This window comes from Patella vulgata, chromosome 2 (assembly GCF_932274485.2).
Source record: "Patella vulgata chromosome 2, xgPatVulg1.2, whole genome shotgun sequence".
Lineage (NCBI taxonomy): Eukaryota > Metazoa > Mollusca > Gastropoda > Patellidae > Patella > Patella vulgata.
This window is the reverse complement of record NC_065880.2, coordinates 36,138,867-36,255,908: the sequence shown is the minus strand read 5'-3', so window position 1 is coordinate 36,255,908 and position 117,042 is coordinate 36,138,867. Positions and strand designations below refer to the sequence as shown.

Genomic DNA, 117,042 nt, shown 5'->3' with positions numbered 1-117,042 from the left:
AATGGTATTGAAACTACACTACAGAATGTGACGCCACCTTCTGATGCATCAACTCCCATTAACTGTTCTCTTCAAAGATATGATGCTGTGTCTGCTGAAAACATTCGCAAGATCATCTTGGACAGCAAATCTGCTACTTATGATCTTGATCCACTGCCAACATGGTTTCTCTAGAAAGATTCAATTCTGGATACCATTTCTCCACTGATCACTCATATTATTAACTCTTCGATTAGTTCATCTTGTCTACCAGAATCTTGTAACACCTATATTAAAGAAATCGTCACTTAGTCAACAAATATTTAAAAATTACCACCCACATCTCGAATTTGCCTTTTCTTGAAAAGATCTTGGAAAAAGTTATTTCATGTCAGATTAGGGATTATCTTGCGAAAATCAATATTCATGACCCGTTGCAGTCAGCTTACAAACTTGGACATAGCACTGAGACCGCCCGTCTAAAGATAAAAACAGACATTGATTTAGCCCTTGATGAAAATCATGGAATCAGTCTGGTAGGACTATTATTAGACTTGAGTGCCGCTTTTGATACCGTCAGTCATGACATCCTCTTTAAACGCCTGGGAAATATTGGAATAAAAGGATCAGCCTTGGACTAGATCAAATCATATTTATCAAACAGAGGACAACGAGTCCAGATAAATGGTATCTTGTCACAGCCTAAACCCTCGTTTCGTCTTATATGGCCGAGTTACGTAAATTTGTGCGTTACCCTATATTTAGATTTCAATGGCGTCTGCGACTGCCAAGCCGTTTAGCAGACGGTGACGTATTTTTAACATTATATTGTGTTGCACATACTGACGCTGGCGAGTTAAGCAAGGTCTTATTTTCCCACGTAAATGTTCCTTTACACTGTTCAGGCGTTCACAGAGACTGACACATGACCGTTTAGCAGTAAAAAGTTGTCCAGTAAAAGTTGTAAAACTAATTCGGAGAGATTTTGATTTAACAGTTTTTACGTATTTTTGAAACAGGCTCCGAAGTGTTTTGGTTCTGTTATGCAAGATCATTTTCGACGTTCCAAAGTAAAAGTTTGGTGCTAAGACCACCTAAAGATACATTTTAAATGTTCCTTATTATTAATTAGAACAGGTTTCGCTTTAGTTTTTATATTTTACGCCGACATTTATTACTTTAAATTTTCCTAGTGCTAAAACGGAAAATGTGACCTTTTGACCTCTGGGGTCACAAACAACAAAGGTGAATTTAGCAAGTTTACATTTTTATTGAAAGTGTGATTACTTTCGATCAATTTCAGCTTATTTTCATGATACAAGAATGACCGCGCATTCGCTTTCAGTGCAAATGAACCCATTTGACCTTTGACCCCGAATATCTCGAAAATGCCCCAACGGCGGATTGATTACCACTCGGCATCGTATTCTACGCAAAATTTTACTCTAGAAAAGTTGTGCCTGGTTTTGTGCCCATTTGATGGACCCCTCCCCCCCCCCCCCGCTCTGAGCCTCCAGACTATCCGGTTTACTCGCGACCTCTGGACGCCATTATAAAATTTTGCCACTTCACTGATAGTGCCTTTATCATTCGAATAAAGTAGCCTTATCATTCGAGTAAAGTTAACGAGACAGTTAACAGCATGTGCATGTCTATTCAACAGACTTGGCGTAGAGGTAGGCATGTTTTGGCATACTTTTGCTTTTAGAAAGGAACCAGCGTGGCTCAGTGCTTGGCGCTGACTAACTAACCAGGAGGTCTGGGGTTCGATCCAGGGCGTTGGCCGAGAAATTTCCTCGGGATTGTGGTGCAGAAAGGAGGACTAGGCAGGGACACAGTCTATTCGTTCGGATGGGACTTAAAACCGGGACCCTTTTACACCACGTCAATGCCCACGAATGCTGGAATTAGTAGAATTTTTAATTTTGTTTTCGTTTTCCATTCATTTTTATTTAAAGTTTAAAAAATATTGAAAGACATTTAGCTTTTTTATTTTTCAAAATATTTATTTGTAACTTCCACAACCATGAATTATTAATATGTACGAACGAAATAAAATAAAAAAATTGGGTTCCAATTTCAACCTTTTAGAGATTCAACTTTCACAATATTGTAGTGTTTAAAGGGCCAATCTCGATTATATTTTGGAGAATAAAACTGCTTAATTTTGTGTTAAAGGAGCTAAATCGCTAACATTTGGGACCTAGAAATTCACGAAAGTGGGTCGCAACGGTAATATGAATGTATATAAACTGATTTACATTTAATGGTTTCCGTTTTTACTCCAATTTCAAATCAGTTATGTTCGGCGAAATAAGTCAGCAATCTCAATCGAGTGCAAATTTCTAGCGTCTAGTTATTCTAGTCTACATAACTCCATTTGATTTGGTGCAATGTGTCTAGCCTCGTCCCTCGAGTCTCTCAATACAACTGGGGCTGAAGCGCATTATGGTACACGATTCGTGTACCAATGTTAAAAAAATTATTTTATCTCAAATATCGGATATCAGAAGCTCATCTTTTCCCGGTAAGTTTACATCATCAATGTTGATTTAAATTGACCAATAATTCGTGTTTTCGATGTCGAAGATTTTGGAGGATTTTGAGTTACGGACTTAGGTCCTTTAAAAGCCCTTAAAATCTTTTATTTTAGTGTCGAGCAACTAACTCAATATAACATGACACAATTATATGGAATACAAGTTACTTTAAGAGTTTATTTCAGCGACAATATGTATATCTATTTTTTAAAAACCTTTTATTTAACTTTTTAAACGCCTCATTGATTTAATACCGGATAATCTTATGTTATTTCACAATATGGCTTTTCTACATGGTCTATTAATGGGTTCGTTTTGTGCAAGCATAGCCACCGCCCTATCTAGCTGTCTGTTTTATCATGTTTTCTTTGTACATATAGTTCACTATACCCAACAACTTCCGAGGCGAAACTCTAAATGTGGACAGGAAGACAGCAAGCCAAAATTATAGGTCGCAAATAGCGCGGTGTGTTAATTTCCTAATTTCTACTTTTCGAGTTGCATTTTGGCTTGGTATTGGCGCCTTCTTACGGCCATCAATAAATACAAAAATGTGACTAAGTCGACAAGACGGTATACAAGCCAAAATGCAAGTCGAAAATTAGGGGGAAAAAACGAGGGGTGCTATTATCACTGTGTATTATTTCGTAATTTCCTATTTTCGAGTCGATTTTGGCTTGTATAGCGTGCTGTCGCCTCTCATTTGGTCGTAACTTCTTCTTTTCGATTTTCGCATTCTGAAGGGGCGAAAAGTTGAAATTATGAATGGTAGTTATAGGCTTCTATAATAAAATAGCGAGCCAACGTCTTATTATACTCACCGAGCCACCGTGGCTCCAAATCCAATTACTAAACGTCTTGAAGAATAGAAGAAAAATTCAATGAAGTTTAATCTAATCTATGCTCTTCGGACAACCAGAAACCATAGAATATTTCTATGCAGAAACTAAGAATGTTTTATCGGTTTGAAAACAATATTAACGCGCCGGTAACATACTTGCAAGTTTTCAAAAATCAAACGAGCCCGCCATGTCCCGCCTAAAGGCTAGGCACGCTTTCACTTGAAAGAGAGGAGGTGGTACAAGAATCTACCTGCACATCTGCCGTTTTGCTCCAACTGCCCTCAACAGCAAGTTGAAAAGTCCATAGAAAATGAGTAGGCTACCATTTTCTCTTTTAGTGCAAACACTATGAGAAATATAGTGCAAACACTATGAGAAACTCCGCAAGACACTTGTTTATGGAACATTTGAGGACCTAAACTCCATTTTGTTACGAAAATAATATGTTTAACCCCCCCATTGATCTGGCAAACAAACAGTGCAGCTTTGGGCCACCTGCTTTTAAGAAAAGGGATGTGGTACCCACTTTATATACATAAACCAAAAAGATTCATTTTATAAAAGATCTGTTTTTTCACGTATTGTCCAAGCGACTATCATGTACATGTATTCATTTATATTTTGATTTATATTTTGTAGATACTTTCTTAAAGTAGCCAAGTCCCTAACTCAATATCATCAAAAATCTTCGACATTGAAAACACGAATTATTTGTCAGTTCATACCAACATTGGTCTTGTGATCTTACAGGGAAAAGATGGGCTTCTGATATCCAATATTCATGACAAAATATACATTTTACCATTGGTACACGAATCGTGTACCATAATGCGTTTCAGCGCCATTTGGAACAAGGGACTTAAAGAACGCGGCTAGACATATTCCACAAGTCATGTCAAATGGTGACGCTATATTCTTATCTGGAGAGCTTGCACAATAAATATCATCGGTGTAGACTGGAATAACCAGACGCTAAGTATTGCTATTACATGTATATTGAGACTTCTGGCGTATTTCGCCGAACATAAATGATTAGAAATTAAAGTAAAAATAGAAACGGTTGAATGTAAATCCGTTTATATAGATTCGCATTACATTATTATATGCGTTGCGACCCATTTGTGTCAATTTCTAGGTCCCAAATATTAGCGATTTAGCTCCTTTAATGTATATAGGCCTAGCCTATCATCCACTTTTTATGTATTTTTTATCCCAAATATAATGTCATAATGTATAATTTACATGCTTTCCGAAAAGAGTATTTCATATAATAATCCATTTATCTACTGGTATGCGCATCTGAAACAGCCGTGCGGAACAAGGCGAATACAATATTACGCCCCTATACTCGGTAAACCTCAGCAAATTCAAGTACCAACATCTAGATGTAGAGTAACGGTATCTGCCGAGGTGTGCCGAGTGCGTCACTGTCTGGTTTTCTGTGGGCAGAACGAAGCCAGGTGACTGGGTGCATACTTTAAAGTTTAAAAAATAGAAATGGCCCAGCTGAGTTGTTTTGTTGGCGAGCAGCTGCAAGGGCGAATCCATGAATTTTTGCAGGAGGGGGTTTGCCAGGTTCCTGTTAAGCAAATTCGACAGTTGACAATGCATGATACCATCATCGTCTCCAAATTAGGTAGGCCTAGGCATACAATAGGAGACCGGGGCACATTGAACCAGTTTTTTCACATACATGGTTGTCCTCCTGCCATATCAAATGTTTTTATTAGAAGATCTCTTTACTTTATTGTATTGTTTGAAGACATCGTTGTTATTGTGTATCAGATTCAATTCAATTAATCTTTAACTTTTTTAAAAAAAAACACATTTTAATCCACTTGACCGTAATTGTTCAATGTACACCGCTGTACCAAATAGTCGGGGCAGGTTTAACCACATAACAATTGGGCACTCAATGTTTAGTTAAGAACAAATATCTACAGATTTGAAATCAGTGCAACGATCGAAACAAGCAGGGGTCCGGATTCCCTAGGCTCCTACAAATCGCTGTAAATTGCACTTAAGTTGGCAGTTTGATGGGATAGTGGGATCCCAGTCAACTTTTGCAGTGAATCAAACCAAAGTTTGTCCAATATTCTGTCTAAATTTGGACAGCCTGATTTGCTGACAAGCGACTCTAGTCAGGGAGACCCATGGCCATTGCGCCCCTGTATGTCACAGCCAAGTTTGATGATAAAGGATAAAGCACACGACCGTGACACTTTTCTCATAAAAAGTGTTGTTTTTTTATTTTCCCCCGCCCCCACTCCCCTCTTTATCTCTAGATCTGCTCCTTAGTGGCTTCAGTCTTGGGCAGTTCAACTAGGCAAATAGGTAGCCAAATTGTGTTCGTTTCAGATAGTTCTTTCGGACTTGAAATTATTATCTGTTGTTGACAATTTATTTGCCGATGGTGGTTTGGAAAAAACGTAAGTGTGGGCAAATTTTTTTAACATTAACAAGCCATATAAATAAACCAACATTGTAAAAAGATTTAGCTATAATGTATGTTTAATAGAAGCTAGGTAATATGAGATCATATAGGCGTACGATCCAGGGGGGGCCAATGGGCAGCTGCCTCCCTAACTTTCGGGCCATCTGACTTTTCAAGCAGACGGGTAAAGTGAAAACAAAAAATTATTATTTCAACCAGTTGGCAAAATAAAGTGCCTGTCTTTTAATTGAACACCACGAATTTGTACTGAATTGACTATGGATTAAAACATTTTTCTGGAGTCACTCTACTTTGTGCGACATTTTCGGGCATCGATTATTATTTGTGAATGCAGCTGCAACAGCAATCTTATTGAATGGTTGGAATTCGGCTTGGCAATGAGTGGGATTTCGGTTACAAAACCTTTGGACAACTTTGGAGTTGCTTAACTCATAGGCTAGAATAGTCGAAAAACGCATTTGCGAGAGTTAGACATGTTTTTTGTTTCAAAATATTCTCCAGGAGGGCTGGACCCCCATAGCCTACCCCGTGACGATTGGTTGTTTGTTTGTAATTCGGGTTAGCCACCTAAGGTAGGCTCTAATTGGACCACATTGAAGTTGCTGTATTCAAGGGTAGGGTGCCCGGCCATAAATAAATATCTCCAAATATCTGGACAATTACACCACAATATTTATATATATATACCACGCCTTAATTGTCACTAAATAATCGGTCATGTTGTACTTAATAAGCTATGATCATTTAACCATCCATAAATAACAGACTGAAAAGTGGTTACGAGTGTCGGCCATAACATCCGGGCACTTTTAAGTAAAAAATAGGTTACGTGCCTTTATTTAGAATTAGTCTTGCTTAACCAGACTGGGATAATAAAGACTACCTTTTTACGAAACGTAACAGAAATCTGGAACAAGGAATTGAATTTAGAAACACGCAACTCAACAATTGTTTTAAGAACCTTGTAAAAGTAAAATGAAACTACTGCTAGTATCATGTTCTTGCCTAACCCAAGTGTTTCAGAGATATTATTTGTACTAAAACAACGGTACAGTTAATGATAAAGCAATTTAAAAAATAAAACGAATGTAATTAATTTTAATGCTGCTAATAACCAAAAGGCTAAATATTACTGCTATTCAGAATCATCAACATTAGTTTTTTTACGGCTGTATAGTTGATAGATGTCTACAGAATTGCACATGCGATGGCTATTTATAGACTCAGACTCTAGCTCTGAGTACCATTTTCACTGCGTGATTAGCCAGAAATCACTTTGAGAAAAGCCACTAAAGCGTGCACATTCGGTGTTTCGAGTTCAACTTTCTGTAGCGAAAATTTTCGCTGCACAGGGCACCCTATTGAGATGAAGGGCTGAAATAGCAGGAAAACGAGTTTGCGGCAGTTAAATTTTCTGATTAAGTAGGCGGGTAGTTGTTGGTCTTTTTGCCTAGTAACAGCAACAGTTACATATATAATTATATAAACAACTACAGATAAAAAATGATAACAGTTGGGACCAGGACAGCAGCTCATTTTACTCTGAATTATGTTGTGGGCCGTGGTGGCTCAGTGATTACGTTGCTGACTCACTAACTAGGAGGTTCGGGGCATTTTGAAGCATGGATTTCCCTTGTCGGTATTGCAGAATGGCTGGGCCATGCAAAGCACAGCGTCTAGTAGTTTGAATGGGGCAAAAACCGAAGCCCTGTATACACATTGGCATGCATGTAAAAGATCCCTTGATAGTAAGAATTCAAAACAAGATTCGAGTAAGCAGTAGCGCTTGTGGCCAGGCAAAATGTCTAAATGTGCCAAAAATCGGCCCCGAATGGAACCCTGGACAGTTGAAATCTGATATCTGATGCCTGTCTTCATTAGCTCTATTGGTACAGAAAAATAGGATCTAAACCCCATTTCATTGTTTTATCAACCTTGACCTAATTGTGTTATAATATATTTACCTAAAATTAATTTCAGCTTCCTATTAGTATCAGTAGGGATATAAAAAAACAACTAACGATGTTGAGCCAAAGAATTATCTGTGTCAGGTCAAGAGATCTTAGATCTCCGTTTCTGTCACTGGCAAGAAAAAGAACAACTGCTACTGCTGCTTCTAAGGAAATAGACACAAATGAAAACATTAATGTTTCTGGGAAACCATTTGAAGACGTTCCTGGTCCAAAAGGCATTCAGTCATGGAGTAAAATTGGAAGTCGTTTTATGTTTTATCCTTTTAGTAAGTAGTACAGTTATACAGCTAGCCAAGATTTCTATAGCTTTTGCAACAGATTTGTAGTTGATATATATATTGTACTCACAGTTGATCCAATTTTAAAGTCCCAATAATCCCTTAAATATACTTCTGTTTAACACTCATTGATCTTTTTAAAATATCTTAACAATACTGATTTATTCCCTTGATCTTTATACAGTCACATTGATATGAAAACAGTATAGACTATCTATCTGCAGATCATATTATAGAGTTTAAATGAGTGAGATGAAGAGAAACCTATCAAATATTTACAATTTGTGGTAAATTCGAAGAGTCATTGCCCTTATTGTTCAATCTGCTTGAAATTTATGTACATTGTTCAGATTAAACATATTTTATGCAAGATCTAAATCTGCCTAGTGCAGGTCTTTCTTTAGGCCTGAAATGTTAGCTAAATTGTTACTTAGACATTAATTAACTTACCCAGATCATAATCAACTCTCAATGCTATCGCAAGCCTGTGATATCTAGCAGATTGGAATACTTTTTATTAAAAATAATTAAAACGTAAAAATGGATAATCGAGACTTTGATTTTTTATCGTACCGACTTTAGTAATGATGATCCAGGCTAGCCTAAAATTCAAAAGCTAATATCTCGGTTCAGAGTGGAGCAATTTGACTGAAATTTTCAGCATATTCAATTTACGTTATTTATATTTTAATTATTATAGCGAGAACTGTCAACTCTTTATCTAATCTCCCATAATGCCCCTTTAAGTGATATATTAAATATCAACAATCTCAAGTTAATTATATCAAAGTAAATGCCCTTGCTCAAAACTATGTACACGTTCTAGCAACCATAGTTATCAGTTCAAAATAGTGAAATAGTGAAGTCCATGAAATTTCACATTGTTTTTGTTCACTGTGTATAGAATCTTATGCATGCAGTAATGAAAACAGGTTATCTGCTTATATATTCAGATTAGTGAAAGTTATTGGATTTTGCAACAAATAAAGCCTGTCGAAAGAAAAGAATTTCCAATAATTAATTCTAGAATTATTGCCCAATTTATTTTAGATTCCTGTGAGCACTCAAGTTCAATGAAAAGATTTTTCTTCTTATATACCTAAATCACAATACCTCTCAGGGTGTTTGTTTCATTGCCTAAGAGGCGTCCTATCTTCTACATAGGTTGTATTAATGTTCTTGTATATACCTCAAATAGCATCAATTGAAACACTTCCATCTACTTTCTTGAATTATATCATTAGTGAAAAACAATTTATTATTGTTTAAATTTTACAATACCTGTTAATTTATTTCAGCCAAGTATAGAATTGAAACTTTACACAAGCTATTTGACTCGTTTCATGACAAATATGGAAAGATTGTCAGGCTTCAGCTTGGGTCCTGGGCAGTGTTGGTGTCAGATGTTGACGATATGACAACTGTTTTTAAGAATGATTCCAAATATCCAGTAAGGCGAACATTTCCACTGTTAGCTAAGTACTTTGAGAGGAATCAATCAAAAGTGTCACCAACATTGGCTATTTTGTAAGTAGGTCTTCTTAATTAAATTATTCAAAATATTAAATAATGTGAAATACATTATGGAATAATTATTTTTATGTAAACCGCTAACCCAAGGAAAAATGAGCATTCTTAAACAAAGTTTGGTATTGAATGTATGTGATAATTTTTTTAATGAATCTGTTTGTATAATTGTCTTATACTTTTTATAAAGTGATCATAAAGTACCGTAGCTAAAAGCTTGTGAACGTGATAGAGGCCACATAATATTTTCAAATTTGGTGTGAGGACAAAAACAATCAAATTTCAGCGCTCTGCAACCTTTCTTTCTGGAGATACTTGCCTTTTCCATAAACCATCTGAACATGATAGAGGCTACAGTGAGGATATGGACCCTATCGATATTCAGCATGAGTTATGCAAACATTGTGAATGTGATAGAGACTACTGCAGTTTTAATGGATTTTTTTCAAGTTTTGGTGTGAAGCATTACTATTAGGACTGTGAACCATGTTGATTTCAAATTAGGTGTGAAGAATTGCGGGTTGGAGAGGGTGAACCCTGTTGATATTACATGTCCAAAAAGATTGTGAACATGATAGAGGTCAGTTTTGCAATATCCACTTTGCACAATATGTTTGTTGAGACAGAGAGAGAGAGAGAGAGAAATGGGGTTTAACGTTCACTCGACACAAACTAGGTCATTTCGGGACTAACATATGGTTTTAATTTTATTTACATAATTTGCCTGCGCGTAGGGGTCTTTAGCAGTGGGAAGAAACCGGAGGCCCCGGAGAAAACCCACGAGGTTGGACAGGCGACCCTACTCCTTGCCACGTACAACCAGGGATTCGAAACCACGCCAGTCGACTCAATGACAGAATTTATGATACAGCGCGCGCACGCTAACCATTCAGCCATCAACCCACCCCCCCCCATTGACACGGAAAGAAAGCAAATTTAAAATAGCTTCATAATAACCAGGGTTTAATGCTGCAGTATTTAATGATGACATTGACAATTCACGATTATGGCATTATTATGGATCTTATGAAAATGGAGATAAACCTTTGCAACGCAGGCAGGTAAAAAAGCTATATGTAATTAAAAATAATATATTACCTGGACTATTTTATTTATTTTTTGATATATAGAAATGGACAAGAATGGTTTAAGGTACGAAGTGCTATCCAGACCAAAATGTCTAAGCCCACTTCTGCTACATATTATCTACCTGTTCAAAATACTGTGGCAGATCAATTTGTACAGATTTTAAGAAGTAATGATTTTTCAGCTTTGGAATTAAGGACACATTTTTTTAAATATGCATGTGAATGTAAGTACCAATAAGAACTAATAGTTGTGTATTGTTATATTAGATCTGTCGTTTGCTAATTATAAGTTTATCAGATTTAATCATTTCTGTGTTTCCATGGAAACAAATTTGACTTAGTTTTTGGTATGCAAGGATGCAGGATGTTTAAATCTGTGAAAATAGCACACAGTTTGTTTCTAAGTTGATTGTATTAGGCGTTTGTTTCAGATATCGATTTACAAAATGACTAGGAGTTTATTAATAATAAAAAGAAATCTTACTTCCATTTCTATAGAATTTATAAATTCATTTTACAACAGCTATTGGTGTTGTGTGTTTTAATAACAGACTGGGATGTTTTGAAGATCCATCAACAGAAAGAGGAGCAGCTACAGCCAAAATTATCCAAAATGTCATTGATGTTTTCTATCTTACTCATAGATCGACAGGAAAATTACCTCTTTATAACTTCTATCCTACAAAAATGTATCGGATGTACGAGGCTGCAATTAATGGAATGTATCAGTAAGTTAACAATAATTGTAATGTTTATGCAATTTTTATTTTATGCCCACATTTTCATGTGGACATATAGTTGTCGTCGCCCCTGTCCCTCTGGACGTCCGTATGTCTGGACGTCCGTCCGTCCACAATTGTTTGTGGACTCTCTACAGGTCACAATTCTTATCCGATTTTGATGAAACTTGAAATATAGGTTTATCCTCAAAACATCTCGGTTCCTTTCGATATTCGCACATATCGGATCGTAACTTCCTGAATTATGGCCCCTGATTGTACGAAAAATCACGTTTTTAGCTTGTGGACTCTATAGAGGTCATAGTTTTTATCCAATTTTAAAAAACGTTTGAATATATCACTGTTACACCCTAAGGATGGTTGAGTTCGAATTTCGTAAAAATTGGACCAAAATTGACAAACAAAATGGATGCCCCTCGTACTCAAATGGCGTAAAAAATAAGGTATATGGATGTTGTGGACCCTCTAGAGGTCACAATTTTCTTCTGATTTTGATGAAACTTGAAATTTAAGTTTATAACACAAAGAATATCGGATTGTAACTTCCTGAATTATGGCCCCTGATTGTACGAAAAATCACATTTTTAGCTTGAGGTCCCTCTAGAGGTCACAATTATTATCCGATTTAAAAAAAAACCCATTTGAATATATCACTTTTACACCCTAACAACGATGGTTGGGTTCGAATTTCGTGAAAATCTGACCAAAACTGACAGACAAAATGGCCGCCCCTCGTACTCAAATAGCGTAAAAATATGGTATATCAAGGTTGTGGACCCTATAGAGGTGACAATTTTCTTTTGATTTTGATGAAACTCGAAATGTAAGTTTATAACCCAAAGATCTTGGTTCCTTTCGATATTGGCGCATATCGGATCGTAACTTCTTGAATTATGGCCCCTGATTGTACCAAAAATCGCTTTTTATACGCCCACATTGAAATGTGGTCGTATATTGTTGTCACCCCCGACCGTCCGTAGTCCACAATTGCTTGTGGTCGCTCTAGAGGCTAAAGTTAATATCCGATTAACTTTAAATTTATACACAGTGTTTAAGGTCATGAGATGAAGAGGCCTATTGATTTTCAGCGATTTCCAATAATTACTGCCAGAGTTATGGCCCTTGATCACTTCAAAACATCTTGTGGACGCCCTAGAGGTCAAAGTTAATATCCAATTGACTTTAAATTTATACGCAGTGTTTAAGGTCATAAGACGAAGAATCCTATTGATTTTCAGCAATATCCGATAAATACTGCCAGAGTTATGGCCCTTGATCACTTCAAAATATCTTGTTGACGCTCTAGAGGCCAAAGTTAATATTCGATTGACTTTAAATTTATACACAGTGTTTAAGGTCATGAGCCAAAGAAGCCTATTGATTTTCTGCGATATCAGATAATTACTGCCAAAGTTATGGCCCTTGATCTCTTTGAAAAATCTTGTGACACTCTTAAGGCTAAAATTATCATCCGATTGACTTCAGATTGATACACAGAGTTTAAGGTCATGAGATGAAAAGGTATATTGATTTTCAATGAATTTTTATGACTTGAACAGCTAAATCCATGATGTTAAAAGTTTTGTATACTAAACGTTAGCATGGGGCAGAACTTTATAAAAACCAAACAAATTCTAATGGTTTTCTGATAATTACTTAATGAGTTGTTACTCTTAATCAGATTTTAATGTATTATAAATGGTTCATTACCGAAAAAAGTAAAAATATGCGACAACTCTTGTTGACTGCCCGAACGATTTAGCTGCTGTGGGCGTATGTTTCGTTGCCTGGCAACCTATCTTTGTTTAGCTTGTACTCTATCCATTTCTTGCAAAATGTGGGTGTATCCTGCCTGGCAGCCGCTGGTTATTTCGTCTAAATTCAATGTGAATGTATATTGTCGTCACCTGCACACTAAAGATCCTGTCAAATTGTTTTTGAATTCACAGAGATTGTTTATATGGTAGTAATTCTAAATTTTTCACTTGAGTGATCTCTCTAATTATTATTTTAAAACTTATTTTCAGTGAAGGATTGATTTATGTTAAAAATGCTTTAGCTGAACTTGAAAAAAAGAAAAAAGACGGAACATTAGATCCAAATGAACCAAATTTCTTGCTATCGTTGATAAAAGAAAAGCGACTAACTATACCACAGATAGTCGCAATAACGTTAGATCTATTCAATGGAGGAACAGACTCGGTAGGTTTATTTGGTATATTAAATATATCACATCCACTTGTAGTATATTTCTACATTTTTATACACCCACATTTAAATGTGGACATATATTGTCGTCGCCTGTATGTGTACGTGTGGACACTCTACAGGTCGCAATTTTTATCCGATTTCGATGAAACTTGAAATATAGGTTTATATCGCAAAGATCTTGGGTCCTTTTGATCGGACAGTAACTTCATGGATTATAGCCCCTCATTGTTCGAAAAATCATGTTTTTAGCTTGTAGATACTCAGAGGTTACAATATTGTTATCCGATTTTGAATGTATGTTTATAACCCAAAGATGTCTAGAGGTTACAATTTTTAACCGATTTTGACAAAACTTAAAATGTATTTTTATATCCCATCATACAGCGGTTTATCTGCACATGGACTTCATCAAAGTCCAACTGCCAGGGATTCTTTACATGCACAGCAAACCAGTACAGAGGAACCACAATGTTTTCCCCAATCCAAATGACTAGACACTGTTTCTTGCCAAGGGGAAATCAGTCCGGAAAATCATGAGGAACTTTCTCAACCACAATATTAAGCCAGCACCTTGCTCACTGAGATACCATGGCTCCCACTAACATAAATATATGCTATCTTTTCAATAATAGATCTCTTTAACTGTATGCAGATCATGTTAATACTAAATTGTTCATATTGCAGACAGCTAAAAATCTGGGATGGAATTTGTATCATTTAGCTAATAATAAAGATAAACAGGATAGATTATATGAAGAAATTAAAAATATTCTGGGTACAGAGAGAGAAATTAAAGCTGAACACATTAATAAGATGTCTTATTTACAATCTTGCCTTAAGGAAACATTCAGGTAATTATTCTATATACATATATATCTCTGAAAATATTAGCACAACAGCTGCCCTCCTTTGTTCACGGTAAAAGATTAAAGGTATCCTAACACAAGCTGATTTCAACACTGGTTTAATAACTTTTTCGCCCATCTAGGAAGCTCATCAGATAACATACTGGTATAGCAGTGTTTTATTTGATAAATCTGACTTGTTTCCAAAAAAGTAGGGGATATTCAGAAACAATACAAACTGGAGAAATGCACTGCTGTTTTTATTAGAGGTAACCAGTGTATGTTAAAAACAGGCCAATTGCCTACATATGAACATAACCAGTTCATATGGGCGACTTATCTGACGGCCCCATTTCACTCTCAAAGAGATACACTGTCAAAAGTGAAAATGGACGTTTTTGTTTTTTTGCCTTAATAATGAGTAATTGCTCCACCAATCCTCAGACAGTTCGTCGTGGCATGCTCCTAATCAACCGTCCATTCACGATTTGGGGCAATCTGACCCAATCCTCTTGCAGTGCCACGGCAAATTCTGGCAGTGTTGTCAGTTGACATTGACCTTGATGAACAGGTCTTCCGATCAAATTAAACGTAACACACTAAAGCAAACATACGCTAAACAGTAAATCTTATGCAAGAACCGATAGGAAAGCAAACATGGATAGGATAAACCAGCAAGCGGCAATTTTTATGAACCCTTCCTTGAAGTGTCAAATTTGACTGGCCCCCCTCCCCCCCCCCCCACGTGTATTGTGCTATTGCGTGTCGCATGTGCAGCTCAGTGGTTCTGTTTGGGCGTTAAGTTCTTCATCTGTGAACATACTCTCAAAGCATGTCAAGTGTCCATGACTATTTATCATATCACAACCTGCATAGGTATTTGCCTCTCAATATCCCCTACTTTTTTGAAGAGTATAATATGTAATGTTTTGCCCAAGACCATTAAACAATTTAAAATAAAGACACTATCTTGCAACATGCATTTCACTGAAATCATCTAGTATAAATAATGTACGATTGGCACGTTGCTAGTACATTATTTGAAATAAAGGTACGCCAGTGTAAAAAGATGAGGTCACGTCTGTATTTTAAGTAATGTAAAACACTATTATGGCATGCCATTGTATAAACTTTAGAAACACTCGATCAAGAGACAAGGATTACTTTCTGCAGATAGATTTATGCTTTCAAATTTATTTTTAATAGGTTAACTTTTCCAACAGTCTGTGGCACATCAAGGGTTTTAGACCATGACATCATTCTCAGTGGTTACAATATTCCAAAAGGGGTAGGTTATACAAACTAATACTGCCAATTTCTTTAACAACATCCAAATAGGACTTCATATCCAAATCAGAGAATACCTTAAAGGGGGGGAGTAAACATTGCACACAGACACACAAAAAAACAACATATTTTAATCTCAAACTGACCAAATTATTGTGCTGACTAAAATCACAAACCAAACAACCTGTATTTATAAAACTTTGTATTTTACATTTACTTCCCATCCAACATACTAAGATATATAGGAGTTACACTGTTACAGTGACTCAGTGAGTATGACACTGGCTCGCTAATCAGGATGTCCCTGGCCCTGAGTTCACAAAACAGTAATTTACTCAAAATTCTTCACCTTATTTTAACTAAAATATAGCGCTTTATAAACCCTTTGATTAATAAAGATATATTTTAAGTTACATTAAAATCGAATAAAAAATGTGACCTCTAGAGGGTCAACAATCCTTGTATTACATATTTTTACACAATTTGCGTACAGGGTCAGAGCGGCCATTTAGTCAGGCAGTTTATTTTTTGGTTTACCTGAAATTCGAATTCAACCTTCATTATGGTGGCATGGTGATATATTTAAACAGATTTTAAATCGGATAATAATTGTGACCTCTAGAGAATCCATAAGCTAAACAACACGATTAAAGTCTGATATGCATGAATATCGACAGGAATCAAGATGTTTGGGTTATAAACATACATTTCAAGTTTCATCAAAATCGCATCAAAATTGTGGCCTCTTGAGGATCCACAACTTTGATACACCATATTTTTATACGTCCACATGAAAATGTTCCTGTCGATATTCACACATATTGGATCGTAACTTCCTGAATTATGGCCCTTGATTGTTCGAAAAATCGCCTTTTGTTTACCTTGTTCTCTATCCATCTCTTGCAAAATGTGGACGTATCCTGTCTGGCAGCCGCTGGTTACACTATTTACGTACGATGGGCGGCCATTTTGTCCAGCAGTTTTGTTCCGATTTTCCCGAAATTCGAACTCAGCCATCAATGGCTGTAATGGTGATATATTTAAACGTGTTTTTAAATCGGATAAAAATTGTGACCTCTAGAGGGACCACAACATTGATATACCATATTTTTACGAAATTCGAACTCAACCAACATTACAGTGTAGCGTTGATATATTCAATTTATTTTTTAAATCAGATAATAATTGTGACCTAGGAGGACCACAAGCTAAAAACGCGATGTTCAATACAATCGGGCTATAATTCAGGAAGTGACAATCCGATATGCGCGAATATTCAAAGGAACCAAGATCGTTGGGTTATAAACATGCATATCAAGTTTCATCCAAATCAGATGAAAATTGTGACCTCTAGCTAGTTATGGTCCGATTTTGTCAAAATCGGATAAGAATTGTTACCTGTAGAGTGTGCACAAACAAATTGTGGCCGGACGTCCGGACAGACAAACACATGTGGGTGTGTAAAAACAGCGATTGAAAGTTGAGTAAATTCTTAACCTAAGTCTGAGAATGCTTTATTTAATCCCGGATTTGGCCAAGAAAGTTCCTATTGATTTTTTTGTCTGGTTTCCTTGCCCTTGTCAATGATGCAGGAAACAAGTGTCTAGTCATTCAGATGTAATGTCATGCATGTAAAAGAAGCCTTAATAGTTGGAATTCGATGGAAGATAGGCGTAAACATCTCTTTCCCAGGAATATAACAATAGCACAATGCATGGCAAATGCCCGTTTTCATTAGTCTGGTTGGTGCAAAGAAGTAAGATGTTAAATCCCATTTCATTTGATTTCTAAATCTAAAGATGACCTCTTGTGTATTGGTGTCGAATGTTTGCTCATTTTTATACGCCCACATTAAAATGTGCTTGTATATTGTTGTCTCTCCTCCGTCCGTTAGGCCAGTTAATATCCGATTGACAATAAATTTATACATAGCGTTAAGGTCATGAGACGAAGAAGCCTATTGATTTTCACCAATTTCTGATAATTACTGCCAGAGTTATGGCCCTTGATCACTTTGAAAAATCTTGTGGACGCTCTAGAGGCTAAAATTAATTTCCGATTGACTTTAAATTTACACACCCTGTTTACGCCTATATATAATCGTTTCGATTGACTTTAGATTGATACCCAGAGTTTAAGATCTTGAGACGAACAAGTACATGTATATTGATTTTCAATGATTTTTGATAACTTGAACAGCTAAATCCATGATATTAAATTGTTGTATACTAAACGTTAGCATGGGCCAAACAAATTCTAATGATTTTCTGATAATTACTTAATGATATGTTACTCTTAATCAGATTTTAGTGTATTATAAATGTTTCATTACTGACAAAAGTAAAAATATTCAACAACTCTGATGTGGGCATTTGTTTCGTTGCCTGGCAACCCTATCTTTTTTTTAAGAAGTAACCTTTTCTGCGAGTTAAGTATTTGAAAGAAATTTTATTAATTTTTTTTTAATTTAATAGACTGTTATCTTAACCAATAACCGACGTGCCGTGTTAGATGAAGATGTTATTAACCAGCCTTTTAAATACATGCCAGAAAGATGGCTGAGAGATAAATCAGGAAAACGTGTGAATGACATACCAACAATGGCTATGCTACCGTTTGGTTTTGGTGTGAGAAATTGTCCAGGTAGGAGATTTGCAGAGATGGAGATTTACTTAGCTGTTACTAAGGTTAGTGAAAGAACAGTTCTAGTTGTTTGAAGTAGCTGAATAGAGACTCTTCCTAAATTGTGTGTATGTCCAAATACAATATGAAACATTGATTGTTGAAAACGAAAATCTGAAAAAATTCAGAATGTTTTGATTGCTAATTGCAGGGGTTCCTTCTTAATTGAATTTGGACATTCAAAAAGTTTTATTTAAACATGATGAAAATTTTTGATGATTAGGCCTATATATTATTATGAAATTCATCATATTTCAGTTCATAGTTAATATCCAATTTACATTTAACCCCAAGGAATGACATAACACCCAAGTTCTTGCGGAAAATGATAGTTACCTCGATTAACTAGACCAGTGGATCTGACATCTACAAATTGCTCTTGTAACATGTATTTTGATTGGAATACAATGAAAACCTACAATTGCCACATGCTTGAGGGACCTTGAGAGCTAACATCAGCTTCTGTCTCCATGGTAAATTGCATTGCTGAATGCAGCCATAATATCTGGCAATGTCCAGTTTTAAACCAGGTTTATGGTTGAAGTTGACACTCATGACAGTGACAATGTTGCAGCTGATGGACTTACAATCAAATTATTGATACCTGATTTTCAAATCTAATGAATTTTTTAATTTATTTTTATATAGATTGTTCAGAATCTTGAAGTGACCTTAGCACCAGGAATTAAACATCCGGATGTAGAATATCATACCTTCGCTACACCATCACATCCTATAGACTTAAAGTTCAAACCTAGACACTAACATCTTTTGTATGAATTTATATCTTAGAGAAGATTGTTGAGTGTGAAAATGATAGACAGTTGTGTCAGTTACTGTTATTGACTGTGGATTCAATATTCTTGCAAAGTGCCATATTCCTGAAGTGTTCTTTTTTTCTTCAGAAACAAACTCTCTATAGACCTCAGTAAAATTCAGCAATGTGGGGAGATGGTAATTTTACTGTACAGCAGTATGTTTGATGAAATATAGGTTGCAGGTCAACCCATAAAAGTAGTTTCTATTTCCCAGCAATACTATAAAATCTTTCTATGTGGAAACGAATTGTGGCACTTCGCAGGTGCATTTTTTTAGCTATTAACTTTTTGGCAAAGAAAAAAAAATTATTTACACTGGTTACCTGTTAAATATCGAATTGATTTTAAGATTTTATTACTTACTTTTAAATGTTTAAATAATTTAGCTCCTGTTTACCTCTCAGATCTTTTAGAACTTTATACACCTGGCCGAACATTACGTACATCAGATAAACTACTTTTAAAGCCCAAAACTGTTCAACTAGTCTCTTATGGTCAGCGCTCTTTTAGTTATCAAGCACCTGTTTTATGGAATAATCTACCATTTAGTTTAAGATGTTGTACATCTCTATATTCTTTTAAAAAACAACTTAAAACACATTTATTTAATCAGGCTTTTAACTGACTCTGTATACAATCGTTAACATGCCCATAATCTTGTTGTTTATGTGTGATTTACATTGTCACTTTGTAAAGTGCCCCTGAACATGTTATATGAAAGGGTGCACTATAAATATGCTGTAATAATAATAATAATAATCTGGCCATCAGAATGGGACGAAAACCAAAGTGCTGTGTACAGATCGGCGTGTACATAAAATGAACAGTTGGAATGCATTGAAGGGTAGACCACAACGCCACTTTCTAGGCCAAATTTCCCTTTTAGCACTCTAAATAATGTGGGTAAGTCTTCTAGAAAAGAAAGACTTTAAAACTAATTTCATTTCTTTAGTAATTAACCTTAATCCCTAAATTTTTGATTTGATCATCAATGGACCAATAAATACATGATTTCCATTATACAATTGATTGATTTGCAAAGATTTTGGATATATATATATATATATATTTTTTAATTGATATACTTTTGTTTGTATTATCTTAAAACTCTATAATGTAGTGTGAACCGAGAATTTAGGGATTGAATTTGAGGCCTAGCCTCGATCATCATTACTTAAGTCGGTACGATAAAAAAACATAGTCTCGATTATCATTTTTTGATTTAATCATCAATGAGCGTTGAGCAGCAGATCTGATTCAAATCCAGTAAATATTGCAGGCTACCAATGACATCGAGAGTTGATTATGGTCTAGATAAGTTAATTAATGTCTAATTGTATGTTTAACCTTTATTTGGGCTTGTACATGTACTTATTACATAACAATATTTTATCTAATTAAAGTTCCTAATTATATAAATGATTTATTTCAAAAACTTTCAATATTAAATATCATTTGTCAATCAACAGGTTTTTTTTATACCACATCAATTAACTACACATTAAAGAGACATTAGAAGTTTTGAGATCTGAATATCTAGTTATGTCTGGTGTGCTCAAAATAGTCTATATCCCTAAGATATAACCGTTTCAAGATGTACAAATCATACTCATTACCGCCTTGAATTTCAGTAATTAGATGAGTATAGGGTTATTTTTAATATGTGAAATTAATGACATTTATTTTCTTGTTGAAATTTCAAATGTCTCTTTAAAGTTTGTGTAACACTAGGGAAGCAATCAATATATATGTGTAATCATTTTATTTTTAGTGTTGTCCTTTAACTTGAAAGATTTGTATATACTAACCCTCATAAAATATCATATATATTTGAGTATCATTATTGATAAAAAGCACAATTTAAACATTGTCCTAGGCTACATATACAGAGGGGGGTTGGATGGCCGAATGGTTAGCACGTACATGCTGTATCATAAAGCCTGTCATTGAGTCAACTGGTGGCGTGGTTTCGAATCCTGGGTTGTACGTGACAAGGAGTAGGGTTGCCTGTCCAACCTCATGGGTTTTCTCCGGGTCCTCTGGTTTCCTCCCACTGCTAAAGACCCCTACGCGCAAGCGAATTATTGAAATAAAATTAAAAAACAATATGTTAGTCCCGAAATGACCTAGTTTGTGTCGAGTGGACATTAAACACCATTTCTCTCTCTCTCACATATACAGTATATCAAAATGATTGTGAACTATATAATTTGTGTCATTAAGAACCATGGAAATATATAATTATGTGTATTGTGTTTCAAGTAAAATAAAATATGTATCAAATAAAACTTGTGAAAATTCTTTAGTATCCCTTTGTCAGTCCTCATAAAGCATTTATTTTAAGTTTATAGATTTTAAAAAAAGTTTTGGAGTTAAGTGTAATTTGGACTGTTATCTGCTTATTCTGACTTTCACAGCTAGAGAACATGATACAGGATGGAATTTTATATCCATGATAGCCTCAATCTCATGTTTTCACATCTACCTATTATCAAAACAGTGTATGGAGTCAACAAACACCGTGTATACTTAATGATTCTTTATAAACATCCTTTGTTTAAGTGAGTTGGGTGGCCAAATGGTTAACATGTGCATGTTGGATCATAAGGTCATTGAGTCATGTTCTTGGTTTCGATTCCCCGCTTGTAAGTGACAAGGAATAGCATTGTCTGGCCAACCTCATGGGTTTTTCCTGAGTCCTCCGGTTTTCTCCCACTGCTAAAAGATCCCTACGCATGCAAGCGAATTATTGAAATAAAATTGAACCATGTTGCTCCTAAAATTATCTACGGTAGTTTGTGTCAAGAGGATGTTAAACCCCATTTCTCTCTTTTTAGTAGTTTAGTGGAAAGGAATGGAGTATTAACATCTAGAGCGTTCATCCTACCCTTAATCAAATTTATTACATGCAAGGTAACATGTACACAGATGGACCCCAGTCTTCCATCACATCCATATGACTAGAGAATACTGTATTTACAGCCGGTCTACACTGGGATATACTAACCAAGAGTCCACAAAATGATCACATTTATTTATACAGTTAACTTCGCATAAGTCGGATCTAAATGGACTGACCAATTTTATCCAAGTTACGCGAAGATCCGAGTTAGCCGAAGACCTAGTTCGAAAAAAAATCGGGTATCCCAGTCAATTTTAATGGGCAACTTTTTACTGCTTAACGGTCATGTGTCACCTGAACAATGTAAAGTAACATTTTAGTGAGAAAATAAGACCTTGCTTACATGCTGTTAAAAATGCTTCCCCTTCTGCTAAACGGCGTACGGATTTACGTGGTCGGCCATATACAACAAAACAAAATTTAGGTAAGCTGGGGTGGGGAAAAATTAGAATCGTTAAAAAGCTGAGAAACTTGAGTCATTTATTGCTTTGCCCAACCCAATTACAATCAAATTTTTTCAAAAATTCCAATTTCGTTTCGTCTTAATAATGGCCGAGTTGCGCAAATTTGTGTGCTGCCCTGTATTTGGATTTCTTTCAACGGCGTCAGCCAGGCCGTTTGGCGGAGGGGGACGTATTTTTAACAACATGTTTTGAACATACTGCCGATCTGACTTAGGCAAAGGAAAAAAGCCGGAATTAGATCAAATGGACTGAACATTTTGATCTGAGTTGAGCAAAGATCCGACTTAGGAAATCCGACTTACGATTAGAAATTTAATAAGAAAATCGTGCAGGATCAAAGGGTCCAAACGATTTTATCCGAGCTGAGCGAAATCCGACTTATGCAAGGTTTACTGTAAATAATAAAATCAACAGAAATTTGAATGCTTTTTATAATAGCACTTTTAATATAACCTTACACATGATTAACAATATCACATATTAAGTGATAAGTGGGAAAATGAATTAATTTGGAAAGACATTAATAATGTATACTAATGTCCAAAAGAAAGTATACACTGTGCATTTTGTGCTGCATGAACCAAAGTCGTTTTTCCATGGTATACGGTATTTGGGTAGAATGTCAATTTGTTTCACATTTTTATTTTGCTAAGAAATGTTGAGTTTGGACGCAAGAAACAAACTCAGTAATGCGTTATCAAATGTTTTTAATCTAAACAAAACTTAGTCATACTTTTAGTGTGTATACTTTCTTTTGGGCATCAGTACATTTCCTCGATAATTGACTAATAGACTGCTTCACACGAATAGACGACTGCCAAACTTGTGGCTGACATTTAAGGAATTCTTATTTTATCTATTGCAGCTTACTAATCCCATTCAGACTATCATTCTATTTTTCCTAGTCCACAAGTTTCAGTTAAGAATTAGTTTTAAGGCTGTATAAGATGACCTAATTAAGATCGAGGGAGTATATCTTAAAAGCATATAATAACAATATGTAAAAGCACAGCATCCTTCAATTTGGAATCTTTATGAATAAAGTTACTGGATTACTAATTAGATGAGTTATCCAGACATTATTAAAGATATATAATTACAACAATTCCATCACATTATGCAATGTCTCACGGTTTTCACACCAAATATATTCATTACATTCAGTTTTTATATCCGACTAGATTTTTTCACACAATTTGATATCTATAAAATTCTCATTATTTTGGTACAGCCCTTCTATTTATAACAAATAATCGAGTTTTTATTTCACAGATGAGGTTGCCAACCAGGAAATAAACGACAGAGTTTTTTAGGGTCCCGTGCTTCTTCAATAAGTAAATTAACCTGTCCGAGAACACTTAGTTGAACACTATCTTCTATACCTTGTAATTTCTGTTGTAATCTTAATAAGACTCGTTCCGCTAATTTATTTACTTGTTCTTGACTTGCATCTAAAACACACATAAATACAAATATAACTTCAAAATACGAACTAATTTTTACATCTAGGTTGGAAGATTTACATACGAATAGTGACTGGATTGGACTAAGATCATATTATCATCGAGCTAAAGACTGGATGGGACTTGATCGAGCTAATGACAGGATGGGGTTCATATCACAGTAACATTGAGCTAACGACTGAATGAGGCTCATATCACATCATCTTGGAGCTAATGACTGCCTTGGATGGGGCTCATATCACACTATTGTCAGACTAATGACTGGACTCTCTAGCCTTCAAAAACAATACAAATAATAATTCTTCTAGCCTTCAAAAACAATACAAAAAATAATTCTATCTGTTATTAGTCTACAATTTAAATAATGAATACTATATTTTGGACTTTGAAATACCAGTAGAAATTATATACCTGATCTATCATCACTATTACTTGTTATATCTCCTATATTATTGGCTGTAACATTCAGATCTTCTGCATCTTGATTTTGCCGAAGTTGTAAAGCATGAGCTTTCTGTGGTGACAATGTCCAGGCATATAACGGATCATACAGCAGTACTTGTACTATTGTCATCAATGATTCCTGATTATCATGCATAACTTCCATTGTCTTCTCACAACATCTAAATTAAACAATAATAAATATCATCAATTGATATCAATATTTTAAGTACCATACGTCTATCCTTAGAATATATATGTAATCAGGAATGAAACACACACACACCAACAGCTAAGTTGTCCATACAGTTGTCTCAATAACTGACTTTTTAGTAAGGTTTTGTTTTATCAACCAATCACAGAAATTCTGAAAAAAATCTAAAACACTGATTTGTTCAGTGTTTTTAATGGGCAATAATTTTGTGAATAATTGATATCACTCTGAGTTTTGATAGGGTTTATGTTAATAATTAGTTGTACCTCAGTGATTAGTTTAAGGATTCCAGTACCAAAATGTTTGACATGATCAGTGGACACAAGAAGTTGGTGGTATAAAAATCTAAAATTTTCACTTATTGGTAATAATAATCAAATCTTTACTTTTAAAATGAAAATATCATATCCATAAATTATCAAAGATCATTTGACTCTTTACCATTTCTTCCTCATTTACATATATATACTTGTGTTGTTTTAAATACTTGTGTTGATGAAGGAATCAATGTGGCTTTCCGATTAGCCCTTTAGCACTTGGTACATGTACAAGTACTAAAGGGCTAAATATATAGATAAAAAAAAACTTCATAAAAATCTGCTGAAGCTACAAGTACAATAGGCAATGTTATTCAGCCCAGTTTTCATCAATTCAAGCTAAAATATCAACATATTGAAAACCAATTTAATAAAATTACCGTCTAAATACACCCTCTACACCAGTTGGTCCCATACCATCTACTATATCTCTAGTTAAACGAAATGATACTGTCTCTGGTGTTGGTAAAATCTTTCCTTGTTCAAACGCAATACCTGTTAAAAAAGTGTTTTAGATTTAAAAATAACTATTATAAACAAGTTTGACCAAAAGCACAAAAATAATTTTAGCTATGTAAAACTAAGGAGTCGTGGTGGCTCAGAGAGTAAGATGCTGGCTTGCTAACCAGGAGGTCTTGGGTACACTCCCAGTGTGTTTCCTCTTGCCAGTGGTGCAGGACTGAGGGCCTGTCAAGGAACACTGTCTAGTCATTTGATTGGGAGAGAGAGAGAGAGAAATGGGGTTTAACGTCCACTCGACACAAACTAGGTCATTTTGGGACTAACATATGGTTTAATTTTAATTCAATAATTCGCTTGCGCGTAGGGGTCTTTAGCAGTGGGAGGAAACCAGAGGACCCGGAGAAAACCCATGAGGTTGGACAGGCGACCCTACTCCTTGTCATGTACAACCCAGGATTCGAAACCACGCCACCAGTTGACTCAATGACAGGCTTTATGATACAGCATGTACGTGCTAACCATTCGGCCATCCAACCCCCCCCCCCCCCCCATTTGATTGGGACAAAAAACCCTTGACAGTTGGAATTCTAAACAAGCCAACAGTGAGGCTGATGTCCCCCGCCGAAAAACATTTTAACTCAATTCGAAGGAGTGTGACGGACAGACAGACAAACAGACGACGGACGAACCCATTTTAATAGTCCCCTGCTTTCTTCGAAAGGCGGGGGACAATAAGCATACACACCAATTTTGAACATTTTAACTCAATTCGAAGGAGAGTTATTGTGTTCCAAAGTCTCAGCAAATCAAATTGCTTATCGCTCTGCTTAATCTGAGCAGAAAATGCTCATTATCGATCTTAGTCAAGGTATTACTGTAATGAAACTATACACCAAGTTTCATCACTCTCACTTAATTAGAACTAAAGTTATAGTGTCCCAAACCATCAACCAATCAAATTGTTTATCTACTTAATTAGAACTAAAGTTATAGTGTCCCAAAGCATCAACCAATCAAATTGTTTATCTCTGCTTACCCTAAGCGGAACGGACAGACAAACAGACAGACGGACGAACCCATTTTAATAGTTCCCTGCTTTCTTCGAAAGGCGGGGGACAATAAGCATGAACATTTACTCAATTCGAAGATCAACCAATCAAATTGTTTATCTCTGCTTACCATAAGCGGAACGGACAGACAGACAAACAGACAGACGGACGAACCCATTTTAATAGTTCCCTGCTTTCTTCGAAAGGCGGGGGACAATCAAAGTAGGAGAGTTATTGTTTTCCAAAGTCTCGACCAATCAAATTGCGTATCGCCCTGCTTACCCTGAGCAGAAAATGCTCATTATCAAACTTAGTCAAGGTATTACTGTAATGAAACTATACACCAAGTTTCATCAATCTCACTTAATTAGAACTAAAGTTATCGTGTCCCAAAGCATCAACCAATCAAATTGCTTATCTCTGCTTACCCTAAGCGGAAAATGCTCATCTTCGAACTCCATCAAGGCATTGACCTAATCAACACATACACCAAGTTTGAACATTCTAGCTCAATTAGGAAGAGAGTTATCGTGCCCCAAAGTATCAACCAATCAAATTGCTTATCTCTGCTTACCCTAAGCGGAAAATGCTCATCTTCGAACTCCATCAAGGCATTGACCTAATAAACACATACACCAAGTTTGAACATTCTAGCTCAATTAAAAGTTATCGTGTCCCAAAGCATCAACCAATCAAATTGCTTATCTCTGCTTACCCTAAGCGGAAAATGCTCATCTTCGAACTCCATCAAGGCATTGACCTAATCAACACATACACCAAGTTTGAACATTCTAGCCCAATTAGGAAGAGAGTTATCGTGTCCCAAAGCATCAACCAATCAAATTGCTTATCTCTGCTTACCATAAGCGGAAAATGCTCATCTTCGAACTCCATCAAGGCATTGACCTAATAAACACATACACCAAGTTTGAACATTCTAGCTCAATTAGGAAGAGAGTTATTGTGTCCCAAAAAGTGTGACGGACAGACAGACGGACAGACAGACAGACAGACAGACAGACAGACGGACAGACAGACGGACAGACAGACGGACGAACCCATTTTAATAGTCCCCTGCTTTCTTCGAAAGGCGGGGGACAATAAGAGTAGGCCCTAGTGCCACTGTCTGGGCAAAATTTCACCCATAGCACACTGTATGGCATATGTCCATCTTCATTAGCCCCGTCGATGCTATTTAAAGCTTATGAAGTGATAATAAACCTACCTAGATCAATATGAACTAATTCAGCTGTATTACAATCCACTAGTATATTCTGTACATGACGATCACCTAATCCTAATATATAACCAACTGAAATAAATAAATAAGTTATAAAATTACTTAGTCATTTCAGTGATTTTAAATTTTTGGCAAATTCGAATATTGTTAAGGCTGAATCTCTAAAAAGAATAGGAGTTCCAAAATGGTTCATTTCCCTGTAGAGCTGAGTGATATTTCGGTTTTTTGATATAAAACCATCCCAGAAATAAAAACTGTCAAAAATACTGTCTTCAGAAAAATATCGAAAAACTGAACATACTGCGATATATCGCAGTTTTGATTTTTCTGGATGATATTTAACATAAATATTGAAAAAATGTCTTCCTTTTTATCTTATTAACGATATTTTATTGTTTAATGATAAATAAATAGCAATAAATACTGTTATAAACTCTGGAGTGTTCATTCCACAAAGTTACCAAATGCAAGAGCTTTGTTTACATCACGTGACTTCTCGCTCTCTTTTCCACCCGACCAATACCGTTATAATTATCCCTGCTTCTATTCAATTTCTTGATGAATTGTTTATACAGATGCTTTGATCTTCCAAAAGAATCATTGATTTTAAGATTGAAATAAATTTTAATAAAGCAGAAATATAAATAATACTAACTAATGTTCATTCAGGGTTGACATGTCATGGCGGTGGGTGATCCGGAAAAAATATTTGACTAAATCAATGGACCTCTTTTGATTTAATACTTATGTTTTATAGTATAATTTAGTATTTTTGCATTGCATAATGTATTTTCAAGAAGGTATGGCTTGAATGAATGAATGAAAAAAAAAACCCAAAACGAGTTTGCTATGGTAAATCAATAGCATTCAATCGTACCTGCAGTTATAAAAATCATGCACTGCCGAAAGAACAAACTTTTTAAAAATGTTTTTTGTGCTTCCTTTATGTAAATATTCTTAATTTAAATAAAATAACATAATTAATAAACCAGAAATTAATAGACCAATATTTTTTCGCAAGTATTCATGGCTATTAGACCATGGACCTTATAAATATCACGATATCTGTTTACAAGGATATCGCCCAGCTCTATTTCCCTGCAGAATTTACATAAAGATATGTTGAACTGAAAATAATTGGCATCCTCTATAGAAGAGATAAACAAGTCAGATACATCATAAATATAACTAAAATTTTTGATGAGTCTCTTTTTGATTAGACTGAATCCAAACAGAGGAATTATCTATCATTGATATTTCAATTTTGTTTTCAGAAAGGGGCATTATGTAAGATTTAGATAAAGTTACTGGCCTTTCTCGCTATAATATTTCAAAAATAGATAATGCAAAATGAATATATTGAAAATTTCAATGAAATTACTTTATTTTGAGTTAAGTTAATATGGTTGTTGTTTTGACAAGATGTCTGCACTGATCATAACCACCGTACTGGTCATTTGAGTCTTAGCCTCGCTTCTCCATTTCTAAACTGAATCAATCTAATTAAAATCAGAGCCATCCGATGGCATTGAGAGTTGATTATGGTCTTGTCATGTTAATAAATGTCTAATTAATAATTTAGAAAACATTTCAGGCCTAAAGAAAGACCTGAAATAGACAGATTTAGCTCTTACATAATGTATGTTTAAACATGCATTATGCAAGAGCAAAATCTGCTTATTACAAGTCTTTCTTTAGGCCTGAAATGTTATCTAAATTATCAATTAGACATTAATTAACTTATCCAGACCATAATAAACTCTCGATGTCAAGGCTAGCCTTCGATGTTGGCTGGATTAGATTCCTATATGCCGCTTAACGGCCATTGATAATTAAACCAAAACAGTGGATAATCGAGACTATGCTGTTTATATTAATGATTTTAGTAATGATGACCGAGACTATGCGAAAATTCCACCCGCTTCGTTCTCGGCTCATAGTGGATCAATTTGACTGAAATTTTCAGCAAATTCCCGTTACACTATCTAGTTTTTAACTATTATAGCGAGAACTGCCATCTCTTTATCTTATCTCCCATAATGTATGTTTAATTAAATGTAAATAATCAATCTGAGTACATTTTAACATGGATTAAGCTATTAAAAATTAGATATTGTCTAATACATGTACGGTCAAGATCAACAATATTAGTAATTAATTTAATTTAATCAAGTATAGTATTATTTAGTTAGCTCAATATGGTCATTCTCAAGAACACATCAACTCTAAGTATATATGACAGAAAAATGTTCATTAGTTGCCGACTTTTTAGTTAACAGAATACTCTTAACCACACAACTACCATAAAAACTTTAGTTACATGTATTTAAGGTTTCAGATAACAGTTTCAAAGCTAGTAAGCCTTACCAATAGAATTTGTAGCAACACTTCTAGTGTAGGCTAGTCGTCTTTCAAACCATACAGAAGGTTGTGGGAATTTCTCCATGAAGAAATGACGAAATACTGGTTTAAACTTCTGACAAACTTGTTTAAAAACTTGATACTTCTTACGCACATCTGAACTATTGTGAACATTCTGCACAAAAAACAGAAGAGTGAGAAATCTCGTTATAAAAATAAAAACAATGTCATATATCAAATCATTACCTTAAAAAGGCCTATAACATTAGAGATATGTAAAATAACAGAGTGGCCAACTCAAAATATGTTAAAAGTGATATGTACCCTACCATGGATATCACTTAATACCAAATAATTGATATCCAATGTTAAAAGTAGGGTGACCCACCGTAAATAAATATCTCCAAATATCTCGACAATTACACCACAATATCTATATATACACCAAGCCTTAAAACATTTTCAAACATTTATAGTCACTAAAAAACGGTCATGCTGTACTTAATAAGCTATGACCATTTAATCATCCAGAAATAATACACTGAAAGATGGTTCCGAGTGTCGCCCATAACATCCGAGCACATGTGAGTAAAAAATAGTTTACGTGCCCTTGTTTTGAAAGTATTCTCGCTTAACCTGTCTACCGATCATTCTACGTTTGATTAATAGGCCGGGATAATTAAGACTACTTTTTTACGAAACATGACAGAAAGCTGGAACAATAAATTGAATTTAGAAACACGCACGTTAGGCAACTCAACAATTGTTTTAAGAACCTTGTAAAAGTAAAATGAAAATACTGCTAGTATCATATTCTGGGCTAACCCGAGTATTTCAGAGATATTACTTGTACTTAAACAAAAGATGCAGCTCCTAATGGTACAGTTAATGATAAACCAATTTAAAAAATAAACGAACGTAATTTCTAAAGCTGCTGTAATAACCAATAAGCTAAATATTACTGCTGTTCAGAATCATCAACAATAGATTTTTTACGGCTGTAATAGTTGATAGAAGTGTAGTGAATTGCACGTGCGATGGCTATTTATAGTATCATAGACTCTAACACTTCAAGATAAGACACAGAAGCATGTACATTCGCTGTGCCGAGACCAACTTTCCGTAAAGTGTATGGGTCACCCTATTAAAAGTATGAATTGTTGATAAATTAGCTACACATCAAGAATAGATTTTAAGCTATTGTGCCTGGCATTTAAGTATTTAAGAGGTAAAGGGCAAATCTCTTATCATATTCTCCTGGACATGTTCACAACAAGAACACCTTCTTCTAGTTCCAAAATATAAACCCAAATCATTAGGATACATATTGTTTGCTCACACAGTGCCTGTTCTGTGGAATGCATTACCCCTGAACATTACACCAGCATCCAATCTAGAAACTTTCAATACTAAATTAATAACTCATCTATTTTCAACCTATTATTGGCACCTAGACTTTGTAGCGATTTGAGCATTCACACTAGCATGGAATTGTACATGGTATAAATGTACACATCATATATTATAAATTTGCTTATTTAGATCATATTATGTATAACATTTGTCTGAAATGTGACCAGCAATCCATAGATTAAATATATATTACTAACCTGTAAAGCCCTTCTAGCATCAAGGGGTGCCAAATCTTGTGGTCTATATTTAGAATGAGCACCATTAACAGACGAATTACCGACTAAATAATCACCTAGAGGTTGAGTACCTTCACACCATTCTAATATCCCACTACGTTGTGATAATGGTATAACCTAAAATAATAATATATACACAACATTTCTTACATTCTAATATACCACTTCATTGTGATAATAATAATATACACAACACTTCTTATATTCTAATATACCACTTCATTGTGATAATAATATACACAACACTTCTTATATTTTAATATATCACTTCATTGTGATAATAATAATAATATACTTTCTAATAGACCACTACGTTGTGATAACGGTATAAACTAAAATAATAATATACATTCTTATATCCTATAACCTAACATAACATTTTCCACATTTGAACTTTGCACAATAGATACCTACATAGAATATAATTCATCAATGTAAGCTAGAAAATATCTTGTCAAGTCTGTGAGAAAAGGGAAGTTTCTTGAAGTATTGATAGAATAATGACCAATTTCTTAAGTAATGACATTCAAGTGAAAAAGATTTCAGGACTCAATAAAGCATGCACGGACATTACAAGAAAATATCTTAACCAACTGCAGATGAAACATTATTACTGGTTTTGATTCTACTTGAACCGTTTCTTATCAGGAAAGATAGAATGTGACATGACTAAATTCTGAACATTCAAAACTAAAGATGGTTATCACGCAGATGAAATATGTGACAAATTGTAAGATGTCAAAAAATGGCGATCACAGAAGGCAGATACGTATCTATAAATTAATCTTACCTTGTACTGTCTTATATGAAGTTTTCTTTTCCTAGTTTCAGTGTTTTTACGTAACAGATTATTGACCATACCAAACACCTGTTGCATCACAGCATCTTGTCGCAGATCATCACGTCCCTAAAAACATATTATTGTAATTTATTCGTGTGTCTTTTAAACCGTTGCAAACTATACTATCACGAAAGTTGAATCTCTAAATGGAATATCAGCCCAAAAATGGTTCATTCAATTCAGATATGAAATTAAAATTTTGTAACATTCTTCTTTCTCTAAAGGCGATTTAAACAACATTAAAGATACATTATGGGAGATTCGATAACGAGTTGGCAGTTCTCACTATAATAGTTAAAAACTAGAAAATGTAAAGGCAATTTGCGGAAAATTTCATTCAAATTGATCCACTATGAACCGAGAACTAAGCAGTTGAAATTTCCGGCTAGCCTTGATCATCATTACTAAAGTCAGTACGACAAACAGCATAGTCTCGTTTATCCATTTAATCGTTAAATCAGGAAGGAAAGTTATGCAGTAAATCGGCTCATAATCCACTAAGATCGCAGGCTAGCGATGCCATCTAGAGTTGATTATGGTCTGGATAGGTTAATTAATGTCTAATTAATAATTTAGATAAAATTTCAGGCCTAAAAAAAGACCTGCAATAGACAGATTTAGCTCTTGCATAATGTATGTTTAATGAAGATATATATAGTGCAATGAACTATACTAAAAGGAAGCTTTATCTTTAACCAACAAAAGTGAAAAGTTACCTTGACGAGTTGTCTACGTGCTATACCATCTGATCCTTTACATGTTATTATCTTAGGTAGATTAATACCACCAGCTAATTTAAAACTTTTCTCAAATCCTTTAATATATACTATATTATCATAATTACAACTTGGTTCAATCTGTAAATATATACAAATATATAAATACCAAATATACATTACTCTAACTTATAAAAAGAGGGAGAGAAATGTGATCTAAAGACCACTCGACACAAACTAGGTCATTTTGGGATGAACATATGGTACAAATTTATTTCAATAATTCGTTCCTGCATAGAGGTCTTTAACAGTGGAAGGAAACCAGAGGACCATAAGGTTGGGCAGGCAATCCTACCCTTGTCACATACAATCTTGGGATCGAAACCGTTCCAATGATAGGCTTTATGATCTAATGTGCACCATTCGACCACCCAACCCCTGCAAATTAAAGTGTTCTTATCAAATGTAGATGACCATTTGTAAAATGCTGTGTAATAAAATTGAATATTGTGATGCAAATTAGATAATCAATCTTAGGTTTTGTGAGCCACAAAACTAAATTTTGCATAAATTTCATTGTGTTTGGTTATAATAATAAAAGGCCAATGTTACTAAATCTAAACATGAAAGAAATAATCTATAAACTTAATATAGGTGATAATATAAATCTATTATATACCCTTGTTTCAACTGTTGGAAAGGCTACATTAGTTAAATCTTTCATATGAGTAATAGATAGACCACTTGCTAAATTTATAGCTCCTGGAAAATAAATGAGAAAGAATATGGCCTTATTATTCAAAATCTCTATGGATACAGAAACAAGATGAAGGACAATTTGTAGTGACTTACAATGGCACCATATCCTCTTTGTGAATATTGCTACTTTCGGAGGTTTACAAATAATAATTTTATTAGAACTAATATGTTTATTGTCCCCACCTTCAACATTTTGATTTCTTTTAAGATTAATAAGATATATAAAATAATTAATTTTCTACATACTTGATTCTTTTCTATGTTGTTCAGCTGAAGTATTAGCTAGCTGTATATAAGCTTCAAATAGTTTCTCCATATCACCTAATATATTACATATTTTATCATCGTGTTTTAATCTACTAATCATATTCTTGGCTGATTCAACTCTATCCTGGAATATACATCAATATAAATAGCTGATTCAACCCTATCCTGTAATACAATACAAACTATACTTTCGTAGCTGAATAACAATAATAGGTACTTCTGAAGTAAGGAGAGATAAAGAAATGGGATTTAACGTCCACTCATTACAAACTAGGTCATTTCTGGACTAACACACGGTTCAATTTATTTTAATTATTCACTTGCGCGCGGAGGGGTCTTTAGTTGTTGGCAGAAACTGGAGGACCCTAAGAAATCCCACAATGTTGGACATGCAAGCCTACTCTTTGTAAACGTTCAAGCGGGGAATCGAAACCATGCCACTTGTCTCAATGACAGACCTCATGATTTAATGTGCATGTGTTAAAGATGCATTATGCAAGGATTAGATAAAGAGCTGACAGTTATCACTATAATAGTTAAATGAAAAGGGAATATGATGAAAATTTCAGTCAAATTACTTCATTGAGAGCAATATTTGGGCTGTTGGAGAATGGCAGAGTCCCGATTGTCATTGCTACGATACTAAACAAAGTTTTGATTGTCAATTTTTTAATTAAATCCTTAACCATCAATCGTGTTTAAATCGGTTTAAAATCTAGAGCATCAAATGGCATCGTGAGTTAATTATGGTCTTGGTAAGTTAATAAATGTCTAATCAATAATTTATATAACACTTAAGGCCAAAAGAAAGACTTGTAATAGGCTGATTTAGCTCTTGAAGAATGCATATTTAAAGACATAAAATGAAATGAAATGTGGATTAATGTCCTACTGTTCTGTTCCGACCTGGTCTAATGAAGACGAGCATATGCCATACAGTGTGCTGAGGGAAATTTTGCCCGGATAGCGGCACTACAACCTACTCTTATATCAAATTCCAACTGTCTAGGGACCTTTTACGTGCACACCAATGTGTACACGGGACCTCGGTTTTCTGTCTCATCCGAACGACTAGGCAGCTGTCCTTATCAGGCCCTCCGTCCTGCATCAGAGAGCCAGTGTCTTACCCACTTAGCCACTGTGACCCCCTAAAGACATAAACGTAGTGCTTTAAAGTTGACGTTATAGAATACCTCTTCTTTAGTAGCTGATTTTCCACCTTTACTTGTTCTTTTATTACTTCTACCTTGTTGTAATATTTCTGTATCTTTATTAGCGAAAGCTAGAGCTAGTATTATTGACAATGCATGATGAGGATGATCTATAGCTGTTCTTTCTAATATCTACAAAATATAAAGTTCATAAATAAATATCTTTCTATAAAATACAAAGTTCATAGATCAATATCTACAAAATCTGTTTAAAACACTAAATTTACCCTGCTATCATGATCCAAAGAACTACCAACATCATTTCACATAATTGTTATACATGTTTTATGGCCAGTTATCAAAATATTAAATCAGACATGATTATTTAAAACAGTAGTTTACTGACCTTATTTAAAACTTGTTGAAATGTGGATAGTCCTTTATTTGATGAACCCATTCTAGCTGCTAACTGATACATCAATGGTAAAAACTTGTATGACTTGATACTTTCAATATTATTCTATAAATGTATACAATTAGTAAGTTTTAATAAAACAAGCCAACAGTGAGGCTGATGTCCCCCGTCAAAATCAAGAAATAAATAGATGAAACATATGAATTAATTGCACATTGATCTGTTTCAAAAGTATCATGCAATCAAATTGATTATCAACTATACACTAGGTTTCATCACTCTCTGTCAGATAGCATCAAGCATCAATGATCATATGATAAACGGATAGAATGAGCAAGAAATCATAGATTCTTCACATCTTCCTTAGCAGTATGGAGATAATCATTAGTTTCTGATAAAGGACTTATGACAAATATTCGTGTATCTTCTGTTTGTAAAGACACATGAATTGCAATATAAACATTCAAATTAAGGGCATATTGATAGATTGATGTCTGAGAAATCCAAGATGCTTTTAATTATACATTATATTAATATGATGCAGAAAAAAAAGATCTAGACAATTTTCTTTCATATACAGTTAAACAAATCAAATTTTTAGTAAATGTGCTTAAAATTCATAACAAAAGCCATTCATTAGGCTTCTCTATCATTTAATAAGTTTAATAAATTCGATGTTTTTCTATAATGGTGATCACGATTCAAATATACATATTTTCTATCAGTAGAACTGCAGATAAAACAAACAAAAGGAGGGCTATACTCATACTTTCACTAGAAATGTCTGTGTAACAAATCACTAATCCTTACCATTAACAAATCATTGACTTCTGCTGAGTTACAATCATCAAACCACAAGGCTATTAATCTAAATATACGTAGATCATATTTATCACCACATCGTAAACATCGTAGATAAAATTCTAGAGCTTTTAGTAAGAATTTACTTCGATCTTCTTTCATTGTTGATAATTCTCTTTCATCCATTTCGGATTGTTTCTCTAAAATCCGCAAATATCGACTGAAAAATGAGAAAGAAAAGGTTTTATTTGTTACTCTTTTCACATACTCCTCAAAGTGTTTCCTTTGATTAGACCTAATCCCACTCAAACACTGCCATACTCAGCACAAATGTCTGTCCCATATTATGACTGGTTAACAACCAGTACATTACTACGTAACAAAATCAATCAGGATTAACCAGAGCTTTAAATACGTTACCGTAAAGTGTCTGGTGATAACCGCAGCTACATTACATCATAACACGCGAAATGTATTATACTCAATTAACTATAGTGCAGGGAAACTAATTGGGTGATAAACGACGGTATCCAAAATAGTTACAATGTAAACAAACATTGGGTAATCATCTCTTGGACTATACAGATCAAAGAGAAGGACTGTCGTGTTACGTATTGTGTTTCAACAAACTGGATAGGAATACCACATTGATTTTCTTTACAAAAATGAATAAATATTTTAGAATACTTAAAGTTAGGCAGTTATAATTGGTACAAATAGAAACATTTATCGAATTTATATCGGAGATTTGAGCCAAAGAACCTTCTTTCTAATAGCAAGTTTCAGCGACGGTAAAATTTACCACTGCGAGTATCTATGTTTGCTCCCGATGCACCCAAGGGTAGAAATTTTCTTGCATTCAGCACTAACAACTACAGGTTTTTTTTTTTAAAGAGGTCACCCTTGTTAAGTCATGAAAATTCCTTTTATTTTTCTGTAATCGGGTGAGATTTGATTGAACAATGAGAATGGACACACTCCGTCAAAGACTCAAGTTTTCAGTCTCAATACAGCAATGTCTAGAGAGGGATTTCTTAAGCCAATGTTTCAGGAATATGCTCTTTTCATTGCATTTTAGGTTACAAAAAAATAAACACAATTGCCCTAAAAAGGTTAATGCCCCTTGGATGGAATTTTGCAGATATAAATTTATATATTTTCTAAAAATGAAATGGGGGTTAACAGCCTACTTTTCTGCTTCAACCAGGCTAATAAAGACAAGCATATGCCATACTGTACATTACGGGTGGGGATTTTACATGTACGCCAAAGTGTACATAGGACCTTGGTTTTTCGTCCCATTCAAATGACTAGGCACAGTTTGAGCAGTGACCCTGTACGAGTAAAATAAGTATAATCTTTATTATTTTTACTTGAAATACATACTCTTTATCTGTAGCAACTGTTTTATACTGTTCCGCATCTTCTTTAGCTTTTTTTAATAAAGCTTGTTTAGCTTCATATGTAGATGATTTCATATAATTAACTATATTCTGATACTGATTATCAGCAAATCTAGCTAATGATAAAAATGCCTCTAAACAGGTTGATTCATCATCTGTTGTTTCACTTAATAATTCTACGGTCTGAAAAAGATAATTTTATTTCTCATTTCAAATTTAATGCCTAACCTACCATTCAGGTGTTATTTACATGCCCTTATGCACTGAATATTAATGAAATCTGAAATAATTTCAGATATATTCAAAATATAAAGCCAAAATACCAATATTTTTTAGAACACCTTATGCCACTTGTCACATTTTAAGCCCAAAACAAAACTAATATAAGTAAACAAACGGACTTCCACTTAATTTTTCGAAACAAAAATATAACCCTGTAGAGTTTGTTGTATCATTAATCAAATTAACACATGTGACAGACACAATTAATCAAAGAGGTTTAAATGCTTTAAAACCATGAACAAGGCTGCAAAATTCAACTGTTTACTTCCAGTCTACAACAACTCTTAATACGACTGGCACCACAAGGTGGAATATTGGAGAGAACCAAGAAAGCAATATTGTAGTACGGTTTGTTCTCAGGCTACAGAAATGTTCGCTGGATCAGTTCACTTCTGGCAAACATATATTATGATAGAAGGGAATTGTATATATTTTACCCTTTCAAGAAAATTTTCCATAATGACTGTAGGATTCTCCGATCTAGTCTCTGACAACCAGTTACCATAAGTACCTAGTGCCATAGGTAATAATTTTACAGCTGTATTATTTTCATTCTGAAGCTTTGAAAAATATATAAGTTTAACATCTGATTTCATTTTCTACCTTACCATGTTGTGGTTTTTTTTTAGAAGGGAGCCATAGTAGCTCAGTCAGTGTGATGCTGGATCACTAACGAGGAGATCCCAGGTTCAATCTTGGTGTTGGTCGAGAATGTTCTAGATTTTCTCCTGTTCGGTGTTGCCGAAAGGAAGGTATGGGACAGAAAACAAAGTTCATCAGGTGTTCTTGGTGTGTACACTATCCTGGAAATAAGGTACCTGTCACAGACAATGTCAGGCACTGATTCAGACTTTGTCAGGCACAAAACCTCTGGTGTCTGTCATTTTGTCTAGCACTGATTAGTCTCTTTTTTATTGATATTATTAATACTTGAAAATGTCAGGTACTATTTCATTAGTGTCTAAAACCGTTATTTCTAGGCCTGTCTGTATATAATAAAAACATTGACTGATGAAATTTGATGAAGAGTAGGTAGAAACAATGTCTGGGAAATATTTGCCTCATAGCACACTGCATGGCATTTTCTGTCTTTATTACCTTGGTGGTACAGAAAAGTAGGAAGTTACTGCATTTCACATTCCATCTCCAAATCTAATCATTTAGGCTTTTTTTCATTCATGCTTTTACAAATAATTCTAATCTAATGAAATACAAACCCTTTCAGCATTAGAGATGAGTTTTTTTATAAGATTTTTCCCAATATCATTTTCTGATCTTGCCCAATAAAGCTTAGCCTCTTCCATGTCTGTGAGTAGTTGACTACCAATATCATCATGTTGTATATGTCGTAGATCATATATAGCTTGTTCAGACACCTACAGTGAAAGAATTGTACATTTATATTAGGCTTTATAAAAACATCATCAACAATTGATCTGTCACGGCTAGGCAATGTCTAAGTTACATTCTTCTTTTAGCACCCGATTCATATAAATATTAACTATCACAGTTCCCTGAAAAAACTGTTTGGGAGCTCATTTTCAAAAACTGCCCAAAACTACTGCTTGGTCAAGCTTTTGATGTAATGAAACTATACCCCAAGTTTTACCATTGTCAATCAATTAGAATCCATGTTATCAAGCTCCAAAGTCCAGACCAATCAAATCTCTTATTACTCTGCTTCATCTGGGCAAAATATGCTAATTATCAAACTTGAAGGTATTGATGTAATGAAATTCTACACCAGATTTCATTACTCCAGTTTAATTGGATTCAAAGTTATCGGTAAGTGACATTTACTAATTTAAAAAACATTAAGCAGTGATTGTTTCCCATAAAATTGTGTTCTGTTAATGTTGAATATGGGTGAACTGTGGTGACTAATTAATATACTGTACCTGAAATTTACCAGCTACTCTAGCTTGTTTAGACAGGTGTAATAAAGTTTGTATTAACCCATTTTGTAATACTGGATTATTGTCATCCTTATTGTAGAGAACTTTTAGTGATGAGGAACGTAATATAAGTGCTGGTTCTATACTAGAGAAATCATTAACTGGTATATCACTATTATTCCAACTATCTATTAACTGTTTATAGTCTGTTGTATCACTGAAATTACAATTATATATAACTAAGGTCTGACTAAAATTAAAACTATATAAAACTATAGTCTCTTGTATCACTGTACCATTTTTTTATTAAGTACAGAATGCCTAGCCATTCACATGGGGTGAAAAACCACACATGTTGGCATGCATATAAAAGAACCTCCCTAGCAAAGCAATACAGAAAAAATAACAGTAGTGTCAAAATAACCAAAGGTTTTTGTTGATGAGACACTCCTTTCCTTTCCTTTTGGTTGTGATTGACCGATGATGAACCCCTCATGATTATATCGGTAAACTTCATGTAACTATACAGGCAAAACTGATCGAAACTTTTTTCAAAGTTTTGTTCTTTTTTATCCTGTATATTTTTAATGCAAAAAAAAGGACATCGATCCACCGATCATGCAAAGAACAGGGACATGTAGCTAGATTGTGTGCTTAGTGTAATACATACCTTATAAGTATAGTATAAAGTTGATCTAGTTGTTGTAAACAATGTAGTTTCGATAATAGAGGATATATACTATTACAACATTCACCATATAATTTTACTGTATTTACAATCTCACATCTAGAAAAAATAAAAGCATACTTTATTTACATATCTAATTTCAAAATAAGTAGTTACATCTCATTGACATAAAGTTATTACCATGTCAACAGATCTTGGGTAATCATCCTCGTATTCCAGATTACGATTACTACTTTCCTACTCTATGATTTGTAATACAAACCTGTTAAAATACCTTCACGCGTACAAATTTGGATTAAAAACATCTTCAAACAAATTAATCTATCAAAGATTTGCTTCAAATTCCTCCCAAAACTCCAACCTCGTGGGTTTTCTCTGGGTCCTCCAGTTTCCTCCCACTGCTAAAGGCCCCTACGCGCAAGCGAATTATTGAAATAAATTGAACCATATGTTAGTCCCGAAATGACCTGGTCTGTGTCGCGTGGACATTAAACCCCATTTCTCTCCCCTCCCAAAACATTGTAATTGCCAGGAAATATCCCAAGCTACAAAAAATCTATTAAAAGAAGTCATGTTTGTGTCACGTGACTTAGCTGTCGCAGTACCTAGCAATAGGTGCGAAGCTGGAGGAGAATTCATTGCATATAAAAGACAATGTTGTCTTTAATCGCTGTTTCCTATCTATTGTCTTCTGTACATATATATAAAAACCTAACTATCCTTTAATTTTTTCCACTAATCACATTGTAAATATTTTCACTATGTATATATAACATGTAATTGTCTGCGATATCACTTCGGTGGAAGCGGACGTTAAATAAAGCTATTACACACACATTAATCGCTGTCCATTTATCATAAATATCGAAGCTTAAGTAAATTATCAGATTATCCCCTGCCCATGTCTTTTTCTGTGGTTTTTATCTCCGAAACTGTTATACATTCTTTGAATGGCATTTAGTAATTGGAACATAATCAAAAACACACTTTTATGGATATCAATTACTATGGTTTATTTCACAGCAACGTTTCAACAAGATTTTTACAAGTCGTACATTTAAGTCTCTCACTTTTCCATGTCCACTCACCATCAAGTTTATCTACATATACATCAAGCGCTCCCTAATGCCAAAAGCTCAGAAATCTACGTGTGTAACCCTTAATCGTTTTTCAAGGAATCTAGTATTTTTCTAGTAAGATTGGGTGTCTCTACCTTCCATATATATATATATACCAAAATTACCATACTTTCATTGGATATAACCACCCGTTATCAATTTGTGGACAAACTGTCTGTTTGTCTTATTGGAGACAATACAATATTTTAGGTCACAGCCTAGTTTTCATTAATGGTTTAATATAATTCAGCGGTTTCCAATGGAAATTTATGTTTAAAATTTGAAACCTTGATAGAGAGTGACACATAGACGACCTCAAGAGGGCTGTGTCCTAACTAAAGTTGTCAGCTACTGACACTAACATTTGTCAATGTAATACATATTTGACTCCAGAAAGAAGATCTTTAAGTTCTATTAAAGGGGCATTAGGTAAGATTAGATAAAGAGCTGACAGTTCTCACAATAATAGTTACAAAAATAGATACTGAAACCAGAATATGCTGAAAATTCGAGTCAAATTGCTTCACTGTGCCGTGAGTCACGTACGCCAAACGCTGCAGGAAGTTACGTCTTTTTACAAGTAGGTACGGATCGGCAAGTTTTCATTCTATCATATTATGAAAACACGTAATTTTATAGAAATATCACTGACATAAATTTGAATACCACAATTAAATATGAAAAATAGCAAGGTGTTCCCATTTTTATTACGCACAGATTTGAGTATTTTTGTGACATTTTATTAAGAAGAAAACGATTCTTATTCCGAAAGTTCTACATTCATTTGCTGCCGTATAAACGAAGACACGTAATTTTACCGGAATATTAGGCTTCCTGTTGTGAATTTGATGCTGAAGCAGTGGACAGTCATTTTATTTGCCATATCTTTTATGTCTTTTAAGACTCCATATAGAAATTTTCATCCACAGTGGAACTTTGCCGCGATCTCGAGTGCCGCGTGAAAATCGCTTACAAGGCAGTGCTTACGATAAAGCTATGTGCTATGAGTCACATACGCCATACGGTGCAGGAAGCTATGTCTTTTTACAAGTAGTTACGGATCGGCAAGCTTTCATTCTATCATATTACGAAAACACGTAATTTTATAGGAATATCACTGACATAAATTTGAATACCGTACGGGAATTAAATATGAAAAATAACGAGGTTTACCTATTTTTATTACTACAGGAGTTGAATATTTTGTTGACACATGATTTCTAATTGTGGTATGAATACGTCAGCTTAAATAACGATAAGAGTTATGCCGCTTTATTTTCGGTAAAATGTCCGACAGGAAAAATTTTGAAATCCCATCTCTGAACCAAGATATTAGTGATTCAATTTTAGTTTTAGGCTAGCCTCGATCATCATTACTAACATTGGTACGATAATAAACAAAGTCTCAATTATCCTTTATTACGTTAAATTATCCATCGCAAAAAGTATTCAAATTGACTAAATATCGCAGGCTAACGATGGCATCGAGAGTTGATTATGATCTGGATAAGTTTATGAATGTCTAATTAATAATTTAGATAACATTTCAGGCCTAAAGAAAGACCTGCAATAAGCAGATTTAGCTCTTTCACAATTCATGTTTAAGTAATATTAACATATCAAAGACAGTATATAATAGAAATATAATTTTACTTTATGTAATACATATTTGACTCTGGGAAGAAGATCTGTAAATTTTTATTAAGTGACACCAACATATCAATAGTATTATAACATTACCTTGCAGATGTGATGGCTTTTTCCATCAATAATAGTTGATCGTGTTTTAAAGCCTCCACACCACAATACAACCCTTGATGAAAACCTATACCATTCTCTAATCTACATAAATACAAAATAATATTTTACACTTATCTCTCTTTTTTTTTTGAGGAGATTCACTGTTTGGTGTACTTGATTGCTGCCTTACCATGAGGGTACTAATTACAAGTATACACATAGATCAGACATTTTACTATAATACAACCCTTATGTACATATTTAAATACCAACATGCCTCTTGCAACAGTGTTCTAAGTTCTATCCATAAGATTTGCCATCTTGTCAATGAAATGCTGCAGTAGTAAGAGCAGCAATAATTAATACAACAATAAAATCTATTGAATTATGCCTTCTCAAAGCAATATATATATGAGTCCTTCCAAAATTTTAACACAGAAAATTTAAATGTTAGTTCGTACTGTTAACTGATTGCATAGGTTAGCTGCAATGATGCAAAATCTTCTATCACCGAATTTGTTTTAGGAATGGGATCATAACGGTGCATCTGGGTTTACAGTTGGTCAAAAGTTCTAACACATATCATGAAGGCATTTTGACCTTGATGATACAATTTTGTGGTTCTTGTGCAGTGATGTTCTGGATTATTTGTAATCTACCTTTAAGTTTGTGGGTAAATCGAAAGCTTATCTTCCCCACCCACAAGTGAAAAGTACTACAATGTTATCAAAGCAGCATTCATATATAATTATCTATATTTACCGGACTGGGGCGTGAAGATTCCACTGTCCTGTTTTCCATGCTGCTTCAAATTGTAACTCTTCAATGTCATATGGTACATTAAGTCCTTTTGCTACCATGCCTTGAAGACAAGTATTTAATAGAGAGCTGGCACCAAATTCTTTCACAGACTAAAATAAAAAGATTCATCATTAAAAACAGGAAGAAATATTTGCCTTCAAAGTAATTATATTTTTGTCTACTCAACCTGTCAGACACACGAAATGAAATGGAGTTTAACATCTTACTTTTTTGCACCAACTAGGCTAATGAAGAAGGGCATACATCACGCAGTGCGCTTGGACAGGGGCATTTCTGTCAACTCTTCACTGAATCCTAATAGTCAAGGGTTTTTTCACATACTTGCAACAATGACATGGGCAAACTTTCTCGGATAGTACCAGGATCAAACCTGGAACCTCCTTCAGACACAAAAACAAACACTCAGGTATCTAATTATTATTTGTAAATATTCCCAATATCAGACATAATAGTATTAATACGCAGGTATTCTATAAATACATGATTACATTACTCAACATTATATCTAGAATACCTAATGCGTAATGCAATATTGAAATCATTAAGCGTTCTATAAATACAAGATTACATTACTCAACATTATATCTAGAATATCCAATAAGAGGAGAGATTTGATACCTGATAGAAGCCATATTGTGTTGTATTATTAGGTAGAGCCATATCTATATTATATGTAACAACAGCTTTATCCCAACGATTTTCATGTATATATGTCTTTATCCTGGAAAATATGAGGAGTCCAATATTAATCTATATATGTCACTGAAATAAATGTACATAAAAGTGATTATGCATGAACTTAAGATGGGTTGCCAGGCAATAAAAAAATATATGCTTAGAGCAGCAAAGTCGCCCCGGAGTCAACCATAAAATATGTCACAGTCTGATTCTTTCTTTCACTAATCTGAACAAGGTACATAAAATTCATGCAGGTCAGCTGATAACTTCTGTTACCAGATAATTCACACGATACTAACAAGTGTACCAAGGCCAATAATTTTAGCAGCAGTCAACCGAAATTGATAGGCCTCTTTGTACATATATTTCAAGCAGATTAGATGATAACTTTTATTGTTAGAGTCTTCGCAAAGACAGCAAGAAACGCTAGAAGTAATTAACAGAAATTATTGAAATTTCAAGCCTTTTTTCTATCATATATCCAAACATTGCATATAAATTCCAAACCGATTGTGAACACGGGTTTTAACATGGGCAATGTGTGAACGATCTAATCAATCAGAAATGCAAGAACAGTAATCATATACAATTAAAAAAAAGTAGGGGATATTTGATTTTTAAGTGTTATTAAAGTCACCTAATGAAACTGACGAAGAAACAAATGACAAAATGAAATGAAGTTCACATTCATCGATTTATTCCAAATGATCGTTAGACTAAGTAAGGCACAGACTGACCATTATAAGGGTAAAATGATACCCGGGGTCAAACAGCAAAGTTACCACAGCATCACAACCAAGTCAGTAACGGGTAAATCCTCCTCTGTTTGCCAAACAAGCATTGATCCGACGTGGCATACTCCTAATGAGACGTCTAAGGTCATTTTGGTCCAGATTGTCCCATTCCTGTTGCAACGCAGCAGCAAGTTCTTGGACATTGGCAGGACGTTGTTGACGTTGACGTAACCTCTGTCCAAGCATGTCCCAGACATGCTCGATGGGGGAGAGGTCGGGACTCAGTGCTGGCCAAGGTAATGTGGTGATGTTCTGTTGTTGGAGGTAACCTGTAACGATCCTGGCCCTGTGACATCTTGCATTGTCATCCTGGAAGATGAAACGGCGGCCATGACGTCGTGCGAACGGCACAACATGGACTGCCAAGATGTTGTCCCGGTAGTACTGGCCTGTAACACGCCCTGCAACAACATGTAAAGCCGTTCTTCCAGCAACAGTGATGCCTCCCCACACCATAACAGAACCACCCCCAAATCGATCATGTCTGATGACGTTAACGTCTTGGAAGTGCTCGTTTCGACGACGCCACACCCTCCTACGTCTGTCCAAAAAATCAACAGTGAACCTTGACTCATCTGAAAACATCACATTGCTCCAGCGTCGATTATCCCAGTGTTGACGATCCCTACACCAACGACGTCTTGCCTGAATGTGATGATCTCTCAAACAAGGGATCACGCAAGGACGTCGGGCGCAAAGGTGACCCCTATGCAGTCGATTCCGAATCGTCTGGCCACTCACTCTCACACCAGTGTCTGTTTGAAGACGAGCGCTGATCTGATTTGCTGTGATGACACGATTTCTCAAGGCCAAGGTACGGATAAATCGATCCTGGGCTTGAGTTGTCGCCCTTGGTCGACCTGAGCGTGGTCTGTCCTGTACAGATTGTGTATCACGGTATCTGGACCATAGCCTGCTTATGACAGACTGAGAAACATTCATCGTCCGCGCCACAACCGCCTGTGTTGTGCCGATCTGTAGCATGCCAAGGGCACGTAACCTTTCATTTTGGGTAAGCCGACGCATATCAAAATTTGTTTTCTGGTCACTAAAACAATTAAACTGATGTTTCCACCCTGGAATTCAATGCCACAATGACTGTAACATTCAAAGTCAGAGTCGTGCAAATCTTGGGTTGGACCCCCATGATGATCCCAAGCATCACCTGCATTCCATGCGGTAGCTATTGGTGCGTTTGGGCGTCACATGTAACTGGAAATGTTTCTTCTGTTAGGTTCTATAGTGACTTTTTTCGTAGTCATTTGCATATTTTAGTATTATGCCCCCAAAATCAAATATCCCCTACTTTTTTTGAATAGTATATATTCAAATTCTTCTGCTCTATAATGTCTACACCATTTGGGTAGTTGAAAATTAAATTCAAATCTATTTGAAAATTGTTGACAAAATCATGATATATCTGAAATCTGCAGCAATTAATATCTTTCTGTTTTGTATATCTACTTGCAATTGTAAGTTACCTAGATGTAGAGTCAGCTAAACTGCCTGCACCACAACCATATATACCATCAGGATCACCAATAGATCTATATGTCTCTAACATTAAATCTTGTAAATCTACATCTTCATTCACCTTTGAACTTGTTACCATACTAAAGTTTATCTCTTGACTATTAATTTCTCCCTGAGACTGTGATCCATTAGTTGAGTGGCCTCCATTTGATTCTTCTCTAATACAATAACAAATACATGATACATATAAACATTTACCAGTAATATTATATTTTACAATCATTCTACAATTCATTCTATTCATAAAATTACATGCCATATTCAAATTCATATTTTTTAAATAACTTTCATGCCATATTCAAATTCATATTTTTAAATAACTTTCATTACTGTTGTGAAAATATTTTATTGAAAACTGGATTAAGTAATAGAGTACAAAAGAATTGGTGAGACAACAAAGTTAAATTACAGGTATGCTTAATCCTTTGAAGCATTGGTTTTTAATTCAAAAATCCAAAGGAATCATTCTTCCAAGGGTGATTTTTTGTTGACTAAGCTAGCAAAGCAATGACAAATTACTCAAATTAATCCCCATATATAGTATGGTAGACATTGTACCATTGTTTTACTAACTCTATTTATCTATCTATAAATAAGCAGTCACAAACTTACTTGCAGATGTCAAACCATATTTCAGCATACAATAAAGATGTAAAATGTGCCGAACAGAAATGAGCAGATTTAGCAATATACAAATAGTTCACATCTAACCAGAAATTATTGTCCCATGGTGTTTTAACTGCATGACTGTAAGACAGATTGATATATAAAATTTATTCATCACTCCTCACATACTATATATGTCCAAAAGAAAGTATACACTGTGCATTTTGTGCTGCATCAACCAAAGTCGTTTTTCCATGGTATACGGTATTTGGGTAGAATGTCAATTTGTTTCACATTTTTATTTTGCTTAGAAATGTTGAGTTTGGGCGCAAGAGACAAACTCAGTAATGCTTTATCAAATGTTTTCAATCTAAACAAAACTTAGTCATACTTTTAGTGTGTATACATTCTTTTGGACATCAGTATATATGGCATCAACAATGATTTCCTTTTCTTTCAAACTTGTTAAAAGAGTTCAGCAACTGGAACCCAATACAGGCCAGAGATAATATCATTATAAACATTAAATAACAATAATAGACAGTGTCTACTCAAACAGATACTTAGGACGGATTTGTTTTTTAATATCACGACACAGAAATTGGAACTTTCAATAAGGTGTATATCCTCTGAAATCAGGTAGTGCAAAATCAGATTTAACTGGTTGCAGCATGTCTGGTAAACCTACAATCTCACTCATATGTTAGTAGTATGTTTTCTTATTCTGAGAAGTTCCACAAGTAAATGCAGTCATATAAAAATACTATGCAAGCTTATTTTTCAAAATTCCTGAAATATATTCGAAAAGATAAATCCTTTGGAAAAAGACAAACACATGAAGGATTCAAAATGGATATTTTGCTTACCCTTGTTTGGGTCGTTCTTGTTGTCTAAGATACTGTATAACATCTAACATGGTTTGAACAGACTTCATATCTTTACTGATGCACGGCAATTTACCTTTAAAAACACATTAAAACAACTGAAAATATTACCTTTTTCTTATTAGTCTTTCAATATTCTTTATTATTTATGACAAGCACATTAAATAATCAATCTATATCACAGATATATAAGATTTATTTTTAACAATAATTCGACAAGTATCTTTAAGATATGTATTGACAATATTACAATAATAATGTATTTTTACCTTGATGTTTACAGTGAGCTTTAAAGAATGAATTAATTCTACGAGAGAGAACATCTCTGTGGTTGGTACTACCATTTAATAATATATCATATATAATATATGGTAACACTAAATCACACAAGTCCGGCTGAAATACACATTAATAATGTGGCTGGTTAAGTGTGACAATAAGATGAGGACACATGTACATAAATACATTGAATAGCTGAATCCCAGATAGCAACCTGATGTGAATTTAACGTTACTTTTAAGAAATTTTGGTTGGATTTAGGCATGGACCTTATAATACATGGACTGGCAACAGCTTCATAACCTAACCAGAGATGGGTGCCGCGCTGTAATTTGAGACACATCACGGTAATTTGAGAAGTGTCAATCACAACCAAACGAAAGTTGTTAACGAGTTATGTCCCTTTGCGGCGTCTGTAGTTACCTGGCATGCGTACTGCTCCATTATGAGTGTCATGGCTTACAACACCTATAAAATAAATCTGCGAACCGTCGGATGTTTATATTTTATTGAATAATATGCCAATAAAATTAAACTTATTTTAAGAGAGAGAGAATTGGGGTTTATCGTCCACTCGACACAAACTAGGTCATTTCGGGACTAACATATGGTTTAATTTTATTTCAATAATTCGCTTGTGCGTAGGGGTCTTTAGCAGTGGGAGGAAACCAGAGGACCCGGGGAAAACCCACGAGGTTGGACAGGCGACCCTACTCCTTGTCACGTACAGCCGGGGATTCGAAACCACGCCAGTTGACTCAATGACAAAACTTATTTTAAACAAAATTTCTCACTTTTACTATCTAAAGAAACTGGGCAAAATTGTGGGGTAATTTGGTTCAAATCAAATACAAGTTTATTCATGATTGTTGTACAGTACATGCATTGGTACTTGAAAATATCACAAAACAAAATAATTTTTTAAAAATGTTAATATTTGTTTTAAAAATAAGAATTTTGCTCAGTACAGTAAGTAAGATATCAAAGTTCATGGAGAAAGGGATCATTAATTCCAAAAATAAATGTTTCACTGATTGAAAGCAATAATGTAGAAAACACATGTAGAATATATACCTACTTTTAATGAACAGAGAGGATGCAGTAAATATAGAAGGTCATCATGAATTGATTCAGATTTTAAAAGATTACAAGTTAAATTGGTAATCCAAATGTCATGATCTGTTGAAGCTGGAATCCACAGATCCTCTTTATCAATAACAGCAACAAACTGATCCACTGATATTGGGGGAGACACAGTTATCATAGACTGAAAATGTACAAATTTATTATACATGTACTAGTTATAAAAAAAAGTAGGACTTAAAATTTATTTTCAAACAATAATAAAACCCCAATCTTTATATTGATATTGATGAATGACTAGTGTATTAAAAGTTATATTTACTAACATATAGCTATATAGTATACCTTTTTCTTGGTTCTAAATGGTTGAAGATAATGAAATAGGTAATCTTTCTCAGACATTCTATCTTTATATTCTGTGGAGAAATTTATTCCTGTTCTAGTAGCCAACATATTCTTGAGAACTTCACCAGCACATTTAACAATGTCTATGCTGAAGTATAAATATAAGTTGTTTTTTATCATTATACTCCTTTGTCAAATAATTGAATCACAATCTCCAGATATTCAGATGTTTAATTAGGGATCTCAAGATCTCAATAGTTTTATTCAGATCTTAGGAGCAAGAGATGTTAAAAATCAGGACCTAGGGATGTGTGGATAATGGTATTGGTCTAAAGAATTACTTTAAAAACTTCAGAACTATACCACGTACCTGGGATCACAAAGATATTGGTCAAGTTGGTGAAAAATGCGACAATATTTCTCACAATCTGGATCAAAGTCATAAACGCCTAAAGCTTCACGAAGACCTCGTCTAGCAAGTTGTTGTGAGAGAGCTAGTACAGATAGATCAACAGGTCCAATAACACCTAGACATTTAGCTGCTTCCATTTTCTCTTCTACATTACCTGACTGTAACAACACCAACAACCTTCTTACTAAACTATGTAATATGGACACGTCACCGTCTAAAATATAAATAACTGTATTATTTAAACATGTAAAATAGAAATATCTATTCAAGGTATATTTAACAACCCAACTGTAATACTGACATCCCTCCACCCCAATACCAAATCAAATAGCTGACAATCATTAATTAATTGCTCATTTATTTTTTATCGATTGTTTTCTAGCTTTCCATGGGTAGCGGCCTATGATACTTTCTTGTAAGAGTTTCGTGAAACTTTGAGTAATAGAAGTCCAAAACCGGATATGGTAGTGAAACACCACCAGGTCTAAGTTAATCCTGCCTCAGGCTGCCCTTATCCCCCAAATACCATAGTGAAGCTGCCGAATCCAAAAACAAGTCTATATATATATAGACAAGGCACAGGGTTATCAATTTGCTTGATGCTCACTATCAAACTTGAAACGAAATGAAATGGGGTTTAACATCTTACTGTTCTGCTCCGAACTGGGGGAAATTTTGCCCGGACAGCGGCACTACCTTCCAACTGTCAAGGGATCTTTTACATGCATGCCAATGTGTACACAGGGCCTCAGTTTTTCGTCCCATACAAGTGACTAGACAGCTGTCCTTGTCAGGCCCTCCGTCTGCATCACTGACAAGGGGGAACCATGCTGGAAAATCTGGATGAACTTTCTCGGCCGATGCAGCATTTGAACACCCGACCTCCGGGCTAGCGAGTCAGCGTCTTACCTACTTAGCCACCGTGACTCCCCCACTATCATACTTAGTCAAGGTATTAATGTAATGAAACTATTCACCCAACTTTCATCACTATCATAAAATAAGATTCGTGTTCCAGAGCATCAACAAATTAAATTGCTTATCTATGGTTGACACAAGCGGAAAATGTGCATCATCGGATAATAACATTTGAATGTATTTGTTTATTGATACAAATATTTTACCTGTTATATTATTTTTTAACTGTAGAATAAGATATGAAGCATCAGTAGATGTAAGTTGTTTATATAAATGCAGTAATAACTGTTTATAACTACATGGTCCATTACTATCTTCTTCACATACTTCCAGAAAAAACTCTAACTCCTTCAAAATAATAATGACAAATTAATCGAACTACCCAGTATATAATAATATTCATGTTAAAAATTCAGAATGAAATAGAAGTTCTAAAATATATATTAGTATAACAGAAATATTCCAGATTAAATGATTTAAACAGTTTTTCATTCTTTCATAAGGTAAATCCCCATACGATCACTCATTTATGAACAGAAAATGAAACCTGTACTCCTGAAGAATGTGGTCATTAATACTATGTGGTCAAATACAAAATTACTACATAAACTGTTAGCTTTATCTCTGATCTATATCACCCACAATGACAAGTTGTATGTTCTAGATGACAAGAACCCCAACTGTGCTTAATCGCCCATCTGTGGATTGGATTAGGCTATCGATATATTAATAATTTCTCCGTCTACGAGAAAATGTCTACATTTGCAAGTTCTGGAGGTCAGGTTACTTTTTATATTCATCTGTTGCTAACTGCTAAGGTACTCAAGAGTCGACATTTCTACAAATTGTTGTTTAAATGGAAAAAAGAAAATGTTGATGAACAAGGGTATAACATATGCCTGATGGTTTACCTTCTGTAAAGTAACAGTTTCTTCTCTAACATTCTTTAGTTGATTCCGTTTCTTTTCAAATGGTTTAAAATAATCAGCAGTTGAAAAAGAATCAAGTCTTAATATTCCAGGCTTCATAACATTAGTGTTGTCTAGAATAATCAGTTGCAAAATAGACTTAGCTATATCACAGATAGTACCTCCATATTTGACACAAGCAATCACATGACTTGTTATTAGACGTAAATATTTACATAATTCCTGCAAACAATAAAACAATTATTAATATACTGCATATATGATAATAAAAGCTGAAGAAGCCAAACACATAAAAAGAAACATTTACAGTGTGATATAAAGCAATTTACAAATTAGACAATGTCGATGTCTCATACATAGGGCCCAGGCTATACAGAACAGTTGACATTTATGGCGAGATTAATTCCCTTGATTTCATATGTCTCATACAAATTACCATGTCTGTGTTTTATTGTATTGGCAAAGGTGTTTTGTCTTATGGTTTTCTAGTTTAATTATTAATTTATTCTTGTGTATCATACAAGTCCTCCTGTATTAACAATTAGAGATATAGGTGGTATTAAAATCTAACAGAAAGTCAGTCTAGTTATAAGTATATATATATTTACCTGAGGACAGTGTTCAACAGCTACTTGACATACATCATATAAGAGATTTAAACACATCTCTAATATAACATCCACTTCATGTACTCTTTTTATATTTCTGCCAAATTAACAACAATATCTAATGAAATTACAATTTGTATACTCATATTCTATGTGTCATCAAAGACAATTCTACTTCAGTTACATTTGACTTTAATAATATATACTAAATATATTTAAGTAAAATTTCATATCCATTATAATAAATATTATTACAACTGTAAATTACTTTTTTTATTATTCAATAAAAATTACATTTTTAGCTTAATCTGAAGTCAGTACGAATTAAGTTAAAATTTATATTAATAACATCTTATTTCATTTTCATATCAATTACATTTTATTCTATTTTCACATCAAATAATTATATCTATTACATTTTAGTACACTTGCTATAATATTCGAACGGAAGGTATATAAGGGTACTGACCTGTTATTTTGTATATCTATGAGAGTATACACCAGTCTAAATAAAACATCTCGTAAAACATAGACCCAACTACCACCTAATTGTTCATGAAAGACTTGTAATAATAATTTTATAAATAGTTGATACATCTCTAATATTCGCTGTTTCTCATGTAATCTGTGTTCATGTGATAAAGCTAGTGATAACTCTAACAATATCCTCTGTATGGCATCCTGTATGTAAGAACATCAAGTCCAACATCAATAATAGCAAAAAGAGTAGGTTTTGTGTAAGGCAGGTTTGTTATATTAATTAATGATATGAGTAAAATAAAAGTTATTAGCTACATAATTTTGTCAACTGCTGTGTGTTATTAAAAAAAGAATCAGTGAACCCTGCCTTGTGTCAGACACCAGTAAGTCATTAAATTTAATCTTTTGGATTTTGATTTCACCACCTTGATGTGGAGAATGCTACTTGTTTTTATCAAACCCAAGACCAATAAATCCCAATGACTGAAAGCTACTTAAACTCTGTAAACTACACCACAGAAGATTTTATATTCAACTAAAAATAAGAATGAGATGGCAGAATATGAACCTAGTATACTTACTTGTGTTTTAATAAGAACAGTTACTAAAGATGGACTACCAGAAAAACTGGTAGTAAGATAATCCAAAGTTGATAATATAATATAACGATTATAACAAGGTGGATTTGGCTCAGGTCTGAAAGCATAAAACATAACAATTTTAAAGTAAAATGGAAAATAAAAATTTCTTTTCAAAAGATTTAGGAATTTCCAGAGATAGATAAAGGTGATGATATACATAGAGGAACAGAGTTAAACCCTTGATTAGAGAAAAAATGTTTTTTTTATCAAAATGAGGATCGTTAAATTATTACCTAATATTTCCTGGTTCGTCATCATGAAGACACATCAATATATTTACAACAATAGAATGTAAATGGTCAACAATTGCTTTATTAAATTCCTAGAAAAATATAAACATGAGCAGAGTTTTTAAAAACCTAAGACACAAAAGACAAATTCATTATATACCTTTATGCATACATTTTCTTGTTAACTGGTATGTTTGATGTGGCCCTCATGCAATTTAATCACTAGCTTAGGTCTGTGTGTGGGGAGGGGGGGTGAAGGGGGGGGGGGGGGTCGAATCGAATGTCAATACAGAACTTTGCTAATTGACGGAATTGCAATTTAGTTTCATGGAACAGGCCATGTGAATGTGAGTAGAATAGTGATGTAATAAATTTGTAAATTCAGTTAAGGTAAAATTTACTTGTGACAGGACCTCGGTTTATCATCCCACCCGAATGACTATACACTACACCTTGCCAGACCTTCCATCCTCACCACTGACAAGGGGGAACAAAGCCAGAAGATTCCAATAAACAATCTATAAAGGTATACCTCTTTGGTTATAATTTGACATAATGTATTATACGATGTAGTAGCCATAGCCAGACGTCTTCTAACATGGGTGTCAGACTGTAGTTCCTTATTACTAGAGACAGCAAATAATGGTAATATATGAACAACTATACGTGGAACACAGTCTAATATCACAGCTTTCATATCTTCTTCTATATCACTACATATTGTCTTTATACTTTCTATGTCTTTTTTCATAAACAGTTCTGGTATTATTATATGCTTGTATGTCCTGATAAAATAACATAGTTATATAAAGTTAATTATATAAAACCCTTCATAAGCAGGATAAATACATCAATAAATAGACATACACATACAGTTGTGATACAATAATTATATCATAATGAAAATTGGTTTACAATCTATATATTACATATATATTTGTGACTGTTGTTTGTCTGCTTGCATTGCTTGCTTGTTCGGAGTTAGCAGCTACACAAGGGGCTGGAATTAGGGGGATAAGGGCAGCTTGAGTGGGGACGGACGTTGACCTGGTGGCACAACACTACCAGTTCTGAGAAGAATCACAGGGCTCTAACCGTGTAATGCCAGGTAAACAGTTATGTCTTGGATTACCCATCACGCACAGAACATTGGGCATGTAACATGTGGTTCTGTCAAAGAATATTTGTTATTTAATGTGTAAATTTAATGTGGAAAATAAATATAAAATATAATTAATTCACCTATAGAAGTCTTTTATGTCAGTTATTCCTAGTAGTTGATATGGAAACTCTGCTATGGGATATAACAATGTCAGCCATTGGTTGATAATAAATGGAAGATGGCTGGTCAGAAAGCATGTTACATTCTTGTATCCAAGTTTAATTGCAATTTTACACAAAATCTGAAAATAAGAATAATATAATTATTGATGAATGGTTTCCTATTAAAAAATACCCCCAAATTTATCTATTTGTTACTGTGCATGCGTCAGAGATTTAGACAGGTTTATCCAGACAACTTAAATTCTAATAGAAGCTTGTCGCCAATTCCACCAGGCTATCATTGTACTTCAGAGTTTAGCAGATTTATTTACTGTAATATTTCTGGTTTTTTCCTTTAATTTTCAGAAAATTATTAATGAATGTCAAAAGAGAACATATTACCTTGTGGACTAACTTTTTGTCTAGATTTTTTTCTCTTATCATCTGACAGAAAGCAAAAACAGCTTTCTTCTCACACAGTTGACTAGATACAGCTATTGTAGCTAGTGTTAATAATAAACTACATGTTCTATTTAATATCTCATCATGTTTACGATCTGTTGATACTTTATCCTGTAACATAATAAAGCCTTTTTAACATATATAACTACAATATGAAGGGGATACTTTATTCCGTAACATAATAAAGCCTTTTCAATATTGAATATGAAGGGCTTACCACCTTTTTTTTCTCCACCTATCGGTCTAATTAGGGAAAGTTTGTCTGCTCAGCAGTGTTTACGGCTACAACTAACAAGCGGTCTTTTACATGCACGTCAATGTGTACACAAGAGGGGTGTGCCTCAATAGACTGTTTCTTAGAGACATTTAATTGTGAAAGCAGACATTAAAGACAATTCACCATATGAAACTGTCTTATCAAATCTAGCCTAAGACAACATCTGTTAAACTATAGATATTAGAGGAAAAAGGTGAAAGAGAATGATTGGAATTAATAAAGAGATATTTAGATTAGTAAAATCTACTTACAGGTATATCTAATAAATCATGACATATCTGATAAATAGTAACAAATATTTTATCATCTTCAGGTTCTTTCACACCTGTCACATCACACCAGAATAATCTATTTAATATTAAAAGTAAAATTATAAATTAGAGTATTCAAACCTGTTACTGACAATTAATTTTAATACTGAAGAAAAAATGATGGAATTGAAGAAGTGGTCTTAGAACTGTCAACAGTTTTACTAATTGCATAACTATATTAACCCCCATTTAAATTCTGTTTATACTGCACAAGTAAAAACAGGTAGTCAGAAATGATACTCATGGCGAAGGATTGTTCACAAAAATTAATGTAGTACCTTTGTGATCTTTTAACCTACAACCCTAATCGATATTCAGCATGATCATCGACCGCCCAGAATTTGCTAGTTCCAAAAACAAAAAATAAAACATTTGCTGACAGATCTTTCAATGTTGCGGGACCAAAACTCTGGAATAAACTACTACGAAATCAGAAAGAGTGTCCTTTGGAAAGTTTTAAGAAAACTATGAAAACTTATCTATTTCAAAGAACATTCTGCAAATAACTATTTGTATTATGCACTCATTTAATTTACTTCAGGTATATATATGTGTGGGTGTGTGTGTGTATATATATATTTTGTATGTATATATATTGTTCATGTAAAGCTCCATTGAATACATCAGCGATGTAATAATGAGCGCTATATCAAATTCAATAAGCACAAACATGCTAGGTTAGTCTTTTACGATGAAACCAGCAAAATATGTTAACTGCATCACTTTCATCTTCAATATAACTTAGTAACATTATAAAAGGCATTCTTTAGGTATATGACAAAAGAATTTTTATGGAATGTGAGATTTGTATAGAATGAACATAGACATCTTTTTACCTCTGAATAGCACTAGAAACAAAGAGTCGAACTTCATGGCTATAATCTTTTAGACATTTGATTAACTCTCCTGATACCAAGATGTCTTCCGTTTCGTCATTATTCCCTTTTGATTTCATCATACTCCATTCACCTTTCGAATCATACTACAAAAATATAAAAATATCATTTACGGGTATTCAATAATTACATGATAAGTTCAGAATTTGACTAGGATCCATAGAAGCCATGTTTGCAAAAGTACTTTTGAGTAGTAAACTTATATCGTTAATATTACATTATCATCATGCACCATTGACTGCTGTCATGGAAGAGTCCCCTCCTCTTATTATGTACTCAATTGAACGTTCCAGAATTCTCTCACAATCACCAGTATAGTGATAATCAATTGAAAAGGGGGATTTCAAGCTACAACGCATCCATGGACTGCATAAGAAAGATATCTCAACCAACAATGACAACTGAAACATATTAGTTGTGTTTAGTTGCATCACAATTCTCCTCACACACCCTCAGTTGTCGGGACTGATAGAATTGTGACAGGACTGAAAATCAAGCATCCCCCTAAAAACCATCTAGTGGATCAATATGACTGATTTATATTACGTGGAATTTTAATCCATGTCATCAATGGCCCGTCTTCATTAGCCCACTTTAGGAGCAGAACAGTAGGACGTTAAACCCCATCTCATTTCATTTCATTTTTGGATAACTGGATTGATTACCCCACACATAGCACTAAGGAATTTAAAATCATTGACAGATGTATATAACACTGTCTTATGTTCTAGAAGTGAAATCATTACATTTTAAACAAAGTTCAAAACAATAATTCTATTTACCTTAACACAAGTCTCCATACAACAAACCAATTTTAACCTTACAGCTGATGTGTACTGACTTTCATTAGACATTTTCCTGCAATAAATCAGCTTCAATATAATACATTAAATAAATACCATGGTATTAACAAACAGCATGAGTTACTGTCAATCGATGGAGAGGTTTACACTATTATTAATAGTATTAATAATAGTCACAGAGGAAGACTGTCATTAAAAATCTTCAGACTTGAATATCGACTATCAACTTTCCTATATCTAACAACTTCATTAAAATACCATTTACATAAGACACATGGGCAGAATTTACATATTAAGAATTATACCAGCGGCTGCCAGGCAGAATACGCCCACATTTTCGAGAGATGGATAGAGAACAAGCTAAAAAGAAAGTGATTTTTCCTACAATCAAGGGCCATAATTCAGGAAATTACAATTCGATATGCGCAATTAATATCGAAAGGAACCAAAATCTTGGGTTATAAACTTACATTTCAAGTTTCAACAAAATCGAACAAAAATTGTGACCTCTGTAGGGTCCACAACCTTGATATACCATATTTTTAAGCTATTTGAGAACGAGGGGCGGCCATTTCGTCTGTCAGTTTTGGGCCGATTTTCAAGAAATTCGAACTCAGCCGTTCTTAGGGTTTACCGGTGATATAATAATACGTTTTTTTATATCAGATAAAAATTATGACCTCTATAGGGTCCACAAGCTAAAAACGCGAATTTTCGTACAATCAGGGGCCATAATTCAGGAAGTTACAGTCCAATATGCGCGAATATCGAAAGGAACCGAGATCTTTGGGTTATAAACTTACATTTCAAGTTCCATCAAAATCGGTTCAAAATTGTGACCTCTATAGGGTCCACAAGCTAAAAATGCGATTTTTCGTACAATCAGGGGCCATAATTCAGGAAGTTACAGTCCAATATGCGCGAATATCGAAAGGAACCGAGATCTTTTGGGGATAAACCTATATTTCAAGTTTCGTCAAAATCGGATAAGAATTTTGACTTGTAGAGAGTCCACAAACAATTGTGGATGGACGGACGTCCAGACATACGGACGGACAGGGGCGACGACAATATACGTCCACATGAAAATGTGGGCGTATAAAAATGGTCAGATTGTAAAAGAAAGTTGAAACTTACCAGAAAGCTGTAAGTAGACATAATAATACATTTCTGGAATCTAGTTTAATTTTACTAGCCATACAATTACTATCAATACAATAAGGTATTAATATATTAATCATATTTAAACAAAGCTGACAAAGCTCTTGATCTCTTCTCTGGTTCTTAGCCACTTCTCTGTATAAAAAAAATATTCAAATGGTGAAATTTATGTTAAACATTCATTCAAACAATCTAGGCTATCATTAGATATTCTGGCCTACAAATTGATAGTCAAGAAGATTTCTCAAACATTGACTTGTTACAGTGGGCCATATAATAAGACCCTGAGAGACTTTGATAATTAAACAAGAAGTATTTTACCTAACACCATCAGCAAGATTTTCTAGATCTCCGTCTGTAACTTTATGTGTTTGTGTAGTTAGACCATATATTAAACATCTCAACTGAAAAATTCATTTCAATTAAATATCAAACATCATTGTACATCTCATACTAATATCTTTCATTATATCTTTTTGCCATGTCTATGCACAAATTCGTTATATTTTATTGAAAAATGCACATGGTGTATGAGTTTCGGTGAGTTAATAGTTGTATCTGAAATAAATTCGGAAGAAATTAATTTTCAAGTTTAATTGTATATTTTGCTTTTTGGGACTTTAAAAAACTGTTGCTAACCTGTGTGTACGGTACTCAAAAAGGAATCTAATCACAACGCAAAGTGAATGAAAACAACATACATATTCAACTTTACTTACTATTTGTAAATCAATAGCTCTATGTGAATCAAAGATGTCTTCATCCAAAAGTTTGAATAATTTATCTTTAATAATGTTTATTGTGACATCAGATTTTAATAATATGGTTGATGGTGCCATACTTGTATCATGGCCGCACCATAAACATAACAGCCGGACAACTTCTAGTCTCAAAGATTGAGATTCCGTTAAACTATCAGCAGCCAACAGACTCAAGCAAACTGAAATCATATAAAAATTGCTTTACAAAATAAATATAAACAGGTGGGTTAGGGCTAGTCCACTTATATTTATGTGTTAACCTCTCAATCAGTAGATTTTTATTTCTTTAAAATATTGCTGGCAAAATGTGCTAAGCATTCAAGAGTCCATCTTCCAATTAAGTCCAATTTTTGCACACCACTCCACTACAAGATAATATAAATAAGTGATGTTCCAACCCACCTAAGTAATTTAAATGGAATATCACTCTGCAAATGTTTACTGATCAATGTTATGGATTCAAAAAAGCATTTGGTTCCTGCTCTTAAATTATAAATCAGATGACCTTCACATATCAAACTTGTATTTACATTTTTAATATCCAATATTCACAGATAGAGCTATCCAAATTATTTATGTACCAAATTAAGTTATCATTTTTAATAATAGGATGTTTTTAATGACCACACATTGTCACCAACATTGTGTCAATAACTATCGACTAATACAAACCTTCTGATTGTTCTTTAATATCGTCAGAATCTTGACTATCTGGTATTTCTGTATCCATATCAATATCCATCATCATATCTTCATTATTATCATTAGTTTTATTAGATAAGCTTACAGATGGAAAATCATCAAAACCAAGATCTTCAAAATCATCAATTGGCCGTATTTTACTAGTCGATTGTCGATTGTGTCGAATTTCTGGTAATTTATTGGTGCTATTTGTACGTGGCAACTACAAAAACACACAATCAGTGTTAAACATGTACCAGTGGATTTCAACAAAACAAAGAGCTTGAAAACTATTTTTCTATTTTTAAAGAAAATCTAAAGAAAGATACATGTACTCTAGACATGGTATTCAATTTCAGTTAACTGAAAGGTACAATCCTACACATTTCAACACTGAACATTAGAACATAAAACCCCGAAATAAAAATTCAAAGATCAGTGCTCTACTCATTTGACACACACAAGGTTGCACCTTATATATCATAAAATATTAAACTGTATTTAATGTTTAGTTTTAAACCATTGTTGGCAAATTGTTAAAATTAATCTGTTAATTACTCAGTACACTCGGGAAAGTAAACATTTGTAAATCTACACATTTTAAACTACACAAGAGTAGGAACCCAATAATTTTCAATGATTCGTAACAAATTTTAACAATCTGCCAATAAAGGTTTGAAACTAAACATTACATACAAAAACTCTTGCTAAGACAGCACAACTACACTCCCAGTTGTAGTGTTATATAAATTGAAATAAATGTAGAAACAAACCCTATCTAAAGTTATTTCCACCAGTTGATCTATAAGTCGTGACGGTGTTAATGCTCGGTTTATCTCCATTATAACAAATGCTTGTTGATCTTTATGTAGAATAAAAAACATTTCTTGTAGATTCTTCACTACACCCATCAATTTATTTATTCCTTCTTTAGAAACAAATTCACAGAACCATGTTGACAGTTTCTTCATTAATTTATGTAGACTAGTATATATACTTGATGTATGACATGAGTCACTAGATAAAATATCTAATGTCAATAGATGATATAGACATTTTGATAAAACCGAACACAGTATGCTTAAACTTTCCAAATCAATCAGCTGAAATGAAAAAGATACACAAGTTTTTTCTATCAAAATGCTTTTAATGTCAAATTTGAGTCAATTCAGTTCACATACACACACATATCCCAGCCATTGCCAGGACACATTGATTAAAATGCGGACGCAATTAATTAAATTACGTGAACAATCAGTGTATGAGAATCCATTCATGTAATTATAGTTTTCTGTAATTTGTTTCAAATACCCAAATTTTATAAGATTTGTCCAACTTTTAGCAGACAAATTGAAAATTACATTTGTCATAGCTGTTCCTCACCGTCAATATAATATAGAAGTTAGAGCAAAAAAATGAAGCATTCAAGTTCAGAATATTAAATTTATGCTATATTTTCTCACCTGAAATTCTGTAACATCATTATAATATACAACTTCTTGTTCAAACGTCTCGGATAAAATAACCAACAAGTCAGACATATGACATGTTTTATTTATACTTGTCTCACAATTATCACATGTTAAAGACTTTTCAAATTCTAGTTCACAATCTAAACTACTTTGCAAATATATCTTTTCTAAATTAATCAGATGACTGTCTCTAGATCTTTGATTTTTGACTTCATTTATTATTTCTGGGTTCCGTAAAATCAGTCCAATCAAAACACAGCTTAGATTGTTGGAATCAAAAACATATCGTTTTTTATCACATATTTCACTGGTTTCTCGTTTTGGTAGCAGCCAATCCAGTAGATGTAAACGTAATGGATGACCCATAGTATTATTCAGTTCTCCAGAACCTAGAATACTTGGTTTATAGTTTTCAGGGAGATCAAATGAACTTAAATACACAGACAGGAAATTAACTGAGGCTGCTGTAGGTGAAGAAATCGAGGGAAGAAATAAATTCCAGACATATTTTTCAGGAGTGGCTAATTTCTGTTGAATTAATGCCGTCAATAGTTGAAATCCTGGGGTATGTAAACCTTCTAGCTCGGCACGGTGAGAACTCACATTTCTGAAATATAATATAAACTGATCTGAAATATAATATACACTGACCTGAATTATATTATCTCAACAATAGGGGCGGTGGAGAAAGAACTGGGGTTTAGTGTCCACTCAATACAATTTAGAACATTTTGGGACTAACATTAGTTTAATTCTATTTCAATAACTCGTTTGCACATTGGGGTCTTTAGTAGTGGGGGAGTGAATTGAAACTACACCACTTGACTCAATGACACAGCTTGACTCAATGACATGTATGTGTTGAGTGACAGTGGAGGGACAGATCTTGCTTTACATCAATACCTGTAGGGTTTGATTCCCAACCTGGGTCAAGAAAAGCCATCAGGATTTTCCATGTCTGGCCTTCGGCGACATGGAAAGTGTACCTAGGTGCTCGACTGGGATAAAAAAAACTGGTCCAACTATGTACCCATTTGCATGTATGTAGAAGACCACTTGACAGATGGAAATCAACAAAGTCTACGGTAGGTGGACACAGTGCCGCCCAGGCAAATTTCTCCCGCATCTCAATATGACAGAAATATTTGGTTAAAGAGACATCAAACCCCACTCGTTTAACTTCTATAAATCGTTGTAATGAGTGAGGGAGTTACAAAATAAAAATTACCTTAACGTAGAAGCCCAAATTTTCTGCCAGTATTTTCTACATTCATTTAGTATACTAGTATGTATATAACCCAACAGTGGATAGCCATCAACAAACTTCTTTACACAAATTATCAGATGTTTTAATATTTCATTTCTAAAATATATCAAAGTCAAGAATATTTATCATAATATATCATGACATATTGTGTATCTCCACTCCTGTCTGTTACATTTCCAAGTCATACCCCAATTAGATACAACAGGTGAAAAAGTAGCATTTACATCGACAGTAAGTCTGAGTCCCAGGCGCTGATGATGACTATACAACTATTTCTATTGGTCACAGCCAATGCTTGTCACCAATTAATTATTATTGATGAGTTTTACCAGAGAATTGTTTCTGAATTGTACACCTAATAATATCTATGTATTAAATAAACTATTAATAATTACCAAGAATTTACTCACTTTTTGCCATCTTCCATGATTTGTGTAAGACAGGATAAAAGTGGTAGTAATTCGTCTTCAGGTATACAGCCAGGATATTTCTCTACTAGACGACTTAATAACTGTAACCTATATAAATATACAAAGAAAATTTAATTAATTTCCTACATTTTTTGCAAACGTCCGGCTAATGAAGACAGGCATACCCCTTACAGTGTACTATGAGGGCAATTTTGCCTACTCATCGTCAAATTCCATTTGCCATTGCCAAGGGTTCTTTTACATAAACACCAATGTTTATACAGGACTTACTAAGACACTGTAATCTACAAGGCTGTTCTTTGTCAGGCCCTACGTCCTGCACCACTGACAAAGGGAAACCATGTTGAAAAATCCAGAGAAATAGAAACCTGGCACCTCCTAGTTAGTGAGCATTACTCACTGAGCAACTGTGACTCCAGTATAAATCTATACATGTAGACAGACGTGCAGATTCATGATAATATCATTAAATTGCATATGTATAAAGAGAAAAGTGTGTAAAAATAATAACCAACCATGGTATAATCTGCATCGTATTGCTGAGTTTATAGATGATATCACGTAATGCTGACCAACCAGATTCAAGTCTGCGTTTTTTAGCAGGTAATCCTGATTCATCATGAGTAGAAGGTAACTGTGTTACATCTATATTGTGTGTAGTTTGATCAAATAACTATAATAAACAATAAATACAATAATGTAATACATACTGTTATAATTTGAAGTTTCAAACAGAAAATCTTCCTGGGATAAGTTAGCTTTCTTTCTTAATAAACTAAAGGAGTTACAAATTTATAACTTTGCTTTGGACTAGGATGATTATTATTCAAAGGAATATATCGAACTTCATAGCATCAGGAAATAATTAGGAAATACTAAAAGTTGAGAATGCTTTTATTATTTGAAATTAGACCTGGGTGCAGAATTAGAAATAATCTTGAATTAGTAATTAAGAGTTTATATACCTGGTGACAAACATTAGCTGCTAAATCTGCATATTCGGGTTTTAATGCAGCTTCTTTACTGTAATATAACAATACAATCAAATCAACAGTTTCTACTCCTAAACCAAGAAAATCTGACATAAAATATGATACATGTACATAAAGATGTCAAAAAATTGAACATTAAAAATCAAGATACCTTGAAGAGAATCTATGACGTCCTCCCATTTCCTTCAAATCATTATACAAAACTTCATAAAGCTTTCTCAAATGGCTCTGAAATACATTTGTTTATATACAATAATCTGCATGTCATTGTAATCTCTTTACACTATTACAGCCAATCTGTTTAGTTTTATTGTATAATTAATTAAGCCATTACTGGCCACTGGGGGTTGGGTGGCCGAAGAGTCTAAGGTGTATGCTTTAGATCATAAAATCTGTCAAGTCAAATACTAAGACCCCTAAGCGCAAGTGCGAGTGAAAGGTCTCTCTCTCTCCCCCTCTCTCTCTCTCTCCCCCTCTCTCTCTAAGCCATTACTACATGTCGATTCGACTATTGCATCAACTATTCATGTAGCCAACTCATTTTATTTTCTATACATCTTCCACAATTCCACATTATATTCAAACATAAGATCATAATAAAATTTAAATTTACCATCCATTGATCCCAGTCTAAAGCGAAGGCACCATTATGAACTGTTTTGGCACCACCTGGATGATGTATTTGTAATTGTAATCTCAGAAAAGCTACAATCTCGTCCTATAAAATAAAGATTTACACATCAAACTATTCAAATGAATTTTCTGAAATATTTAAAAACTCACAGTTAATAATAAATATCTGTATTTGACACCAGCTTTCTTGAATATTCACATCTGATATCCATAATCCATATGTAACAACCCACAAACAACAAACTTGACAAGACTTTATATATGTGTAATCCAGGATTTTGGAGGAATACTTCCTTTTATCCCAAATTCTATTAATTAGATCCATTCTTGCATACACTGTACAAGTGAATCTTTCATCCATTTACTGAACTTTCAGTAAGGAATTCATTTTTGGCTTTATGACATCTATAATTTTAATATATCTGCAGGGCTAAACAGTACACATGTAATTTCTTCTATACTACAAATAAAATCCTAAGTATTACATGTTCTACTGATCATATCTTTGTTTGTCTCCCAAACTGATGTCAAGAATCCTAATCCAAATTTACTGAAAGTAAATGTACAGTTTAACCAATTGTCTGTTAAAGAGATTTGATTCTTGCATGTGTGCAGATAGATTCTTCTGGATTTGATTATCTGCTAACAACAAGCACAGGTGATTGGCCAATTAAACGTACATGTAGACGAAAGAGGCATATCCTACCTTCATTTTAGATGAAGGTCTGTTATTCCACAAATACAGTATATTTATAAATATATTCTCTCCTAGTTTACAGACTTGTAGTCGTGAATAAGGTGCTATAGTTGTTATAAATACATTTAAAGATGATAATATATATTCCAATACACGGCTTGCCTTTTCTTTTCTGTTAAAATAAATCATATATTAATTCACAAATATTGACAACACCCGTCTTCATTACTCAGAGAAGTAGGATGTTAAACCCTATTTCATTCATTCAATTAGACAAAAAGACTGATAAATCTCACTTTGATGGGGACATAATTTAGCCAATGTGGTCTCAGGATACTAACAGGTTGAATGCAATTTCTCTATAAAGTCAGACATCCTTATATTTGAGAATTGCAACTTCAATATCAACATTTAAAAATGCAGAAAATATGATTACTTGAAAAACAACACATACCTGACATTTCTAAAAACCTCAGTAAAAAATCTGATAATTTTTTGTGGATGAAGATCACATTGCTTTGATGCTCCAGATAATAAAAGAAATATCAAACGGGACTGGACAACTCTGTCAAGCGTACATTCTTCATCAACAAATAGCTTACAATACTGAATTAGCAATTCTGTAAACAAACATGCCTAAAATGTATTGTATTTCTGGTAATTAGGGGATCATTTTTTTTTACTCCCATTATTATCTCCCCTAGTCCCCTTAATAAAACAATAATTTAAAACAATAATTATTATATCGCTAGTAGTAATTTTGTTTTATACTGATATATATATATAACACTGGTTTTAAAAACAAAAATGATCATACCTTCAGTAATCATTTTGTTTTATACTCATATATAACACTGGTTTTAGAACAAAAATTATCATACATTTAGTAGTCATTTTGTTTTATAATAATAATACTGGTTTTAAAACAATAATTATCAAATCGTTTGTAGTCATTTCGTTTTATACTCATATAAATCACTGGTTTTAAAACAATAATCAATGTTGGTATTTAGTAGCCATTTTGTTTTACACTCATAATTTTAAATCATCTCTCAATAATAAAACATGTTAAAGTTTATCACACTGGTTTTAAAACAATAATCATACAGCTCATAGCCATTTTCATTCAAAATTATCAGAAGAAACAGTTTCCCCATACACTTTGTTACATCTTCTGAAGTACAAGACACATTTATCCAGACTAAATTAAATCGTTGTGTTAAATATTATTAAACTATCATGTGGTGTTGTATAATAAATTTAGAAGTTATGAATGATCAATGATATAAAGTGCAACCTACCATGCCAGTTATCTGATTTAAGCTCGGTCCAGTATTTTCTAACAGGTAGAATATTCTTTAATAAAATATTACTAAAATCTAATCCATATGCTGAACACATGAAGTCATCTCTTAATACTTCTAAAATAGTTGATAACAGACTAGATGAACGAAGCCTTGGGCCACCTAAAATTGAAAATCAATGTTCTATAAAGTTTTCCTATCTTGATGTCTAAGTTTTAAAAATAAGAACAGTAGCTTTATATGCAAGTCAAAATATTTTAAGAATATACCAACATTTCTGGAGCCGAAGTTCTATAAGGCTTTCAAATTTTAAATAGAAATTTCTATTTGGTTTGAGAGAAATGTGATTTAAACCATCAAAAAATACCCAGCTGTGATTGGTCGGTAACATCACACTGCCTCCAAACAGAGAACTCTATAATTTGTCTTCAAATTGATAATGTTAATTTGACAGGGTAGTATTAGATAATGTTGAATATACTATTCAGAGATAATACATGCCTGAGAGAGATAATTATCCACATTTTATATACAATAAACCTCAACTTAAAACATCAAATAGGTCATGGACAAATGCCATCAACAAAAAGAGAAAAACAATCTCATCGCATTTTCATTTCATTTATTGGCATACATGTTGCGCTATTTAGCCTTGGAGAAAACCCACAAGGTTAGACAACCAACATTCCTTTTCAAATATTATCTTGGGATCGAACTCAAAGCTTATGTAGATAATACAAGCCTGTGATTTGAGACCCAAGAGTCTTAAATCATTTGGCAACCCTACCCATCAGTTACCTGTCACCAAAATAGAAAAAATCAAAGAAACATCTATTATTTTTCATAGACATTCAAATGTACATACGCTTATCAGCTAGTCTCACAACAAATTTTACCAGTCCACCAATCTCCTGTTTTTTCTTCTCTCTATTTTGTTGGGATATGGCAGAAATTTTCTCTTTTGCTTTCTGTAAATTACTTGTTTCTATTCGCACATACAAAATCACAGCCTAAAGTAATTGTAAGAAATCATGATATTAGGGCAATCCAGAGGTAGTAAATTAAAACTTTGGAATGAGCTTGAGACAAAGTTTTTTTCACCTTCAACAAGGATATGTTCAAACTGGGTCTTATTAATGAAAACTAAAGACATAAAGAGGCATTTGAGCTTTGGAGATCTTAATATTTTTCAATTAGATACGATTTAAGTATGTATGGAGAATGTTCAGAGTATGTTGTATGCAAAATCTAAGACATGTTTAACCATCCAATTTACAAGTGATACATATCTTTTGGCTATTCAAGGTTATTTTGAATGTTTATTACTGGTACATATTCATTTTCGTCCTTTAAATTGACACTTCATTAAAAAAAAAAAAAATAAATAAAAGATCTAAATCTTATTTGGATTTTAGTGTTTGTATATAAAATCCTTGCAATTTTGGATCTGACTGTGTTTTAAAGAACAGTTTCATGCATTGTCTAAAAGTATGGACATGCATTGTCTAACAGCATGGAAAAATTGTTTGCTAACCTTGAATATACAATCCCAGGTAAGCAGACGTCCAGATGATTTGCTGTGTCTATCATCAGAGTTTTTATCTAATGTTTGGATCACTGAAGATTTATTAAGTAAATTTTGTAACTTTTCTGCATTTTTCTGAAAATATAAAACATAAAAACACTCTGCCAAATTAATTTATTCCAAGACTTAATGATTCCTCTACATTCTGATTGTAGATACTGTACTTATCGACTGTAGGAATGTAGATACTGTATTTATCGACTGTAGGAATGATAACATATGCCGAAGTCACTCAGAATGTACATGAGATTACTATTATATGTATATCAGTCTTTAATTAATGCAACATTATCATGTATATGTCAATAGAGAACTGGAAATAAGCATTGCCTCAATTCTAAATTCGTCCTCATTCAATTCAAATAGAATCCTATACTATGTGTCAGCAAAATCATGCACAAGCAGTAACAGCACACAATACATAAAATACTAGTAAGTAATGCTCTAATGAGATCATGAATGATGTAACTTCCAATTCTTTATTAAAAGCATATTGATGAACAAACAATACTATAGCATATGTTGTCAAAATCACCTTTCTTTCTGTAACTTTATCGGAATCTAAGGCACGACAACAACTATGTATATCTGATAAATAATCCATAATCTTTTTTAAACAGGATACCTGTATTTCATATATTTACTACTGTTCATTTAACACGTATGACTGAAGTTTAAGCTCACTCTGATTCTGAAAATAGAAATAATATTAACTATAAATAGGCTACTTAAAGGCCGTGCCGGAAAAGGTTCATAAATTTTTTAAATAATGCAAGTAATTATGTCAACATATCCTTTCCATAAGTATAACACGAATCCGAATGTCAATTTTACAGGTAAATTTGAACATTAGTAATTTCTGCCATTCTCTGTGGGTAGTCGTAACTTTCCGTAAATAAACAATCTGTGACGTCATTTTAGTCCTTCTGCTCATATTCTAGTCTATATTTCTATGTGCAGAAGGACTAAATATGATGTCACGGATTGCTTATTGATGGAAAGTTCTGACTACCCATGGAGAACGGCGGAAATTACTAATGTTGAAATTTACCTGTTGCAGCCACTTGCAGGTAATATTGACATTCAGGTTTGGGGTATACTTCTGGAAAGGATATGTTGACATAATTACTTGCATTATTTAAAAAAAAATTGATGCTTTTCCAGTGATCTTTAATACACGACAAAGCTCCCTCCCCCCCCCCACCAATTACTCTTTGGGTGAAAATATCTAGACTCACAACATTATCTCTGGCCTGGATCTATCGTCAAGGTATTGGTTTATCTACTACATAAGCAGATCTTAGAAGCGCATTGATCAACTGAATGGTATTTGATTAGTCTAATCTAAATCAAATTTTGTGCCAAGTTTGAAGTTCATTTGCAGACTTTTTGTCAAATGTTGGTTAGAATTGGCTGTGTATTTTGGGTGCTTTTTTGGTCAAATTAATTATTTTGTACGGATCCTTGACCATCTGAAAAAATGTCAAATAAAGCACTCAGACACCTGGCTAAAGCTTAATTTTTTTTAGTCTGTATCTGTATTTGGCATAAGTCAATTAAGTGTATGTATCTACACCCTGGAAGTGGAGTTGCACTTATTGGCGTTTTTGAAGAGATTCTTAATCATGGATTTGAATATGATATCCAATATGAGATAATATATCAAAGACATTTATTTGGATAGTGACTATATCAATCAGTGATACTGCTCAACAAAATGGGAGAGAGAGAGAGAGAGAGAAGAGAGAGAGAGAGAGAGTACCGGTATCCGGGTATACAATTTACATACCAACGTAAGTGAGAATGGCGCTATATATTGTCATTGACATGCATACTTCGTCCACGAAAACAAAACAATATAGCTCTATTCATGGTGAAGTAACTAGGTGAAACAAACTGATTCACAAAATGCATTGCTAGTAATTCCATAATTCAAGGTTGGAACTGTCATTCACATTTTGGCGCTTTTGATGAAAATTTACCAAGCCATTCCAAGATTATCTGAGTTATCTTCCTTGACGCATCTCCATTAACCAGTCCTTACAAAAACTTTAGGTTAATTAAAGTTATCCAGACGCTCGCAGTAAATAAAATCTTGTAAAAGGTATTACTCGCAGTGACTTTAAAGGGACAATAACACTCTTGCTGGCTTGACAGCTCCAAAAAATAAAAAAATAGCCTTATTCTAAGTACTAGCTGTGTTAGTGTCCTACCTGTTGTGTAAATTATCCATTAAATCCTATTTTACTTGTCCAGAGGGTTCAAGAATATTTTAAAATCCATTTTTTAAGTCACATTTGAAAAGCTTTACGTCAGCCTTTTCAAATCATTTTTCCAATTTTTTAAATTAGGTGTGTTAAGATGAAATTTGTATCATCAATTAATTGGAATATTGTAAAATAGTACAATTTGTTGACCAGAATAAAGATTGTGACATATTCAGTTACAACAAGAGTGGTATTGAGCCTTTAAAAGGGTTCCAAGTGAACGCCTGGGGGAAAAAACACCTTATTTGGCGCCCCAACAAGTAGAATCATATTTTTTTTACCACTAAATTCTGTTAAATGCATAGGAAAACAGAAGAAAAAAACAATTATTTGAATTATATATTATGTTTAATAACAATACGGACATTTTTAACAGGCAAAACTTTATTGTTGAGCAGGTGAGAGGAAAATTTGCGCGCGAGGGCGTCTCGCGCCACCACATCCTGTCAGTGCCGGGCTGTTCTTCCGAAGACCCACCTGTCAGGTCATTGCACCAAGGCCCACACAAGTACGTAATCCTGGGGGGCTCGAGTATGTATGTAACTATGATCCTTAAGGGCTAAAACTATTTGTTAAGGCCAGTTCAATTTTTGGTCAAGGTTGCTGAGATGTAATAAGGTTAGCACGTGATTGTTGGCGAGATTGTAGGATGGGGTTAGGGTAAGCATTGGGGCTAGGCTCAGCGGGTTAGGGTTAGTATTTGGGATTAGCGCTAGCCCTGTTTACATGTACATCTCGTGACCTAGAGATGACGAAAAATTGAGTTGGCTTTATCATTAGCACTGATCAGTAACATTATTGGCATCTAAACGAGTCTCAAATATGATTTCTGAAATTCGCAATTGAAGCACCGGTAATTATCACTGTGCATCGCACGTACACGTGCCCCTCGATATGCCATCCCCTTTTTTTAGTTTTAAATTTAAAAAAATAATAATAATATAGACAAACCCGCCGCTCGCGAATTGTTTATAAATATACACGTTGTTGTGTATAACAATAGCTGAATTTTAAAACTGCTAAAAATACAACTCTCATTATATTTACAAGTTTTCACGTGCAACTTGCAGTATTTAATCTGCTCTGTTGCTAGAGAGATCTTCGCGTTGCCAAGGTTTCTTTTGAGATAAATACGGCTAACTGTACCTGGTTAATGCAGACTACCTAAACTTTGCATAATAACGCATGCGCAGATAACTGTAGCAACCTGTTAGCGTTTATTAGGAAGGTAGAAGTTGTGAAGGAAAGACGAAGAGGAAACATAAAAATAGCAAAATGACAGCATACAGGGTGAGAAAAAAAAGCAACATATTATTTAAAATGTTTGACTCATTATAGACTATTTAGTATCAGTTGTTCGGACGTTAACATTGAGTTATCATTGTGCTGTGTTGACATTTATTGAAATATAATTTATTTTAATTTTGCCTGGTTGTGATTTAGGTGACTCACTGACAGGACACGTTCGTTCACTACAAAAATACCATTAACGAAGACTGAACTTAAATAAGTACCTCACATTAGCATTGACCGAGTAAGGAGGTTATCGTCCGCCTCTACCTGGCGGATATCGAAAATAGTGATGGATGTAGCATGTAGGCCCCCCACCCCCCTCCTAAAATATCTGTAGGAGTGTAGGCCCTATATGAAGTGTATTATGAGAATGTAAATATTTCACTTATCAATTTGGTTTCTATGTAAAGTTGTAAAGTGAATATTTATTTGAGCTTTTTGTTGGTTGGAGAAATGGGGAAATGTTATGTTCGGGTCCAGATATACGCTACATCACTGACGCCCTGAAATTTCTAAATTTTCAGCGGTCCTCATGCTCCCCACCCCAATTCTCTATGTCTAACTAAATACCACTGATCGCAAACTGTTGCACAGCAGATTGATGAAAACCCTACCGGTAAATATCCAGCCGTTCGATGCAGAGTCAGTCCACTGCCAATGTGTTAATGATTACATGCATTTCCCAGTTAAGTGGTTAGGACTTGATTTTTATGCTGCCAGAAAATCTTTTGTCCAGATTCTGAAATTACCTTTCTATTATAGGTAATAAGATTGAAATATTAAGCCAGATGTTAGATATATCCTCCTAGAACAATGCAAATTTTTATTTGCCACCTGGTTAAAATCAAAATAATCCAATTGTTCTATTGCAAAAAAAACTATGCATGTCAGTTTCTCAGCAAAGAGATAGAAACCGCTTATTTTTTTGACATAACACCTGTTGGCTACTGCATCATGGTCCGAAAGGTCTGACTCTTTCCGTGACCTCTTTTATTGTTATTTTGAGGGCTGGTCACCAGGGAATACTTGGATGGTTAAGGCCACTTTTTCAGTTAATTTTACTAACCTGAGTTTTTGAGAATATTCAAAGATTCTTAACCGAAAAACACCTTATATTATAAATAAGGTTAAAAACTTTGATCAAAAGATAAATTAATTACTTTTCTAACATAAGCTTGTCCCAGATTTTTCTACATATGTTGGAATTTGTGTCAAAGACTCCCAGATTGTCAATACATAGTAGATATATTCTTTTGGGTACATCTTTGTCTTTGAATAGATGAATCATAGTTCTCAGGGATATACTCTTCAAAAAAAAGGAGTGGATATTGAAATGCAAATACCTATGCAGGTTGTGATATGATAAAGAGGCATGGACACTTGACATGCTTTGAGAGTAGCCTATGTTCACAGATGAAGAACTTGTCGCCTCAACCGAACCACTGAGCTGCACATGCGACACGCATTAGCGCCATACATATGGGAGGGGTTCATTGTCAAATTTGACACTTCAAGGAAGGGTTGATGAAAACTGCCACGTGCTGGTTTATCCTATCCATGTTTGCTTTCCTATCGGTTCTTGGATAAGATTTACTGTTTAGCGTAACTTTGTTTTAGTGTGTTACGTTTAATTTGATTGGGAGACGTGTTCGTCAACGTCAACCGACAATACTGCAAGAATTGTCTGTGATTGCACTGCAAGAGGAGTGGGTCAGATTGCCCCAAATCCTGATTGGACGGTTGATTAGGAGCATGCCACAACTGATTGCTGAATGTCTGAGAATTGGTCGAGCAATTACTCATTATTAAGACAAAAATCAAAAACGTCCATTTTCACTTTTGACAGTGTATCTCTTTGTGAATAAAATGGGGCCATCAGATAAACCACCCTTATGAACTGTTTATGTCATGTGTAGGCAAGTGGCCTGTTATTAACATACACTAGTTACCTCAAATAAAAACATCAGTGCATTTCCCGCAGTTTTGTATTGTTTCTGAATATCCCCTACTTTTTTGGAAGAGTACAGTTTGTTGAAAAGGCAAACTAACCAGCTTTCGAACAGCGTTCATTTATTATGATGTATTAGTGGTTAAAATAAAGGACAAAATACAGACTTGATATTTCTGAATCTGCTATAGCCATTATACTGTGAAAATTGAATCCCCTTTCAGGCAGCTGATTCTAAACGAGAAGAATATAGAAAATATTTAGAAAAGGCTGGAGTTTTGGATGTTTTAACCAAAGGTAATTGTATTAGTTAATTGGGGACTATTAGAACACAACAACTCTTCTAATTTGGGATGTAAATTGAAATTCAGATGTTCACTAAGTGAATGACTTGACTTGCTTCAATGATGATCCTTTTCTGCTTTGGCTATGCAGAGATAAGCACCTTGATTTTTTGAGGCTTTGGAAAATGATACCTTTGGATTCTAATTGATGCAAAATGTCCAAACTTGACTGAGTTTTATAATGAATATGTCCTGCTGTGTGATACTGAGATTAGTTGAGACAGGAACACAATAGCTTTGATTCCAGTTGTTTGAGAGTGATAAAACTTGGTTTAGTTTCATTACATCAAAGGAAGGAGCCATGTTGGCTCAGTGAGTAAGGTGCTGGCTCACTAAACAGGAGGTCCGGGTTTGATCCTGTTGTTAGTATGAAGTCCTTTGGATGTACATAAAAGAACCATTTGCAGTGTTTTTTATCTTGTTTCAGTTTTAGTGGGACTATATGAAGAACCAGAAAAACCAAACAATGCTCTAGAGTATCCTTTTGTCAAATTAAACTCAACAATATGTGACGTATCTTTATTTGAGTAATATTAGTAACATGTAATAATCTCTATATGGTCATCAATGTAGCGGTAGTCTGAATACATTACCCATCCTCCCCTCACTGCTCCACAACCATCTCACACAACTGCTCCATTACACCCCTTAGATGATTGAAATGACAATGTTACATAATCTGAGATACATGTACATGTAACTTGTATAGTTTTATTTGTAACATTTCTTTCAAAGCAAAATGTATTATTTTTGCAAATCCTTTCTCGGTGACTATCACACATTTTATCATAGGTATACTTAGTTCCTCTAATATAGGCCTACACCCTCTTTAGATGTTTGAGGGGGGTTGGATGGCTGAATGGTTAGCGTGCGCGCGCTGTATCATAAAGTCTGTCATTGAGTCGACTGGCGTGGTTTCGAATCCCCGGTTGTACGTGGCAAGAAGTAGGGTCGCCTGTCCAACCTCGTGGGTTTTCTCCAGGTCCTCCGGTTTCCTACCACTGCTAAAGACCCCTACGCGCAAGCGAATTATATAAATAAAATTAAACCATATGTTAGTCCCGAAATGACCTAGTTTGTGTCGAGTGGACGTTAAACCCCATTTCTCTCCCTCTCTCTTTAGATGTTTGAAGTTTTATGCTAATATGTTACCGAATTCAGTCTAAGGCACACATAGTTTATAGTTTATTTTTTATTTCATTCTTTAAAAGTTTATTTGCATACACCAAACTTTTCCTTAACTAGAAAAGTTTTCTGCGCCAACATTTAGGAGCCACAAGTCCAGAAACGGCAGATGTTGAAGCACTGAAACTAGAAGTTACAGAATTACGACAAAAAAATGAACAGTTACAAGAAGAAGTAAATGATTTAAAAGCCAAAGTAAGTTAAAGTTACTGATATTTTTTTTTTAAACTCCTTGAAATAATATTGTTTAGAAGAAAAAGATATAATTGTCCCAATAATTCCATACTGAAAAATAATAATTATCATTATATACACATAAGGAAATAAGGAATGAATTTTGCCACAAATGCTGTATTTATATCTCTTATTATATCTTTTCATTTTAGGTACAGCAGTATGAACCAGATCAGGAGACCCCTGAGTGATACAACACTCATTGTCATAATATTTCATAATATGTACATTCATATACATACTTAAAAAACTAATTTATATGTTATTGTGTAAAGTAAAATTTATGTCATAAAACTAGGATCTCAGTTGTTTTTATATGCCAACATTTTCATGTGGACATATTATACCTGCACCCTTGTCCGTCCGTCTACAATTTGTTTGTGGACACTGCAGGTCACAATTTTTATCCGATTTTGACGAAACTTGAAATATAGGTCTATCTCCCAAAGATATCGGTTCCTTTCGATATTGGCACGTATCGGACCATAACTTCATGGATTATGCCCCAGATTGTACGAAAAATCATGTTTTTAGCTTGTGGACACTCTAAGAGGTCACAATTTTCATCTCCCAAAGGTCTTGGTTCCTTTCAAAATTCGCGCATGTCGGACCGTAGAGGGTAGCTTGTAACCCCTATAGAGGTCACAATTATTATCTGATTTAAAAATAACGTTCGAATATATCACCGTTAAACCATAATATCGGTTGAGTTCGAATTTCGTGAAAATCGAACCAAAACTGCCGGACGAAATGGCCGTCCCTCGTACGGAAATAGTGTTAAAAAAATATGGTATATCAGTGTTGTGGACCCTCTAAACGGCACGATTTTGATCCGATTTTGATGAAACTAACATAGATGTTTATAACCCAAAGATCTTGGTTTCTTTCGATATTCGCGCATTTCGGGTCGTAACTTCCTGAATTATGGCCCTTGATTGTACGAAAAATCGCGTTTTTAGCTTGTTGCTCCTCTAGGTAATAATTTTTATCCGATTTTAAAAACCGTTTAAATATATCACCAGTTACACCAGAATGTAGGTTGAATTCAAATTTCGTGATATTGAACCAAAAATGGCCGCCCCTCGTACGGAAATTACGGTAAAAAATGTAGTACAACAAGGTTGTGGACCCTACAAAGATCACAATTTTCATCCGATTTTGATAAAACTTGAAATGCATGTTTATAACCCAAAGACCTTGGTTCCTGTCGATATTCGCACATATCTGAACGTAACTTCCTGAATTATGGCCCCTGATTGTACGAAAAATCGTGTTTTTAGCTTGTGGTTCCACTGCGGTCACAATTTTTATCCGATTTAAAAAAAAAACGCTCGAATGTATCACCGTTACACCATAATGTCAGTACAGTTCAAATTTCTTGAAAATGCCGGACAAAATTAAAGCACCTTGTAAACAAATAGTGTAAAAGTATGTAATACTAAGATTGTGGACCCTCTAGAAGTCACAATTTTGACTTGATTTTATGAAACTTGAAATCTATGATTATAACCCAAAAATCTTGGTTCCTTTCGATATTTGCGCACATCAGACCATAACTTCCTGGATTATGCCCCCGGATTGTTCTAAAAATCCATCGTGTTTTTTTAGCTTGTGGATTCTCTGGAGGTCACAATTTTTATTCGTTTTTAAAAACCGTTTAAATATATCACCATTCCACTTTTTGTACGCAAATTGTGTAAAAATATGTAGCCTAATATGCGAAGGTTGTGCACTCTCTAGAGATCACAATTTTTATCCGATTTTGATTAAACTTAAAATATATATCTTTATATCCCAAAGATCCCAGTCTCTTTCGACATTTGCGCATTTCAGACCATAACTTTCTGGATATGGCTCCCGATTGTACGAAAAGTCTCCTTTGTTTTTAGCGTTCTCTACCCATCTCTTGCAAAATGTGGGCGTATCTTGCCTGGCAACCGCTGGTTTGTACAAATGTTTATTTTGATGAAATGATAAACTGGCCTACCCAACCAAATAAAATATACCGAGTTGGGTAATTGTGGATTTAGGAGAGGGCTGTAGTGGATAAACCTAGTGGGGGAAATTAGAGACATAAAAAAACACATAAACTGTTTTCATATCTGTGAATCGAACCAAGTTCAAGCTTGCTTATCATTTCCCAGCTGTTCTTTTTACTATCTGTTACTGCACAATTTATGTTGTCGGAACAAATAACATAGAGGAAATACCAAGAAGGAAATTAATAACTTTAAGATAGTAAATAGACCAGATTCAATATCAGTTGACCCCAACCCTTTATACAGGGAAGTAAAGTTTTTGACATTTTTGTTGATATTCAAAAATCTGCAAAACAATTGATTAAAGGTGTTGTCAAGCTCCTTTGATTAAATTAAATTGAAAGGATGCATTCTCCACCTTTATAACTTGTATTGTTATAAAAAGAAAAAAACAATTTAGGTCCATATTTTATTCAAAATATATGTATTTTGGGAACGGGCAGAGTCTATGTAAAACCTTGCTCAATAATTATCAATGTGTAGTTTCTCCCCATCCAACCTATTAAAATGTCTTTACAATTCAGTTTTTATAAAAACAACTGTGTGATTTTTTTTTCTTTTTTGGTTTTGCCAGATTTTATGTTGGGTATTGATTCAAGGAAATTTTATGTGAAGTAAATATACTATTCAAAAAAAGTAGGGGATATTTGATTTTGGGGGCATAATACTAAAATATGCAAATGACTACGAAAAAAGTCACTATAGAACCTAACAGAAGACACATTTCCAGTTACATGTGACGCCCAAACGCACCAATAGCTACCGCATGGAATGCAGGTGATGCTTGGGATCATCATGGGGGTCCAACCCAAGATTTGCACGACTCTGACTTTGAATGTTACAGTCATTGTGGCATTGAATTCCAGGGTGGAAACATCAGTTTAATTGTTTTAGTGACCAGAAAACATATTTTGATATGCGTCGGCTTACCCAAAATGAAAGGTTACGTGCCCTTGGCATGCTACAGATCGGCACAACACAGGCGGTTGTGGCGCGGACGATGAATGTTTCTCAGTCTGTCATAAGCAGGCTATGGTCCAGATACCGTGATACACAATCTGTACAGGACAGACCACGCTCAGGTCGACCAAGGGCGACAACTCAAGCCCAGGATCGATTTATCCGTACCTTGGCCTTGAGAAATCGTGTCATCACAGCAAATCAGATCAGCGCTCGTGTTCAAACAGACACTGGTGTGAGAGTGAGTGGCCAGACGATTCGGAATCGACTGCATAGGGGTCACATTCGCGCCCGACGTCCTCGCGTGATCCCTTGTTCGAGAGATCATCACATTCAGGCAAGACGTCGTTGGTGTAGGGATCGTCAACACTGGGATAATCGACGCTGGAGCAATGTGATGTTTTCAGATGAGTCAAGGTTCACTGTTGATTTTTTGGACAGACGTAGGAGGGTGTGGCGTCGTCGAAACGAGCGCTTCCAAGACGTTAACGTCATCAGACATGATCGATTTGGGGGTGGTTCTGTTATGGTGTGGGGAGGCATCACTGTTGCTGGAAGTACGGCTTTACATGTTGTTGCAGGGCGTGCTACAGGCCAGTACTACCGGGACAACATCTTTGCAGTCCATGTTGTGCCGTTCGCACGACGTCATGGCCGCCGTTTCATCTTCCAGGATGACAACGCAAGATGTCACAGAGCCAGGATCGTTACAGGTTACCTCCAACAACAGAACATCACCACATTACCTTGGCCAGCACTGAGTCCCGACCTCTCCCCCATCGAGCATGTCTGGGACATGCTTGGACAGAGGTTACGTCAACGTCAACAACGTCCTGCCAATGTCCAAGAACTTGCTGCTGCGTTGCAACAGGAATGGGACAATCTGGACCAAAATGACCTTAGACGTCTCATTAGGAGTATGCCACGTCGGATCAATGCTTGTTTGGCAAACAGAGGAGGATTTACCCGTTACTGACTTGGTTGTGATGCTGTGGTAACTTTGCTGTTTGACCCCGGGTATCATTTTACCCTTATAATGGTCAGTCTGTGCCTTACTTAGTCTAACGATCATTTGGAATAAATCGATGAATGTGAACTTCATTTCATTTTGTCATTTGTTTCTTCGTCAGTTTCATTAGGTGACTTTAATAACACTTAAAAACCAAATATCCCCTACTTTTTTTGAATAGTATATAAAAGTAAATGAATGCTGGTTTGCGATTTGTAATCTATGTGCAGAATCAGTAGTTGTAACAAAAAATGGTGATGTATTCCAGTGGCATATGCAGCGTTTAGGGAGAATGAGTCAAACAGTTTTTATAATTCATATTAATGGCAAGGGAGATATTTAACAGAACCCTACTACAAAAAGTAGGCAGACGACCATTAATTTCCCCATTGTCATTGACTTCAATGTTAATTCTGGTCTCTTGGCCCGGCTCCAGCTTTTCCCCAGATTTTTGTTGGACTGAAAGCTTTTCACTACAGGCACCAAAAAATGACCATGGCATTGCTCTAAATCTGTGTCCAAATTTGTCAGAATCAAAAATAGCCGCCAATTTTTACCGAAGCATCATAATAATATTATGACTGAGTTTATTATCAAAATATGCGTCTTCATGGTTGCTGAATCCGTTTCCATACAAATTTTGGTGATTGGTCATAACTGGATAATAATTCAAGATGGCGTGAAAATTCGAATTTTACAAAATGATCATATTTGGTGTCAAAATATACGTTTTTGATGTGGCTGATTCTAGTTTCTCATCTCGGTGATTGGTCGAACACGGAAACTACAGGCAAGCGAGCCAACGTCTTTCTCACTGAGTCGCCGTGGATCCCAAAAGGGAGAGAGAATTGCTGTATAAGCCTGCCTCCTATATACAGGTGTAGTAAAATCGGGAACCGAGCAGCTCGCCAAGTTGAATTGCTGGCGCGATATAAATCAATTATTATTATTATTATTTGCTGGAACTCCGTCCATAACAAGCTGACATAAATACCGGGGTCCGTGTAAGCCCTGATTATATTGGAGAGTCTACTACTCCGACGAGTGAGAGAGAATACAACCAAGCTCTCACCACTTCCAAAGTTGTTCTTTCCCCTCGACCTAGCAGCATGTAACCGTGTCATATCCAGTAAGAGTATTGGCTAGCGGGGTTTCAATCATAATTGTCATGTGTTTCTCCGTAGTTTGACCAATGTCATCGGTTGTTCTTTCTTTGATTGGCGATTCCATTGTAACGCGATTCTTGTCACCTTGTTATGGACAGAGCTCGTCAAATCGATGCCTGAAACACGCTGGAGGGTATAGGCATTCAAAACTGGAAATATATCATCACCATCCCCACCTAAACCAATTAGTCTTGCTCCAACCAATGATGCATTTGCAGGGAACGTAAAAAGATGTCATCACCATGCTATTGTGCGGCGTTCACTGGAAGATCGTAATCCGCCGAAACTGTATTGCTCGGTTAAGGACACTAAATTGAGAACATTACAACTGGTGTATCATGTGGCTCATCAGATGTGGATGCAAGAGTGACATGAAATGAAATGAAATGAAATGAAATGAAGTTTAACGTCCTACTGTTCTGCTCCTAAACTGGGCTAATGATGGAAATTTTGCCCGGGTAGCGGCGCTACGGCCTACTCTTATATCGAATTCCAACTGCCAAGTGATCTTTTACGCCAATGTGTACACAGGACCTCGGTTTTTCGTCCCATCCGAACGACTAGACAGCTGTCCTTGTCAGGCCCTCCATCCTGCATCACTGACAAGGGGAGAAACCACGTCGGAAAATCTGGATGAACTTTTTCGGCCAATGCAGGGATCAAACACCCGACCTCCAGGCTAGCGAGCCATCGTCTTACCCACTTAGCCATGTGATTCCCCTGTCTCTTATATAGTTTGGTTTGGTGAAATAATCGCCCCAAACGCCTCTATCAAGACATTTGGATTTTACTATCATCCAATCTCCCCACAACATAATAAATGATTCCAGTGTATTCCAGAAAAGGATGGGCTTTTGATATCCAATATTTAAGACAAAATAAACATTTTACCATTGGTACACGAATCGTGTACCATGATGCGCTTCAGTCCCAGTTGTATCAAGAGACTCGAGGGACGAGGCCAGACACATTGCACCGAATCAAACGGCGTATGTAGACTGGAATAACTGATTTGAAATTGGAGTAAAAACGGAAACCATTGAATGTAAATCAGTTTATATACATTCATATTACAGTATTATATGCGTTGCGACCCACTTTTGTCAATTTCTAGGTCCCAAATGTTAGCGATTTAGCTCCTTTATGTTAGACATCACAATTATCATCCTAGACTAAATACTTTGGGAGTTATAGGGGATTATTTGAAACGGCGACCGTCTTGGACGCCATCTTGAATTCCTCGAAACGCACAAGGGTGACCCAGGTTCACCCGACAGATTCTGAACGAGGACACCCTAGACTACTAAAATCAATCGTAAAAAAACTTTGTATACAATTTCCAGGTTCAGCCATAGTTCTGCCGGACTACCAATGAATGTTTTTGATCTGGCAAATACGAACTTCCTTCCGCCACCCCTTTAAAGAAATTTAGGATAACGTCTGCCGGCTCATACGGTATTTCCTTTCCTTTCATCCGTGTGACAGACATCAATTTCCCATTTCACAATTCCTTGAATTAATATAAGCAATTTTTATTACAATTCTAACTTCGCCCCGAGAGACTTGACTTTAGTCACATCTCATCTACAACCAAGGCGTGCATAATGTAGTTCCTGTTTACGGAACCAATTTTATGTCAACAACTGACCTAAATGAGAAACATCGTGTAAATAGACAAATAAAGAATAGTTTCTATATAATATAAAGCTAGAATACATGTGGTAAATATAAGAATCTCTTAGTTTATGAGACTAGATAACATCATGTTCTTACAGAAGAAGCAACTTTGTTTAGCAATAAGGTAAGACCAAATTTCACAGCGTTTGCCATTTAAACAGAGTATTGTGTAGAGCTATTCTTGACAAATTTATCCTGATTGGGCGTAATATAAGTTGGGGATTATTTTCTGTGTGGCGGGGGGGGGGGGGGCGAATTTAGTGCTGTCCAAATGAACCGAAGATAAATCATTTAATACCATGTACAAATAAGTTAAAGGACAATGTCGGTGTGATAGCTGGTACAACACATTCCAAATATAATTTTAACACAGAGATCTTTACTACAGTTGGAGAATTGGGTGTAGTGACACAAAAAGGTGACAGCAGTATTCTCGAATTTGATCTCGTGACAGTATTTTTTTTATGAATAGTTCTTTTCTCATATAGCAACTCTTTGTCTTCAAAGGAATTATAAGTGAGCTAAAGTCGTCTGTGTACTTTTTTTTGCGTCATTTTCCGAATTCTAAAATTCGGGCCTATTTTAATTCAAGAGCTTAACTTTTTATGCGGTGAGTGTGAACATATGTTGTTCCATAAGGTTAATGGTGCAATTTTGTACGACAACACGTAGTATGGGCGAATATAGTTGTTGCCTCTGTCCGTCCGTCAACAATTTAATAGCGCGATAGAGAATACAGTTTTCAAATTTAGTGAAAAGCATTGGGATCATAAGAGGATGCGTGACGTTGTGCGGGATCAAACGTTACTTTTCATACGGAGTCCATGTTCATATTTTGATGCTAAAATTGTGCGTTTGAAGCTATATGTTTACTTGCGCAAAGCCTCGAAGAATGTACCAATTGTAGAGGATGACTAGACATAGCTGCTGTGGGGGCGTATTCCACGCTTTGTGCGACTATCTTACATTTTATTATATAGCCTACTAGGAGATTTGGAAATGAAATAGGGTTTAACATCCACTTCAGCACCATTCCAGCTAATGGAAACGGGCATATCCGATTCAGTGTGATGTGAAGCGTGCTCTTTTTTCGAATTCTAACGTGCACACCAACGTGTATATACACAGGACCTCAGGTTTTGGGGTCGTCTTCCCACCGAACGGCTAGACACTGCTGCTTGCCAGGTGCTCCGCCCTGCACCACTGACAAGAGGGGGACAAACACCGGGATCGAACCATCCTGCACACAGAGAACTATCAACCACTCTGAGAATAGAATCAGACGGCGTAACTTTCGTATCTCCTGGTTAGTGAGCCAACGCTTTACTCACCGAGCTACCGTGACTTCCTGTTCTTTAAATTATTATTATTATTATTATTGTTCGATTTATATAGCGCTTCATTACACATATATCACAAACATATACATAAAATGAAGCTCTTAAAATTTAAAATGATAGGCCTATAAACATGATATACCCGATACCATACTTCCTTGTGTAGCCATCCACATGTTTGTACATGTAATATTGTTTGTTTGTAATAAGTGCAAGCGCAGAATTAAACCAATTCATTCAAACTAGTAGACATCTATGGTGGACCATGGTCGCAATAGCGTTTTTTTGGTTATTTTTTTGTATTTCATTTAAAATAATAAAAATATTAGTAAAAAAAAAAAGAAACATTTTTTTTGTTTTGTTTTAGAAAATAAAAAAAAAATAATCTTTTAAAATTTAAAAAAAAAAAAAAATCTTTTTAAAATTTAAAAAAAAAAAAAATCTTTTTAAAATTTAAAAAAAAAAAATCTTTTTAAATGAAAAAAAAAATCTATATATATATTAAAAAAAATAATAAAATATATTTTAAAAAAATAAAAAAGAAATAATATTAAAAAAAAATTAAATGAAAAAAAAAAAAAATTGAAAAAGAAAAGATAAAAAATAATTCCCGACGTGGCCCATCGTCGCAATAGTGTCTTGTGTATCCAGACCCAGTATACAGCTATCATTAGACTAGAGCGACCAGAAACATTTTGTGGCCCATTGTTGCAGTAGTATCTCGATTATTATGTGTGGGATCTATGAAGAACGTATAAACTCGAACGACAAGAAACGAGTCTGTAGTTATCTCACGTCAACATAATTGTAGATACTTCAATTTTGATTAGCTAAGCACTAAAATAAATCTAATATTATCTATTATCCAATCAAATACTAAAATTTGAATTTTATCTTAGTAAAACAGGCCCCAGACGAAGTCCACGTAGGCTATCATGCTCTATTTAAATTTTGTCTTTGAAATTGATGTTGTCCGCCCTCGCACTTTCGCACCTCTTACCCGTCCCTGTGGTCGTAGCGGGGGACTAGCGATGACCTCAGGGAGAGCAGGGGTTTCACAAAAACTGAAGCTAAAATCACTAACATAGATTTTAAAATCAAAGTGAAATTTTAAATTTATGCGTTTCACGAAGATCGATTGTAACTTAAAATTTAATTTTAGTAGATTTTAGTTAAAATTACTTGTGGCTTGATGTGAGGTAACTATAGACTGGTTTCTTGTCGCTCGAGTCTATACCATACGTTCTTCATAGATCCCCCGTACAGGATAATCTGAACGACAGACCCACGATGTTTGACAGGTCACCCTACTCCTTGTCACGTACAACCGGGGATTCGAAATCACGCCAGTTGACTCAATGACGGGCTTTATGATATGACAGGCTTTATGATACAGCGCGCACGTGCTAACCATTCGCCCCCCCCCCCCCGGCTACTTAGTAGTAGTAGGCCTATACTTCGAGGATTAGTTTCAAAGTTGTTAACTACTTTTGAAATTCGACCTCAGGGAGACCAAGTGTTTTAAAAACATTACATAAGCCTTGCGCACTAGTACTAGTAGGCCGAATGGTGTCATTAAAGTCAATGACTTCAAACGTCATTATGTATGTAGGCCTAGTTCTAGTTAGACTGGATAAACTAGTCTAAATGACGCTAGGCTTCTTTCGTCTATTAATTATACATTTCTATTGACTTGCATATGTATAAATACATATATATCCAAGTCCATAGACGTCATGGGTGGAAAAATTGTGTTTCACGTGTTGATGTCTGTTTACCTTTTTCCTTTCGGAAGGGGAGATAACTACAAACTCGTTTCTTGTCGCTCGAGTTATGCCACATAGGATAATCGAGACACTATAGCAACAATGGACCACGAGGTATTTCTGGTCACTCGAGTCGAATGATAGCTGTCGTAGGCTGATTTTATACTGAGTCTGGATAATCAAGACACTATTACGACGATGGGCCACGTGCAGAATTCTTTTTTTGATTTTTTCTATTTCACTTATTTATTTTTTTTTAATTAAAATGTTATTTTTTTTATAGATTTTTTTAATCTTAAATATTTTATTAATTTTTTTTACATAGATTTTTTATTTTAAAAAATTTTTTTTTTTTCTTAAATTTTAAAAAGATTTTTTTTTTCTTTTTAATTTAAAAAGATTTTTTTTTCTTTTTAATTTAAAAAGATTTTTTTTCCTTTTTAATTTAAAAAGATTTTTTTTTTCTTTTGTTTGACAAAATAAAAAAAAAATGTTTCTTTTTTTTTACTTTTATTTTTTATGATTTTAAATGAAATACAAAAAATAACCCCAAAAACGCTATTGCGACCATGGGCCACCATAGACATCTGAATTTGTGTATTATATAGCAGCAATATTACCATAATATTACAAATAAATATGAATATTACCATATTATTGCAAATAAATATAGCAGGAATATTACCATAATACAAATAAACCATATTACATGTACAAACATGAGGATGCCTACACACATCCCTCCTAGGAGAAAAAGATTTTAACACAAGCGTCTGATTTTGGGCTGTCCAGGATTATTCCAATACAGAATTCTAGTGGGAATATTGTAGGGAACAAACAGGATATTCTTTATTAGTACATTTATCTACATTGTAGATCTCCAGGACTGTTCCAATAATACAGAATTCTAGTGGAAATATTGTAGGGAACATACTGGATATTCTTTATAAGCACATTTAACTAGACGTAATATATTTTTCTTATTGCACATAATGATATAAAGATACACATTTCTAAACCATAACTATATTTACTTCACTTTTACGTTGAGAATTACCACTTATAAATAAATACTGACGACACCCACGTAAATATATTTGACACAGTACTGGATGTTGTAGTTGGCACATCATTCACTGTACGATGATTCATTACTTGATACGGAGCTACCGGGTACGTGAGGATTTCCTACGTGCAAGATTTAAATCCATATCATCCGTTGACTCCGTATTATTGGTGTCTGAAGAATTTGAAGTTACTTCCTGAATGGAATCGTCCACCACTCTACCATCAACCGAAATTTCGAAATCTAAAACAATACTAGATTCATTTATATTATTAATATCGATACCATTACCCAATTCATCATTATCTGTACTGTTTATTTCATCATTTTGGGGAACATTGTCATGTTGATAACTAAAAGATAAATTTGGATGTGATTTTGGTACGAATTCGGGAGCCTCTGCTGAGAGGTTATAATCAATTGGCTCGGATTTATCGGGTAAATTTATCACAATATTTGGTGTTTTAACAAAGTCTATGTCTAGACCCTGGCAATCAGGCTCCAATTCTTTGTTTTTCTCACAAGATTTGAGAGTATGGTTTAGGGCAGTCTCAAAATCGGATTTTAATCTGTCCGTTAAATCTGATATTTACTCATGACATAGATTTACTTGATTGACACATTCCAGGGTCGGTGTCAATGCGTAGTCTACCGTGACGACCGAACATGAGATAATACGGACTGCATCCTGTGGATTCATTGACTGTGCAATTGTAGGCATGAGTAAGCGGTTTAACATTATTTCCTCCACTCAAGTTTTTGGCTATGATGAAGGGTGTCTAACATGGATAAAGAAGTTCTGTTATCACGTTCTACATTTCAAATTTTGCACAGTTCCGACATAACTTTAGATCAATCATCATTGGACTGTATATAGGGAAGACTCTGAGGACTAACTTGCAATATACAACTGGCGGTAGTTTCTTTTCTTTGATGTGCATAGCAGTTAAATCATAGGTTAATTCAATGGCTGTATTCAATATTTGCTTGTATTTGCATGTAGTTATAGAATAATACAAAGAACACAGAAATAAATTTTTATTCTTTTGACAATTACAAAATTTTATGGTACAGTTTGTAGCATTCTGCACCGAAATAGATGGCGTACTTATCGGCATACTTAGATCGGTTATCCATGTCTAAGATAATTTCGATTATTTCTCCACACACCCCAAGACTTGAAAGTACATGTATTTACAGCCCAACAGTTCCTTTGTAAAGTATTTTGGGTAGTCAGTCCACTTCACAGTCCGTCAAATCCTTCTCTGAACATACCGAAAACCTCCAAGGTTCACTGTCAGAATTATCGGAAAAGATTGATTTTGATCCAAATTTTCTTCAGCCTTTGACTCGCAACTAAGAGATCCTCGTCGGAATTTGCATTCACATCTATTCCACCGTCAATCTGTTGGCTAAAAAGAATTGATTATTCGTCTCATAACGTATTACTATCTATTTTGTTTTTGCTTTCAATTCAATTGAACCTAAATTTACTCCAAAATAGCGACAGTATAAACAGTGCATTCATGTGATTAGAGATACATTATGGGAGATTAGTTAAAGAGCTGGCAGTTCTCGCTATAATAGTTAAAAACTAGATAATGTGAAGGGAATTTGCTGAAAATTTTACTCAAATTGATCCACTCTGAATCAAGATTTTAGCGATTGAATTTTCGGCCTAGCCTCGATCATCATTACTAAAGTCGATACGATAAAAACACAGTCTCGATTATCCATTTCATGTTTACATCAAGAATGAAAGTGGAGCAGCAAATGGGACCCTAATCCAGTAAACATCGCAGGCTAGCCTTGACATTGAGACTCAGAGAGTTGATTATGGTCTGGATAAGTTAATTAATGTCTAATTAATAATTTAGATAACATTTCAGGCCTAAAGAAAGACCTGTAATAGGCATATTTAGCTCTTGCATAATGTATGTTTAATTCGGTAATTTTTGTTATTTGACGGAAACTATCGAGCAATTTTCCAATCATTGTTGACTTTTAATGGAAGAGTCCATTTAATTTAAGGGTGATTAAAACTATGACGTTGTATATGCCGGATATAAACCTTCTCTCCCTCGGATTGATATCATATCAACCTCGGGTAGGTTAATATCCTATACCTACGGCATAGTCATTGAAAACAACTTGCCATCATCATCGTCGTCATAGTTAATATCTTCCGTCTGCGCCTGTGCCCCCACCATCATCAGGATTGTGAATTGGCCTAGCTGGTACCTAATTTGTTCAGGTTTTTTGGGGTTTTTTTTTTTCTTTTTTTGGCCCAATCCTGCTTAAGATTCTTAAGCTTATTCCGACACTGGTCGTCCGTCCTTTCATATCCCTGGGCTGCCAGCCTTCTGTAAATTGACTGGTTGTGGTGCGTGCCCTGCAGCTGCACCTCTACGTCTCCTCATATTTGGAGAAGGAGAAGCCTCTCCGCCTTACTCCAAACCGTACATCGGTTGTTTGCCATATTAACATCAACAGTTCCATACACACGTTTCCCTCCATGCGATAAAACTGAAAGTTATTCGGTTCCAGTAAATATGTTGATTGAATCAAGTTCCCCACACTCAAATCTTGACAGTGAATAACCCGATTGGGAATAGTTGTTCCAGATTGAATTCGGAAAAGTAATCGGACTCGTTATTTCAGACTCAGTTCGGTCTTTAGTGAATTGAGTGTGACGCCTAAATCCGGAATAAAATTTCATTCTGAATTCCATTCAGATTAAACCGCAATTATCGCAACCTCAATCAAAAGGTGCGTTTACACTGTATGCGCATTCCGGGGGTCAGTCGCCGGTCGCCGGAATTAGCATTGGTTTGTCTGGGATTAAAAGCGGTGCGTCACATCACACGGGAACTCTGTTTTTCGTCCCATCCGCAAGACTAGGCAGCCCTCTGTCCTGCATCACTGGTATGGGGAAATCACGCCAGTCTTACTCACTGAGCCATCGTGGCTCCCATTTTATAACTAAAATTATTTCAGCATCAAACATACATAATGCAAAGAAATAAATTTTGTTGTCATGTTCATTCAGCTATTATACAATACATACTAGAAACTAGAATCTACCTGACTCAAGGCGTCTGGAACTAGCCTGCCCTGCCCCATGTTCCTGAAGCAACGACTGCGAGTTTTACAACATCTGGCCGTTGCAAGATTACTTCACAATTCCCGAACTTATAGCTACATTATCTACAGACACGTGAACAGTAGCGTCCAATCGAAGGTTATGACATAGCGACCTCCACGACAACCATGACATTAAACGAACCTTGAACTTTACAACTCGATTATCACATGTAGACATTTTAGCTTAAAAGCGCGAGACTTGGTATTCGCGACGACCGAGGACTTTGATAGGCTCACAAGCTGGGCTTGTACCCAATCCAAATTAGTGCCGAAATATGCAGGGTATTACATAAAGGCCTTGATAAGATGTACGTAGTTAAAGCGAGATCAAGCCTTCTATTGAAGATGGTCCTGCCCCTAAGGTCTAGCTAGACCGTAAATGATCGGCCGTGATCTGAACACGCCATATCTTTGGATTTGTATACGCCCACATTGAAATGTAGTTGTATATTGTCGTCGCCCCCGCCCGTCCGTCCGTTGGTCCGGCGCCCACAATTGTTGTGGAAGCTCTTCTAGATGCTAATGTTAATACCCGATTGTTTAAGGTCGTGTGACAAGGGAGGTCACAATTTATATCCGATTTTGATGAAACTTAAAATATTTGTTTATATCCCAAAGATCTCGGTTCCTTTTTATATTCACGCAATCGGACCAAAGCTGTCCAACAAAATGGCCACTCGGTTCCTTTCGATATTCTCGCATAAAGGACTTTAACTTCCTGGATTATGGCCCCTGATTGTACGAAAAATTGCATTTTGCTGTTGGTGAGCAATAAGGGGGGCTGACAAGCCCGTGTCTGTGGTGTATGCCGTGGTGGAAGTTCTGTTATAACTTTAAGATGCTCCAGGAGAATGCGTTATATATGTAAATAGGTTGAATTATGTTATTGCCAATAATTTTAACAACTGTAATGTTTTGATGGAAGCACGGAGATTTTTCTGTAACTTAGAGAAAGCCTAATATAGGTTCCCTGAGGTTTCCTGGCAAACTCCCATTTGGGCCTGTTAAGATGATACGGAAAAAGTAATTTAAACTAGGTTGACTTATTGTGTATTTCTTTTTTAACAAATGTTTTTATAGTTTGTTAGTAACATGGACGGAGACGACCATACGGTTGGTGGGAGTATAATATCGGGTTGCCTGGGATACTTTTATCTGCGTTTATATGGCCTATTGACCTGCTATTGTCAGTCCATCAGATCATAAATCTACAAAATTTATTTTCAACCGTCCATAAACAACCTACCAATAATTTATTGTTTTTATATAAAGTGGCTATAAACAGAATACTATATATCTACGTTTAACGCATTTAAATATTTTAAAGAGAGTGTTTAACAGTGTATCAATAACACCACAAACAATATACATGATAGGTATGCCTGTGAATGGCAGTAGTTAAATACTGAGCACGCCTTGCCTATAACGCTAGTCTATCAGTGTGTTACCTCAGGGAAAATGGCTTAATGTCATTCAACATTAGTTAGTTTTATCGCCATTAGGAAAAGTTTAATCGTGTCGTGTTCTGCAGTCGAGTAATATTAAAGAACAGAAGTTACTTTAGCTATCTGTTGCCTGGGGTGACATTCATTCATTTTGACCCATTGGAGTCGACGTTTGTATGCTGCTCAGAGCAGTGTATCTATAATAGGATAGGTTGAGAATCTATAACACATGAGAGTAATTTACAACCGGAGTAATAACAATAATAGCATCATTTGTTGTAAACATTATTGGAAACGTTTCTCTTATCAGTTTGATAATATAACATCTGGACTATTTAAACATGTCGTTCCTCTCCCCTGGACCACGAGTTTCACAATTTAAACGGTAAGTATAATCTTTAATATGTTCATATATGTGACCAAATTATATTCAATAGTTAATTTCCCCTTTAGTTTAAATATTTTCATTATTATGTGTAAAACATATCAAATATATAGAACATATGGCTTCATACAATAAAAACTTCTCAACCAACCAATGCACATTGACTGCTAAATATAAGTATTGTACCAGGGTATTTCTGCAAATTTGACACCATGACATACACGATGACGCTTTTTTGATTTATGACAGGGAACTGAATTATTTATGTTTATATTTTGATATTTTTTAAAACAGCTTAGCTAATAAATTATTTTTGACATGTCAAAATATTAATATTTTGTTAGACCGCAAAATGAAATAGGATCGTGTTCAGTGACGAGATGACCTACTATATCCACTGTGGCCCCTCTTATCTTTGATTAACAAAACTCCGTGTTAATATAAAAAGGGATGCTAAAAAAAACTATCCATTTCATTTATCTTCATTTTATGTTTTTACACCACATTTAACGATATCTACCATAAAGCGAATATTTTATTCGAACACCTAATGCATCCCGTCACGAACATAAAAGACCAAAATAAAATAAATATTTATGAGGAAACCCGGATTTTGTATAACTCGTTTTATGATACACTTTGTAAACGTGATAAATACGGTAAATGTAAAAGTGTTTTATCAACAGAAATCTTACATTGTTTTAAAATACCTGATGACGTGATGAATCTGTACAAAAAAAATTATATAGTTGATATTATGTTTACTTACTGTACGGGAAATAAAATTGATTTTATATCTTTTTAACCTGATTTTTTTAATAGAAAGAAACGCAATGCTGTGTATATTTCTATGTATATAAGTATAAACGTGTTCGAATATCATTTTAAAAAAAAAAACAAAAAAACAAACAAAAACAATAGTAAGACTAACTTTGAGTCTTGCTAATGAAAGATAAGAGTTGAGGGCCCCAGCGGTTATAGGTCGCTTCGCCATTGAACAAGGCCACATTTTATTTCACGACCATATAATTTATAACCCATAATATAAGCTATTTAAAATTGTATATAAGTAAAATATTAAATTAAACACTCCCCGTATATTATTTTACAATGACTGGCTACGTGAGCGTCAGGACCGGATGAAAGAGGACGGGGGCGGGGAGGGGGGCTGATTGGGCTGCAGTCAAAGGTCCCAATATAAAAGGGGTCTCCAAGTAGGTCCTAAACAAATTTGAAATTTGTTTACCGTATGTTGTAAATTGTGCCAAATAAATATATATCTATATATCTACCATATATACAGACATACACAATTAATGCTGATGCAAGGGCCCCAGCCAGTGACATTTTCAGCCAGGGGCCCCATGCAAGCTTAATTCGACTTTGTGAGAATTGGAATCCCGGAAACGTAACCTCGGAAAACAAATTGAATGCGGGTTGCAAAGAAGACACCTATGACATCTAAAAAACATAAAAAGATTGTATGTAGGTGAATGTATATTATGTTCTTTTTTATGGCTATTTATGGATTAAATAACATGTCTAAAATCGACCCTGTATATAATGTTCTTTTTTACGGCTATTAATGGATTTATGGATCAAATAACATGTCTAAAATATAGTGATAAAATACACCAACATTTTTTTTTTATCTAACACCCGGAATACGTATTTCTCAGCAAATCCATGTAAGTAGGTAGACCTCTGAACATTCAACAATGAAAACAATAGGACCTTCAGCATTAGTATATCAAGCGTATAATAGAAACTCATAAAATTTTGACATGCATATATCATATTTTAATAGCATTGTATTTACTGTAATTGCTATGAAAACCCGTTTATTGTTCACCTATATTCACAGTTTATAAATAAATAAATAAATTATGTAAACAATAAAATACAAACCCTGATAACTGCACTAACTTATGGGGTTTTTCTTTGTATGTGGTGTGGTTCTTATACACTTACTACCAGAAGAGAATTGGGTGATAATTATATATTGAGAATATGTAAAATATAATCCATGTCAACAAATATAATCCGATAATCCCACTTCTCAGACATCGATTCGTGTGTTTCGTAGAGAAAACTTGCGGGAATGATAGATGTCCTGAACATAATATAATATCAGTGACATTTTCAACAAACATTTGCAACATTCTCGATATGTTAGTGTCGATCAATCACAAATCTTCGACCTGATAATGTTCTATTACGTAAGCATTCCGCATATAAAATATACATTTCACAAATTATTATCTTGTCCAATATTACACAGGGTAATATGCTCACACTTTCTAGAACGCCTGGTACCACTTTTCATTTATAAACTATGACACAATATCTTCAGAAATAATAGCATTCCGGGGTAAAATATAATGTTTTAAGAGTATAATGGTACTATATACCTTATCAGAGACATGTTCAGCGAGTATGGTATCCTATATCAGAGACACGTTCAGAGATTATGGTATTCTTTACCTTATCAGAGACATGTTAGAGATTATGGTATCCTATACCTTCTCAGAGACACATTCAGAGAGTATGGTATCCTATACCTTATCAGAGACATGTTCAGCGTGTATAGTATCTTATATCAGAGACACGTTCAGAGAGTATGGTATTCTATACCTTATCAGAGACATGTTAGAGATTGGTATCCTATACCTTATCAGAGACACATTCAGAGAGTATGGTATCCTATACCTTATCAGAGACATGTTATAGAGTATGGTATTCTCTAACTTAACAGCTTATCAGATACTTGTTAGAGAGTATGGTATTCTATACCTTATCAGAGAAATGTTAGAGAATGGTATCCTATACCTTATCAGAGACACGTTCAGAGAGTATGGTATCCTATACCTTATCAGAGACATTTTAGCGAGTATGGTATTCTCTAACTTATCAGCTTATCAGAGACATGTTAGAGAGACATCTTCCAAGAGTATAATATCTGCACGATATTAGATACACCATTCAGAGACTATAATACTCTACACCCTGCATCATATTCACTGATAAATATTCACCAAGATATCAAAGACACCATTAGAGAGTATATACTATTCTTCACAATGCCAGGTACATCGTAATAGAGACGCCACCCAAGGTGCAACAAAACATTATTAACTGTGTGAACTACGCAAATGAAAAGTGGTACCAGGCGTTCTAGAAAGTGTGAGCATATTACCCTGTGCAATATTGGACAAGATAATAATTTGCGAAATGTATATTTTATATGCGGAATGCTTACGTAATAGAACATTATCAGGTCGAAGATTTGTGATTGATCGACACTAACATATCGAGAATGTTGCAAGTGATATAGATAATGTAGATAGGACTGTATCTCATATCAGTTATACCCTCAAGGTAAATTAATTTAGCGCACATAGCCCCGTCATTAATAATTATCTTATCTATCAAACGAAGAACAACATCATCGGTATAAACAGAGACTAGTTTGGTTACACATTAATATATATTTATAGGTTAGTGTTTAACAAGCTTCTCGAGCTATATTAATTCATTATATTATTTACTCGATTTAACAAGATTTTCTGTTTCTATCATTTTTCATAGGCGTATTAGACAAGGGGTTCAGAGGGGCACACCCCCGCCCAAACCATAATGGGTCCGGAGAACCGATTTTTAGAGTTACAAGGGTATGTCCATGGCACAGGGGGGGGGGGGGGGGGGGTATTTTCGCCCAGTAAACAGGTATGTTTATATTTTTTCGTGCAAATTGTCAGCCAATATTCCTCGATATATTTGGGCAAAACACTTACAAAACCTCTTATGATATAATACACCTATATATCAACTTATTTCGTTGTACGATGTTGGTAATATCTGATTGTTTTATATGTTGTATAATTTGGTCAGCAGGTGGTATAATTGATGTGACTGTGCACTAGAGATAGACATGCGTACATGACTAAACATTTAATATTTTTAAAAACATTTCTTTGGCTTTTAAAGAGAATAATAATATGTATTTTACTGCATGTCTTTAAAGATTCATTCTCTCCAATAAAAGTATGGCAAATTTGATATATTATATGGAAAGCATAGACGCTCAATCTTACTAGAAAAATACTGGACAATATGTGTGGTAAATGGACAGTAAGTAATGAAATATACATTTTGAAAAATGATCCCTCCCTTAATCAAGTTAGGTGACAAGCATGGCTTCTAAAAATAGATTTTTTTATAGCTTACAAAGTTTTGAGAGGGATTTGAAGCAAATTTTTGATAGATTTATTCCAAATATATCATCAAATCACACAGTTTGTACACTGGAAGGTATATATACAGCTCATCAAAGTACCATTAAGTTTCAATATTTCCAGCCGCTATTTTCAATTAATATTAAAGATGCCTTATGAAAGAGATAACTCTTTTTTGGCTTCAAATCTTAAATAAGTTATTATTTAGACATTATTCACATGACAATCCTATAATCAACTCTCCAGAACATCAGATGGTCGATATTTAAATGGATTTGAACACCCGCGAGATTTAAAGATTTAATGATCAAATGGATAATTGTGACCTAGTCTCGGTTGCTAAGTACCATTGTTACGATAAAAGTCATAACTTCGCCCAGAATAAAGTAATTTTGACTGAAATTTTCAATATATTCATTTCTCATTATCTATTTTTGAACTATTATAGGAATTATAATAAATCTTGCATAATGCATCTTTAAGCAAGTTTTAAAATCAAATATCCCAATGGTATATACAGAGGCGTAGCCGTGAAATATATATGGGGGGGGGGTCCGCAACCCTAACCCATTTTTTAAAACCCCTAAAAAATATAAACAAACACCATGTGGCCATGCTGTGTACCAAGACACCGCGTGCAAAAGCATTATGGTTACGTTGCTGGCTGAGCCCGTGGGTATATATCACCAATATGTAACATTCTTGTCATACATGCATATAGTCAATTTATCATTTAAAATATTAGTAGGGTTTTTTTGTAAATTCAAATATATTTTATATCGGATTATATATAGATATTTTTTTCTTTCTAAAAGCTGAGCTACATAAAATATCTGTGGACTGACTTATTGTGTTTGTTAATGATTAATCACGACAAAATGGTATTGATTAATAGAGATTCCATCAAGCATTATTAAATTGTATCATTAGTGCAGTTGCCTATTGATGTAAATGGATTTTTTTTTTCATTCAGCAGAAAACATAAAGATAACCAGAACAACGTCATCGCCAATAGATGATTAAAACCTTTTGGGGTTATCTTATCTTTAACATACAGCTTGATGCCAGGAAGTCTGTAATATTGAATCCTTTGTTTTATCATTATAAGTTGCTCTTGCCACAAACCTTCGTATTTAATAATTGCCAGATGAGAGTAAAAATTGTAGTTATTACAAAATACTGCGCTAATTTGGACACCCTTCAAACCCATCCCCACCCCAAGTCTTCTTTAGCAACAACTAGCAGTGGCAACGAATATGCAGTATGCATTCAAACTGGCGAATTGAGACACCATTGCATGGTCTGCATTCGCAGAACAGCGAAAATGGCAGTTAACATAAACAGAATGGGTGCAATTTTGACCAGAGAAATATTCGTTGTCGTCGAAGAGGAAACAATTTAAGGTGGAACAAACGAACGGCATGATTTCGAGATGAAGTTTTATGTCCACTCGACACAAACAAGGTCATTTCGGGACTAACATATAGTTCAATTTTATTTAAAGGAGCTAAATCACTAATATTTGGGACCTAGAAATTGACACAGATGGGTAGCAACGCATCTAATAATGTAATATGAATGTATATAAACTGATTTACATTCAAATTTCATTCAATCGTTACTCTAATTCCAAATCAGTTATGTTCGGCGAGATACACCAGAAGTCTCAATTGAATGGCAATCTCTAGCATCTGGTTATTCCAATTCTCACCGATAGTTTTATTGCGCATGCTCTCCAGATAAGAATATGGTGTCATCGTTTGGATATCAGAACTCCATCTTTTCCCTGTAAGATCACAACATCAATGTTGATTTAAATTGACAAATAATTCGCGTTTTCAATGTTGAAGACTTTGGATGATATTGAGTTAGAGACTTAGCTAAGCTTACGCGTAGGAGTCTTTAGTAGTGGGAGCAAACAGGAGGACAGGGAGAAACCCACGAGGTTGGATAAGCGACCATACTCCTTGTCACGTACAACTGGGGAAACGAAACCATGTCTGTTGACTCAATGACATACCTTATGATACAGCGCGCACGCGCTAACCATTCGGCCATTGAATAACCCGTCGAAAAATAATATGTGTAGGCCATAATAACGACTGGTTGCAGTATATCATCAGATGATGAGATAAGATAAATTTTATTGCATAAAAACGCCCACGGGCAGCAGCATGTGCGTGGGAAAAACAAGATGTGACTTTTCCTGCTTAGATACTTTATGTGTATTATATCTGCGATCGAGGGTGCCACATTAAAGGAGATCTGCGTATGTCCATAATAAAATTAATTTCTTCCTTATCTTTCAAATAAAACAAGATTATCTACTATACAATGCCCCATTTGTAACTATCGATAAATAGTATAGTCTTGTGTAATATTTTCTTAAAGTTGATGACCTATATAAATATAAAGATAAATATACATGGAGCTGGTTAAATCTGATCTTCACTTGATCTGCACTTCTCGGCATATTCCTTGATTTTATACAACTTCCGTTCAATGAAGTAATATTGAATATGTGGGCTGACTAGTAATACAATTATGTCTGGAAACATGTTGTAAGTATGATATATCTTGTGACTTGACAAAAACAAAACAACAACAGCTATAATTCTTATTTAAAAAAAGTAGAATGGTATTGGGGTGATGGAAATTTACAAAATAAGATTCTGTTGTTTAAAGGTGTATGTCTACTTTGATATGTGTCAAAAATATAATTGTCGATTTGACTGTAATTTCTATACTGACTGGATTAGGAGGATAAAAATATGTGGGTACTAATAAGATATAATCAATTTTGCGTTCAACAGTCTACAGTCTAAGCCAGAAACGAAACTGGAATTTGTAAACTCCACTGAAATAAATATTTAATTGTATGTATAAAGCTGGTTCCAACCAATAATCATCGATATTACGTATCAGACAAACCAAATTCAACATTTTGTTTTGACCCAAATCCAGGAGACTTTTCCTATTGCTGGTTCCGATGTCGTACAATCCAATATTATTATAAACATTATGAACTCGGTACTGTTCTGTCTTGACTGCTTCAATGGTGTTTACAATCCGCTGCTTACCTTCGTCTTCACCGTGGTGAGTCGGGGTGACTCAATAAGTAAGGGGAGAGAGAGAGAGAGAGAAATGGAGTTTAACGCCCACTCGACACAAACTAGGTCATTTCGGGACTAACACACGGTTCAATTTTATTTCAATCATTCGCTAGCGCGTAGGGGTATTTAGCAGTGGGATGAAACCCGAGGACCCGGAGAAACCCACGGGGCTGGACAGGCGACCCTACTCCTTGTCACGTACAACCGGGGAATCGAAACCCCGCCAGTTGACTCAATGACAGACCGTATGATACAGCGCGCGCGCGTGCTAACCATTGCCCCCCCCCCCCCAGTAATAAGGTGCTGGCTCTATTTTTAACTGAAGTTGACCGAGAAAGTTCCCCGGTATTTTCCGACAATGGTTTCTCCTTGTCAGTGGCACAGGACGCAGGATCTGGCGTGGAACAGCGTCTTGTCGTTCCGATGTACGATAAAAACTAGGTCACGTGTACGTAAATTACATAAAAGAATCCTTGACAGTTAAAATACAATTGCTGACCTGACAAAATTTCTCTTATAGCACACTGTATGACGCAAGTCCCGTTGGAGCAGAAAAGTAGGACGACAAAATCTCATTTCATCCATTCATTCTGTCTTAAAAATGTCACGGCGTTACAGCATATTAGACGTGCGTTGTAAAATACTTTCATATGACAAAGATGGGTTCATATATTACCATGAACTTACAAGCGTATCTTTTCATACAGGGCCTTTTTCGATCTCTTTCAGCCAATACAGAACCTCTCTCTAATAAAACCTCTTGATATATAATATAGAGGAGGTTATTGCAGCTGCAGTTATAACGGACATATACAATTCCAAAAATTGGAATTCAGCGTAGATAAACACTTGTTTATCTTGTCGGCCTTTAAAAGATAACGAATAAGGGATTAAAGGGTGCGGTGGACATAGGTGCCGTAATGGCCCAAGACCTAAAATAAATAAGATCCATTGATATACTGCATAATAACACATTATTTAATTATATATATTACAGACACAGTTTAGCTAATATCGACATCGGAACGAGGTTACCAAAAGGTGCAAGGCGCGGTTCAACGTTACCCACATTTCTACCAGCCCTGACTTCCTCAGATGCAGCAACACGTCAAGACTTCCTGGAAAGGTAAATGTACATTGCTCACGAGACTCAAAGCCCCATCTCGTTCGATGAAAGGGGCTTACCTTACAAGTTTGGTTATGCATGTAAGAGACCAACCCCAGTAAGTATGTTACCAATTCAGCACATTTATATAATATCATTATTTATCGGGTGGTTATTTCCAATAAAAGTATGGCAATTTTGGTATATATGGAAAGTAGAGATATCCAATCTTACTAGAAAAATACTGGATTCCCCGAAAAACACTCATGGAGCGTATACAGGACAAAAATGTAAGGGTTCCCCTAATCAACAGCCCGACGATTATGACCTTCTGCACGCACGATGTCAAAGGTCACAAGCGACTATTGAGCGCAAGTTGATAACTTTATGAAGAGTTAGACGTACAATACTTTCTGAGATAAAAATGACGGGAAAAGACGCGGGTAGTGGATAATCCGAGAATTTAATTAGGATTCGATATTTGTAATAAATAATAAGCGATTAAAAACAACATCGTCTTATGTATGCAATGATTTCTCCTCTGACTCCCAAGACGTGACGTAAACATGACCTGGTTTGATCGAATTTTAATAGCAGGGCATTCCTTTGCAATTACAATGTTTGAGAAGGATTTGAAGCATAATTATGACAAATTAATTAGTTTGAATATGTTTTTGGTCCATATATACCATTAAATCACCCAGTTTGTACGCGGGAACCCATCTTTAATATATCGTGTTATTTTATAGTATACAAGTGGCTGTTGTTCAAATATTCCAAAAGAAAACTCTTAAAGAAAATGAACTTGGGAAACTACAGAGTAACGTAAGGTAGATATAATAATTACTCTAATACAGAAGTACCGGTGATGAGAATTATTAGCTACTAGTGCATAACCCGGCGTTAACCAGGTTGTGCCCGTGACTGATCTGAAACCGGAAGTGGTAGGCCAACGCCACCTAGCCTATGTTACTCCCGGTTAAATCTAATTAATAAGGCCAACTTCAAGTTTGGTCAACAGGGCTAGCGGTAATCCCAGCCCTAACCCAATTATTGTTGGGGTTTTTGGCTTTGGTGGGAGTTGTCGGCTAGGAAGCCACTTTTAGAATCTTAATATTGGGGTATTCTGCTAGGAAGAGAGCTTTAGAGTAGGATCATTGGCAAGGGACCGAGTCTTGGTGGGGGTCAACGGCTAGGTAGGGTTATTGGTATGTGCACGACACCCCACTACTCATTATAGATAAATGTGGCATTCATTTCGAAAATAAGCGTCTAATTTCCTTTTTGGCGTAAACAAATCTGGAATCAGGTAAGTGATGTTTTCGTCTACTAGTAGGATCTATCTTAAGATACTAAAGGATGTTTGTTTTATCTTATAAAGGTGTTAAGATACTAAAGGATGTTTGTTTATCTTATAAAAGTGTTAAGATACTATAGCCGCATAGGATGTTTGTTATATCTTATTATTCTTATGAAGAAAAATTATATTATTAGTTCCATAACAAGCATCTATATAGTTCACGATATAATATATTCAAAGAAATAAAACATGCAATCATTCCAACTAACCAAGTCGAAAACATTTCAGTGTTTGAAAACAAGTCAGAAGTGTCCATGTTAATAAATGAAACACATTAATAATTTGAATATATTTTAGACAATCGGGTTAATAACCAGGGAAGACGGGGACCCAGACCCTTCCTCGTCACCACATAAACCGTTAGTGGTCTGCATGTGTGTGTATTGTAGCACTTTTTTTTTCTTTTTTTTTTAAATGACGGCTTTATTACCTGTAAGCATTATGCCAATACCGGTATTGAAGGTCTGAATAGTGTTTGGCGACATGACTTGTGTCTTTTATGAAGTAAATATGTTAATGAATTAATTAGGTATTATTTTCACGCTGTTAATATGCCTATTTGTTTGAAGAAAACATTTAACTATGTAATCAATTAGCATATCATACCTAATTTAATTTCAGATATTTAACAGATACCGAAGCTGGTCCATTAATATTTGATTATTATAAGGTTGGTTTTTGTTTTCACCATACCTAATGCATGTACTTAAATCAGTTATGATTTAGAAATCCTAAAGGTTACATCATACAGGATGTTAGGAAATCTTCGTGGAGTGGATAAATTAAGAAGGGTATTTTGATACATGCTATAATCAGTGGTAGTCTACATTCTAAAATGGTCATTTAGAAATTGGCAAGGATGGGATTTTTATACGCCCAGATTTTCATGTGGACGTATATTGTCGTCGCTCCTGTCCGTCCGTCCACAATTTGTTTGTGAGTGGACACTGTACAGGTCACAATAAAATAGCCGATTTTGACGAAACTTGAAATATAGGCCTATCTCCCACAGATCTCGGTTCCTTCATGGATTATGGCCCCTGGTTGTACGAAAAATCACGTTTTTAGATTGTGAACACTCTAATCATGGTTGAGTTCGAATTTCGTGAAAATCGGACCAAAACTGCAGTACAAAATGGCCGCCCTCGTACGCAAATAGTGTAAATATATGGTATATCAAGGTTGTGGCCCCGCTAGAGGACACAATTTAGATTCGATTTTGATCAAACTTGAAATACATGTTTATGGCCCAAAGATCTTGATTCCTTTCGATATTCGGGCATATTGGGTCGTAACTTCCTCAATTATGGCCCTTGATTGTACGAAAAATTACGTTTGTAACTTGTGGTCCTTCTAGAGGTAACAATTTTTATCCGATTAGAAAAAGTCTTTTGAATATATCACCGTTACACCCTAATGATGGTTGAGTTCGAATTTCGTGAAAATCGGACGAAACTGCCGTACAAAATGGCTGCCCTCGTACGGAAATAGTGTAAATATATGGTATATCAAGGTTGTGGACCCTCTACAGGACACAATTTAAATCCAATTTTGATGAAACTTCAAATATAACTTTATATCACAAAGATCTTGGTTCCTTTTGATATTCGTGCATATTGGATTGTAACTTACTGAATTATGGCCCTTGATTGTACGAAAAATCGCGTTTTTAGCTTGAGGTTCCTCTAGAGATCACAATTTTTATCCGACTGAAAAAAAAACTTTTGAATATATCACCGTTACACGGTAATAACGGCTGAGTTTGAATTTCGTGAAAATGGGACCAAAACTGCCGGACAAATGGCAGGCCCTTGTACGCAAAATATATGGTATATCAAGGTTGTGGACTCTCTAGAAATCACAATTTTGATCCGATTTTGATGAACCTTGAAATATTATATCTTTATAACGCAAAGAACTCGGTTCCTGTCGATATTCGCGCATATCGGGTCGTAATTTCCTGAATTATGGCCATTTATTGTACGAAAAATCTCTTTTTATTTAGCTTGTTCTCTATCCATCTCTTGCAAAATGTAGGCGTATCTGCCTGGCAGCCGCTGGTTTTTCGGGCATGTGAATGAATCCTATCGAAATCTTGCGAACAGGACCGTTTTCGATTGACTTTGTTAAAACTTGTTTGGATTTCAAAATTTTCGGATCGGGCATGTCGCTGCTTTAGCTTTTCGTCCCGTGAATTTATTGGGACATAGGATAGAACCCTGTTGAAATTTAAACTTTTCGGAATGCTGAGTTTGTGAACTTGGGGCAGAACGAAGTGAGATTGCTCATATAAGGATAAAACAATGATTACGTCTTGACTTTTAAATTTTGCTAACGTAATACAAGAGAGTTCGTAATGACAATTATCTAACATCATCTGAGAATATTTAAAAGAATCTTGACTATATTATTTTGAGGTGTTTTTGTGGTTAGAAATAAAATCATTATTCAATACACGATTTACGATATTTGCTTTATAAAGGACCAACTATTGAAAAAAGGCATGGTTATACTCAGAGAGAAAATAAAGAATGAAAGGGGTAGGTATTATATAGCAAATTATTGTTACAGTACTCCCTATTTGAATTCCATGACAGTTATATTCGATATTCTTTACGAATATGTGATAATTATAGATGAACATTATTTTGTTAATTATGTTAGTTATAGTGTGTATCTGGTCTCGCTCACGTCACACACACACACACACACACGAACTACATACTCGTCTTAAATAACTGTATGCTAGTATCAAAACGATCCATATAATGCCATTTAAGAGTGTGTGTGATAACCAATATTTTATTCCTGCTCCCCATATCACTCTATCTATAATGGGGGGGGGGGGGCTGTCATTGAGTCACAGTGGCGTCGTTTCGATTCCCGACTTGTACGTTGAATGTGATAAGGATCAGAGTCGTCTGCCCAACCTCGTGGGTTTTCTCCTGGTCATCCGGTTTTCTCCCACTGCGAATTATTGAAATACAATTGAACCATGTGTTAGTCCTGAAATTACCTAGTTTGTGTCGAGTGGACGTTAAACCCCATCTCTCTCTCTCTCTGTCTATAATGGACGCTAATGTAGAACCTTCATTGGCCCCGCTGGTGCAGAAAAGTAAGACGTTAAACCTCATTTTATTTTTTTTATAGGCTAATGAAATAAGCGTTTGGATTTGTTTCCTAGACAGATATTTCTATTTTATTAATGTGTATTTCAATTGTCAGCTATGTACATATTTGTAATTCTCTGAGTATTTCTGGTGTTATTTTCAACATTCAACACTGGATTGTTCTGAATGTTATTTTTAACTTTAGTGATCTGTTTTGACGTGCTTGACATAATAATGGCATATACTTTAAAACAGATCATTAAAGTAATCACTGCCGAGGTTGGGTCAACTTTTATTAGAGCTTGGCTTGAGACGGGGGAGGGGGGGGGGAGAGAAAACCCACGAGGTTCGACAGACGACCTCACTCCTTGTCACACAAGCTAGGAATCGAAACCACGCCACTTGAATCAATGACAAGCCTTATGATTTAAAAATGAAATGAAATGGAATGAGGTTTAACGTCCTACTGTTCTGCTCCGACTGGGCTAATAAAGACGGTCATGCGCATACAGTGTACTATGAGGGAAATTTTGCCCGAGCAGCGGCACTTTGGCCTACTCTTATATCGAATTTCAGCTGCCAAGGAATCTTTTACGTGCACGCCAATATATACAGGAGTCCTCGGGTTTTCGTCCCATTCGAACGACTAGACAGCTGTCCATGTCAGGCCCTCTGTCCTGCACCACTGACAAGGGGAAACCACGCCGGAAAAAAACGATGAACTTTCTTATGATTTAAAGCGCACGCGTTAAACCATTATGTAATAATGATTCTTTCAACCCAAATTAATTATTTTATATGCGTTTATTGCATTTTGAATATAGCATGTTTTATAGTATCTTGCTTTGATATCGAGTCCCTTGAATTTATACTGTCGTTTTTATCAAAATACAGGTGATATTTAAGTACATCTACATTATATATAGGTCTTTGGTGGGTAGCATTACTAAAAAATATAGATTTGTCAAGGGCAACTCCGCTTTAATATCATTTATTTTCTATTCGACATTATTTCGCTATACGGTTTATTTTTAAAATTTACCAAGTAGAAAGGAGGTATAAAAATAATTCCAGAAACAATTTGGATAATTACTATTCAATAGCTTTTCCAACTGTCTCGATTGAAAGTAGAAAATTAGATTTGTTTGTGTATGGCGCCTGAAACCTTTTTACATATGAAAATTATGATTCTTTTAGTTCTCGGCTGATTAATTCACATTTGTTACTTGCATATTTAATATTTTGACATGTTTTATGCTATTTTATTGTATATTATCTTGAACACTTTCGCATCCGTCAAAATATAAATAATTCTTGTAAATTAAATACATGTCTTTGATGGGTAGTATTAGTAAACAATAAAGATTTATGAAAGGGAGTCCAGCTTTTGTTTAATATCATTTTCTTTCTGTCTGGCATCTAATTCGGCACTGATTTCGCTATACGGTTTACTGCTCAATAACTTTAGTATCGAGTAAAGGCGGTATAAAACATTTCGTGTATAAGTAGTTTTCAATACGCCTTTAAGCGTTCGCCCCATCTTAATTAAAACCTGGCTTAAACTGATTGTATAGTAGCTGCCGCGGGAAATACTAAATCAAACGAAAGGTCGAGAGTAAACCAGATGGAGGTTTGGAAATTTTGAATTTTTGGGGGCAATTTTGAACCGTTTGCTGTTTATATGTCTGCCCCGGGTGTTGTAATATTGTATACTATTCTACCAAACGTGGCAATGAAGTTTGCTATGGGAAAAATTCTGCCCGGATAGCTACGTTTTCTCCTATATACTCTTCATCGAATTCTGTCAAGGGTTAACTTTACGTGCATTCGTACACGGAACCAGGGTAATTCGTCCCATCCGAAAAAATAGACACTTAACAGGCTGTCCGTTCTGCAGCTGACAAATTGGAACAAAGCTGGAAAATCCCAAGGAACTTTCTCGGCCAACACTGAATCATACCCCAGCTGTCTTCTTGATTAGTCAGCCAGTGCCTTATTCATTAATCCACGGTGGTTCCAACTTTAGAAATAGGGAGCGAAACCCCTAAGAAAATATCTTCCCTGTGTCTGATACTAAAACGGTAATATGTCGAATAATTTTAACCAGATTGTTGTGAGTTTGCCGTAAATTGTATATAGTGACCACTGGCTATGAATACAGAAAATATCGTCTGATGACCTTATGTGCAATTTAAATTCTATCACCCATTGACAACTCGTATTTTGCGGGAATACCACGCCACTGAGTATAGATAATACCGGTATTGACGGGGTTGATTTAGCACGGTGCTACACCAATGCTACACGACTCTAACTTTTGTTTAACACTACGCCACCGTAACCATATAAACTAGGTGTATAGGATCGTTCATCATTTCATTTGACAGCCTACAGGGGCTTGTAATATTTGATAGACATTGATTGATAGCAAAATGGGTTGATGTTCGTTGAACTTAAAAAAAAACTAAGGGACATGTTGTACACAGTTACCTGTAATTATATAATTGCTGACTATTCAATATAACCATTGTCATAATTTACAGGTGCTGATTTATTACGGTTGTTAGGAGATACATGGGAAGGTTTTTTCAAAGAAATGCTACCATATCTACAAGCTATACTTCATCCATTAAAGGTACATCACCAGTGTATTTTCGCCGGCTAGGAGTGTGGTTCCTACCCTTTTAGATCAAGTGTTTTGGAAAGTATATGTCAAAAGTTGCTCATATAAATCTTTCTGTTATTGTTTTGATATAGTGTTGCAGATTTTTTATATTTTATTCTTGTCTAGTATAATTTCAACACCGTATGTGATGGCATAAGATGCACTGAGAGTCAGTGTACACACACATACCAAATTTAATTACCAAAAGCACGCAGGTACTAACTACAATTGCCTTCGATCCAACGACTTTTCTTAATGTGTATTCATCTGTAGCCAGACGAGTGGATACATAGGACAGTTCTTCTCAAGACTTCATTTTTTTCATTTACGTCGTTTCATCAACTTTCCGAAAACCCGCCAAATGCCATGTAAATTAAACATATAATTATTAGCACTAGCATGCGCGAAACGTGCTTAAGCCACGGAAACACACACGGATAGTAACCCTGCTTATATATTCTGTATAAAGACCAGAAAGGACAGCATTTTCTCTAGAGAGGACAGGAAGAAAGCGCCAGATTTTGCTTTCGTTGTACGTTATATTCTTATACAGTACTATAAACCGGGCATTCACTAGAATTTCTTGAAAAACCTCTCACTAGACTCAATACATGTTTTAACTATTGGAGAATCACATAGCGGTTTATACCTAGTCCCATCGCCCACCCCACCCCACCTCACCTCACCTCAATCCTCCCCACTCCTATTCAAATACCACTACGAGCTTATTGGAAAGCTTACACATCAAACAAACGCCGAGTTTGGATATAAACATTTTTTTGGCGTTGCTGACGTCAACAAAGTTGACGGGGGATCTTTACGTTAATGCTGGATATTGAATAACATATTAAACCCTTTGAAACTGTCGAAGTATGATTTTATATCAGTCGTCAGTATATTTATTGAGCCGTAATTTTGAGATAGAAAAACATCTTATTAAACAGTTAGTCTGTATTTTAAGAGAAATGTTATATGTACTTAATCAAAAGAAGTCTGCGTGTGTCATGTATAAATCCTAGAAGAATTAACTATACGTTTTGATATAGACATTGATCGGCATGTCTTCCTCTAAAATCCCCCGGGGGTTTAACTTTATTCATATCTAGACATTTATACTTAAATGAAATCAGATTCATAGACCTTAGGTAATTATTTTAAGAAATAAAGTATCTTTGTTGGAAATTTTGAGCATCCTACTTTCATCCATACACATCGACATTTTTTTTTTTACTTCAGAATACGGAAATGTCTATTCGAGACGTCACTTTACTGGAATTTAGAAATATTGTTTTATTAAAGGTTAGTGTGCATGGTAAGTATCACCACTTTATTATAGCGCCGTGTAATCACGCTTAAAAAAACTTGAAGTTGAACGAAATAGACAATTTACAATGTAATATAGCACATGTACAGCCAGGGAACGGAAATACATCAACCAGCCATCTTTGTGAAGGTAGGCAGCAAGGGCGTCACATGATGGTGCAAAATAGCAAAAATCAATTTCAACGGTCTCGGTGACAGGGGATGGAGTTACGAATGTGGGAGTATATGGATATAGCGAATCCTAATTTCTGACAAAACTGATTTATCTATGAAACGACTGCTTATTGTTCAAAGTTCAAAGTTTATTGTTCTTTGAGACATATGACTCATCAGATACAAAATACATAAATTATTTACAATATACAAATTGTCACATTTATACAATATGGAGAGATGAACAATGTATGTTAAATAAATCCGATTAATTAATACTTTAACTACGAGATAATTATCTTGTAAGTACGAGATAGTTATCTTGTAATTACGAGATGATTATCTTGTAAGTACGAGATAGTTATCTTGTAATTACGACATAGTTATCCTGTAATTACATTTGATTGACCGTAATGGTCTTCTCCGTATATCCGTCTCAATTACGAGATAATTATGTCGCAATTACGAGATCATCAGAATTGTTTTGGGTTTTTTTCATAGTGGTCTTCCGTATAATGATATGGTTACTTCATCTTGATAATCAAACACATTTTTTGTAGAATCTCTCGGCTATTATCCTAGATATATTTAATTGGCACGTATACTATTACTATCTCCCTGATAATGTCTACTACGTCGTTAACACATTTCATCGCGTGCATTTTGCATACCGATAGTTCATTGGCCAATCACGCTATTTTACCGACATTTCGCCTAATAGTTTGGATGGAGCTATGGCGGGTGTGGCGCCAGGCAGGGTAAGCTTACTCTTCCGGACACCTGTTACCACTGTCTGTCATGTATTTTGTACACGAGGAGCAGTCCATTTGCTGATTACACTATTTAGCTCGAATACACTATTTTGCCAATAACGTTTTTTAGGACTTCGAATTCTGTCTTATGGTTTGGATTGTTCGTACTTGGTTTTATTTTATTTCATCACGTGATACATTAGCAGAAACCATCTGGGAAGACGACAAACACACATACTTATATAAATTACATCTACGCTCAAGAGTTCCTCCGTGTATTGGCAATAGACCGAAACCTCCGAAATAAAAATAATATAATAATCCCCCAATGTAGATCTAAGTTATATAACACACCATTTATACCAACTGCAATATCTGAATAGAATAACCTCTCAGGAGAAATAAGGACTGATCTGTTAATATCGCATTTCAAACGTTATTAATACAACTTACAGGAGTTAAATCTCTATTCTTTGGCAACTTGAAATGGACACAAATGGGTCGCAACGCATATAATAATGTAATATGAATGTATATAAACTGATTTACATTCAATCGTTTCTCTTTTTACTCTAAATTGTATGGCAGACTTTGGCGCCTGGTTATTACAGTCTACACCGGTACTATTCTCCTGTGGGATAAGTTTAGCCTCGTTCGTCGAGTCGCCTCATTACAAATGGCGCTCGAAAGCATTCTGGCACGCGATTCCTCTCCGAATTTTAAAATTTCCATTTTGTCTTAAATATTGTATATCAGAAACCCATCTTTTCACGGTAAGATAACAATATCAATGTTGATTTAAACTGGCCAATAAGACGGCATACTCTGGGTGATATTGAGCTAGCGACTTGCCTCCTTTAAACAAAATCCCAAAAATACCACTCTTCGGGTCCATTTAATAACAAGTATGTCTTTGGAAAAATTGAAACACTGGAAAATCTGGTAACATCTGATAACATTAACCACAATATTAACAGAATTTGATAATAACTTTATGGAGTTTAATAATTAAAAATAAAGTATGCTCTATATGCATTTGTTCATAGCATCAGTAACTGCACCCTTATTCATACGAGCGTATAATATCATAATAGGTAATGTTTATGGAAGAAGGGCTTATTGCGAGATCTAATGTTCGTGTCGACTCTCCAGTGTTGTAACATTTCATGAATAAATATAGTTTGAACCAATATAACATAGTTTGAGTTAACAGAAAAAAAGGAATATCTGGATTCAACATTTTATTATAACATATACAATAGTATCATAATATGAGAAACCCTTCTCTGGTGAGCAACCCAAGCTCGTCTGATTTGTATCATGTTGTTGTTGTTTTTGTTTATTAAACATTTAACGTCCAATACATTAATATGATATTATGGACCAGTTGATTTAGTTAAATTATGTACACTTAATGGGTTGAAAATTGGTAAAAATACAAAATAAAAACGTCCGTGTATATCAAAAGTCATCTTAAAATTGGTAAAAACACAAAAGAGTCCTTGTATATCAAAAGTCATCTTCTCCCTCTTTCATAATTGATTTGTATCAAAAACCATGGCCAATTTATAGTAAATTCAGTGGTGATATAAAGTCAATTAAATATAATTGTACATACATTAATGATATTGAATAAAGAACTACACAATGATAGATTATCTCACTATAATCATGTGGCAGGCTACAGAAAAACTGAACACTAGGTAAACGTAATTAGCGATCAGCGGATTATCTAACTTGATCATTTACCCATGGCAGCTGCTGGACCATTGTTAAATGGAAACAATAGTGTGGTCAATTAGGAAACAGCGGAGATTGTATTACGCATGCTGCCATAGGATGATTATAATCGTTTACCTATTACTGTCTCTCACACTATATAGGGTCCTTGCTCTTTTTTATCCCGGCATTATTAATATTTGAAACTTTAAAACTGTATTTCAGAAGCACTACAGTCAGCGACATTTATACCTCCAAACGTAAAACAGATGCTTTTAGTTCTTCAGAGTGTGTCTGATGGAAGTTTCTCGTCAGAAAACACCTATAAACTGGAAAAATTAGTGGCCATAGCCGTGGTACCCTATTTAGGACTACGTGGTTTGTATGCGGGTTCACCAGATCCAATAATAAAAGCTAAAAGTCGTTCAACGCCTCGCCTTGTTGTTACAGGTAGGATTCATTAGTCATCGTTTGCCTTCTTCCGTGGAACTATATCCAACCCCCGAGTGCGTTGTGCATGTCTTCTTGATCCCCCATTGGCTATATTTTTCCGCTATCTATATATTTTGGGTCAGTAAACAATAAAAATAAATTTTCATTCCTTTGTCGTGCAAATATCTACCCCTGGAAACTCTTCCCGCACTGCTGCAATATACACAACACACTCCTCGATACAGTGAAAGCTTTATTTGATTGTGAGAAAAAACGGTGCAGTAGACTACCAGAAAATCTAGCAAGTGATTTAGTTTCCCCAATCTGCGCAAAACATGCGATTCCTTGCATGTGCGCGATTTGCGTTAGCCATGGCTATTTCTGTAATATCACAATTCTCTTTGCAGAAGCGGTAGACTCTGAATCCGAAGAGCCGGAAGAAGAAGTGAAGGTATCGCTATATTCTACATGGTCTCCAGCAACAGTCAATAAATTCTCTAGTCGACTTAATAGTATATTTAACAACAAAAAGTTAGCACCGGTGTTAGAACATGGAGATGGTGGGCGAAGACACAGTTTGTTTTCATAGTGATTATTAACTGATACATTTGTAAAAATAATTGTGATAAAAAAAAAAACTTGTTGCCAATAACATTTCGCTGTTTTTAAGTACCCGGTGCTTTGTATAACACTCAGTTTTCAAAAGACAGTTAATGTTAAAAACAGAAGAATATGTAGATATATTTAATTCATTCTGCTCTGATACTGAAAAGATGTGGCTTATTGGTAAAACCTATTATGCATAACTGTTAAATGCAGGCGAATTGCGGGTAAAAAAAATACCGAAACCAAACGATACAGAAACAGACAAATCAATCAGATAGATATAACTATACATGGTGTATACGGTCCTCGTGTCGATTAATAATACATTTAGTTTTATTGTCGTTTCCTTGATGATGTCAATCATTATGGAAAATTCCACATAAAATGTGATTTCTGGTCCTCTAATCAAGTCTATGGAGATATTATAACAGTGTCATGACATAAAATAATAAAAATAATAGTCTATTCATGATACATGGGCTTATGTATGCAGCAGATTATTAAATTATTTTGTATTATTGAAAATAAAAATACTTTTTGTTAAGTTAATGTTAAATTAATTATTTTAGCCACATTTTTTGTCACTGGTAGATTATTATGCCATAGCGAAAAGTTGTGGGCATGTTATCGGTTATTGTACAGTTGACTTATACATTACAATAGCCATTTTTCAACATATATTTTTGACAAAATGGCAGCATTCATACGTAGATAATTCCAATGAATGGCACATTAGGCTAACCTGCTCAATTTCTCATCTCATGGAGGGACATGGAAGTCCACGGAAATTAGCACACTACTGACAGAAAAAATATTTTTTTTAGTCTTTTTTATGGCTGCTATAACAATAAAAAAAAAACGAGATCATTTTTATTTATTTTTTTTTTTTTGAGAATTTATTTTCATTTCTGTTGGTTTTTAGGCGTATAAACTTATATACTGATCTGTGCACTTACAGGGTCGGATTCACACTGATCCGCAGTGAATATTTGCTAGGCCGCGACAATCACTGATAAGGATGACATCGATGCGGCTTAATGAGCCAGTAATATTAACTTTTTTCCTGAGACAAATTAAATTCTAAAACATTTTTTGTATGTATTGGAAAAATAAATAAAGGCGTTTGACGTATTTGTAGGTAAAAATTATTTCCTATTTAGTGTAAATGGGTATTAAAATGACTAAAATGCAGCATTCTCTCCGAAGCAGTAACGTGTTATGTAAACAATGCACGCGCCATTCAGCCAATGATTGACGCCGCGTGCTGTGACGGCACGTGTTAAGGCAGTCATCTTTGACAGAGATATATTACTAGGCTCGTAATTCTCTGTGAAACAGATTGGGTCGGATTAAGCTTGCATGGGGCCTCTGGTTGAAAACGTGTCACCGTGGCCCCATATCCGTGAAGCAACGACCGCTGGTTTCACAAGATCTAGCCGTTGCTAGATTAGTCTGAAATTCACGAACTTTTATCATTTCCCCGCTTTACCACAGACACGAGAAAAATAACGTTGTCCAGTCAGCCTTTGAAACCTTTTTATTTTTAATTTAGTCGAAAGTCGCATGGACAAGATAAAAAAAAAGAAGCAAACTTACTAGCATAATGGAAGAACAGAAAAGTAAATTAAAAAGGTTTGGACTAAAATGTGAAGTGGTCAATAGCATATTCATAGCGGAATAGCTGGGGTTGAAGTGAAAAACATCCGGCAACCTTGGTATTGAACATTCCAACTCGATTACCACAGGTAGACATAGCATTTGAAAAGCACGTGACTTGGTATTCGCGATATTTACTATCGAGGAATCTGAGAGGTCTAGAGCTGGGTCCTAGACAAATCAAACTTAGTGACGAAAATGTAGAGTAAAGCAAAATCAAGCCTTCTATTGAAGATACCGGGGACCTAAATTACATCAACAATAAAAAGGAAGCATATTCTGGTCATTGTCCGGCACACTAACAATAAAGCAATTTGCATGTCAGTATGGTAGATAGATTTGTTTGGCACAGATAATGACATAATATATTTATTTATGGTACAATATTTATGGTAATTTATTTGAGGGCTCCTTTAACATGAGGACCCTAGCTGCAGTCCAGTCACTCCCCCACCCTTTAATCCGGACCTAAGGTCTAAGCTCTAACGCGTCATCCCTAATCCCATGCCCTGTGAGATATTTCAATTGATATTAAAATTAAAAAGATGTTGCTCTTCTTCCAACATCACTGTTATTACAATATATGACGACACAGATCTAACTTTACAGATGGTGAGATTCGAACCAAAATGTAGTCCCCTAATTGGTTAAAGGTTCAATACCACTTTTGTTGTAACTGAATAATATGTCCCAATCTTTATTCTGGTCAACAAATTGTACTATTTTACAATATTCCAATTAATTGATGATACAAATTTCATCTTAACACACCTAATTTAAAAAATTGGAAAAATTCAACTAAATGATTTGAAAAGCCTGACGTAAAGCTTTTCAAATGTGACTTGGATTTAAAAATATTTTTGAACCCTATGGACAAGTAAAATAGGATTCAATGGATAATTTACACAACAGGTAGGACACTAACACATCTAGTACTTAGAATAAGGTTATTTTTTTATTTTCTGGAGTTATCAAGCCAGCTAGAGTGTTATTGTCCCTTTAAAGGTTCAGCGAAATAATAATCAGTACCCACACCACTTAACGTATTTTCCAATAATTCTGTTGGCGAAATGTAAGGGTTTAAGTATATTAAATTTATGAAACCCTTGAGTTGACAATAAAAAAAATTATCATTATTATTATTATTATTATTACAGCATATTTATAGTGCGCCCTTTCATATAACATGTTCAGGGACACTTTTCAAAGTGACAATGTAAATCATACATAAACAACAAGATTATGGACATGTTAACAATTGTATACAGAGTCAGTTAAAAGCCTGATTAAATAAATGTGTTTTAAGTTGTTTTTGAAAAGAATATAGAGATGTACAACATCTTAAACTAAATGGTAGATTATTCCATAAAACAGGTGCTTGATAACTAAAAGAGCGCTGACCATAAG

At 34.8% G+C, this 117,042-nt stretch overlaps 4 protein-coding genes across 8 annotated transcripts; 3 read left to right on the top strand and 1 right to left on the bottom strand.

Moving 5' to 3' along the window:
- The first annotated feature begins 4,682 nt into the window (after positions 1 to 4,682).
- On the top strand, positions 4,683 to 21,566 carry LOC126810983 (cytochrome P450 27C1). 3 transcript variants are annotated; one of them, XM_050536441.1, is made up of 10 exons: positions 4,683 to 4,821; positions 7,797 to 8,055; positions 9,366 to 9,594; positions 10,725 to 10,906; positions 11,206 to 11,410; positions 13,450 to 13,624; positions 14,318 to 14,484; positions 15,685 to 15,766; positions 18,240 to 18,452; positions 19,096 to 21,566. In XM_050536441.1, exons 2-10 carry the CDS (start codon positions 7,839 to 7,841, stop codon positions 19,210 to 19,212), a joined length of 1,587 nt encoding a protein of 528 aa, XP_050392398.1. In that variant the 5' UTR covers positions 4,683 to 4,821; positions 7,797 to 7,838; the 3' UTR covers positions 19,213 to 21,566. The 3 variants fall into 3 exon arrangements, with proteins under 3 accessions (XP_050392398.1, XP_050392397.1, XP_050392399.1); XM_050536440.2 differs by having other exon boundaries at positions 4,781 to 4,997; XM_050536442.2 differs by lacking the exons at positions 4,683 to 4,821; positions 7,797 to 8,055; positions 9,366 to 9,594 and adding an exon at positions 9,666 to 10,174.
- On the bottom strand, positions 21,390 to 72,116 carry LOC126810975 (serine-protein kinase ATM). The gene is made up of 59 exons (XM_050536428.2): positions 71,931 to 72,116; positions 70,677 to 70,832; positions 70,091 to 70,216; positions 69,422 to 69,566; positions 68,554 to 68,718; positions 67,707 to 67,872; positions 67,262 to 67,424; positions 66,536 to 66,640; positions 66,074 to 66,150; positions 65,896 to 65,953; positions 65,446 to 65,603; positions 64,910 to 65,017; positions 64,461 to 64,595; positions 63,224 to 63,839; positions 62,534 to 62,863; positions 61,752 to 61,983; positions 61,038 to 61,258; positions 60,640 to 60,722; positions 60,295 to 60,453; positions 59,137 to 59,212; positions 58,295 to 58,440; positions 57,399 to 57,495; positions 56,811 to 56,981; positions 56,388 to 56,548; positions 55,678 to 55,930; positions 55,149 to 55,237; positions 54,856 to 54,970; positions 54,264 to 54,475; positions 53,795 to 53,891; positions 53,169 to 53,408; positions 52,464 to 52,605; positions 51,298 to 51,553; positions 50,928 to 51,075; positions 50,578 to 50,766; positions 49,490 to 49,616; positions 49,203 to 49,296; positions 48,343 to 48,477; positions 47,679 to 47,888; positions 45,344 to 45,446; positions 44,666 to 44,814; positions 43,904 to 44,005; positions 41,028 to 41,144; positions 40,361 to 40,574; positions 39,680 to 39,838; positions 38,900 to 39,022; positions 38,164 to 38,363; positions 36,787 to 36,997; positions 35,968 to 36,081; positions 35,604 to 35,753; positions 34,390 to 34,534; positions 34,064 to 34,146; positions 33,385 to 33,525; positions 32,618 to 32,734; positions 31,789 to 31,944; positions 30,185 to 30,353; positions 27,803 to 27,889; positions 25,447 to 25,561; positions 24,506 to 24,717; positions 21,390 to 24,082 (listed from the first exon to the last, which is right to left on the bottom strand). Exons 2-59 carry the CDS (start codon positions 70,743 to 70,745, stop codon positions 23,898 to 23,900), a joined length of 9,126 nt encoding a protein of 3,041 aa, XP_050392385.1. The 5' UTR covers positions 70,746 to 70,832; positions 71,931 to 72,116; the 3' UTR covers positions 21,390 to 23,897.
- Positions 72,117 to 73,571: 1,455 nt separating this feature from the next.
- On the top strand, positions 73,572 to 77,710 carry LOC126809557 (c-Myc-binding protein). The gene is made up of 5 exons (XM_056098968.1): positions 73,572 to 73,698; positions 75,874 to 75,946; positions 76,421 to 76,469; positions 77,244 to 77,373; positions 77,565 to 77,710. Exons 1-5 carry the CDS (start codon positions 73,684 to 73,686, stop codon positions 77,601 to 77,603), a joined length of 306 nt encoding a protein of 101 aa, XP_055954943.1. The 5' UTR covers positions 73,572 to 73,683; the 3' UTR covers positions 77,604 to 77,710.
- A 6,535-nt stretch (positions 77,711 to 84,245) lies between these two features.
- On the top strand, positions 84,246 to 114,523 carry LOC126810988 (proline-rich protein 5). 3 transcript variants are annotated; one of them, XM_050536448.1, is made up of 9 exons: positions 84,246 to 84,387; positions 101,752 to 101,880; positions 102,609 to 102,689; positions 103,841 to 103,889; positions 105,702 to 105,759; positions 108,873 to 108,964; positions 110,231 to 110,306; positions 113,167 to 113,391; positions 113,781 to 114,523. In XM_050536448.1, exons 1-9 carry the CDS (start codon positions 84,332 to 84,334, stop codon positions 113,960 to 113,962), a joined length of 948 nt encoding a protein of 315 aa, XP_050392405.1. In that variant the 5' UTR covers positions 84,246 to 84,331; the 3' UTR covers positions 113,963 to 114,523. The 3 variants fall into 3 exon arrangements, with proteins under 3 accessions (XP_050392405.1, XP_050392406.1, XP_050392407.1); XM_050536449.2 differs by lacking the exon at positions 84,246 to 84,387 and adding an exon at positions 92,966 to 93,406; XM_050536450.1 differs by lacking the exon at positions 84,246 to 84,387 and adding an exon at positions 100,110 to 100,202.
- Positions 114,524 to 117,042: the final 2,519 nt, after the last annotated feature.

What these genes read in the sequence shown, in the direction of transcription:
- LOC126810983 (XM_050536441.1), top strand. Translation starts at nt 7,839, where the DNA reads ATGTTGAGCCAAAGAATTATCTGTGTCAGGTCAAGAGATCTTAGATCT. An exon ending in TGCCTTAAGGAAACATTCAG is followed by an intron (nt 14,485 to 15,684) that starts GTAATTATTCTA and finishes TATTTTTAATAG; the next exon opens with GTTAACTTTTCCAACAGTCT. An exon ending in GTTACAATATTCCAAAAGGG is followed by an intron (nt 15,767 to 18,239) that starts GTAGGTTATACA and finishes TTAATTTAATAG; the next exon opens with ACTGTTATCTTAACCAATAA.
- LOC126810975 (XM_050536428.2), bottom strand. Translation starts at nt 70,745, where the DNA reads ATGGATTATTTATCAGATATACATAGTTGTTGTCGTGCCTTAGATTCC. An exon ending in CCTGGGATTGTATATTCAAG is followed by an intron (nt 69,567 to 70,090) that starts GTTAGCAAACAA and finishes CAATTACTTTAG; the next exon opens with GCTGTGATTTTGTATGTGCG. An exon ending in GACCTTCATCTAAAATGAAG is followed by an intron (nt 66,641 to 67,261) that starts GTAGGATATGCC and finishes TTTATTTTATAG; the next exon opens with GACGAGATTGTAGCTTTTCT.
- LOC126809557 (XM_056098968.1), top strand. An exon ending in TTTGGATGTTTTAACCAAAG is followed by an intron (nt 75,947 to 76,420) that starts GTAATTGTATTA and finishes ATCTTGTTTCAG; the next exon opens with TTTTAGTGGGACTATATGAA. An exon ending in TAAATGATTTAAAAGCCAAA is followed by an intron (nt 77,374 to 77,564) that starts GTAAGTTAAAGT and finishes TTTTCATTTTAG; the next exon opens with GTACAGCAGTATGAACCAGA.
- LOC126810988 (XM_050536448.1), top strand. Translation starts at nt 84,332, where the DNA reads ATGAGACTAGATAACATCATGTTCTTACAGAAGAAGCAACTTTGTTTA. An exon ending in CAACTTTGTTTAGCAATAAG is followed by an intron (nt 84,388 to 101,751) that starts GTAAGACCAAAT and finishes TATATATTACAG; the next exon opens with ACACAGTTTAGCTAATATCG. An exon ending in AAACTACAGAGTAACGTAAG is followed by an intron (nt 102,690 to 103,840) that starts GTAGATATAATA and finishes ATTTAATTTCAG; the next exon opens with ATATTTAACAGATACCGAAG.